Below are 144,179 nucleotides of genomic sequence, written 5' to 3'. Positions count from 1 at the left end.
CAATCAGAAATTAGTAATATCATTTCTTAATTTAGGAAAATGTTCTGAAAAAGAAATTGGAATCGATTTAAAAATAGAAAGTTCAAAAAGTTGTAACTATAAATAAAATAAAAATTTGCAAAATTTATGACTAGTATTTGGTCATCATTTATTTATCAAAAATGTTGTACATCAAAAATTTGAGTAATCTTTTTTTTTTTTTTTTTTTTAACTTTGCTAATTAATGCATGAAAAAAAGTGAAAGAGGGAGAAAGAGGACGAAAGATATGAAGTATAATTATGAGATTAAATGTTTAATTAAAATTTTAATTTTGAATACAATTTGAAATTTATTTTCAGGCTTGTATAATATGGTTTACATTTGAATATTTCGCACGGTTTACTGTTTGTACCCAGAAAAAAAAATTTGTATTAGAACCATTGAATATCATTGATAGCTTAACAATAATACCGTTTTATGTGGAAATTTTACTTTCAGCTTGCGGTAATACATTCTCTCTTAATATTTCAATTATTTAATCATAAATTTAAAACTTTTAATTGCAAAAAAAAAAAATAAATAAATAAAAGTAGTACTTAGGATTATAAATTTCAAACATTTCTACTCACTCTTAACTATCATTTCTAATTATCAGAATTATCAGAATCGATTAATTTTCATGACCTAGTTGTAATCACACTCTGGCTACGATATGCATATAACCATTCAAAAAAAAAATTTTAAATATTATTATTTATATCATTTTAAAATCATTTTTCTTATTAAATAGAATAAAAGCATTAAACGAAATGATTTATCAGATGAAATGATCTGAAACTAAACTATTTCTTTTTGATATTAACAAAATTTTAAAAATATATATTTGCTGACATAAGATATTATAAATGAAAGATCAATATATGACTAATAGTGACGCAATGATAATTAATTAATTTTATTTATACTCTATTATTTGCATTATATAATCAGTAGCTAATCTTATGACAATAGCACTAATTAATAGCAGTGCTAATAGCTGTGATAATTATAATTATCATAATATTATCACGAATCATTTTTCACTCACAACAACATATCAGTACCTATTTTAAAAGTAATAATTGTAATTAGCACACTTAGATATTAAATGATTGTGTTATAATGCATAAGTATAGCAATATTGATTGAAACTGATTGAAATTAGAGTTTAGGAATAAACTTTTCAAATATTTTTTATTAAGCATTTATTTGTATTCAACGAAAAGAGAAAGAAAAAAAATCAAAACTCCTTGTTTTTGAATATTTTTTCATGTAAAAACTGCAAGAAATACTAAAATTCCGTCTCACTTTTTTTTTTTAAAAAAAAAATTAAATGAAATTATCACTTCAATTTCATTTAGGTTTCGGAATAAATACATTTGGTGATTTTCGTGGCTTAGCAATGGTAATGCGTGTGGTACGAGTAATGCGTGTAGCACGAATATTTAAGCTTGCACGCTATTCCAGTGGCCTGAAATCATTTGGTATTACTGTTAAGACTAGGTAAGTAAATGAATTCTAATTTGTAGTCAAAAATTTATGTTATCATTCTTATCATTCAATGATATTTTGTAAAAATTACAAAATATTTCAACTTATAAATTCTTTTTGTTTTGCTATTTTTAGTTGTTTTTTTTTTTAATTTAAATTCTATGAAAAATTTTGCAGTCTTCCGGAATTATCAATGCTTACACTATTTTTGTTCACAACAGTAATTTTCTTTTCAACTCTAATGTATTTTGCTGAACGTGATGAACCAAATACAAAATTTAAATCAATTCCGCATGCTGGCTGGTGGTATGTCACATTATTTATACTTTCTTATTTTATTTATTTATATATTTTTTTCTTAATTCATAAATTAATCAGAATTATTTCCAATAATTTATTAAAGTACAATTAAAGGCAAAAAATCAAATGTTTAATAGTAAAGGTCAATATAACTTTTAAAAAAGGTCAATAAGATCAATAATCCATTAAAAGCAGAATTGTTTAATCCAATCTGATAATTTAATTTTTACATATCAAAAAATTCCAAATAATTCTCTTACTTATAGATCAATATTATAATGATATAAAACATTTCATAAGCGAAAATATCACAAATATTTTGTTTGAAATGATTTTTAATCTTTTGAATTCTTATTTTAGGTGTATCGTTACGATGACAACCGTTGGTTACGGTGATTATTATCCGGAAACATTATGTAAATTTCATTTATTGTAAAAAACTTTTATATCAAATGCAAAAATATTCTCTTTATATTATCATTCTTCTTTTTTTTTCACTGAAAAAAATCAAAATTTCATATCAATTTTTTTTCTTTTCTTTTTTTTTTGATAAAAAATTTTGAAAATTTAGATTTGTCCTTTTCTTTTCTATTATTTTTTTTTTTTCAGTCGGTAAACTGATCGCTAGTTGTGCCAGTATATCCGGTGTATTGGTATTAGCCTTTCCAATAACTATGATTGTTGAAAATTTCTCTCGTAATTATGATAGTGAAAGGAAAGACTTTAAACGAATACAGCAAAAACGACGAATGGCTAAGACTTATAATTAAATAAAATTTTTTTAGATTAAATATGATCTAATTAATTTGATTAAAATTTTTTTAATTACAATATATTATGGGTTATGGTAGAAGTTTTAAATATAATATGTATTACTGAAGATGAAATGATTCATTAATTCAATTATTTTAAATTTTGATTGTTTCAAATTTAATGATACAAGAAATGAGACATAAGCAATTAAATAGTAATATGATATTAAATTATGCTAACTGTTTGTTTAAAGAAAATAAAATTTTAGACAATTTTATAATTACGATTAGAACAATTTCATATTATTCAATAAAATTTGTAAAAACTTTAAATATTAAATGTTGTAAATTTTTCAAAAATTTTTCGTTTTTTTTTTTTTTCATTTTTTTTTGGTATCGTATTACTGGTAATATTTGAAATTTATTTTTATTCCAATTTGTCGTTCATTTTGATACATACACACTGCTTTGCTATTTGAGGTTATCTTTATTCATCGGTGAATTTATTAGTTTCTCATTTATTAATGAGAAAGAATTTGTTTAATTAATTTGTATCATTCACAAAACACTCTTATCATTCATTCACGAAATATTTCACTGATGATATCACTGATTACTGATAATAGATTTTACAGGGTATGCATGATGAGGTAGAGAAATTCATTTGTGTGTTTATGTTTATTTGCATGGATATGATTAACTTATGAGTTAGAGCTAATCAAAATTGTTACCTCGACTAAATGATCCATGTAAAATGCATACAGGTAAATGTCTTCACACATTCTATAAATTAAATAATTAATTAATTAATTGGTCATGCTCAATGATTTCATTAAATTAAATATATGTGAAGACATTTACAATCGCTACTTTGTCTTTTTATGTAAATAAAAAAAAAAAAAATGTATCCATTTAATTTATTATTTGTTGAAATTTCAATTTAATATATATTATTTGATAATATAATAAGAGGTGATTTTAAAGCTTTATCGAATTTGATTTTTCTTTTTCTTCTTTAATTTATTATCACATATTGCCAATTTAACAGTTTAGAAATTTAAATTATAGTAATAATTTCTAGTTATCAGATAATTTTTACCATTCATAGCAGCAAAGAAATGATACAATTAGCTTTGTGCCTGTTAATGAATGTTAAATATATAATTTTATTAAATATATGTATATCATTTTTATATAATACTTCATTAAATGGATTAAACAACTCATTTGTTAAATATGAAATACAAATTTAATAAACATCGATGATAATAAATAAGTGAAATAACATTAAAATTTACAATTGCAGAATGGAACAATACTGCAAATAATAATAAACATATGATCAGTAATATATATTTCTAATAATATTTAAATTTTTCTTGAGTTTTATTGGAAAAATGATAGTATCAAAGAATGTTGCATCATTATCATTATTATATGTAGTCAACTCGAATTTGTTTTCATCATTAAATACTCGATGCAATCTTTGTGATGCATAAAAGACTTGTTAAAGTTTGCTGTATGATGATACCTGCTGTAAAATAACCTGCTAGAATTAAATTATTTTCCAAATGATTCCATAGTGCTGTCGTACAGGTGAGCTGAAATTTTATGAAATACATAATTAGTAAAATTGTTGTCTTTTTTATTAAAATAATTTATTATTTTTAAAATATTTCTCATCTATTTGCAATAAATTTTGTTTGCATAACTTACTTAAAAAAAAAAAAAAAATAGAAATTACAATTAGAACTTTATTTTTTGCTATTATAATTAAAAATTTATCAGTATCACTTTTTTAGAATATGCAACTCTTTTATCATGATAAGATAACGCCATTTTGCTATCGAATTAGTACTAAGGAAAACTGATAATAGCTGATTAGAACTAATCACTACTTAACAATTTGAGACAACATTTCATCTTAAATTGCCTAATTTTAAGCAAACCTTTTATAACAAATGTCTTTGTTAATGTGAAAATTAAATGATAAGAGTTTATTTTATTACTATTTTTAACTCACTTCATTTAATGCTTACTTTTAACTCTAATTTTATATCTATTATTGCCTGTAAGATAAACACGTATCATTTTTAAATCATTCATCTAACAATCGATCTGATTAATTTACCTGGTTGACAATCATACATCTTGATAAGGTATCATCTCTTGCACTACAACATTTATACTGAAAATTAAATCATCTTTTTCTTTTTGAAATATATTAATCAGCTAGAATAATTTTACAATATTCTAATAATAATAATAATTTCTTTTCAAATTGTGAAAATTTTCCTATACAAATTTAAATTTTACAAAGAATTGCTATCACTTTATTATTCTCTCTACTACTACTTTATTCCTAATTTGTCACAAATGTCAAACCCTTGATGTAATCGTCTTCATATCATCCAATGAACCATTCAGTTCATCTGCTAAATTAACATATCGAGTTACTGTTTCTTCAATCTGTATAATATTTATTGTAAAATTTAATTCAATCTCAAAATCATCATTTTTCTTTAATCTCTAAATTATTTACAAAATGTTAAAAACCATAAATTATTTTCGATTTTTTTAGCAATAAAGTAATTTTTCTTTTCTTTTTAAAATTCTTTCTCTTCGATCGAATTCTTTTTTCTTTTTTTAAAATTAGTGCCACAACAAAATGAATAATTCTAGCTAATTTATTTGCAAATTTTCCATTAATTCTAAACATTTCGTTCAATTTATTCAATCAAATTAAAATTGTCAAATGCTTAAAAAAAAAAAAAAAAAAGAAAAGCTGATAAAAAACTGATTAGACATACTGTTGGTTTGTAAAGAAAGATGAAAAGAGCAATTGCTAATTCAATAGCTATTAGCATCACTGATGTTATCAAGTTTAGAATAAGTGTCGCACGATTTGCAAACATTGCACCACAAACACCAACAAAGCCAATTAGAGAAGCTGCAATCCCACAACCACAAATTACCCAAAATGATATCGTCAACTGCAATTAATTATTAAATTACCCAAATTGATATTGCAGTTGATTATTAAATTACTCAAAATGATATCATCAACTGTAATTAATTATTTAATTGTATTTTCAGTTACTTTTAAAAATAATAGTAATTAATAGATAAAGGAATATAATATCAAATAATATCACTTTTTTGCATAAATAATCAGTTGTATCACCAGCCTACAGTTTAATGAAAAACAAATTCCAAATTGTATAATTTAGTAAATTTTTTTTTTCAATATTAATTCGAAGCTTTCTAAATAATGCAACTTTTTTTTTTGAAGCAAAAATTTAGTAAAGAAATTAGATATTGAAAAGAAAATAAAGTAAGTTTATGTTTAACATTTTACTAGTAGTCTAAATTTTAATAATAATCATCATTTTTAGTTTGTCATCAAGCATAATTCAACTTATTTAAATTTGCTAAACTTACACCAAGTCGAATTTGTTCTTTCACTTCATTCATTTCTTCATTTTCATTATTAATTCGAAGAATATTCTTTCGTATCATTTCCTCAAATGTTGGATCTAATCGAAGCCATAACGTTAGTCCAATTACAGTAAGACCAATAGCCTAGAAAAACGAACAATTCATTATAATTTTTATTAAGTTTAATTATATATTTATTATAAATTATTTCAAAGAAATTTTAAAATGAATTAGATGATAAAAAAAGAAACCTGAAAACTTACTAAATATAAAAATGTTAATATGGTGAGAATGCCATTGATAAAAGTTTGACATACGCCTCTTCCACCCATAATTATTGCAAATTCTTGAAATCGATTTAAAAATTTTAGCAAATGATCCGGTTGAATTGATATCTCTATCAAACAATTTTTTTTTTCAATTAAAATTTAATGCTTAAAATTTGTCAATTCTTATTGATGATGTATGATTGCAGAGATTTATCAACAAATCGATATTGATTGACAATTTATCGATTGATAGCTCTATTAGAATTTCAGAAGGTGAGAAATTCATTTCTCGTTTTTATAATAATATAAACCTGAAAAATTATTGAATTGATTTAAAATTTTTCATAAAAGATTTGATTAAAATTACTCGATTTATCGATGAATCTAATAAAATTGAAAAATATATTTTTTAGTGAAGTTGGAATAAATGTAAAAATGAAAGAAGTGAAATTAAGAGGAATAAATAATCAAAAAATGTTAGGTTAATATTGCAGGTTATTTTTTAATAACTGTCATCTTAGAAAGGAATATGATTAAAATTTGAATACAGGGAATTATTTTACTAATCCATTCTAATTATCTGTATTCGGCTTTAGTAATTAAAAATTTAATCGTATTAGGCGCATATCAGTGTTATTTATCCTCGATTTCAACCTTAATTTTTAGTTTAATCATATTCCATCTTCTCAATTGATAGATACATTTGCTTAATATATTCGATGAAACTGATTTGGTCATATCAATGGTATAAAATTTATATGCTCGTTTTATTAATCACCAAAATCATCTTAGCAGTTGTTATCAAACATAAAATTGAGTAAAACATTTATATTTAAAATCCTTTATCTTTTTTTTTTTTTTTTTAAATCTTTTATTATAAAATTGAGATCAGAATGTGACTTTGTCAGATAACAATTTTCAATCAATTATACAATCCCATCTCTCTCTCTCTCTCTTTCTGTTAATCTGAAAGCTTGAAATTATTTAGCATAATATAATCAAGTATGATAACAACATGTTTCTATTTGAATTTAATATTACTTTTTCAATAAGCAAATGACTTTTTCATCTGCTTGCAACAAATCTGAACTTTTCACAACGATTAATCTTCCTCAAACGTGAAAATATGTAATATCACGCATTACTTATGGAAATGATAATGGTTGATAGTAAAAATTATTTCTTGATTATTTCAATGAAAATGAGTTGATAACAATTTATTATGATTGATAACAATTAGTGCAATTATATTGATTGTATATTAATTAAATAAAAAAATTTTATTGCACAAGTTCAATACTATTAATTTATAACTTTCATAAATTCTAGAAGAATTATCACTTTGATTACAAAACATTGCATATATTTTAAGATGCATTATTGAATCAAAAGAAAATTCAACTGAAATTTTATGAAAATATTTATATAGCATTTTCATCCATGAATTTTTTTTTTTTTTATCAAAAGCTCATATCATGATATGGAAGTATTATCAACAGCAATAACTGGCTGTAAAACATATCCATTACGATCAAGCCGTTGTCGAAGTTCATCGATAGTTTTGGTTGATGTTGATAATGATGATAAAATTGATGATGTTGAAGAAGATGAAACTATTCCGCTAGATGAAGTGGAAAATGTGATAGCACTGGAATGCTGTGTTGACTCTGAAATAATAAAATGAAATGCTATTATTATAAGCTAACGGTGTTATTCAGAAAAATTACTTCAAATTTTAAAGAATTTATGTAGTTAGCCAATTTGTTCGTTAATTAATTCGTATCTATGGTAATGCTGCTAGGTTACGCAGTACACATTTCTTAATCAATCTTTGCCTTATTTCAAGGAAAAAAAAAATAGTGAAAAACAATAGAATTTATTCCTTATTCATAAACAATCTCGAAATTTGATACTACATTAATAACCTGAACAAAAACTACAACATAAATTACGGTGATAGCTAACTTATGGAATTAATTAATAGTACTCCTCCCCTCCCCCTCTCCCCACCCCAAAAAAAAGCTTTAAGACGAGAAAATGTAAATATTTTAGAAAAAATCATTTCTACTTAAAATGATAAGAATATCATTCACTGATAATAATAATAATAATTTGATGAACATCTTTGGATGAAAAAAAGAAATCGCTGATAATGATAAGTACTGAAATAATAAAATGTCAAAAAGTCATTTGCTATCAAGATAAATAAATGGATGATTTCTAGGCAAATAAAAAAAGATTTCGCAGCTAATTACAATAATGAAGATAAAACTATTGAGGCTGTCAACAATCAATTAACACTATTGTGTATTAAATAATTAATATATGAATGATTAATAGATTCCCATTATATAACTGAAATTTTTCAACAAGCCGGTTGTCTAACCGGAAAGAAAATGGGACGATTTGTTTTTTTTTTTTGTTTTTTTCGGAATGAAGAACAAAAAACCATTTAGAATTCTCAAACGAAGGGAGAGAAAAATCGTTTATATGTGACAGATTTCATTTGTTTAAATATTTTAAAAGGTTTTAAAAAAAAAACTCTCGAAATTGTGGTTTTCACTCAGACAGTGTATTATATGGTAGACTTTTCGGTTTCGATTTCTTCTTCATTTCTATCTGCTATTATTATGTTATATATCGATGAAAACGACAAGAGAGAACAGAGATGATAATTTTGGAAAATTTTATAGTTATTATTTAAATTATTTAGTTGGTGCTTGGAGAAAATAGTTGTATAATTATAATAATTAACTAGGATGAAAGAAAAAAAAAAATTATCCAATGAACTTGAATTTCACTCAAAATTAACAGTAGTATAATTTTGAATTTTTCAGGCTGTAAATGATAGGTTTGGAAAGTATTTGATGAATAGTGTAATTATCCATACCTATAATAACTTCAACTAAGTAAAAAGTTTTTGATGAAAAGAAAGCTCTTACATTTCAAAGCCCTATTTTTTTTTAAATTAATTGCTATCATAAGTATTAGTAAATTTTAAAAGACTGCTATGTTTGATATAAGAAAAAAACAGCTGTTCATTAAATAAAGTCCTATTTTTCTAAAAAGGAAAAAATATTCTGCGAAGATTAAATTGTTTTCAAATATAGATGATAATTAAGTTTTTTAAAATGACAGCAACTGAATTTATATTAATTAACAATCAATTCTTACTGAATACTAGAACACTAATCAAACAGATAACAATAATATGAAGTGCTTTATTAAAGTTTTGATAACACTGTAAAGTATATGATTTTACATATTTTTAGAAAATATAAACTGGCGTTTTTAAAATAAACAAAATATATATTTGTATCTAATTATGATTTGTTTTAAAAAGTTTATACTTTGCGAAAGCTTTCTAGTTACAATTAAGAAATCCATTAAACAGCTTTTCCTTGCAAAATTATGAACTCCAAATCCTAATATAATCAGCATAGACTTTCAAAAGTTCATCCTCACCTTGCGGTATTCCTTTACGCTCCCAGTGATTCTTGAGTTTTGAAACTGATAACAAACCGCAGTCTGCTGTATTACTAGGAGGCACTCCATTAGGTGACTTAACTGGTGATGCATATTTTTCTATGTTTGGTAGAATATCAGCAAAAGCAGGTCTCGATTTCGGATCATGATGCCATGCTGATGTTATCATGTATAGAATATGAGCTGGGAACTGAACAGTTGGATGTGGAGGTAAAGGTGGACGACCTGAAATTCAAACTTAAATCAATCTTAAGTAATCACATATAACATACTATATTCGTAGTCAAATTCGTAGCAACTATGCTAAATTAACTTTCTTGAGTTCAGTTTTTTTTTTTTTTTTTTTTTGAATGGTACTATTGAATGCTTTATCTGTTCAAATCACTGATAAAATTTTAAGATGAAAAAAGTGAAGATGAACATTTTTTATTGGAAATTAAATTCTCAGACCTCGTTTATAAGCCATCTCAGCCGCAGCAGCAGCGGGTTTTAAGTGAGCGAACGGTAGCTCTGCAGCATGAAGCTCCCAAATGCATAATGCATAACTGAATACATCTGCTTTTCGATCATATCGACCGCACTGAGTAAAAATTTCAGGTGCCATCCATCGAAGATTCTAGACCAAACTATTCGTTAGAGAAATAATTTTGAAATTCATCTTTGTAGACAACACAGATAAATAAAATACAAATGGGAAAGCAAAAAATTTCATTAAAAGCACAAAAAAAAATCTAATCTCATAATATTTAAGGCAGATAATAATTTGCTCTTCGTCTATTCTCATTCAGATTACTCACTAATACGAATACTTTTCAATTTGAAAATTTCAACAAACATAACATACGCCCGGTTGTTTAGTCATATTTTCATCGTCATGTTGTGCCATAAAGCGTGATTCACCGAAATCGGCCACTACTGCATGTCCATCTTCATGAAGAAGGATATTATGAGAATTGAGATCTCGATGAATCACCGGTCGTTTAGCAAGCTCATGCAGATATCGCATCCCACGTGCGACATCAATTCCTATATTTAAACGCAAAGCCATTTCCAGAACCCTTCAATAAGTTTCTTTTTTTTATGCTGCTCCTATTAATTAAAAGCATACAAAAATTGATGATTTCATTTTCTCATACAAAACTATTAAGTATTGTAAGCAATTTTTAAATTTGATTTATTTTAATTTTTTTTTAGTATTTCAGCATTTTCAGAATTTTTCAGTAAGCTATTTTTGTATTTTAGAAATTCAAATCGATTTGTAACTAATATGCATTTAACTGCAACTGAAAACTTACCGTTTCTGTTCATGTAGCAAAGAAAATAAGGATCCATTAACAAGAAATTCTGTAATGATTGCAAACTGCTGTAAAAAAAAGCAAGCACTGATAAAGAATTTAGGAATATGCAATTTTATACCTAAAATTCTTTAAAGAATGAAAGTAAAGTGGAAAAATCTCGAAATGGATTAAAAGGATCCACTTAATTTTGTTATCAAAAAATTAAAATAAAACTAACACTTGGATCATCCAAGCATGCACCAACAAAATTAATTACATTAGGATGTTGCAGTTTACTTAAAATTGATACTTCACGACAGAACATATCAACTTCACTCTTGGAACCAAATGCTACTGCGCGGTATCTGCAATGTGATTTTTTTTTTCACTCCTGAATTAAAAAAATTTGTCACCTCGTCAGAGACAAAGATATATCATAATCTACCTTTTGATAGCTACTATTTTGCCGCGATACGTACCCTTATAAACTTTCCCGAATGAACCACTACCGATAGCTTCCTGAAACAAAGTTTGCAATGAAGCAAAAACGTTTATCAATACTTCTGTTCCTCTCGGTAATACGATATGAATTAGAAATACCTGAAAATCAACATCTGTTAATGAAAGATGGAACTGACTGCAGAGTGAAGCTCTTAATTGCAATATTTCAGCTTTTTCTTTTGTCACTGACCGTAAACGACCAAGTGGACTAGGAAGTGGTGTATAGCTGCTTTCGCCAGAACTAAAAATTAATTAATTGAGTACTAACATTGATTATAATATAGAAAACAAATTTCAAATTTCAGTATTTAGCTGAAGATTGCATCAAAACTTTTCTCAACAATATTGCTGTACAGTCTAATTACATTAGATGAAATATGAAAAAAAAAAAAAAAATGGAAACTAAATCTTTTATTTAGAGGTGCAAATACCTATATTCAGAACAAACATCAGAATCTGGACGTTTGTTTGCATAATACTTAAGTAAGGCTACAATCTGATCGTGACCCTTTTCATATGCCCAGATAATAGGTGTTTGCTGCTGATCATCGTTGAGACTAGCAGATGAGACGGATGAACTACCAGCTGTAACTGAACTTGCGGATTCTTTAGACAATGAAAGCATCGTTTGAACTATAGTTGATGATACTGGTGTACTGCCTGAAAGAAATTACCAAACAATCCACTTTTATTATTATATGATCAAAAAAATTTAATAACATTGTCGAAAAAAAAAGTTGGAATTATCGGATCTGTACAAATGAATAGGCTTTTGCGTTAATTTCGTTTTAGACAAGAAACAAATTCCACGATATCAAATTAAATTATGATAACATTTCTTGCTTCATCTTGTAAGCAAGTAACTGAAATAATTAAACTTTCCAAATAGTTAGAGAACAATCATAAGCTAAAAGATGATTTCATACCATCTAATTAAAGGATACAGAATAACTGAAAAAAATCTTGGAAAAGATGAAAACTTGCCACTTAATGTTTCACTTGGCAAGAGTGAATAATCAACAGCTCGAGCAGTTAATGATTGATCTGCACCATTATCTAGGAGAAATTGCACAAATCGTAAATGTCCATGATAACATGCGCTGTGCAGAGCTAAAATTTTGGGATATTATTTTGGAAATGAGCTAAATCAAGTTCATAAACAGAACAAAAGATCAAAAAGATCACAGATCATAAAACAATACTTTTCATTAAACTATGTTCCGAATTCTCAACAGCAGTGTAAAGTTTTGAAAACAAAATTTTTTGTTTGAAAAAAAATTTTTCACTTTTTTCTAAAAAAAAAAAAAAAAAAACGTTTTGTAGCATAGAGACAATCTTGGAAAAAACCTACCAGTATGACCATCCTGTCCTTGAAAATTGGCATCTACACCAGGTTGTTTCAACAAAAAAGCTACCAATTCCAAATTCCTACCATTTGTACAAGCTGCATGTAGAGGTGTTTCGGAGAAAACATTTTCCTATAACAGATATAAAATTCATTTTTCTTTTTTTTTTCTGGTAACAATACATAGAACGAAATGAATTCTTAAGTTTTTCACTGCTATCAAAAAGTTACCATATTCAGAGTTATAGATCCACCGAAATCTAACAATCGTTTTACTGCATCCAACCGTCCTGCATAACAAGCTGTATGAAGCGGTGTATCACCGTAAATATTGGTTTTTAAAGCTAACTGAAAAAAATAAAATTTAGACAATTATTTAAATTTAAATGCATAACTGTGACAGCAATTTGTGATTAATCATGAAACTCTCGTTGCTTATATACATATATATAGGAAGACTTGTACAACTGTTTATGAGTGATTGTAACAATAATCATAAGAACTTTCTAATTATTCAATGCAATGCATTATTTTTTTTTCGATTTTTTCCTAGTTTAGACACTGTTTAAACTGTTCAGGGAGAGAAAAAACTATCTTGATCAATTTAAATTGATCAAATTCATTTTCAACTTAAAAATTAATTTAAAGCTTCTACACTGCATTTCGATGCATTTTGAGATTGATGAGGCTAAATTTTGTAAGAAGAGCCACATCTACACGATGCTAAAAATAGAAAATATGAACAAAAAGGTTTAAAATATGTTATAATTACTCAATGACTAAAGATTATATAATTTATTAAATAATACTAACTTCTTGATGTCCAGCACCAATTTTTAGGAGTAATAAGTCAATAATTCCAACGTGACCTGTTTTAGCAGCGAAGTGTAATGACGTATTGCCCTCATCATCGGTCAGAGTTGCTATTGAAAAATGCAATTTCAAACAATAATTAAGAACAACAAATTATGAATGAAACTAAGATATATGTTTGTAGTTGCTGAAGCACTAATGGCTTACAGCTCAAGAAATTCATTAATCAACAATTTCTATGTGAAAAAAAAAATTAGTAATGTCGTTGAATGCGTAGAATATTATGCTTATGCACAATTTAAAATTTTCTAAAATCAATAAGAAGTTTGAAAAACAAACGATCGGCATCAGCTTCTAGAAGTGCAGAAACAATACTGATTTGGCCTTTATTGCTGGCCAGATGCAAAGGTCGATCTCGTACTCCACCACAAGCATTTGGATCAGCTCCACGTCTCATAAGCAAACGTACTATCTGCAATGCAGCAATTTATCAGCAAAAAAAAAAATAAAAGAGTGATATCAGTCATGAATTAAAATTTTGTAAGATAAAAACTTATCTCTCTAGTCTCAGCTAAGATAATAACCAAAATATTTCATACCTTTTCATGAGCAAAATAAGTGGCACAATGAAGTGGAGTGAAATTTACAAAGTCAGCAATTTGTAATGAAGCACCTCGATCGATCAGCTTTTCTACCATCTCAATATTACCACACATTACAGCCAGATGAAGTGGTGGTAATTTGTTGCGACCGGAGAAATCAACATTTGCTCCAGCTGCTAATAGCTTTTCCATTGTTTCAATTTCATCCTAATAGATATAAAAATTATGTAATTAGAAAGACTTCACTAACAAAGACTTATTTTAAATTTGGAATTCTGATGACAAAATACAAAAAAATTTGTTACTCGAATATCTTATAAGCATGAAAATAATTTCGTCTGGGCAAAGAGAAATAAGTTAATCGACGATTGTTGATGACAAGAATTAAAAAATGACTAAAGCAATCGAATGAATTTAAATATACCAAATATATTTCCAATTTGTAATTATTTGTCAGTAATAAATTGAAAGGTAAATCACTTGTTAGTAGCTATTGATCGTTTAAAAATAAGTTCACACAATTACTAGAGTAGTTAAGATAAAGAATATGTATCAAATGATATCTTACCTTGTAGACAACGAAATGAAGAGCAGAAAAGCCATTTTTTGAGAGATGTTTGAGAAGTGATTCCTTTTTCATATCATCATCACCACATGCTTCAAATAGAATGGCAACCTTTTCAGATTGCTGAAATAAAATTCTTAAATTTTAATTTCAAAAAAGTTATATTGAAAAAGGACACGGAAAACACTCACAAACAGATTCTTGATTATAGAGCTAAAATTAAAGATACCTGTTCCGAATGTCCAGCACAGATGAGATGCAATAATGACAACTGATGGTCTTCAGTGCGTTCATCCAGATTTTTTAAACTTTTCAACGATTCTTCCAACGTTTTTAGTGTACCTTGACTAAAACAAAAACAAAAAAAAAAAGGTGTTATTTGCTATCATCAACAATTGTTATTTGCATTAAAAAAAATTTTTTTTCGGATTTCGAAAGATTATACTTTCCAAAAAAAATATTAAAAAAACTTTTTTTTTTTCAGATTTATCTACGAAAATAAGATAAAATTAACATCTTGATCCAAACATCTAAACTTACAAGCATGCATTTTGCAGCATATTCCAAGCATCAAAACGTGGTTTAATATCATCATTGAGCCTCGATCGTACCACCGCATAGCCTTCACTAATTTTTTTCTTTAATTCATCTGAAAAAAAAGTTAACTTTTTAAATTGGTTCTATCATATGACCTTTTTCTAACACAGCCATATGACTTTTTTTCTAATAAAACTATTCGAATCATATGATTTATTGCATTATTAAATATATATATATATATATATATATTATATATATAATATATATATATATATATCAATTTTTTTCCCGCATTTTAACTTTTATTAAAAATAAAGTTTTATTTCTAACAAAAAAAAAAAGAAAAAATGAAAAGCAAATATAACCTGCGCATGAAGATGGTGGACGTGACTTATAATTACCCATAATTTTTTATAAAATATCAAGAAATGACATAATTTAGAAACAAATATTACATTTATCAAATCCAATAATGAATAATATAAAATATTTATTTAATAAAGCTAGCAAATATTTTGAATATTATAGCTAAAAGAGTAGATGCAGATAACACTGTTGCTAGATAGACAGATAGATAGATGCAAGCAAACAATTTCCATTCAAATTTCACAAACTTCTCAAATTGCTCTTCTGCAGATTTCCTCTTCATCTTCCTCTTCTTCTTCTTCCTCTTCCACTGCTACTATCACCACAACTGCTACTATATCTTCCACTCTCTTCAATGTGCGCTGACGGATGATGATAATGCCGCCTTTGCTTAGTTTATCATAGGCTGTATTACATTTATGCAGCACCATAAAAATTATTTCATATATTTCAAATTTGAACAAGCATTAACAAATGTTTATCAGCGGAGTGATAGATATGAAAAACTGCTAAAAATATCACTTTTAAAAATAAGTGAAGGTGATATTTTAAACTTTTTTTTTATTATCACTTAATTTTTGAATCAAATTCATTGATGGATAACTTAAATAAAGCTAATATTTAAAAAAATAAAAAATCTGTCTGAAGCTGTAGCTATATTAAACCTCTAAAATTTGGAAATGTTATTTGTGCATCTTATGTTCTTGCACAAACAGCACAAACTAAAAAAAATATTTTTATGTTTGTGCATTTTATGTTAATGTTATTTGCAAAAAATCATATTATTAATTTAAAAAAAAAAAAAAAAAAAAAAACAAAATAAAACAAAACAAAATAAAACTTTTTTGAATTTATAGCCAAAAAGTCAAAATATGTATGAGACGTTGTGGATAACCTCAAAATAAAATATATAAATATTAAATTACCTAGTTTTTAAATTTCAAAGGATATCTTCAAACATTCTGATTCAAATAATTTGAAGATTTGTTCCTCATTACTCTTCCTATATGCTAACTAAAGAAGGTTTAAAAGTTTTTATGTTTATAAAGTTTTTATGTTTATTAAGTTTTTACGTTTATTAAATGTTTATAAAAAAAAAATTTTTATGTTATAAAAAAAAAAAAAAAAAAGAAAAAACAACGGATTATTAATCCGTTGTTTTTTCTTACTAAAATCTAAACTTCAATTTAATTTTTTACTTTTCTCTTTAAATTGATCCATATTTTCAATTAAAATGATCATTCGATTACAAAATATACGTATGACAACGATTAATCGTAGCATGAGGACAAAAAAAAAAAAAAAAAATTTGGTATAAATTGATCAATAGTATAAAATCATTATACCTGATTTTAGTTGTATCATAGTACGATGCACTAATTAAATGCTATCGGCAAGGTTAGCAACTGTTAGATGACAAAAAAGGAATAAAGTGAATGAAATTGTCAATTCTGTATATTTTGAAATCTATTTTGACTTAACTATCATTTTTTAAATTTCATCCAAAAAATGAATGAGTAGCAAGAATGATATATTGCTCCCGTGAAGTGCTTCTTCATCATTTTTGTACTGTTCAAATGAATCAGGAAATGCTGTTTGTTAGACGTTCCTCTTCACGTAATAGTATTAGTGACACTATTAAATTTGTAGTGTGCAATTAAGTTGTTCAAACCTTTATGGTAAATCTTAAATTATTACAGTGTTTAGAAGTTTAAAATTAAACTATATTTTTTAATTTCAAAAGTAAACATCAAAATTTTAGAGAAGTCAGTCTGTATCAATTTATTTAAAACAATTATATTAATATGACATAAACAACATTATATAATATACATATGAACATCAAACAAACATCCACAACAGTGCAATAAAAAGTATATGAGATATAAGTAAACAAAAAGGAAGAATTCAAAAAAAAGAAAAAAAAAACCGATTCCTGTTGATCGAATCACATTTATAAAAACCAAATAGTTTCCACAGTTTTGAAATACCGGAAATTTCTAAATTTAATAATAAATCATTAAAAAGATATGAAATAGAAATTAATTATAAAGGAAAAAACAAAAAATAAATGAAAAATAAGAAGGATAATTACAGTAAATGAGGCAATATTAAGGTGGAAAAATGAGCTTTTAAAAGTAAAAGATAAGAAATAATAATAGGAAATCGAAGCTGAAAAAAAGATAAATGATATACTGCAAAGTGCCCTCTTATCAAACTGATAAATTAAAATTGCTGCTGTTTAATAAACAAAAATGTTTTGGAAAAAAAAGTAGCAATGTATGAAAATAAATAAGTTATCAATATGTACAAATTATTACTGCAGGGCAACCTATTGATAATTTATCTTATTGCTCCCTCCGTTAATTGATCCTAATAGTCAACAAAGTATTCTATCTACTAAATATCTGTCACAATAGAATAAATAAACTCAAGCATCCTTAGCCATTATTCTAAACAATTGAGGATCAAGAGAAAGGAGAAAGATAAGAGGAGTCTCCCATCAATAAATCAAAGTTTTAAAAATTTTTCATATAAATAATAAAATTTTTTATATAAATGATAAAATAAATAAAATATATATATATATATATATATATATATATATATATATATAATTATTAGTTTTATAAATAATAAAAAGAACAAATAAGCAAATAACAAATAAAAGAGGAAACAAAATTATACACACAACCATTTAAGAAATTTTTTTTTTTTTTAAAAACAAATAAAATAAACATTGAACACAAATGTAGGAAATCTCCAACAAATTTTCTCATGATAAATTGATAGAAGGAGTATAACTTACAGCTAAAGTTTTCAGTGATTTTTGAATTGGAAAAAAATTAAAAGATACTTGTTTTAGAAATTTGTATGAAAGAAAAGTGAACAATGTACGATATTAAATTCATATATAATATAATTCGTTAATATTTATGCACTTGGAAATGAGATAAAATCGTTGGAGATGCATTGTCAGTAGCAAGCTCATTGCTACAAATCACTATCATCATCATAACTTTTATCACAGTAACCATTATCATGATAACCACTGTAACTAGCTATTCCAGTCATTGCTGACATTATTTCCCGTTGTACATTGGTATTTACTGCAGTCTTTACCAGTTCTGATACCTTCTCCAAAACACGTGATATCTGAAGTTGATGTTCAACCGATTTCTGAAATAATTTCAGAATAATCTCAAATGGCTTAAATTGTTTTTATTTTAGACAAATAAGCTTCCATTTTACTTCTATTTCATCTTTAAAATAACCCATCCATTTCTTATCGTATTTGTTTTGGATGACTGTTAACATATCAGTAGAACAAACAACAAAATAAAAAAAACCAATAAAAAAAAAGCTAGGAAACAGAAAAAAATTTCACTAAAATGTATGAAAATATAAACAAATAAGATTAAATGATAGCTAATTACAGTGCATTTAAACAGTTCGATATGATTATGAAATATTTTAGCTTTTTAAAAAGATTACAAGCAATATACTTAACATTACTCAATTAGCGGTTAATAATTACCTGCAAAAGTTCATTTTTTAGCTGTTTAATTTCAGCATCACGATCAGCAATAATGGCCAGCAATTCCACTGATGACAGACCGGGATTCGTCGAAATACGCTGACCAACACTACCGGCATGATTTACGAATCCTTATAAGAATAATTCATGCTATTACTAATATTTAGACATTATAAAAATGAATGAAAAATATTATTAAAGAAGAAAAAAATATCAAGACCATTGTCCCAAGAATGCCAGGTCACAATGTCCAGCTTACTCGTTTGTCGCAATCTTTCAGAATCACAGAGGGGTACATCAGATCAAAAATCAAAAGGAAAAGAGAGAATATTAATTCCTCTTTGCAAAATCCTAGAATTACCACTTTTTTTTCTCAAGAAAGCATTAATTTTTATTTTAGCGCAAAATGTATTAACTAAATCTTGTAAAAATACTCCACAGATCTATTCTTGAGATCACCAAAATTAACCATTTTTCAAATCCATATTAGACTTCCGATCCCTTGGTGTAAGTCGAGGTAAAAGAGTTGGTGAACCAGTTCGAATTTGAGAAGTACCAGTAATACTACCTGTTCCATTTGACACCGGAGTTACCAAACGTGTCAGCAGATCGGAATTACTCGATGATGCATCCGAATCCAAACTTTAACAAAAAAAATAATCATCATAAATCATCCGTTTTATTTCTCCGTTTAACTGAACAGAATTATATCTATATATAGCGGCAGATAGAATTCTAATAAGTCAAAACATAATTATTTAAGTAATCTCTCAACGTCCACTTTAATCCTACCTCCTCAATACTTCACTTCTTAAAATTAGCACTTACTCGGCCGACGCAGTTCCATTAATGCTACCCGCATCGGATCGTGATGCACCACCAGCATTGTTATTAAAACAAATTAATTGAGATTTCCTCCTATAATTTGCATAAAGTTTTTTAGTTTGTTCGATTGTTAAATCACCCAGTTCAGATCCATACTTTTCATTGGTAGAATCTGTGATTTGTTTCCAAACTTGATTACGTTCCGCATTAATATGATATAACCTGAAATAATGAACGTAAAAGTAAAACTGTCCTCGAAGAAAGTAAACATCGGTGGTCAGATTATTTCAAGGTAAATAAATTGAATAAATGTTGAAGAATAAACATATGAAAGATATGTTAGTTAAAATATTGTCATGTGAAATTCTCACAAAACATTGAGGAAGTTATTTAAAGGAGGCATTTATATAAAAAGACATAGAAGGAAAATTTAAAAAAATGTTACAAAAAAAAAAGATATTCTCAATAAATGAAACCAGTTCTTTCCTTTTTTTTTTTTTTTTTTGATTTGGAAAATGAGTAAAAGAAATGCCTAATAAAATGCTTAAAATCAAAAAAAAAAAAAAAAAATGAAACGAAAAATTGAACTAATATCAAATTAAATTATAGAAAAAATGAATCAATAAGATGGAAAGAAGAGAATACCAAGTTTAGTAAGGAAAAATACCTTGAATGGCTATCAAAAACACCATTGAATGTTTCAGCCAATTTACAAACGTACTGTCCCCGTTCCTTCTTCTGCTGATTTGCAATGACAGTAGCTGCAGCAACAGCTGCGACAGCTTGCTGTCCAGGTAATACTAAGCCATCAGTTGAACTAGATGATGATGAAGCTGAGCTGAAAATTAACTCTCTCTCTCTCTCTCATGAAAATCTATTAATTTAATGAAATTTACAGTTCACATTAAGAAAGAGAAAGAAAGAAAGAAAGAGGAAAACAAAAACAGGAAATAAGAAGAAAAAATTATTTTAAATTTCAAATAAAAAATGAAATAAAAATTAACCATTGTGCAAGAAATTGCAAAAGATCTTTAGATGGTTTGTCATCTTCTCGTACAATATCTTCCATTGGTAGAGGTGCAATCTCTTCTCCTTGTTTCGTTTTTAATGTATCTAAAGATACTGCTCAAATTCTCAACAAAAAAAAAAAAAAAGAAAAAAAAAAAACCGTCATGTGAAACACAGAGTTAAAAATATGTACAATCAATCCAGCTAATAAAAGCTTTATCTCAATTTTAAATGTTTATATATTATAGTAGAACTAGAAGGTTACTTCTTGTTTTTGTAAAATTTTATCAAAATTATTCTGACACTCATTTGAGCTAAATTTCAATTTAAATGTTTGCCAATCAATAATTATCTAAAAATATAGTTGCAAATTGTTATGAAATTAAATAATTATTTTTTGAATTAAAATTAGGATGACTTACTAGTATCGCAACAAATACCATCTACTACATCATTTGCTTCTAGTAGTTCATCCACATCGATCGGTTCATCAATTTGTCCATTTGTTGTCACATAAGCTGTAGCATTACCAACTGCTGCAATTGCAACTGCAGCTTGCTGTTGTTGCTGCTCTTTGTATGTACTTGGTATCAAATCAGAATGCACTGCATGAAATGCAAGTCCATAATTAGTTGGATCTTTGCGCTTGTAATATTTGCATAATTTTTTGCACTGCTCAAAAGTTAGCGTATTCAAGTGCGAGTATTTCTTATTGATTTCCTCCGTTATTTTGCGCCAAATTTTATTACGTTCCATATTTGCAGCCGGTGACCGTGAAGCACTATCCTATAAAAGAGAATAAACAAAAGAAAAATATATGAATTTTTGAAAAAAGTTTTTTTTTAAGACAAAAATCTCAAAATTTTCGGAAAAAAAAAAATAGAACGAGTGAAATTCATATAGGTAAAGGGCTGAGCTTATCGGTAGTATTAATTTATTGCATGACAAGAAGAAATGTAATAAATATTACTTTAATTTCACTTTAATTAAGTATGATTTAGCTAATGTAAAGCTTTCATTTTTATTCTTTCCTTATGTTTACAGCAATGGAAAAAATATTATTTAAGAATTATTTGCAAAAAGCAAAAAGTGATAACATTGAAAAGGATCAAAATGTCAACAAACATACCACCAATGCTTCATATCGACCTGCCATTGCAACAATTTCTAAACCTCGTTCACGATTCATACGATTAATATCTGCAGCGGTTATCAAAGGTGTTTGGCTGGAATTAAATTAACAATTTAAACAAAATAAAAATTCTATTTAAAAAGTAAAAAAAAAAAAAAAAATCAAATTTCAAGGACAAAAGCGTAAAACAAGAAATGCTAGCATTTTGCTTTCACCACTAATTTCTAATATATACAAGTGTTTCTTAAATAGCCATAAATTAAAGATAATTTTGAGGGAGGTAAATAAAAAATTAATCTAAGCATAAGACAATGAAAAAGAAAATTTACATAGAAGAACCAAAAACTTGTGCAAGAGACTTTTCATTAGCATGCACCAAATCAGTTGTATCATATGGTGAAATAATTTGCTCGGATATTGTATCAGTTGATGGTTGCCTAGAAGAATTTTGTCATCATTTCTGTTTAATATATTATTTTAATTACTAAATTTACTGCTCAAATTTGTTTCTTTAAAAAGTTGCTAATTCGTTTATGCAATAATTTTTTATCTTTTATTATTTTTTATTACATCAAATTTTAAGTATAAGTATGGAATTATGAAAAGGAAACTTTAATAGACAAACGTGAAAAGAGAAAAATTACTAGATTATCATATAAAATTTAAAGGCATTTTGCCTCAAAAGGTCTTGACAAAAAAAAAAAAAAAAATGAAAGTGTAACTTCGCCTGATTAATAAATTAATTACATATCTTTAACATACCTGCTTTGTACATCATTATCTTCGGTCATCACAACTTCTACCTCACTTTTCGGCATTTTCATCTTTGGACTATAAAAAAAAAGAAGAAAACTTTTGTAAAGAACAAAAAAATAACATGAGAATTGATTTGAATCTAATTTAAAAACAATTAATATTTAATACATAATTATAAAGTATTTATTAAAATTTGCATTAAATCATTAAATAAAAAATAATTATTCATTAAACAGGAAAACATGCTTTTTTTCTTTTTCTTTTGATTAAAAAAATGAATCCCATTGGACGGAAAGAGAAGATAAGAATTTTCCGCAGGCTTTCAAACAATTAATTTGATTGTGGTGAAAGAAAAAAACAAATTCTAAACCAACTCGCAATCACTTTGTTCATCGCTGTTTGCATTGCTAGCACTTCGTTTTGTAGCCAGTTTTTCTGTTTCTGGTGGTGTTGATGCTGATGTTGGTGTTGGTGATGAAGATGAAGCGGTTGGAATTTCATTCATTACTTCTACAGGATTTTTTGAGCAAACTAGACGTAAGATACGTTCAACGGCACGTGAAACACGTTGCTGTTTTTGTTGCTTTATGTCCAGCACGTTTTCTAAAAATTAAAATTAATTCTAGGATAACTTGATGAGAAAAAAATATATGACAGAAACCGATCCTTTTTTTTTTTAAGCATACATTTGCTGGAATAGATTTACATTGAAAATATTCCTATTTGAAAGAGTAGTAATCATTAGTGAATATTATTCTGCCAAATAAAAATAATCAGTTACGGCGATCATCAAATGATACTAATCAGAGAGCTATAGAAGTAATAAGAATGTTAGAAGATGACAAGAACTACATTACCCAAAGTTTTTAGCAAGTTTTCTATTAATTTTAAAATTTAAAATCTGTTAAGTTCTGCAAATTGTCCTCTGAAATCTTGAAGAGTTTTATCTAGTCTTGAAGTAAATTACTATTTATTTTTTCCCTTTTTTTTTTTTTTCTGGACTTAGCTAAAAAGAAAATTTTGCTTTTCTGTATCCAACAATATATTAAATCACATTTATTGATAATTTATAAAAGATGACAGTTGTTAATTGTTATATTCAGTAAAAATTAAGTTTGTTGAGATGCAATGAATAAATTGTCGTAATGATAATTAATTTGCATAAATGTTCCATTTTTTATCATTGTTTCAAAGCAAAATCGGCGATAGTGTGCGATAATCATAGATGATGTAATGATAAAACTTAGATTTATATAATTTTAGGGACCATTTGTGGATATTAGAATATCTTATAAAAGAATGTCAAATAATCGGTTACGGAGACGATCAAATGAGACCGACCAGGGCAGTTGTAGAAGGGACAATAAGAAAGATACGATATATCTATCTATGCTTCATTAATTAATTTATTCATTAGTGCAATAATGATATTTGTGTAGTAATGTTATGAGAGAGAGAATAAAATTTAGCTTGAATTTGAATAGGTTAAACTCAAAAGTAAGAGGTGCCAGTGGATCGAGTTATGGAGCATAAAACGCTTTGAAGGACGGAAAACTGTATCGAATTGATGGTGTGTGTTTGTCATATGAATGTTTGATGTTCGTTTGTAACGGCCGACCAAAACGGATGGAGCACAAAGGTAAAGAGAAGCGGGAAGGACAGGTAGTGGTGCGCTCGACCCGACCGATTGCTCCCATTTTCTGGTGCTCCATCCGCTATATCAATGGTCTCAATTGCCATAAAAATCTATGAAAATTGGGGTTAGGATTTAACTCAAAAGATATTTGATGACAGATGGAATATGGAAATGAAGGAGAGTAATGAATCCCACATCAATGAGTAAAGTTTTGTAATTGATATTGCTAACAGTACTGCTGTTGCTGTTGCTGCTGCTATCATATCTGCTTGATAGTTTTATATGGCAGCATACCTTCCCTTTTTCAATTTTGCTGCAATTTATTCATTTTGATTCGGGATAGAAAGAGCAGAAGAGCCAAAATTCATGATAAATACAAGGTGCACGAAGACATACACAGACGAACACACTTTAATCATAATTTTGTGGTTGGAGGACGAGATCACGACATGCACAGAGACATGCACATGCACATGCACATGACATGGCATGACACACGCACCAACCTATCTACCTATCTTCCCTCTTTACTATTTCTACAGCCATTCCGTACACATCCCTTTCTCCACATTTTTCGAAATTTTAGGAACGAGCACAAGGAGTAGAAGCAGGAGCAGGACCTATTCCTTTCAATCGTCCATCTGCCCCTTCGTCCATCTCTTTTCTTTTATTACCATCATCAACGTTGTCATTGATCGCCGGTCGCTGTCATCATGATAGAAGGAACTGCTGCTGTCACTGCAGTTAGAGAAAAGGATAACATCAAGTTCCGGAGCAAAAATGTATCAGAAATTTCGAAAGTATCATCATCATTATCTCATTGTCTTACTGTAATTATCTCAACGGTCAATATGATAAAGTAATTAATTAACATGCAACCATAAGCAAAAAGACAAATCATATAAGTTAATCAAAATATGATTATAACATGATTTTAAATGAATGACACAAGTAACAAAAAATTTGTAATATTACTGATAACATAGTTCAAAATATCAATATTAATTAAGCAAACTACATTTAATATATCCGGCATCTGTATTTAAAGTCTTGAAAATATCAGTATGATGAATATTTAGAATTTAAAAATTTATATCTAAATACATTATTGAATTAAAAATAATAATAATAAATGTGAGTAATTTCAATAATTAACATAAAAAAGGATACTTCTTGAATTATTATTTTTTTTTTTCGAACAGTATAACATGACTGATAGTTACTTAGAAATGCAAATTATCATAATAATATAATATTCATTATCTTTACAAATAATATCTATTGCATACATTTTTTTTAACATTATCATCTTTTTTCTTATATTAAAATATTTGTAAAAATATTTTTAACATTTTTATTAACAAAATAACATTAATATATGCTTTTCTTTTCCTTTATTTTTCATAAATTATAAATATAAATGTGAAATTTTAATAAATAATTCAATTTAGTTCATTCCATATTCAACTACCGTAAGCTTAAGCCAAAGAAAAAATAACCGTTCTTGCAGCAGCAGCAGCACTTAGAACCACCAATACAGCAGCAGCTCTTCCAGTCATCAATTTGCAACAAAACCATTAGCAACAGTAGTATAGCAATCAGTAAATTTTAATCTTTTCTTACTATTATCACAACTAAAACTACCATAAACTACCGCTACTACCTGCTACCTGCTATTGCTGCTGCTACCGTTGCTTTTGAATTAATGATATTAGTGAGAGAAGTGGAAGAGAAGTGATAATATAGCTTGACGATCTTGTTTTCAGGTAAGAGAAAAGCCCATCATCTTTCTTCTATCTCCTCTTCTTCTTCTTCCTCCTCCCTCCTACTTCTTTCATCATCATCATCATCATCTCATGCTTCGGGGATAGAGTATGACAAGGGAAGTGAAGGAAATTAGCGATGATGATGAGGTGATGTCGGCGAAGTACCAACCAACCAACCACACATCATCTATCCAAAAACCATTGCCACCAAACCTTTGTAAACCTGTTTATATGTAGTAACATCAATAGTAGTAGTAGTAGTAGAACTATCAAGCAATCCACCTGATGACAATAACGATGAAGATAATCATCATCACAATTTTATTCTTCATTTCATTTCATTTCTTTTTTTCATTAAAGTAACAAAAATATATTTAGTTAACTGTTAAGTATTACCAAAAAAAAAAAAATCTAAATTTCTATGAATAAATTAAATATAATACAAAAGTTTGTCAACTAACAAGATCATGATTTGATAGCAACTTGAAATGGGAAAGGATATTTTGTTCTCATTTATTTCATCCTCTTTGATAATCTCTCTCTCTCCCTCTCTCTTTCTCTCTTTCTCATTTCCAAGTTATTTATTCATAAATATTGAATATCATCATCGATAGATAAGACATCAATATTCATTGTCATCATCACTGTAACCCTATTATCACTACTTTTAAAAGTAAATTCAGTAATAGAAAATAAACGATCATTAATAGTTAATATCAAATTTTACATATAATAACAGTTCAAATAGTACATAATTTGTTAATGAATGAGAAATGCAAGTTAAAAAATAACATGTAAAACTGTGTCAACTAGCTGTCAATCAAAAGTGATCATAGTGAATTTTGTGAAATTTTTGTTAAAAAAAAAGAAAAGAAAAGAAAGAGTGAGCAAAAATAAAATTAAACATAACTATTAAGCAAATGCTTTCCAACTAGATAATATTAGCTACTTAATTGCATTATGTAAAAAAATCATATTGACTACATGGGACAGTTAATGTATACTTACTTCATTTGTTATCTTCTATCATTTACAAATATGATATGTTATCTTTATTCTCTTTTGTATTTTAAATTCTCAAATTTATATTTAAACAATAAGAGCTCGGAAGAATTTGTGAAATAACTGAGAGGGAGAGAGAAAGAGAGAGAGAGAGAGAAAAAAGAAAGTGATATGGTTTATACAAAAGGCTGAAAAAATTGAATGATTACTTCATGATTACATCTGCTATAGGCCTTTTTTATCTGTCATGAATAATAGCAGTGAGAGGTCTGTCTCCTCTCCTAAACCAAAAATACACCCAGCATTAACTTGGCTGTTATATACTTCAGGCTTATTGCTCAAGTTCTTGGCTTATCTTCTCGTGTTGCTACTGCTACTGCTACTGCTGCTCTCGATACTAGCTGCAATTCATTGCTATCTCTAAACAAAAATCCATAAAATGGGAAAAGATGAAAGACAGAGGGTGAGGAGAAGAATGGCCATCTAAGCCATTTAGAGGAATGAATGAAGTAGGAGCTGCTGCTGCTGCTGTTACTGCAGTACATCATCAACAATGCTGGAAGTTGATAACCGAGAGTTCAACATTTTCAAGCCAAAATTGGAAATCGAAAGCTTCAATGAGTGAAAAAGAACGACAGAGAGAGAAAGTAGACTACTACTTTAGGCTAATACTACTACTACTACTACTCTCTATATCGCTGTGTCATTTTACTAGCAATAAGGTCATGTCACAAGCTCGAGATATAATACCTATAGCTATGCAGCATGTCGGTAAATGTCCTAGCTGTGGCTTTGTCACATCTAACTGAACTGAAGTAGTGAATCGATTAGAAGAGTGGAATAGCACACAGAAGCATGTTCACCTGAAATAGCCATTTATAACCACTCCTTTTTTTTAAAAAAAAAAAAAAAGACATGATGATAATTGAGTAGAAAAGTCATGAAAATGCAAAAATTTTTATTTTATGTTTAGATAAAAGCAATTAGCAATATATTACTGTCTAAATCTATTGCAAGTATCATTTACAAATAGCAAATATGAGTATAAAAGATGTTAAACGATTGCAATGAATTAAATTAAATTTTAATTTAGAATAGGAAAGAAAAAGTTTATAAAGCACAAATTATAAAAACATAGGATGAAACGGATCATTTCATTGGTTAATTCGATGGTATTTTATCAAAATAAAGCACTTCAATAACATTGGATGAGTTGTGACGAAAAATAGGAAGGGCAAGGTGATGTTGTTGCTGCTGCTACTGCTACTACTACTACTACTGCGCCACAAAATGAGACTGGCAAGTTTGGAGCTGATGTTAGTTAGTGGCGGTGGCGGTGGTGGTGATGTTGGTGACGAGAAATGGCGACCGAACGAACCATATAAACTGAGTCAAGCTCTCATCACCATCACTATCATCAACATCACATCACCACTACCACCAACCATCACCGCCACCTCCATCGCTACCACCACCACCGCCAGCAACCAAGCAGGACGGAATACTCAAGCGTTACAGACAGCACCCCTTCTCTACTGATAGCATCACCAGAGACCTCAGCTCCAACACATACACAAACATACGGACACACCCATATAAGACATGTTTGTCTGTTATGTGTGTGCATGTAGACGTATATATGTTGTGTGTGTGTATGTGTGTGTGTGTGTATGTTTGTGTGTTTACGAATGTTATGTACCATTTTCATTCATTCCTGCAGTCCGATAAAGAGGTAAGCAGTTGAGCGAAGCTAGCATTCAAGCATTGTGGAGAACTAAAGCGGTAATGGAATGGAATGGATGGAATTCCATTTTGCGCATTTACATTTATCACTGATCCATGATCTTATAAGGTCAGTTCTGTGCATGGCTACATTTATTTTTGGTAAACTTTTACATGAAACAATATCATATCAATAAATGAAATAAAATATGAATTAAAATTATCAGATATAAATTAGATCAAACTACTTAACTATTTCTTCTCTTAAACACAAAAAGATTATAAAAGCTTAATTTTTTAACGATTTAATTAAAATGAACATAAATTATAATTTCATAAAATAAAATTCAAAAGATCAGAAATTGTCGAAATTATCTGAAATCAAAAAATATGAGCTGTAATGAATGTAACAAAATGATAAGTAATCAGCAATTTATATTGTTACTTTTTTTTTTCGGGAAAATTTAACTGTAAAATATGCTATCAAACGATCATAGCACAATGCAGGATAATTGCTATATTAAATATTCAAAAAGATAAGGTGATAAGCTAAGAAGAATTGAAATTTTATGTGTCATCAAACTGAGTTACTTACTGTTTTCAATACGTAAAAGTGTCCGATGTCCGCCGCAGGATTCGAACCTGCGCCTACCGAAGTAGAATGCGACCTGAACGCATCGCCTTAGACCGCTCGGCCAGACGGACCCACCATCGACCCCTATTGGAGTGCTATTTGTGTAATTAAACTACTTTTTGCATTCAGGCAAAGTTCTAAAGTTTCTTTTTTTTTAAAAAATTTTTATATTTGTACTGAAGTAAAAATTTCATAATACTGTAAAGAAGAAAAAGAAAAAAAAAATTTATGAGAGATAGAAATTTGACAATGTGACAGTATGGAAAAGTAAGTGAAGAAAATTCAACTAAGCAATTACATTTAGCTCAAAATAGTTCCTTTTCTCATCAACAATTTAAAATACACTAAAAAAATGAAATTTCATTGGAAAAGATCTGTAAACTTTTAATTCATTCTAATATTCCATAGTGTAACTCTAAAAGTTGTTTCGGTCTCTTACACAATTATTTAGCTGAAAGCTAAAGAGTATAATTTGGAGAGTATTTGCAAGCAGCAAAATTAAATTTATTCAGTGAATTAGTTAGTCTGAATTGTGTCGAATGGGAGCAACATTTCTTTTTGAATTAAATGAAGAAGCATTCATCTCTTTATTTCTTTTATAAAAATTTTTGATAAATTCTGTTTAAATATGTGATATTTCAGTTAAATTGATAAGTAACACGAAATCGGCGCTTATAAGCTAACTAAGCATTTACGTTTAGCGCAAAATGATTCCTTTTTCTCTTCCTATTATCAATAATTTAGAATACACCAAAATTTACTAATTTTAGGTATTATTAGTAATATTTTCAGTTTTCTGTAATCAGTATATTATTTATGTTTGATATTTGTTAAATAAAAAAAAAAAAAATTTTTTTTACTGGAAAATTTTCTAATTTTAGATATTATTAGTAATGACCGTTTCAACAGGTTTTTTGCTCCTTTTTTTGACAATGAAATTTGTTCGAAAATTTTCTTTGATTCAATTTCAATGTTTTTAAATTTGACTCATCAAAATGACTGCAACTAATGCTTAATTAATTACACAATAATGTAATGCACTTAATTGATCGTATGTTTACAGAGCTATTTTTTGATCAACTTTTGATATCTTTATGCGCTTACATCAATTAATATTAGAAAATTGAATCATCAAAAAAAAAAAAAAAAATAATGAAATGATCATACTAATTGAGACAGAAATTGTTTATCGAAATATGATGCAATTCAGATTTGCTTCTTACTGTTTCTCTTTAAATGAATATTTAAAAGAGTATTGTTCACTTCAAATTTTTAGGATAAATAAATATTCATTTTTCCATTAATTTTCTCCATATTAAGACAAGTTTTTCATCAATAACTGATATAAATTTTTTTTTTTTTTTTTTAAATGCTACCACTTAAATTTATTACTTCGTATTTTTTTAATTAATTTGAAAAATATGAAGACAAAAGCAATATTCATGCTATACATTCATCGATTTTTAACCTCGTTTTTTCTTCACATTTATATATGATAGAATATTTGAGTAATTCTTGCTTAAATCAATGAAATTATTTATCCTTTGAATTTTAATCCAAATTTCTTTCATGTACAACTTGTTTCGTTCATTATATTAATATTACTTCAACCAGTTTCATTAATGACCAAAAATCATTGTAAATTTCTAGCATTCCGCTGATCTCTTTGTATTGAAAATGGAACAGAAATGAAATATATATACACAGATAGAAAACAAATACTTTTCACTCAAAAAAAAATACTACATTAATAGCATAACAATTTTATTGTCATATAAATAAGTACTTCCTTTTTTGTTCTCCCTCTCCCTTCCTCTCCCTCTCCCTCTCTCTCTCTTTTTCCTCTCTTATGATGACATAGAAGTTACCTTATTAGAGTATTACACTAATTAGTGAATAAGTAGTAGTAATTAAATGAGAAAAAAACAAACAAACAAACAAACTATGTCATGCATGTTTACTTAGAAAGATTATTCGAGTATATTTTCAGCTTTCTAATTGCTATAATTTGTTATCTATCTACTTATAGATATTAGTTAGAATTCGTCTGCTAATTTAAAATCAGTTTGCATTTATAAACTGAATTATTTAATATTTAATGGCTTATTGGCTGTTAAGAAGAGATGAATTGAAATTATTTATAATCAAATGAGTGAATTTATTTCAATAAAATATTATAACACAGAATAAATCTAAAAAATAAAAAATTAGAATAATTTCTTTGGTATCAATTTTTGTCATTCAAAATAACTTAGATAGCTAACATATAGAAAAACAGCAATAAGGAAAAAAAAAGAGAAATACTTGACTAATTGCAAAAAAAAAATGCAGCAAAAATCTGAGCGAATTGAAATAACATCATCAATTTATATTTATCAAATTAACGAATTTTATAAATTGAAAATTTTTTGAAATCTCAAATATTTCAATATCGATTTTAAAATTGAAGAAGTAGAGATAGCTAGCTGTTTATTGAATTTGTCAGATTTATTAACTAATTCATTAAGCTAACATATGAGGAATTAATCTTTTCATCAATTTCAGATTTATTTCTTTGTCTTTTGTTGATTATTTTATTGGTATAAATGCATTAACTGTTGGAACCCACAAGTTAACAATTCAATTTTATAATTTAATTTTAAAAGAAACATTAACAAAAGGAATATGTTTATGATGCATTTATTACTGTAAAAGTTTTGTTTATATTTTGTATTTAGAACCAATGAAATGCTATTGCAAGGATAAATGAATTATTTTTGAGTGTTCTGTAAGAAATTCGAAAGAGTTAGCTAAAGAAAAAATTCTTTTCTATTATCACTACTCAAATTTATCAATTCTTCTAAATACATTTCTGAATGTCAAATTTTATCAAAAACTTTTAATCACTTGTAAAGTTTGCATAATTTTTCACTTTTGCTCTGCAAGTTTCTAAAATGATTTTTGCTAATGTCACTAAGATTTAGAATGAAACAACAAAAAAATTTTAAATGAAAAAAAATCTCAAACATTCAGATTGATAGGGATTAATGAGAAAAATAGTAATTATCATTTAGAGTAAACTATCACAAAAGTCTAACTTCGCTCATTTATTCATATAAGCAAAGGCTTAATAATTTTTCGAAATAGTTTGCTTACATCAAAGCTTTTTATTATTTAATTGTTCGATTCCGAAATTCTTCCGAGAATTGCTTTTTTTTTTTTTCACAAATTTATATTTTCCGATTTTGATGTAATTACAAAGAATGTCATTTTCTTCTTGATTGAGAAAAAAATTTTTTCTTGCTTTCATATCTTTAATAAATCATCTTTTTTTAAATTTATTTTATGTACTTTTTTTTTTTTCAAATTTCTTTAATTACAATTTATTAACAATTTTCAAACATTGCTATTCTACTTAATTGTTGATTTTACTGTGATAATCATCCAAACTATTATATTTCGAGTTTCAAACAATGTTCAAGTTTTAAAAGAAAAGAAAAATTGTTTTGGCAGGAAAAAATTCCTAATTATGATTAAAAGTTTTGCTATAAAAAGAAAAAAAAGAACGAAACATTTTACTAAAATTTTAAGTTTTTCTGACTTTAGTAACTTTCAAGTATTGCATATTAATTTTTTTTTTTTTTTTTTTTACACTATAATCGATTTCTTGACATGAACAAATGATTATCTATCGATGACACACTGATGCGAAATTCTTCGCTAAGATATTTTTAAGTTTTAGTCTGTATGTTAATGTTGAGATGGGATGTTTTGATTTGATTTTTTTTTTCTCATTTCAATAAACCAATCAAAACTCTTTTTTTCGTTATTGATTGATTTTACGAAAGTGATAAAGAATCGCTTATCATGATTATACGGTTATTTTTGTAGAATTAAACAAAAATCTTCATTTCAACGACTACTGTAAATTTGTAACTATCAGCTGAATTACTGTAAGCTAGAACTTAAAAATTACTAAAACGAAATAATTGTGAAGTGAATTTATAATGTAAAATAAATGTTAGAAATAGGATGTGATATTTAGTATGAAAGGAAGTGTTTAATTTATGCTTAGCATTCTTATATATCCTGTAATTTAAGCTATGAATTTAATTTAACGATTATGTGGCACGTGAATTTGGCACAAATCACGTAAATATTTTGCTTTGTTTTATTTTAAAAATGAAAAATTTGATCAAATTTTTAAAACCATATATTAAAAGTATGGCAAAATTAATCAAATGGTGGTAATCCTACTGTTTCAGGTTGAAATTCATTTAAATTTTTCAAAACAAATCGAATCATCTTCTTGCAATCATCCGGTGGCTTTGAGTAACGAGAATCGGGAACCATAATTACTTGCATACCAGCAGCAATAGCTGCTCGAACACCATTAATGGAATCCTCAAATACCAAAACATTGGCTGCACTTGCTGGTTTTTTAACAAATCGTTGCATCGTAATTAAAAATGCATCTGGCGCTGGCTTACAACGTTTCAATGATGGATCATCTGCGAGAACCTAAAAATGTGCAGTAATTGGGATAGATAACATTAAACAAAAGTTTGAAATTAATTAAATTTTCATTTCATTTAATCAAATGCTATGACATAACAAATATTTTCTTTTCAAGCTAACACAAAAGTACTGTTCAATGATAAAACTAAACGTGACCTGAAATTAATATGTTTGATAGAAAGAAATTTAACACTTTTAATGGAATTTACTTACTCGAAGATTTATCAGTTGCAGTAATTCTTGCTGTTTCTGCATTTTAGTCTCAAATTCAAAAGTGTTTGAACCAGTGCAAAGTGCTATTGGTATTAAATGTTTAGCAAGATGTTTCACTAGACGCAATGCACCAGGTAATAATTTCGAGTCAGGCAAATATTTACTTGCAAGCTCCAAATATTGCTTTCTATATTGCTCCAATGTTACCTTTCCAATTAAATCTTCCTAAATTTTATTCCTCTCTTACTTGAAATAAATAAATGTATTATCATAATAAGTTTGTAAATTTAATTTATTTAAGAGTTAAATAAAATATAATAAAATAAAAAAGTGAATTTTTTCCATCTACCTTTACTAAAGAAAGAAAAAAAAAAAACTATTTAAAAGCGAAAGAAAATTCAGACACGTACGTGTTTTAATATTACATTGATTGATTCATTCATTCCCATTCCCGCTGTTTTGGCTTTTAGATCCATCGTATATTTTTTACCGTAACCAAGCAAAATTTCTTCATTTATACGTGTATAGACTGTTTCAGAATCGAGTAATAATCCATCCAAGTCAAATATCACGTGAGTGACTTTGACGCACGTTGAATTCATTCAATCCTTTTAAACTTTAAATTTTTTGTGAACAAAATAATTAAAATTACATAGTGATTATATAAAAGCAAAAGCTTTAGATAATATAATCTTTGCTTCTTCAATAAGATAATAATTCATGGATTATTTAGCTATCAGAAGATTGAAATTTCTTATAAACAAATATATCATTATCATATCAGATCAGTCTTCAATATAGTTTTGTACAATTAGTCATTATTTAAAATGCTGATAGCTTATCTAATCGATGCTCTTTTGTACTATTATTATTATTATTATTATTATTATTATTATTATTATTATTATTATTATTATTATTATTATTATATTACAATAGTAAATGTCAGTTTATGTGACAGGAAAGATTATTTTAAAATCAATCATCCATTCCATAGCAAATTTGACGATGCTAATAAAATATGCTTTGTGGAAATTAATTAAGACATACCAACCGGAATGCAATTAAATAAAATTGACAATGACAAAAAAATTCTGTCAACAAATTTTAAAAAATTGTTGAATATAAGTGCCATTTTTCCTAACATTAAAATGGGATGATTCGACCATTTAGTCATGCATATATAGTTAATCATTATCATATCAGATCAGTCTCCAATATAATAATGAATGGCGGATATTGAAGTGCTAATTAAATAATTAGTATTTTTTGTTTATTATTATATATTCAGAAACTGTATTCAGGAAAAGAATGAATATTTGCAATTGTATTATTCATTTATATATTACTTTAATGTTTCTCTTTCGTGGATGAATTTAAATTTTAAATTGTGGAGTGATTACCTTCTCTCTATTATTTGGAATAAATTAAAAGTATTTAATTTACTTAGTGATATAAATGCATATAGCATTTCTACTCGTAATTTATTTCATATAAGTATCATTTGCATTCCTACACAAAATCTGGTCCTTTTCATTTCTTCAATAAAAAAATGACACTTTTGATATTAATGACAGTCACATCGATGATATTAGTTTTCATTAAGATTCGATCACTGTTACGGAATGTGATGCATTAACCACGGAAATCAGCCAGAATACACGGTTACACGGACGTGAATGATACGTGGAGGTGATTGAAAATACACGAATATACAAGGTTAAGTGAAAGCTAATGTACAATGCATTTTGACCGTTGATTTTTTTTTTTTTGTCCATTTCCTATTTTGATCATTTATGAAAGTTAAATGAAAATAAAATATTATCAGAAAAATCAAAAACTGGGAAATATTGTTCGAGAAAGCAATTTTTATCGACGTAAATGTTACAATTTTCATTTATTTTGAAACTTCGAAAAAACGAATTTTTTTTTTCAAAACTTAATCAAATTAAAAGTTAAAATATTTTTTAAAAAAAAATGACAGAAGAAAAAAAAATAGGAAAAAAATGTAAAAATAACAAGTTGAAAATTTAAATAGAATTTGATAGCTAGGAGAAATAATTCTTGTCATTTATCCTAGATTACTTAATAAATAATTTAGTTTTAGATTAGTGATAATCAATTTTATTCTAGATCATTTTGGTACTTATTTGATTTGAAGCCATTGGCAATTGATTTAATTCTAGATCAGTGGTAAATAATTGCATCAAATAAATGCATTTATTTTTGCTCTGTGAAAAAAATTAAAGAAGATAAAAAATAAATATAAAACCGAAATATTACATTAAATATAAAATATATTTCATCAAACGTAATAGAACTCAAATCAATTTAAATGATAGGAGAAAATGCACTTAAAATCAGTTTAATCTATTTTATCATTTATGGTTAAAATAGTAATTAATTTTTTTGTATATTACAAAAAAGCCAATTATTAGAGTTTTTGAAAAATTATTAACTAAGCAAATGAGTGTAATATATGAAAATAAAGCTTTATGGAAAGGTAAATATATTAAGCTAAAGTTTTTATTTAGCTTAATAATTAAAAAAATTAATTAATTAATTAAGATTACAAGTTTAAAAATAGGTAAACAATTTGTTATTGAACTGAGAGATATTTGATTGTTTTTTTTTTCAGGATTTCAATCCGGATTTTCTTTCCAATCCTGCAAACAACGGCTTTTCACCATTTCACATCATCGTATTTCACTGCAATAGTAAACTAATAATAATTATAATTAACAAAACTGTAATGAAGACTTTTATGTACCGGAAGAAAATACCATGAAAATTTTCGTTTTCAATAGTTTACTAGAACTTCAAATTTATAGCTTTATATATATTTGACTGATTTATCAGTCTGTTCCGGTATTCTGAAGAATAGAAAAAAGAAAAAGGAAAAATAATACATGGAAAAAAAGAAAAACTACAACGGACATTTCCGGTTGTGTTCCAGAAAATGTGAAACTGTCATTGGATAAAATCTTTTCCTGTAAATAAATGATTCAGCTAAATTGTTAAATAATCAATATAAATAGATGAAAGTGAATATGAATGTTGCGATATATTTGCAATTGAATGAAGAAAATACGAATAACAACGATAGGATTGGTTTAGTGTCACCATGGTTGTGACATTAATGTGACACTATTATGTGACATTGGTGTAAATGGTTGTTTTATTATTGTATGCATTGAGAATAATTTCTTATCAGTGAATTTTAACAAATTTCATTTTTCATTTTAATTGTTATCATTGCTTTAATTGAATTTTTAATTATTTTGTAGTTTCATTCAATATGAATAAATTATGAATAAATTATCTATATTTTTTTTCATGTAATTATCAAAAGATATGCACAGATAATTTAACAAATTAAAAAATAATAGTGATAACGATTAATCAATATAGTAAAAGGTTAGAACATGTTTAATTTCATGTCACATCTGTCATCCTAATGGAATATTGTCACTTTTCATTATATTCATATTAAGCACATTTAAATTTTTCATATCCATTAGCATACTATTTCGCTCTATTGAATTTTTTATTAAATTTTTAATATTTATTGCTTGTTTTTGTTAAATTTCAACATTTCAATAGTTGAAAATATTTGTTCTTGTCATGCTTACTCATTTTTCTCTTCCGTATCGTTTACTTTCTTAATGAGCATCAAAAAGATTTCCGGATTTTGACAGGTTGAATTGAAATGCTATCGATAATTTGCTTCCTAAGCCATCTTCTCAAGTGCTTACTTAAGTTTGGATTAAATCATGCGTATTAAAGTGGATGGAGAATTTCTAAAAGTAATTCATGCAACTAAACACTTTACTTTCTATTTTTACTTACTATAAAAAATTTCAAATTTTAGTAGAACATTTATTGGAAAAATATTTTTATTATAAATATTTTAAAAGTGATTTGAAATTAATGATTTAAAATATCACCGTAAAGCGCTAGTTGCACTTTTTTTTTCACTTATGCATTTATCAAAATTTCTTCCATTACTGATGCCTCCCTCTCTCTTTCTCTCTCTCCCTCTCCCTCTCTCTCTCTCTCTCTTTCTTCTTATACTTTTAACAGAAATTACAAAAAATATTCTCTCTTTTCTTTCAACACAAATTGATTTAAACTGAAGTCTAAAAGCTTAAGCTTAAACCTAGAAGCGCTAAAACTTTTTTGAATCTCCATTTCATGTAAATTTTATTATTTTACATTGCTTTCCATTAAATTTCTTCTCCTCTCTTTTTTTTTTTTTTTCGGATGATAAATAGAATTTCGATAAATGAATTTGATTTGATTATTGCTAATGTGAAAACAATATTAGCTTCAAGCTGAAACTATAAATTTCAAATTTAAGCACAAAACTTGCTGACTGATTCTTTTGCTATAGCAAAATTTTCGTCTAGAATTTTGCAAATTTGTAATTGATACAGACTGTAGTTGCATTTTTGGATGAAAAAATTAAATTTTCCAAAATTTTTGAAATATCTCAAATAGTTTTAATTTGAGTGTAAATAATCATTTTTTTAAATCATAAATGAAAATAAGTGAATAAAACTTGTCTCAAAATTGTCTCAAAATTAGAAAATTTTTGATCGAAATTAGAATGTCTCAAAATTAGAAAATTTTTGATCGAAATTTTCATTCATTCGTATACACTTTATTCACTTCAATATAAATATTTCTAAATTATACATAGAATTTTGAATAAAAAATTTGACAGTAATATGCACTAATTAGTGATTAATTAACAGTAACTGATTATTATTAAAATTGTTTGGATGGTTTTTTTTTTCTTTTGGAATGCCATGCTAATCAGCGATATTTAAAAAATCCCCTAGTTTTTTTGTAAATTAAATTAATTATTCTATTAAAACTTGATTAAATTTATTCCACCTAATTTTTTTAATGTCTCAAATACATAGCTATTATCATATCACTATATTAGTATAACTTACAAGTTTCAACATAATGGACTACAAAATTAAAGCTTCATTAAAAAGAGGAATAATTTTTTTTTTCTTATGATTTTTTATACTTCTAGATAACTCTATTAATATTTGGTTAAATTTATTCCATCTGTTATTCCAAAAAATTAAAATAATAGTAAATAAAAAGAGACACTATTATTGATTTAGTACGCTGTCATTGGTAGAAACTGTGATAAGGGATGAATTATGATCGGGATAGATCAATTTTGATTAGATAGATCAATGTCTTGATTAGATAGAACAATTTTGATTGGATAGATCAATGTTTTGATTGATAGAACAATTTTGATTGGATAGATCAATGTCTTGATTAGATAGAACAATTTTGATTGGATAGATCAATATGTGATTTATTGATTTAGTGGAAAGAAGAAAAGCAATTTTTTTTTATTTCTTGAATATCAAATTATGTGACATTGTGATTATTTACGACAGTTTGTCATTTTGTAAGGGAAAAATGCGAGATTAATGGATGACTGAATTTAGGTGAAATTCTATATAAAATTATATCGCTATAGAGAAACAAATTATTAGAGAAGATTAAAGATCAATCGAACATTAAAGTTAATTTGAGATTGAAAAGATCAGATGTAAAAAAAATGAATTACTTTTCAATACTTATACCATAAGTCGGAGAAACCGTTGATTAAGTAATTATATCTTAAGTAAGTAAATATTTAAGTAAGTAATTGTATGCATACACTTTTCTCAGTACTATTTTGTTATGAACTTTTTTAATTTATATTTTTTCAATTATAATTTCTATATATTATGGAATTTTGAGAAGTGATAACATGAACTGATGAAATAATATATTTAAGTTAGTGAAGATGTGAATATTTTTTTCCCTAAAATTAATGATATACAGTCATTATGATAGTTATTATCAGTGTGATAAGGTAGAATATTTTGATATTTTGTTGATTTGTACAAATTTGCTTAATTTCATGAATAATTCTAAAATCATAGCTTTCCTAAATGACAAAATTAAAAAAAAAATATGTGCTGAAATTATTGTATTGCTAAAATTTAAAATGTTCAAAAGCTTTTAAATGTTTTTTTTTTTTTTTTTTTTTTTTGAATTTTTATTTTTCTAATTTAGAGAAGTAAAACACTATGCATTGCATTACATAAGAAAAATATTTAAAAAATCATATCATTTGCTTAATTATTAGCCATAAATTTTCAATTTCTTTTTTAAGCTATTATTTCTAATTTTAAATGCTTTGGAAATTGTACGATGAATTATTTTGAGATTTCTACATGCTATATTGATGCTTTTTTTCTCTTTTTTTCTTTTGAATTTCTAAGAATTTTAAAATAGCTCTGTTTTTTGAAGTTTGATGCAAACATTTTAACAAACAATAAATCTAAATACTCATAAAAGTAAACATTGAATTGAATAAGATTGGAAGAAATTATGTTTTCTTTTCTTTTTTTTTGCTTATTTTTCTAAAAAATAAACAAAAAATGGCTTAAATTTGAATTGTTTGTTAATAAATTAATAAATAAATATTACTATTTTAATAAGAAGCTTATTTAAATACAGCAAAATTATTCATCGTTTTAATTTAAATTCTTAATAAATTATATCAGTGCTTAAAGTTAATAATTTTTGCTACATTTCGAGAAAATTCGATAGAAAGTGCGATTGATGAATTATAATTTGTAGTTAAACTATTGCTAAGAATCTAAGAATTATTGCTAGCATATAATAATTAGAAGCAATGAGTGTTAGCTATCAGAGCTAAGTTAGCTATCAGATTTTATTATTTAGTAGTGAAATTAATTTTGATAATTTCAAATTCAACCACTTCCTCAAATACAAATATTATCAAATAGATGTACACATTTTTTCATTTATTTTACAAACAATTTGAATTAATTTGCCTAATATTATTACATCAGCAAATAATATGTAATTAATTTGCAATAGAAATATCATTTCTTTATTTCATTACTATAATTGATGCTTTTATGAAATGCAGTTTAAAATATCAATTCCATTTCAGATATTTGTTTTTGTTTATTTGTGAAAAAAATAAAAAAAAAACAAACAAACAAACAAACAAAAAAAAAATGTTTGAGAAGAATTCCATAGCAAATAATGTTGAAGTAAAGCAAGGCTTAATAAATAGACAAGACTTAGTAAAAGCCAAGAAGATCAATGGAAATATCATCATCTTCTTGGCTTTTTTAGAAATTTTTATTTTCATTATTAAACAAACTTGAAGTTAATTTATAATTAAAGAGTGACAGAAGAAATAAACAATAAGTTGTGATATTTCCCATTTTTATAGCACTAATTAATATTTAATTTTTAGAATAAGTATTAAATCTATTAATTCAGAAACAATTATGAAATAATAAATTTCTTTTTTTAAAAAAAAAAATGCTAGTAATTTATAAATTGAATTGAAATTGTAAAAGATTGAGAGAATGTATAGTAATATACTTTTTCTCCTTTTTTGAATAATATTTTTTGAATGTTTTGTTATTAGCATTCGTAATTCATTTCAATATGTAATCGATTAAATTTTGTAGTTTAAATTTCATTGATAATTCATTTCTAATCAATTTCGTACTGAATATCAATTATCAGAAATAGAAATGAATGAAAAAAAAAAAAGTGTTTCACTTTTTAACCAATGAAGATTGAAAATATTTGAAGTGCAAAAATTTTCAAATATTTTTTTTTTAATGACAGTTTTTTTAACAAATATAAATTGAAAAATTTTATTATTTATTAAAAATATGATGAATGGTATTATGTGAGAATCTCTTCAATCTTTTTTTAAATTTTAATTTGAAATAATTTTCACAAGTTTGCTTATTGTTTTGCTAGCTTCAATTTCAATTTAATGACGGTAATCGCATAAATTGTTACTTTTATTAGTATAATTTAGGAATTAAAAAATCAAGGAAATGTCAAGAAAATATTGCGCTAAAAGCGATTAAAATTAAAAAAATTATTAGTTTATACTTTATTTTACTAATTATTAATTAATAATATATTATTAAATTTGATAGATATAGACTAATGGATTGGGTAAAAATTGTGGTTTTTCAATCTTTTTATCAATTTTTTAACTGTTATTAGACAACACCTATTTTTTTATGTTTTTTTTTTTTGTTATTTTAATATTTTTAAGATAGTTTCATTTTAGTATAAGACAGTGATTAGGCAAAAAATTAAAGATAAAAGGTCCGCTAGTTTATTCAAATTATCATTTATCACGGATATCTTCTTATCACTAATAATAGACAACCTTGAAATTTCCATCTATCGAATTCAAGCAGCAGAAATGATAAACATGCCACTGTAATTAAAATTTAATTTTTATGATGATAAAAATTTAATTTTTTTTATAATTTATAATTTCTTTAATTCACAAATTTAAAGAGAGTTTGTCGTATGAAAAGTGAAAGGAAAAAAAAAACTGTAAATGCAGGAATCGAATTAATGAAATTCAAATGATTGTAAATCTAAAATATTAATTGTTTGTAATGACATTTTATATGATAATTTAAATAGATAATTTATGAAATTTAGTAGTGATTTTATATCATATATTACTCAAAATACTTAATGTAATGTAACTGCCCTTTATGAAAGGATATATGTGATAATGATAATGAAATTGATAGTGATAATTAACCTCGAATGACAGCTGGATAAATCTTCCGGAATGATTTAGGTAAAATTACGGTACTGTTTATTGTAGATTTACTCAACCATATTTCAAAAAAAAAAAAAAGAAATCCGTAGCACTTTTAAATTTTTATACAGAATCTTTCTTCTTTTGTGTATTCTAAAATTTTGAAAGCATATTAAAATTAATTTATGTTTTTTTTTTCTCTTTGCTCTATATTTTTCTCATTTATGATCAAATAAGAATTTTATATTTTCATTCAATACTTTATCGTTTCAAGAAAATCAATTGCTCATATCTCATTTAGAAATTTTAATTTTGTATATTCTTAACTTTTTCACCTCAAATTTTCAGCTGTCTGTGTGATATTTTTCTTTGAATTCATTTTCACTACGAAATTACTACCCTGGAAACATACTTTTTACTTTCGTCATTAGCATTTGCATATTTAATTAATTTAAATTGTGATAGACACGAGCAATAAACAAAGATAATGTTATCACTGATAATAGCATTTGCACTTTTTATCATTTACAATTGAAACATTTCTAATTTCAATTATTTATTATTATTAAAAGAGAAAATTGAAAGTTTTTATATATTAGACATTAAACTGTTTGATCGTATTAATTAAATATTTATAATTTTTAGGCAATATTTTCCATTGAATATGCAATTGTCTTTAAAATTAATTATTATTAATCACTTATTTGACTAATAAAATAGAAAGAAAAAATACTTAAAAAATTTTAAATAATAATAAATATTGTTATTATTGAAAAAAATAAAAGCAATACACCTTCTTCTGCTTACAAAATCTTTTTTTTTTTTTTACTAAATTTCGTTATTTAAACGATAAGTTTTTATTATTTAAATTTCTCATTTGGATTAAATTATTCAAAATTAAAAATTAATATAAAGTTATTCAAAGGAATATTTTTAAATTTCTTTATAAGTTAACTTTTTCACTATGTGTTTATTTTATATAAAAGATTAAACGATAAAATACGACGAATTGCACAGTAAATGTTAATAACAGATATAAAATAAATCAAAAAATGCATTATTACTAATTTTCTTTGTTTTTTCTTTTTGTTTTTTGATCTTAAAATTTAATTTTTTAAATTCAATTATTTGCTGCTTGATAAAAGTTGATTTGTAAAGATGAAAAAATGATTATAATCGGGAATTAAGCTGCAATGAAAATTAGGAATCGAATAAATTTTTCGATAAATACCAATAAAAATTACAAAATAATACAGGAGTTATCTACCTTTTTTTTTTTTAATTATCTTAAAATATTTCAAAAATTTTTTAAATTTATTTTATACAATTTGAAATAATATTTATTAAATGAGTGTATATAAAGTTATTAAGACAATGAAAATTAATGCAAAATTTATCTAATTAATTAAATTTATCTAATTAGGCTATATTTATTTAAATATCCTTCAATAACATGCATTAATAATAGCATTTAAAATAAAAATATATGAATTTATAACTTTGAATTTGTCATATATAATAATGCTCAAAATATTTTGTACTAAAAAAATTTTTAAAAAGAAAGAACTTAAAGATTAGCTAAAAATAAATAAATAGCAGCGTTTTTTTTTTTTTAAATAAATATTTTAGCCAAAAGTATTTGGCCTGAAAACAAAAAAAAAGCTTAGACTAATAATGATAATACCACTATACTTAAGCTTTTTCTTCTTTACTTACACAAATATGTTTCAGTTTTTTGTTTACATATTAGAACCAATGCAAAAAGCCTTACACAACTGACAAATTCTCTCTCTTTTTATTTATAAATCATTTTTTTTTCTCTTTTCATTAAATGCAAATTAAGTTTCAATTTTTAGACTCTAAATTTTTAGCATTTAAATCTCTCATTTATAAAATTAAAAAATTAATTCTCTTTAGTCTTACAATTTTTTTAACTTTTTCTAATAAATTGACCAACTTCTTCACAATATGTCATTTTGGATAAAAGATTAAAAATTAAAACATAACGAATAGATGTTTTTTTTTTTTTTTTTATTTACAATAAATATTGTAATTGGACAAAGCTTAAAATCGGAATGCTTTGTTTCCGGAATTTAAGCCAACTAAATGCATTTTTGAAAATAAAACATTCAGTTTATTAAATTTAAATTAACTTTTAAATTATATTAGATAGAAATAATAAAAAATGTTAACGCTAAATTTTTTTTTGTTTGAGTAATTCAATAAATATTTATCTCATAAAAATTTGTTGAAGAGAAAAAAAAAACGGTCAATTCAAATTTTTGTCAAAAATTTGGCGAAGAAATGTCACCCTTCCACCAAGAAAAAAAAAATTGGATTGTCGTCATTCAATTGAAAAAAAAAAAAATAAATAAAATAAAAATTGAAAAAAGAAATTTCCTCTTTTTTTTTTTGTCAGGAAATAGCAAATTATGTGAGTTGCTTTTATCCATTCTAACATAAATTAATCTACTAAGTGCTTCCTTAAATTTAGCACAAAAAAAAAGAAAAAAAAAAAATTGAAGTGCACTATTAGCAAAATGAAATGTAAAATAAGCTCATTTTGTTAACAAAACTGATAGTTAATTATAAGTTTACAAAAAGTAAAATGAATTGAAAATTATTAATTTTTAAAACATTGCAAAAATATTTTAAGAAATGAAATTGTTTTGTTGACAAAGCAAAAAAAAAAAAAAAAAAAAAAAGGAATTATCCATTTTGGATTAAAAGAATTAAAATTTATATTTATTAGAATTATTAAAAAGAAAAAGAAAAACAAATTAACAATACTCCTTTTTTTTTTTTTTTTTTTTTTTTTTGGTATATTTTATAAACAAAAACATTTTTCTGAATATATTTCAATCAATTTCTTACTTATCACTCGTAGGTTTTATTTTACTCTAATCATTATTTTATGATTAAAATTCATTTTTTTTAAAAATAACATTTAAATTAATTAATGCCAAAATATAATCATGTTGACAGCCAAAAAGAATATCATGATATCTTCCGAATATTTTTATTGTTTCTAATTTTTCTTGTTTTTTTCTTCAAAAAAAGAAAAAGTCGAACCAAATTTTAAAATACATAAACAAATTGAAAAGATATGCTATTTTTATTCTACTATTTACTTATGAATTCTATTGAATTTAATGTTAAAATAATTGATAAAGTTAAAATTAATTTGATTATTATTAAATTCATTTCAATCTAATGTGACAGATTTGAATAATTAATTACATTTGCATTTTTTCTTTATAATTGTTAGTTGATATTTGCAATAAAAAAGCATAAATCGATTGTTTTTGAAATATTATGAAAAGAAAAACCGGAAAATCGGATTGTTTGATAATGTGAATAAATAACCGAAACTCATCTTTGCCAACAATTTCTTTCATGAATGATCTGTCTTATCTTTTATCTTTTTCCGCTTCTGATTAATTAATTATTTCTTTTAACTCTACGTATTTCCTTCTTCTCCTTTTGTTTTTTATTTATTTTAATTAATTCAATTTCTTCCAAAACAAAAATAAAGAAACTTATTATGTTGTATGTACGTTTTTCTACATGCATTATGCTTAGGCGCAAATGACGCAATCTGTATGCTTATGCGGAAATTGATTAATTTAAGTAAACTGAGTATTATAAGAAATATAAAAGTTTATTGAAGATTTGCTAAACAAGAAAAAATATTATCTCAACTAGGGGTTAAAGGTGAAATAGTCAATGAGATCGGTTTTTTTCGACCACAACGACCTGAATTCATTGGTAGTTGCAGGAAGAGCAGAAGAAAATATTATTAGCACAGATTGCTTAATTAATTAATTAAGTCACTGCTTTATCCGATATTTTATTTGTTGAGAGCTAATTAATTAATTAATTAATTAGTTCACTATCCACCTCCTATGTGTTCTCTTTTCTGCCGTATGTGTTTTCTCGTCTTATCACTTTATCATCTGATAAATTAACATGACAGTTATTTATTCCTATTACAAACAATATAATTCTTTCAAAATATATTTATATCAAATTATTAGTTATCATGTGGAAAAGCTGATAACGATAAGAAGATGATAAAATTAAATGCTTGTACTGATAATTATAAAAATCTTTTAATAACAATTAGAATTATAGAATTATTGCATTCTTAGCTTGCAATAAAATGAAAAATTGTTTAATATTTATTGAAATTTTTTTAGTTTTTTTTTTTGGAATTTTTTTTTAAATTTTACAACTTAAGAGATATTATTTTTTTCATATTATTTTCATTTTATTCAGGCAAACTATTTCAGTTTAATAGGAAAAAACAAATGAAATCAAAAAATGAAATTATCAGAAATTGAAAAAAATATCTAAATTGACAAGTTTTTTTTTTTAATTCTAAAATCAAATCAGAAAAAATTTCAGATAAATTTTTTTGATTTTTTAACTAATTTTTTTTTAATCATATAACTTTGAAAATAATTTTATTTCTGAAATGCTAAACTTCTAATAAAAGACTTCCAGACTTTTAATAAAAGCATTAGCAATATTTCAAATACATATCAGATATCTAATAATAATGAATTTATATTGCAAATTAATTAATCAAAAATGAAAATTTTAAATTAAAGTTTTTGTTTATATAATCGAAAACTATTAAATTAAGTATGATTTTTTTTTGCTTGAAAAACAAAAAAAAAACAACTTTTAGTATGAAAGTAAAGATTTCGATAATTCATTTAGTCGTTTGGTTTTTAAATTATAATTCATTCCCAAGTCATTATCATATACAAATATAAATAATTAAAAGAGTGAAAATTTTTGAAATATAATAAATGGATGGTGTTATGACTACTTTTAAAGCTTCATTAAACACAATTAGTTGAATTCAGCTATTTATCCGAATTCAAAGAAAGGTAATAAAAGTAAAAAAGTAAAAAGTAGGAAGTAAAATGTATGAAAGAAATGTCATTTCAAATAAGTTAAACTAAAAATTTTTTTTAAAAGTAAAAGAGAAAAAAGTTTAAATTTAAATTTTGCAGGAAATTTACGACTTAAAAAAACAAGTACCTTTTGCTTATTTATTTATTCCAAAACATACTTTTTTTTTTTTTTAGGAATGTTGCTCAATTTCAAGTTCTAACATTTAAACACATTTAAAAACAATTATCTAATTTGATCTCAAATCTAGTGACAAAAAAAGAAAAAAAAAATTAAGAATATATCGGTTAATTGAAATTTTGATTTACAGGAAGAAGCAAAATCAATTTGAGCAATTAATTGCTTAACTGGTTTCGAGCTTAAAATAAATGATTTCTAGCTTAAAATAAATAACTAAAATAAATGATTTAACGGATAGCAATTAATTAAAAAAAGCAAAAATAAATAAATCAAAACTGTCAAATAAAAATATTAATTCCGTTTTATAAAATTTAAAATGTTTTAATTCTCATATTTCATAAAAAATACTGTAGATAATTTTTGAGTTTTATTTGTATTTGGATAAATGATTAAATAAACTTGGCAAAAAAATTGCCACATATCTATTTATCAAAACAATATGCAAATGAAGCAAAATGTAACTGTGCTACCTACCATACATTCGATGTATTTATAAAAGTGAAATCAATTTAAGCTTCTTATAACTTATTAATAATTTGTATATTTTTAATTCAATTTATATTGCATTTACAAAACAAACGCCACGTGGAAATGCAATTTTTTTCCTATTATTATTAATTCTTTTATTTGAGGTATTAGTTAGTTTCATTGTCTTAATTAATTTGAGTAGATAATTTGTTAAATTAAAAAAAAAAATTCTAAAATCGATTTAAATGCTCAGATAAATTAAAAAAAAAAATATAATCATTTTGCTTGACAGTCTATAAATTTCTAAATGCTTTTTTTTAAAAAAAAAATTATCTTTAAACTAACCAATTTTTTGAATTTTGTCTAAAATTTAAACATAGCAATTATTTTTAGTTAATTTGTCTAATAATTTTGATTGCAAATAATAATTAATTGCTTATTGGCGTACAGATGTAAAGCGCTTGATGAAATAATAGTAGTTGATAAGATCGTTTCATTCAGTTAATTTGTTCATTTCAAATAATCAGTGATTATTGAAAGCACTAATTTAGAGAAAATTTTATTGTTCTGATAACAACAAGCAGAATGGAACGAATGATTCAATGGGATTCGCAGTATTTGGCGCAATCGCACATTTTTTATTTGCTTCGGAAAAGTAAGTTTTATTAATTACGAAGATTTGCAAAATGTAATTTATAGAATTATCATTTAATTAAATCAATAATTGATGCTTAATTGTTAAATGAGCTTTAATCATAGCTATATTAACAACTAGTTTGAAATTTACAATCCTTGTAATTTTAATCTCTGAAAAGCATGAGAGTGTTAGGTGAATGATAACTGATTAATTAATATATAAGATAACTGATTAATTAATATGTTGTATTGTATAAATGACATGCTTATCGTTAAATGTGTGAAATATTTAAATTGTTTTTGAAGCATTAATGCTAATTAATTTTATCTTTGCTTTGCTATGAATCAAATTTACAGGTAGTAGAAATTTCAAAGAAAGAAAGAAGTTAATAGATAAACAATAAAATTGAATCATTTGGAGTGTCGTTAATTCCACTTCAATGCATAATTTATATTGTTGAAAGGAAGTGTTCGTTGAATAAGGAATGGATGATGTAATATCATGTAAATTTAAAAAAAAAAAATTTACTCAAATTTAGAATCAATTTATTTTTATACAAATTATACAAACAGTGCAATATATACATATGCTTTTTTTTAATGACTTATTTAAAATAATTCTGAAGCAAATACTATTCTACACTTGTTCCGATATGAAATATTTTTGAAGTGACAATTTCAATTTTAACTTTTGCTGAAAATTTAACAAACAAGTTGTTATTGAAATAACTAATTTCCACTTTTGTCCCTTGCTATGTCCCTCTCTCTCTCTCTCACTGACTTCAAATTTGACTTGAAAAAAAAGTCTGAAATTATAAATCTACGATCCATTCTATGTATAAATTCTTTCATCTTAACAATCCTAAAGATGTTTATTATTCAATAATTTACGAAAAGAATGAAGAAATATGAGACATACTGAAAAAGGTTTTATGGTTAAAGTCAAGGAAATACACATTAATGTCTTTTTTCTCACCCAATATTTGCAAAACAAACATTAAATAAGGGTAGGTCCTTAAAAACATACATCTACACCATTATTTATGTTTGGAAAATAAATTATTTCGCACTTATCTTATGCCTATCTCTTTTTCGATCTCATTGTTCCAAAATTTATTTCATCTCTTCATTGTTTTGTTCAATTTCTTTAGTGTAATGCAATTAATTAATAGTTTTCTCTACTACAATGTACATTTAATTATGATAATTAATTTACCTACCGTAATAGCTAATAGCATACCGTAATAGCTAATAGCCATTTCATTACTGTCACACTTAATGGTGACAATTTCCCTATCACAATAGTTAATAATATAATAGGTAATAATGGTAACTAATTTTTCTACCTCAATTTACTATAATGCACAATTAATAACAATTAATTTGTTTACCGTAGCAAGTAATGGTGACAATTCCTTCACCGTAGTAGTTAATAACAGTTTTTCTACCGTAATAGGTATTGGTGACAATTAATTTCTCTACCGTAATGGTCAATTGGCTTCTCTACCGTAACATAAGATTAATAATGATGCAATTTGCTTGCCTTTTCTTTAATTCACTAACATTTTTGCTATTTTGTCATATCTTATTAATATTACATATAATTGATTTCTCTACCGTAATATGACTCTAAATTTTTATTGCTTTTAATTACTTTAAATTTTTATTGCATTTTATTTTCGTGTTAAAATTTTTATTGCTTTTTATTTGTTTTGTTAAAGTTTTCATTGAAAATTTTTGCACAAATAATGATCAGAGGAAAAAGCTTGTTGAAAATGTTTGGAGAGAGTTTTTGATAGTTTAAGAAACTCTTTGTGATTCTAGTCATATTAGCTGATTGGTGAAAATTTGCTAAGTGATTTCCCGGGAGAAAAAAAAAATGCTAACCACAGAGAAATGGTTTTTATAGCAAAAATGGAGCACTACTGCGTAAATCATTTCTTCTTTTCCACTTTTTTTTTTTTCATTTTCCTATCTCAATTTCTTAAAGCAAGACTTGTCCTATCCTATCCAAAATGCTTTTCTGACAATAGAACTAATAGAATGAATGACAACTTCAACATTCTAAATATTAAATTTCTAACTTTGTTATGCACAAGCGCAAATGTCTTCAGCATTTGAAAAGTTTTCATTCCTTCATATCAAAGTGGAAGAAGCTCTTCGATCATTCAACAAAACATCTCATCTGTATCAGTTGTGAATATGAAGGTTAAGCAGCTAATCTGTCAATGATAGCAGTACTTTTGAAATGCTTAAATACCTTCAAATAATTTATGTCTTTCAATAACTATTATTATTGATATTTTATCTTTCTTTGCTTGCTTCTGTTGCAATTATTAAAGTGAAATTATAGTTAATTTGAACATAAAATGAGAAATTAGTCAATTAAAATAATATGTGTGTATTTTTCTGATCACTGTTACTTATTGGTGTCACACGGGATTTGATTTATTTATGTTATGAAGGAAAAGTGTAAGCAAAAGTTACTCTATTATTATGTTTCAGAAGTGTCAGAAGTGTGTTTCTCTTCCACCACTATCAACCATTCATTCATTTTGCAGAAATTCATAGTTCTTAGTGCGATAAAAGAGGAAAAACGTATAGCACAAAAAAGATGCTTATCAAACAGCTGTTCTATGCTAACGTACAGCAATAATATATTTGTTATCATGTCGAGAATCATCCTTTTATTTATTTATCCTACTCAAGAAACTGTAGATGGTAGGGTGTAATAGGTTAAAAACATTTTCTAATGATTGTTCAGCTTGAATTAGTTTTCATTTATTTTACATTCAGATTAGATATACATATTTGCATTAGGCTATTTACTATTATTCAAAATATATTTAAGATATTTGTAATATAAATTTTGTTTCAAAACGAAAAAAAGATAGATGTCATTCAAAATTTTAAATTCATTCATATTTCATTTTTTTTAACAAAAAAGCGAGAAAAATTATCAATGATAAATGTATGAATGTTTATGCTTTCGCAGCAATGACTTATTTTGTTTTATTCTAAATTTTGCTAATTGAATGAATAATAAGTTAATAATTTTTAATTTTAAGTTAATAATTTTTTTAAATTAAAAAAGTAAACAACAAAAAAGAAGAACGTTAAAATTTGCTAGATTGTATTATTAGTTCTAATGAATGCTATAAAATGTTTTAAAATTAAAAAATCTAATCGCTTATTAATTTTCTTGTATCATTCATCTTTTTTTATCACTTCAATAATTAATATTAGTCAATCTTAATTTTAATATATTTCTGGTTTTTCTTGAACATGTTTTCTCTCTTTATCTTTCTACTTCTCTCTCTTTCACTCTTTCTCCATTTTCTTTTAAATAAAAATGATCAATTATTTTGCCACCTTTAAATATCTATTTTTCTTTATTCTTTGACATTGATAAATGTATACACATTTTACACTTTTTCACATATTTTATCTACAACTAGATATCCCTTTCTGCTACCTTTCCTCGGTAGTAGAGCAAAACTGGCTTATCCGGAATTAAAATTTCCGGTTTTTTTAGAATTAAACTGCTCATTGCTTATTTCAAGAAATGTATACAATTTCATTCCAGTCACTAATCATATAAAAAGTTATTCTGCTGATGATAATATTATTAGTAATAATATTGTTAGAGGCATTCTGATTATTATATTTAGATACTTCTGGGAAATCTACCATTTCAGTTTTCAAATTTAACATCGATTTACTTTACACTGATACAATATGATATTATTGGTATTTTATCCTTATCATAATTATGATAATCATTCCTACTTTATATATTAGTAATAATAATTTTGTTTAAACTAAGTTTCAGTAATAAAATATAGTTGACTTTATGATATTTAAAATTTTCTAAAGATAGAAAAAAATAGAAAACTGTTTTAATTTCATAACAAAATATCTCTAAAGCAATCAAAAAATATCGAAAATTGAACTTTAAATAGAACTATCTTTTCATTGATTTTAATTATCATTTCCATTATCATTTTCAGTTATTATCCAGTCGATGTTTTTCATTTATTTCTAATATTTTGTTAAATGATAGCAAAGCTTTGCTCAGATTTTGATATATCAAATTGATAGATATTTAAAAAAAAAAAAAAAATTTTCATTTTTTTTTTGTTTAAATGATAAATATTTAAAAAAAGAATTTTTGTTTCAAAAAAAATATATACAAGTAATTTTTTTTATAATATTTTAGATAATAAAATTGATGACAATGATGGTAAAATTTATTTTAAAAAAAATCAAATGATTTGTCAATATAAGAAGCTGTTTTGAAATTTTGAAATGCCTTTCTTATCATTTAATCACTACATAAACTTTTTTAATGATTAAAATTATTTCTTTGCAATTTCTTCAGAAAAATTTGAAGTAAAAAAGTTTTGAAATTATTTATTTAAACTATTATCAAGAAAGCAATTCAAGCATGAAAATTTTGATAACTACATAATGCATAATTATCTTTTCCATATCATCATGCATCTTTCATTATCATTTAACACTAAAATAGTTGATTTCCTGATTTGAGGAAAAAATTAACATTTAAGAATCGAAAATTAAAGAGCAAAAAAATCACTATCTTTTGATAATGATAATAATATCATTGGCACAAAAGTGCTACCAAGCTATAACAAAAATTTTAATTATCTGAGCAAATTTTCTATAAACATTAACAACACTAGCATTTTTTTAAGCAATAATTTCGAGAAAAAAAATGCCTGAAAGAAATTAATTGAATTTTATTGTATATTCTCTAATATCAGTAATGTCATATAATCAGTTAACAGATGAAGACAAATTTTCTTTTTTTTTTTCTTCTTTTTTTACTTAAATTACATAAAAAATGAAAAAAAAAAAAACTAAAAATGACTTAGTGTCGAATAAGAAAAGAAAAAAAAAAAAGACGAAAACGAAGTTTCAAAGTGCTAAGAGAAATAAGCGAAAGCAAAATCATAATTTAATTTAAACATTCCTACAGCAAGAAGAAAAAGGAAAAAAATCATTTTTAACAGCTGTTTGTATTTAATTTTTTTCCTCTAATCTTATCTTAGTTAAAAAAAAAAATTTTTTTTTCTTTTCTCTTTCTTATTATCATTATTGTTTTTTTTTTTCACTCTCTCTTCATTTATCACTAATCTTATCAGTGTCGTTCTTTTCATTCATCAATCTTTGAAACATAACTTCAAATATTATGACTAATGATAGCTAATTATATAATTTTTTTTCTGCTTTAAAAATGAATAAAATTGTTGAAAGGCAAAAAAAGAAAAATACATAAAGCGGAAGCAATTTAAAGGAGTAAAAATTGCAAAAGGAAACAATTTATGGAAATAGAAGAAAAAAACTTTTTTGAATAAGTTATAATATGTTTTGTTTGCTCGGAAATAAATAATCGAATTTATTAAATCAATTTTCTTACACTTTGATTAGCATCGATAATATTAAGATTGGGTCAATTTATTAGTATCATCAATTTACATCTAATTTCAGTAAAACGACCGAAACAATTTCTCTGTGCGATTTGGCATTTGCTATACTTTGATCTTTTCGATCGTATTGTGGCTATTAAATTTATATTTGGTGGAAAAATGTTATGGTAACAAAGAAGAAATTGGATAAAATTGTAGAGAAAGAAATGGTGAGTATATGGTAGCAATGGTAGATCATTAGGTACCAAATGAAACCATATCCCAAGTATGTGAAGGATACGATACTTTGCTAAGTTGAAATACTGTATGGAAATATCCTATCGTAATTTATCCTGTGCTATCTCCTTTACAATCATATCCCAAGCATGTGAAAATATTTTACTCAATTGAATTTATCATATTATTCTCGATTATCCATTCAACAATTTCACATATTAAAATATTCTTTTAAATTCACATGGATTACTGTACATGCAGTACTGTAGAAGCGTTACTGTAACAGCAATAGTTCAATTTAATTTTATCTAATTTGAAATGCAAGTTGCATTGTTTACTTCAAAGTGTAATATTTGTAAGATAGAATTCTGCTCAAATATTGCCAATTAAAATATCATTTCATCCTTAAATTGATAAATAAATTGATTTTTGCAACAAAAATTTTGTTTATTCTTACAAATACAAATATCAAACACATTAAAATATATTGGTATGAAATCAATTAGATTTATTTATTGTCAATAATATATGCTCTCTTGACTTAAATATTACGCTATTACTTCATACGAAAAAGTACAACTTAACATTTAAAAATTTTTGAATATACTTTTAATTTTATATAAATTAATAAGCAAACTAAACATAGCTCAAAATTATATGCAACTGATTGTTCAAAGTTATTCTTCTTTTTTTTTTTTAATATCCCAATTTTCTAATTTTTCTTTTTTGCTGAAAATTGATTTTAATAGGTTTTTTCATATTTGAAATAATTTCCTAAAAGAATTAATATAGCTTTTTTTTTGCTTTTTGCCTCATTTTTCTTCACTTTTTTGCAAAAAAAAATATGAGCTATTAAATCAAATTATTGCATGGAAGTAGTTTTAGTATTGTAATTAATATCTTTAAAAAATGTTTAAAAAAAATAAAAAATCATTTTACATTTTTTAACACTTTTTAAATTTAATTTTATTAGATTTGAATGTTAGACTATAATGTATGAAAAATTTAATTTGTGCATTGCATTTATCTAATGCAAATAAAATATTAAAGTTTTGTTGAAATTACTTCAGTTTATTTCAAAATTTAGTAGTCTCAAAACTTAAAAGTAATTTGTAAGTGCTTTCATTTACACGAGATACTATGTCACATGATAATGTCGCATTGTTTTTCCTTTTTTTTATCGCGTAATTTTTATTAAAATGTTTTTTTCACAATAACTTTTTAAAACTTTTATCGCTGATGATATCATATTGTTTTATCACTTTATTTCTGCTTCTTTTCTTTTGGAATATTACTTAGAAAAAAAATTTCAACCCACGATATAGCATTCCTATAACTTTAAGTTTGCTTAAAACTAACTTTCATTTTGGTAATTGTTTTTTGCAATTATGCAAACTTTGCTGTAATTTTGCAGTAACTCGTAATGATAGCAAAATTAAAGATATTTTCATTCATGATATTATATATAAAATTAAATTTCAATAAGGTTGAATAATTGTTGTGAAACATTGTTGAGTAAATGAAAACTTTGTTTGGTATGAAAATATGTTTGATTTTGGAAGTAAAGATTTTCAAATTAGTTAGAAATTTTTGATTGAAATAGATTTGAATATTTTAAAATACATTTTGAAAAGTAGAATTATAATTAATGAGCTTTGAGAATTAATGAAATTTATAAAGGTTAATTAAAGCAGCAAATCTAATCATTTAACTTTAATTTTTCTCTTCCTTCACACTGAAGTAAGTAATTCCAAAAGTTTTACAATATTATCATTTGGAATCACAGAACTGTAACAAAAATGAACAGAAAATTTTTTTTACTCTATGAAATGAAATGATAAAACCATAAAGTTTAATAGAATATATTTATTATTTCTAAATGCAAAATATTCAACATTACTAAGGTTTTATCATTAGAAATTAATTTTATCATTTTGTTTGCTTCATTTTAATTTGTCGAAAATAAATTTTCATAGATAAAAGAATAAAAAAAAATTAAGATTATGTGATATTTTTGGAAATTTTTTGATTTTTTTGTAAATTAGCCTAAAATTATTGTCAATTTGTGATTTATCCAATAAATAAAAAAATGATAATGCTTATAAGACGTATCAAATATGAGCTCATATTCCATAACAATAGCACTAGGCTTTGCAAGCTTGAATTGCTAAGCATAATTTAAAGAAATAGTTCTTCCTCTCTTCTCTCCTCAACCAAAGCTTTTATCTTGCCAAAACAAGAAAAGACATTAATGGAAGATTCTTAATGATAGACTAAAAGCTTCATTTTTTTTAAAGTAAAAGTATGAAAGCTTCATAACTATCTAATCGCTTCACTGCTCAATTTTTTTTTTTTATTACAAATTATTGAATTTATTTTATGTATTTTTTTTTTTTTCTAAAAACCGACTAACAAATAAATATTTCATAGCGTTCATATTTTATTCTTTTAAAATTTCAAAATTAATACTTTATAATTTGAAAAATTTTCAAATTGTTGTCTAATAGTGTTTCCATTTAAATTTATAGTTTGTTTGCATATGCATAGAAATATATGTGTATTTATACATATATATCCCTTATTCTCTGCAATTTAGATTCTATTGTGAATATCTAGTAGGATGGCTTCAACTCATAGTGAAATTGGCAGATTCATGAGTGCTTAATGTCAGATGCTAGGCTCCTTTGTCAATTTATCACTGGGGAATTTCAATCAAAAATTTTTCTAACTTTAAAATCTGGCACCTTTCCAATTAATAAATACAAATTTGTTGCACTTCGCTTATACCAGAAAAAAAAAAGAAATTCTAAGTTTGAATTTCTCATAAAAAAAACAGTAACATTAATTCGTTTTTTTTTTTTTTTTTTTTTTTTTTGAAAAAGAATAGTTTATTTACAACTATTTTCAAACTTTATAATTATGCACAAATTTTGAATTATTTGATTAAATAAGCCAATTTTTGAATTTTTTTTTTTATTTGATTATACTATTTATAATTTTTTTTATTTGCCCGTCATTGAAAAGTATTATTGAATTTTAAATTAAATTAATTAGAATGAGAGATGGAATAGCTAAATAATGATTATAACCCTAACTGATGTTTATTTTATCAAAAGTTTCAATAGCCATTTTATATTTCATATTTTACAAATTATCTTTCATATTTATCCCATCATTTCTCTTATTAATTATTGCATTTGAGATATATAAAAAAAAAAGATATTCTGTGCATTTTTGTACAAAAAATTAAAAAATATATAACGAATAAATAATTATATAATCTTAGTCATGATAACATTTTTTTTTTTTAAATTATGACAGATGTGTGTGGTTCTTGGCTAATATGAATTATTGTTCTATAAGAGGAAGAAAAATTATGTCACCAAATTTTTTTTTACATATAATTCTTATTAAAAGTTAAAAATTTAAAAATTATTAATTTTTTAAGTTAAAACTTAAGTTACAAATTATTATTAAAATTGTTATGCGAACTATGTTATTATTTGAATATACTGAAAATTATATAATTCTTAAAATTTCTTATTTCAAAATAGTAGTAAATAATAAATAAACTTCTATCCATTCTTATAATCTATTACTTTCTGTAGGTAAAATCAGTTTCAGTGTTAAAGTGATCATTCATAAATTTTTGTGGAAAATAATTTTTGTAAGGAAAACAAAAAGACATGAGATGAAAAAAAAAAAAAGAAATGAATCTTTAAAATTTAGTGTTCAATTAAGCTTTACTGTTTTTGAGGTATGAATTGATTGATTGATTGAAAACAAGATAGAGAAAATCTTTTAAAATTTATCGATTTACTAATAAGTTAAAAATACTTTCTCATTTTGTTACATAGTATTTAAAGAAATTCTTAATGCAGTTAATTAGTTATGTTATTTGTAATTTTATAAATTTTCAATATTTTATTCATTTCTCAAGTTTTCTTGAAATATTTCTTATACTAAAACTATCTTTGAAACCAATAATGAATTATTAATTATTGCATACTAATGATTTTATCGTTGTAATAATAATAATAAAGTGTTATTTACTGTTCTGTGTGCAAAAAAGGAAATTAAAAAAAATTTGGACTAAATTTGGAAATTTTGCAAATTGCCATTTTTTTCTTTTAATAATTTGCTTTAACCATATAAAAAAAAAAAAAAAAATTAAAACTAATGGTATAATTTCTTAATAAATAACTTTTTTATTTTTCAATTCATTCAACTCTTTAAACATTTTTTTTTTTTTTTTTAATGCAATTAGATTTATTTATCGAAAATTTCAATTTTTATTCCTTTTTCATAGTTCATCTAAACTATTTTCTCATCTTTTTTTTTTTTTACAATAACCATAGGTGTTTTTTTCATTTTCTTTAAAAAATTTGAATTAAAATACAATTACATTTATTTTTTGAAACTCTTAAAATTTTAAATATTATTTTTATTTATTTATTTTTTTTTTCTTTGCTTATTTTACTGCAAAAAAAAAAGAGAAAAAAAGGTAATAAAATTTTAAAGCAAAAGAAAGAAGCGCTATCTTAAATTTATTGGAAAATTGATGTCTTAGCATTTTGCACAGAGAGAAAGCTTTTTCTTTTAGCAGCTGCTCACTCGTATTGCATATTTTTCTCATGAATTTCTCTGATTAAACAACATGACAAGAACTATTAAAGAATATTTTTTTTAAAAAAAAAAAAAAAAAGAGAAAAAAGAAGAAAGAAAGAAAGAAAAAATACTTTGTTGAATTAATTATTATTATTATTATTTCTAAAAAGTACAAACTGAAATTAATTTTTTTTTTCTTCCGTTTATTTTGTAAATCGCTAAAAATTGCTTTTTAAATGATAATTTTTTCGCGCAATTCATCTAGATTTTCAGAGAGATTTTATTACTAATAATTATTAAGTAATAAATAATATTATATTTATTGTAAATTCTCATTTCAAATGCATTTAAAAAAAAAAAAAAAACTTTGTATAAATTAGTAAAAAGAAAAAAAAAAGTATTTTAAAATCTTCCTTTGTAATATTATTTGTGAATTTTTAAATAGAATAATTATTGTCTTCAATTAATTTTTGAAATTTATGATTTATCATTGTAAATTTAAAACATGATAATAAGTTTTAATTTTAATTAATTTTCACTTTTCCCTTTCCTTTTTTTTTTTTTTTTTTTTGTTGTCTAAATTACTATTATTTAATTACTTGAAAAAAAATTTTCATATATAATTTTAATTTTAATAATTTTAAATATAACAAGATAAATCTGGTTGTATTTTATTCTTGAATGATTATAAATTATAAGTTACTTATAAATGAAAAAAAAAAAAAAAAATATGTCAATTTTAATATGTCAATCATTTTAATTTGTTAATAAGTTAATTAATAAACTATTCAATTAGTTGTTTGTCACTAAAAATTGATTATATTTTTAGATAAAACATTTAATACATTTAGTAATTTCAATCAATAAATTAATCAACATTTTAATTTATTATCCATTGAACATCAATGCATTATCAAATGCTGTACGATATGTTTTAAGCGTCAGTTGCTGCAAAAATTATCAATAAATAACTTCAAAGATTTTAATCTCTTTCACTTTGAACATTTTCTCCAACTGTTTGTGTAATTTAAGACGTATATAAATAGGTACTATTATCTAACTTTTTTTTTTTTTTGTTTTTTTTTTTTCCTTTACATCCTATTTTTTAAGTATTATATAAATATTTTGCAAGTATTTTTAAGTAATATATAAATAAAGTTTGATCACAAATTTGTTTTTTTAAACTCATATGTTTTAAAATTTTATATAAATTTGATCATAAATTTGTTTATGAGACTCATATATTTTTAAGTATCATATAAATTTGATCACAAATTTGTTTTTTTAAACTCACATATTTTTAAATATTATATAAATTTGTTCATTAAACTAAATATATTATTTCATTTTTTTTAAAAAATTTATAAAACTGCATGTACATCTTTTTTTCCTTAAACATCGAGTCATTTTAATTAATTTATTTGTATGCTAGCAGTATAATTGTTTCTGTTTTTGTTTTTGTTTTTTTTGTTTTTTGTTTTTTTTTTTTTTTGAATTCTAATAAGTAATATTGGATAGTTAATTTATAATTTTAATAAAAATGATAAGCCAAGAATTAAACTTTAAAATAAAAGTGAATATGTGAAATACATAAATGTATGTTGCATTTTAATGTCTTACTATTATTAAAATTATTATTGAAGTTTTTATTTTTTTATTATTAAAAAACTATTATTAAAATTTTAAATCATAATTTTTGAAAATATAAATTACTAGATGAACTTTTGCACCTGTCTTCTGACAAAAATTTAATGAAGAAGTCATACATATGCAATCATTTTTGAGTGGATGCTACTGAATTTTTTTAAAAACAAATCGTAACTTAAGTATTACTTAATCATAAATCTATCGACTATTCGCATATGCTTGAAAATTTTTAAATTCAAATAAATTTCTTCATGTATAATTTAATGAACTTAGTAAAAAAGATAAAATAACTGGTGAAATTTATTTATTACTCTTCTCTTTTATGTTTATTTTGTTAATTATTGCTTATGTTTTGGATTGAAATAAAATAAAGCTATAATTGAATTTTGTAATACAAATAATAAAAATAAAAAAAAAGTGAAAAATCTTGATGAAAACGAAAACTCAATCAATTGAGTCCATTTTAAAATATTTCCATTTTTAAAGCCTTTTTTTTTAGTGACACTGATTAATGGCTTTTTTGCATCGTTTTTTTTTAAAATTAAACTTTTTCTTTAATATTTTTATTCAAATTGCTTGCATTTCTTTGCTTTCTTCATGTATATTTTTCACTCAATAACAAATTCTTTCCACTTTTTTTCTCCTTTTTTTTCCCATTTTAAAAAATAATAATGATAATAAACTTTGAAGTTTGTTTTCTAAAAAAAATTAAGGTTGTTTGAGCTTGAAATTTTAGTAATATTTGATAACGATTTAAAAAAAAAAAAATTCTCTAAAGTGTTTTTTAGCTATATTTTATTCCATTCTATACAATAAAAAGATATTTGATATTTTGAAATTTAATAATATTCATTCATTTGGTTATTTGTTTTAAATTAGTAATTTGAAAATAAAACTTAAATTTTGGCTATTATTTAATCATAATTTCATTTAAAAAAAAAACCATTTATCTGTTCCTAATTTTTATTTATAATTTACATTATAAAAATATAAAATTTATTTATCAAATTATATAGGTCAGAATAAAGTGATGAAGAAGAAAAGAAGTGCTGATAATATTTTCTATAAATATTGATAAAACGGGAAAATGAATAAAAATAGAAGTGGAAATTTTGAATTGATAATGATTTGCTAATGATAAATATTGATATTAGGAATATTGATAATGATTTACTAATGATAAATATTGATATTAGGAATATTGATAATGATTTACTAATGATAAATATTGATATTAGGAATATTGATAATGATTTGCTAATGATAAATATTGATATTAAGAATATTGATAATAAATGCATTCTTAAATAAATTTTTTTTTTTTGATTTGCATAGTAGCATAAAGCAATATTTGATAAATAAGTGGAAGGAAGAGAGATAATAACTGGACGATTGCTTTAACTACTAAAATAGCTTCATCATCATCATTCTTCCTATTCCTATCTTAACATTCTTTAATTGAATATTTCATCTTAAATTCGATTATCAAAAAAAAAAAAAAAAGAATGGAAAATTCTTCTTCTTTAAGGTGTAATTCATTCTCTCTCCCTCTCCCTTTCTCTCTCTCTCTCTTCAATTTTTACTTTTTCTTCTTCCTCATTTCATTATCTAATTAAAAAATTATTAAAAATTTTAAATTAGAAGAAGGCATTGAAAAAAAAATATATATATTAATGATTTAATTCGGAACAAATTAAATTTCATTTTAATATTATTTCATATTAAATTCTTTAACACTCAATATTTTGCTATTTTATTAAAAAAAAACGTTCGAAAAAATTTTTTTCTTGTAATTTCATTTAATAAATTTTATATCAAAATGTAAACATGTAAGCATTATACTAGTTCAACTTTTTTTTAAAAAATTACTTTAAATTCCATTGTACGGTTAACAGTTTGAAGCTTAAATATCCATCCAAATAGTTTTATATTGACAAATTTAAATGAAAATTTTTTCAAACAAACGAAAAAAATAAAAATAAACTTTAGTAAAAGATGATACATTTTAATAAATATGTTAGTATGCAATTTTAAACAGATTTTTTTTTCGTATTTTCCTAAACTTTTCAAAACAATAAGCTTATTTGTGTGAAATTTATTTTATAGACAAAAAAAAAAGTATGATCCTCATTTTACTTGGCCAAAAACACATCAGTTGGTTTTGCACTAGGCTCAAAATTTTCCATGGCTCAAAATTTTTAGTGTCCTTTGAAATGAGCTTTATTTCAATAGGCTTCATTTTTACTTGAAAGCTTATTTTCTTACCAAAAACAAAAAAGCCAAAAAAAAAAAACAAAAAAGATAAAAAACAAAAGAAAAAGAGAGAAAATTTCTAATAATATCACTTGGGCTATTGACTAGTTCATTGGTATTCAATATGATAAAATTAGTGACGTAACTAAATTAACACTGAAATTAAATTACTCGCATAGATTTCACTTAATAACATTTCTACTCAATTACGTAATGTTTACTTCAAATAAAACTAAAAATAACAACTTGGTTGAAGTTTAAAATTATTCAAATTAAGCAAAAATAAAAAATAACTTTTTCATCTATTAAATTATTTTCAGATTTTCATTTTTTTTTAATGTTTTTAAACTTATAAAATGTTGATAGATCAAATTGATGTAGTGAAATTAGACAAAATTCATGCGCTATTGACGTCATTTACGTAATATCTGAACAATAAAACATCGTTTGAAGTAATCAACAAGTTGATCACTTTAATATTGTTTATTGTTAAGAATGATAACAAATGTAACATTTTAATGTACAATTAATAACACAATCAATAATAAAAGGAAAACGAAAAAAATTTTTTGAAAAAAAAAATATAAAATTCAAATTTTATTCGTTTAATTTTGAGAAAATATCTTCTATGATAATTTTTTTTTTCATCAAATGATTTGTTGACTAACCGATTGCTCCTTTTCTATTACTTAAAGATTAAAATATTCGAGTTAATTTGAATAATGGATGACGAAGCGTTCAAAAGATTTCTTTTTTTTTTTTTTTTCAAAAGTCTTTCGCTTTTATTTTACTAAATTGTTTTCGTTGGAATTTTTTGCATATTATAAATTTCTTGTACTAATATTTCTCAGATAGTTTGTTTATTTATTTGCTTGTTTGTTTGTTTATCAACGTGAATAGAAAAAATTTAACAATTTTCTTCAGTTGGTAAGTGAAAATATAAATGAAATAATCTAATAATGAGCTGAAAAAAAAAAAAAAAAAAAAAACAAAACAAAACAAAACAAAACTATAAAATGTTAAGTAATCAATTAGTTTAATTAAAAGAACTCATTGAGAGGAAATAATGATAAAATAACTAATTTAATTTATTAATTATATTACCTTTAAATGATGATCAATTCATAAAATAATTCATAATTTTGCACATTAGTTAAATTCGATAAGAATTCTTTGTAAAACTTTTGTGAAAATCACAACAATACATCAACAAATAATTTGAAATATTTAATTATCATTATTGAGAATGAAGAAAAAATTGATTAATCAGTTAAGCACTTTGTAAAATTTTACAAAAAAAATCTCTTATCATGATCACTATAATTGTATGCAAATTAGTAGCAGTTTGTTTAACATAATGTTTAATTAGTTAAATAATTAATTGCAAATGTTAGCAATAACTTTTCACATCATCAAAATGATGTCAAATTATAATTTTGCTATGATAATTAAACGCCAGAATTTCTTGCATTTGCTATTTAAGGTCTTATTGCTACGGTTTGTTATTTGAAGGCTATTTATACATGACACTTTCACATTTTGCTTCGAAAAATAGCTCATTTCGCTCATTAACTTCTCTCAAATATTCATTATCTCTTTGCTGTAAATATTTAAATGACGAAAATTCATTATCATATATACTCAACTTGTCATAAGGCAAAAGGCGGTTGTTTACGAGAAAGGATATCTCCTCAACTTGATCATTTCCTTAATACCTTATTAAGATTACTATGTAAATTTTTTCATTGATTTATCGCTCTCTCTCTCTTCCTCCTTTTTTTTTTCTCTCTCTCTCTTTTTCCTTCCGTAATTTTCAAATAATATTAATGTACTTCATTATTAATTAAATTGAAATTAAATTTAATGAGAATGATATATGAAATGTTTACCTTTTCAGAAATTACCTTTAACGAATAACATCTATTTTAAGTTAATATTAACTTTTTCTATTTCTTGCATTACAATATCATTCTAAACATACACATATAATTTTTTTTTCCTTAATTTAAATTATATTTCTTATTTCTTTTTCTTTATTTAAAATATTTTTGGTGGCTTTTTATCACATAAAGAATATTATCTTTCTTTCTCCTCTTTTTTTTATTTATTTAAAAAATATCATTGAAAGAAAATGGATTTAAAAATTATCCATTATCCTTTTTTAAATTTTTACCATTAAAAAAAAAAAGGAAAAATAAAAATATTTATTTTCATTTTTTTTTTTTTTTTTCATAAAATCAAATACAATTAACATTTATACACATAAAATTTTTCAGCAAAAGCATTCATTCAAAGGATTTGCAATTTAAAAATTATTTTGTTAAAAATAGTTGCAAATATATATAAGTTAGTATAATTATTAAAGTGCTCATAATTTATGAAAAAAAGTTTTATAAGTATGATAAGTTAATATTAATTAAGTATTATTATTTGATAAAATGAATTGAATATAGTATTATTGTGAGAATAATTAATATTTTATTCTAAAATAGTATTATTCTATCATTAAATTAAAACAATTGATGAATACATTTAACATTATCTATTTTTTCACTTTTTTTTTACATTATTAATTAAAATGTTTAAAAATTTTTTTTAAAAAAAAATACATCTATACATTTTTCAAATTAGTCAAATAACTATTAAAGTTAAAGTAAACAAATTCAAAAAAAAAATAAAATTAAATTAAAAATTAGCTTTACATAACTTTCTTTTTACTATTTGATGCATTTTAATGTATTAATATAATTAAATGTTGTTTGAGCGTTTAACTTTTGAATAAACAAATTCACTAATTCCAATTTAATTACATTATATTGCATAATTTCATGCAAATTACTGAATTACTAATTAGAAACTAATTTTTGTTTTAAACTAGTTGATTTGCATAAAATTGCAGTTGAATTAATAAATTAATGCTACAAAATTGCTGAAAATTAAATAATTAATATCGGAAATGATTAAAATGATATTATTTTCTTGTAAGTTATTCATTTTCATGTTTAACTTTTTCAATTTATGATTTATAATATTATTCCAAAGCTTTTTTTTTTAAAAAAAAATTCACTCTTTAATGAGCTGAATGTAAATGGAAAAAAAATTTTTAATATTACTCTTGGATTAAACAATTTTTTTTCTATTATCAATTTAGTATTTAATTGATAATATTCAAAATTATTTAATTTTCTGAAAGACATTTATTTATTCAAAAATAATTTTGAATTATTTGATAGAATGAAGCGAAAATTGTTGTATCCATGCATCGATTGGTTGATGATTATAATTTATTGATTTGATCTTTATGAAATTGAGCATAACAAGTTTTATCATTTTATAATTTAAAATTTATTACATTGCAGAAGGTATGAGAATTGTAATAATAATATAAAAATTTTGAGCTATCAGAAAAAATTGATTTTAGTCCAATCAGTGACTAAATTTATTCATCGTAAAATGCAATTTGTTTTTTCTTCCACTTTTTTTTTTTTTTTGAAACTTACTGATACTAATATTAAAAGTAAACGATTAATTAAGTACTTATGCACAATCATTTGCGAAGATGAAAAACTTTTTTTATTATTTTTTTTTTAACATTTATGAAAAGCATTAAAATTCTTTTTTTATTTTAATTTTTATCAAAATTTTATAATTTTTTTCCAGTTAACTTTAAATTTTCAATTTATAAAAAATTTTACTTTTAATCATTGATTTTTACAAATAAGTGATTTTATGGCATTAATTTTATCCCTGAATAACACTTATCACTACTGATACTATTATCATTGATATCATTACTTAGATGTATTATTATTCATAGCCTAGCTATTTTTAGAATCACTCTCCATAATTGTTGTCTAGAATTGAGCATTCAGAAATTTATTTTTCTAATTTAGATGACCACTTCTACAGGACTATTCTATGGCTATTTTATTTTATTTTATTTATTTTTTTTTTTTTCAATCATCTCTTCATCATCATCAAATTACCAACCATTAATTTATTATTGTTGCAATAATGATAAATAAAGTCATATTCATCTCATTCTTGTTAACATTATCATCAGCACTTATCACTATTGATATTATTATCAGTGAGATTATCATTATTCGATTAGATGCTTTGTGCTGAATTTGATCTTTTTTAATTGCGCTTATCAGTTTAGTTATAAATGTTATTACTATAAATAGCATGATCATAGATCACAAAATTTAGGTGAAATTTAGATGAAAAATAAATAATTGTTGTTGTTAACCATTTCAAACTTGATAAACGAAATAGAATGAATTAGTTTTAGTGTAATTTTTTACTTTCTTTTTTTTTCTCTCTCTCTCTCTCTCTCCCTCATATAATTCGAATTTCATTTTTTTTTTTTTTTTTTTTGATTGATTACTGTTTTTCATATTATCAATTGCAATTTTAGAATTCTGAAATGTTATTATAGAGTGATGAAAATATAAAAAATAAAAAAAACCTTAACCCTTACAACAATAATCTTTCATCATTCTCCACCAATCAATACTGCACTGTTTGTTAGATGAAAATTTTCATTAAATTCAAATTTTGAAAATAAAGTTAATAATCGAAATTTTGATATGTTTTTTTCGTAATTTGCTAAAACTTCCAAACATCGATATTTTTCAAATTCTTTATTATTGCTATAAAGCATTGAGAAAAAAAAAAAATTTTGTCTTTAAGCAAATCCCTAAAGGTTTAGTTTATTTTAAGTTAAGCAAAAAAAAAAGTGGAAGAATAGACGAATTGAAAGTTGCATTTAAGCAAACAAAAAAAAATATATGTATATTCTTTAGTTGTAAGTTGAAAATTTCATTTAAAATAGTAGACAATTTTTAAATCAAAGAAATTTTTTCTTTCAATTTCATTTTTTCAAAAGTATATTGACAAAATTTTGTAACTTTAAAACAACATTTGTGCATCTTTTTTTCTCTTTCATCTTCTTCTCTTTCCTCAATATTTACTTCAAAGAAATCCGGAAATACGGAAAGAATTTTAAATAAGCTATAAATTAAAAGAATCAGGTAAGAAAAAGATTTAAAAAAAAAATCATATAAAATTTAGGTTTAAAAAAGTGATAAGTTCATTTAAATGAACTGTGAAAAATAAATTGTTGATAAAGAAGGAATGAAAAAAAAAAAAAAAAAATTTTATTCTAATTTCAAAAACCACAAGCAATTAATTCATCGTATTTATATTTCTCTCTCTCTCCCTCTCTGTCTTTCTCTCCCTTTCAGTAAATATTGTTTAAAAATATGTTTGAACTAATCTTTCTTCGTTTTCTTTTTTTTTTTAAAAAAAAAAAAAAAACTAATAGAGTTTTATCTCTTTACGAAACAACAAAGTATCTGTCTGCATTTTTGACTACTCAAATTTTTCATTTCCTAATACTATCACCTAAATTTGTCCCTCTCTCTCTGCCCCTCTCTCTCTCTCTCTCAGGTATTTATCATTTCTTTCTTCTTTTTCTTTCTATCTTCTCATTCCTTTCATCTTTCCTCATTCTATCAGTATTTTCAAAAATTTTTGATAAATTTGATAGCTTTCAATAAATTCAAATGATTAACTGATAACAGACAATTGCACTATATTCTTTTGTTTCTGATTAAAAATACAGAATTAAATCAAAAATTATTTACAAAGATTAATGAATGAAATATATTTATTCAAAGTGATTCATTTATCAAACAACAAAATGAGTTGATTGATCGAGTAAGAATTGATTGAATCAAAACCCATTTATGATCTATGATATAAAATTGTTCAAGTAAATTTGATAAACAAGAAATGATTATGCTGAAAATTAAATTTTATAAAATAATTTGCCATTAATAATATTAATTATCACTCAAAAAACTAAACAAAAATATATATCATTCAAATAATACAAATTCAGAAGGATAAATTGAAACAAAATGCTTATCAATATTTGTCAAATTTTCCCATTATCTTATCATATCAGTAAATTACTCTTTTCATGGTATCATATCACATCTTATCATACCATATCAATTTAGCACAAAATTATCAATTAATCATTGATTATATGCACCAATCAAACTTTTCATCTTTTATTAATTAATAAAATTCATTTAATTTTAACAAATATGAATATATTTCATGTATTTCACTACAAAATATTCATTTGTTTAATACTTGTTTAGATTGATAGCTTCAAAATATCGGAAGTGAAAATTCATTTTTTGAAAGGTTAATTGTAAGTCACGTGAAAGTGCGCAGTAAACTTTACAAGTTAATCTATCAAACGTTTCAAAAAAAGAATGAAAAAATTTCAGCAAAAAAAAATGGTTTTAAAAAGCTGAATTTTTTTGCTTACCAACTTCATTTCATTTTAGCTTCATTCATCTCTACCCACTTCTTTACGATCAGTCATGGTTGATCAATTTACTGATACTACTGATAACTATCATTGTGATATTTAATTATCATTGCCTTTAAGTTATTTTTTACATTATTATCATTATTTGAAGCTGTGGTCCAATTATTGTAAAATGAAATTTATTTCATTTAATTAAATCATATTATAATGGAATAACAAATTAGCAAATATTATTACAAAATGATTTGATCAGATAATCAAATTAATTAAATTTTATTTCATTAAATTTTTACTATTTTATATGTCTTTTTTTTGAATATAAATTTTTTAAATTTGAAATAAATTATAAATGTTAAAGTCATTGACAAAAAAGAAGAAAAAAAAATAATAATAACAATTGGTTACAAGATTAACTGATGTTATTTTATTAGGAATTTGTTTATTCATTTTCATTAAATCATATATATGATTTTGTTTTAAAAAAATTTTTCATCAATAGATTTCATAGCATATTTTATTTCACTTTTTTTTTTTTGAAATTTTAATATGTTCTAATGAAAGAAACTTATCCGTTAGATCATATCCATTAAATTGTTCGACATTGTTAAAAATTTGTTTAATGAAGCAAGAAATTGAAAATGTAATGAAGCTTAAATTATTGCGTGAGAAAAATTTTTTTTAAAAAAAAAAAAACTTTTTCTTTTAACAATGACAATGTTTCTTATACCTTTGCAATTTATATTTAAAAGAAAATAATTGAATAAAATAAATTTGAATTTAGATTGAATTCAAGTGATACTAATAATTCTAACTGATAGGATCACTTTGAAAGAGGAAAAACGAATTATTTTACTATTTCTAATTAAAATAAAACAAAATAAAAGTGATTTTATGAGACAAAATAAATTAATCTAATGATAATTGCTTTTTTGTTTTAATTTCTAATATAAGTTTTATTCTTATTTCTATTATTTATATGTTATAGAAATATCTAAAATATTATTTTTTACTATTTATGTTAACAATTAAGCAATTTAATTATTATTTAGTTTATTTTTTTAATTATTTATTAAATAGTGTGACTAAATTAGTCAAAAATTTCATTTTTTTTTAGATGAAATTAAATAGTTTATTCTTTTTTCATTTCATTATTTTTTGTCGATCTTTTGTTATCAAATTCATCTAATTAATCAAATTGATTACCTGTAAAAAGAAAAACAGAAACTTTTATTCCTATAAAATTTATTAATTAATAATATTTTGAGCGTTTTTTTTTTTTTTTTTTTTTTTTGCATGGGATAAAATTATTTTGATTTAAGCTTTGAAAAAAAAAAAAAAAAGTAATATCAAAATTACAAGTTTATCAATTTTTATCTAAATAAAATCTAATATATTATTTGCAAAATATCTAAGATTAAAGAGAAAAAAAAGAAAATTAAAAAATACTATCAGCAAAAATTGAACAAACAGCAAAAAAAAAAAAAGAAAAAATAATGATGAATTTATATCCTTTTTGTCTTATTTTATCCTATATGCTTAATCTATTAATTTTTCAAAAAAAAGAAAAAACTAATTTCAATTTTCATTCTTTGATCTTACATTTCATTCCATTAAGGCCTTTCATTGAAAATTCAAATATTAAATTTCTTTTCATTTAATCTAATTATTTTAAGGCTAAAATAAAAGTATTAATTAATGGTAATCATATCATTACAATATTGTCTAATAAAAAAAGAAAAGAAAATCAATTATTTCCTTTCATTAATCTTTGTGATTTTTTATCAAACAAATAAATAGGAAAAAATAATTCGTTTTTCTTTTTCATATTTTTTTTTTGCTCTAATTAATAAAATATGCATTGAAATTAAAATATTTGAAATAAAAAAAAATGAAATTCTAAATTATACATAAACAGCAAAATGATAAAACATTACAACAGTTAGACTTAATTATAATTTAAATTAATTTTAAAATTAAAATTTAGAATCCATTAGATTTATATTGAAAAATATTGTTATACCATTAGAGTTCAATGATAAATCCAGTAATTAAATATGCCATAAAATTAAAAAATAAAAAAGATTTTAAAAAATCAAAAGTATACCTTCATACATTACCAAATGTTATTCTCTTCATTTTTTATTTTTTTTCTTTTTTAATATAATGGAATAAATTTTAAACAAGACTTAATTTTCACAATTTTTACCTCTGATAAAGTCATCCATTCTGCAGTGATATAGTGATAGTAATTGTTATTTCGAGAATTATACTTTTGACATTATCAAAATTTTTATCAAATATTACTAAGAGGAATAAAATATTGCCAACTAAATTAATTTGCAATTTAAAATGTTTACTCTAACAAATGTTTGTAATCAGCCATTAACATTTCAGAAATATACAAATCTATTAGTAAATATTGAAAGTATTTGAATGAAATAAATAAAACTAATGAATCTTTTAATGAAATATATGAATTTAATGGAAATATTTGATTGTGGTAATTCATGAATTAATCTAATTAATCAGAAATTTTTTGCTGTCCTAAAAACTTCTTAAATTAATTGTCAAATGACTTAACGTATATATGTTTTCTCCAAAATATATGCTTTATTTTTCCCTCTAGAAATCAATAAAATTGAAAAGAAAAAAAATATTTTATAACAAAAAATTAACAAATGCACCTTTCTAATTTATAATTTACTTCTTTTGGCAATGTTTAAATTTTCCTTTACTCTTTTAATTTAATCTTTTTAATTTAGTCTTTTAGTTTAAACTTTTACCTTTTTGTATACAAATAAATACTCATTTAATAATTAAATTAATTAATTTTTTTTTTAGAATTTGTGGAATAATTATGGACAATTTGTCGAAGGTTGCAGCAATGCAACCATCAACATCATGGGCATATAATGCTGGTAAATTGGTACAGATAAATGGTCTTGAATATAATCGAGCTCGAACAATGGATGAATGTATAAAAGCACTCGAACGAAGTTCATTACCAACATTTCCGGATAGTAGTAAGAATTTAAAAATTAAAATTTTACATTTTATTTTAATTTTATACGATTATTGATTGATCGATTTATATTAGTTAGTTAGCTGATTAAATTTAATCAATTTTATTTAGCATTCCTATTTATAATTAATTAAATATTTGAATATAATTATAATTAAATATATAAAAAGATGATGGATCATTATGGTGTAATGCGACCTTCGATACAGTGCTGTGTTGGCCAGCAACACCAGCCAATAGCAGTATTACTGTACGATGTCCACCACTCAAAGGACTTGACCCCGGAAGTTTGTTTCTCTTGGCCTTTTCTTTTCTCTCTCTCTCTCTCTCTTTTTTCTTTTTGCATTGATATTAATTTGTAGTATTATGGAGAGTAAATAATTTCCATAGAATAATTCTAGAGAATATAACTAAATGGTGTCATAGTTCGGGTCGTTGGATGGGCCGAGCAGAAGGTGACTTCTCGCGTCCTCATGGCTGGACAAATTTTACAATGTGTTTTACTCGAGAAGTTGTTGAAATGATGACTAAACTCACTAATGGATCTCTTGTTGTAAAATTTTCGCTTTTTTTTTTTTAATTCAAAAGTAAAAAAAAAATCTATTATTGAGATAATAATAATAATCAATTTATCATGATCAGTTATTGATTGATAATTTATAGATAGCTCAAGAAGTAGCAAGGAATGCCCGTAAATTAGAATTTGTTGGTCTTGGCTTATCGCTCATTTCTTTGCTCATATCAATCGCTATTTTTTCTTACTTCAGGTTTCATCTCTTTCATCAATTTCAATAATTTCAAAAAAAAAAGAATGTGTTAACAGTTGTAAATATGTTAATTATTGTAATTATTCTTAAGGAAAGTTTTTTTTTTATTTGTTTTAATTCTTTAAATAATTAAATTTGCTGTATGTAATTAAGATTATTTCAGGAGATTGCGGGTATTTAGGAATTTATTACATTTACAATTAATGATTGCCATATTGATGGTTGTTATTATTCGCCTTATCCTCTACATTGATCTTATTTTTACTGATCGTCTTGGACCGCATAATTTGGACAGTAATGATGGAAAAACCATAAATACTATGGTATTCTTTCTAATTAATTTTATCATTAAAAAAATAGAAATGAAAAATTAAACGAAAAGAAAAAATTGATTTCCTATTTTCATGTATCCACGATTAACTATAATTTTCATCTCGTTTTACTCATTGAATATTAATTTTTTCTTTTTTTTTTTTCACCGAATATTAATTAATTTGTTAAATTTGTGAAAGAAATTTCACTTTTTTTTTTAAATAAAAGAAAATATCATTGAAATATCATTCATTATTCTTCATAATATCACCTAATAATCATGGTGATATGATTCTTATCAAAACTCTAATTTCAAAAGTACAATTTTGCACAGTTTAATTTTATTTTGATATTAATATCATTTATTAGTATCATTCAAAATTATCAATGAAATTTTGCAGGTATTTTTATGCGAAACGATGTTTTTTATGCTTGAATACTTCAAAACAGTCGCATTTTGTTGGATGTTTCTTGAAGGATTCTATTTGCATAATAAGCTTGTCTTTACGGTATTTGCATCCGAAGTACGCCTTAGACGTTATCTTATAACCGGATACGGTAAGATATTAATTAATCTAAGCCTATAATAAATGCACCTAAAGTGAAAACTTTTTTGTGTTATCTCCTAACTCTTTAAATAATACTGAAAATATAGATATATTATCATAAAATCTATCATTGCTTCTATAACATTATTTTTTGTACAGACACGTCTATTAATCATTCGTGAAGTGACAAAATTGATTTTATTTAAACATTATACGCATCCGATGTTTAATTCATAATTTAAAAAAAATAATTTAATTTTAAATGATTGAATTTAAAATTAAATTATTTCACTTCATTATTCAACAATTAACAAACACATATATCATTATTGTTTATTAATTAAGAATTTTAAAACCAGTAATATTTAGCATTTGATTAACATCTATTTAGTAATGTTTAAAGAAAAATTAAAATTTTAAAAACTTTTTTTTTTGATTAAAAATCTATTTAGTTGTTTGAGATTTAACAGGTTTTCCATTGGTACAAACATTTCTATGGTTAGCAGTAATACTAATGAAGAAACAAGGAAAAATGGATCGATGTCTTGGATCATATTACCTCGAACCAGAATTTTGGCTCTTAGATGGGCCAAGAATGTTTGAATTAGTTGTAAGTTATTTATAAATTACAGAATCGTTTTTAGATTATTTTTTTTTTAATTAGGAAAAAAAAACTTTTAATAAGAAATATCATAGATCAACATTATTTTATTTTTTTAAATTACTATCTTTTTTGAAAAAAAAAAAAAAAAATGCAATGAAATTATTTACAGATAAATTTATTTTTCATATGCAATGTAATTCGTGTTCTATGGACAAAAGTAAGTCAATCACACAATACAAGTGAATTGGATAGGATGAAGTGAGTCATTCACTTTGATCTATTCACTAATTTCAGTAATAATTCAAATTTTAAAAGAACAAATTTTAACTACCTTCTAGAAAAAAAAAAAAAATGGCATAGAAGATATTTTGTGGCATTATTTCATAGAAAAATTTGAAAAAAAAAAAAAAAAAGATCAATCGAATAACTTTCAATTCTTATTATTTTCTTTAAAAAATTAGTAATCAGTGTAATTAATATTTAATTTAATTCGAAGGAAAAAAAAAAGCAATGAATTTCTTTTTTCGTCTCATATTGAATTCTTAAAATTTAAATTATTATTCATTTGATATTTAGGAAAAGTGTGAAAGCAGCATTGATGCTAATTCCATTATTAGGTATACCAAATATTATGCAAACTATACCCTTCTCTCCAACGAAGGATAATATTGTTGTAAGTTGATGATGATAATCTTGATAATCATAACTTTTATCGATTAAGGATGTTAAGGTTAAGAATGTGATAAGAAGTGACTCAAAATTTTTTTATTGCTAAATAGTTAAGCATTTAATAAAAAGATGACGAGAATTAAAATTATTATTTAATATTCACTTCGAATTGAAAATTTAAAATTGTTTTTTTTTTTTTTTTTGAAAAGGAAAAGCGCAAAAATTGAAATTCAAAGAATAATTAGATGCAAAAATAAAAAGCTTTAGCTAATATTTATGTATCTTTGGTTAATTATTATGATACAGTAATATTTATATAAAGATTTATTAGTTTTATTGGTAATGAATTTATGCTTAATTATGTAAGATGCATCTTTTCAACATATTTAAATAATAAAATAACAAATATTTTTCATTTCAGTACTTTGCAATTTGGACATATTGCGCATCATTCACTTATATGTATCAGGGTTTTATGATTTCAATCATCTATTGTTTTACTAACAAAGAGGTTAACTTTGAATTTGAAATTATATTAAGCATGAATTTGTTAGTGTCCTCTTTTAACGCTACTTTTTAAGACATTTTTTATAAAATTTCATTTTCTTAGATTGATAAAACTTTCAGCTAAATTATATCATCTCTATTCTTCTTATCATTAATAAAAGATTGATCATTTGCAATTACATTTAAATCTAATTAGTAGTCATTGCTCAAAATAAAAAAAAAAAGTGAAAGCAAATATTTTATCGAAATGTTTTTTTTTTTTTACATAATTTATTCTATTTCAGGTTCGAAATGTATTAAAGACCCATTACGGTAGACTTAAATTACAGCATACAAGTACCATAAATTTACGTCATGGTAGCAGATCAAATGTTCTGCGAAATGGAACATCGAGTGGTGCATGGTTGAATAAGTCTGAAAATGATAAATTATTAAGGATACAAAAATGTTCGATTAAAAATGGAGCTGAAGGACATAATCCAACTGGTTCAGCTTTAATCTCTATGACTCAGGTAGATATTTTATTATAAATTTCAGCTCAAATTTTTTTATTAATTAAAAATAGCTCATTTTATGCATAAATACCTATAAGAATAACATTATTATCTTCTTTTTTTCTCGTTCTCTCTCAATTTTTGATTAATTTTGCAATATGATATCACTGATTTTTTTTTTTTTTTTTTTTTTAATTGATAGATCTATTTTTGATAAAAATATCAAAAATCAAGCAAATAAACGAAAGCTAACTTAATGAAATTTAGCGGAACTTAACAGATACTTATACATTCAATAATTAAGATATAGAACAAAATATGTTTTCAAGTAGAAATTAAGATATCATATTTTCATTATTTATTAACTATTATTCATTACTATCATTATTATCAACTATTATTTATTATCATCATTATCATTTTATCATTCTTATTGTCTATTTCAGTCTGAAATGTATTTAAACTTGGACGAAAACGATGGTAGTATTAGTAATAGAGAAGCATTGCCAAATATAAAACAAACAAAGAAACGAAAAGACGGAAAGCGACAATCTCTAATGTTTCAATGTTCTGAAAGTATAACAGGTGCATATATTCCAATTGAAAATGATAACTCAAAAGCGATTAGAATAAATGATTAGCTGATAATTATCAATCAAGCAAGATTAATTTCTAGACATACTTTCTTAATCCTCCCATAATTTCAATTTTCTAATTTTTTTACAAAAAAAAAAATTTTGCATTTTAAAAATTTTTATTCCAAATTTCATATAACTTTTACAGAACTAATTTTCAATTTGATATCTTTTTAAAAAAATCTGAAAAAAAAGTTACTGTGAATTAACAATTAAAATGATTTGGTCTGTCTCATAAATATTATATTTTAGGATTTACAGATTGAACTGATAAGAAATCATTGACCATTATCAGCAATTCATGAAAATGGTGAAGAAACAATCAGCTTGTAATGTTCTGCTTATCATCTTCCTCCTTCTAGATTTTGATCAATCACGAATTCTGGAATTGATTAAATAAGAGCAATTGATATTCAGGAAAATGTATTTCATATGCATGTGTGTGTGCGTGTGCTTGCGTGTGCGTGCGTGTACGTGCGCGTGATAAAACCATCTTTTAGACGCTTTTATTAATTATTAAAATGAGAAAAGAGTAATGTTATTGTATGACGACAATTACAATATCACCTGGCAAATGTCGCATCATTCAGAGAATATTTAATTTTGAATCTTGAAACAAACTTATGGTTAGTATTTGATAGCATTTACTATTTTGATAACATTTACATATTGATTGATCAATAATCTTTTGGACAGGTAAATGTGTATGAATTGTTTTTAGGTCAAAAGTTAAGTGACAACGAAGTTTTTTTTGTCACTTTATTTTTGTGTTATTGCTTGTATTATTATTGTATTATAATAATTTATAAAATATATAAACATTCTGTAAATTAGACTGAAATAAAGGAATGAAATGCAATACTAAAATAAACTTATCATTTCATTTCTATCATTGCTTGAATCCAAAATACTACTATCTGAGTTTAGCATAATATTTTAAGTAATATTTTTTGGTCATTGATAGTGCCATTAGAATGATAACAAAAGATATAGCACAGAGAATAAATGATTGTTATAATCATTTGATAACTCAGAGATAATACTTGTTGAAAAGTTGAATCAATAGCTATTATTAATGAAAGATTAATTTTATTAGTATTTTAGATATTTGTGTATAATCATTGATTTTAACTATACTTTCTGATCTCTCTCTCTCTCTCTCTCTTTATCTCGGATAGAGTGTCACAATTATTGTCGATTAACCTCATATAAACTCTTGATAAATGGATAATGTTGACATAGTCATTATCATCAATGCCATTAAACTGCTTATTCGATTTGGAAAATTTTTTAATTCAGTGATTGAAATTTCAAATTTTTTTTTGTTGAAGCTGATAAAAGTACACCTTTAATTAGTTTTATCTAACAAATTTTGGAATTTTTTAATATTGATAATATAACGAGTTTGAAATTTAAATGCTATTTCATACGGTCTTTCTTTTATTTTATTTCACCCTGCAAAATGATATTTGTTATCCATTTCCAATTCATACTTTCTACATTTTTAATTTAAAAAAGCCAACAAAACCTATTATTATCTGAATTCTTTCAATCACGCTACAGCTATTTCGATTCAATGAAATTTTTTCTTTTTTTTTTTTTTTTAAAGCTTTTCTCTTTTGAAATTAAAATCGAAGTAAACTATTAAAGCATTATTGTTGCTTTATATCTGAAAAATGTTTGGTAGAAATCAATTAATTAACTAATTAATCAATCAAATACTAGAATTTTAATGATTGTTAGCAATGATTTATGAATTTTGTAAATGTTGAAATGTTGCTGGCATAGCTAATTACAGCTTTTTTTTAATTACAATTTTCTGGAAGATTGTTGGCATATTTGCGCTCACTGTGATTTGCTAATCTTTCTAATTACCTTCTGATAATTCGAGAGAATTCTTCAATGAATGAGTCATGCTACTAGTTTTTATAATTAATTACCAATTTTCATTGCAATTCTATGTTTCTTTTTTTTTACAACAATTGACAAAAAAAAAAAAAAAAGAAAACTGGAATGATAAATATGATTTATTGACTGATTAGAGAAGATATTTTCTTATTATCATTGATTTGCTTATAATTAAAACAAATTTTAAACTCATTTTTCAATTTCAATGCAATTATAATTTGAATGGAAAAAGTAGTGTTTCATTCACACTTTTGTTAATAAATTCATATCTTATCCAAATAAACGATATAAAATATTAGAATGAGTTATGTAGCTCGTTTTCTCTCTTATCATATTATCATATCTATTATTTCCATTTTATATTTTAGTATTGCCACAGAAAGAAATGAATTATTTTCTTTTTTTTCATATTTTAATCAATGAATAATTAAAGAAATGTTAAAAACGAAAACATTTAACAAATATTTTATCAGATACATCAAATATAATTCAAATGATCACATATTTATCACGAGTATTAATCAAAGTTAATGAAACAATAATTTTGATATGAAAGACGAATAGTTTATTTAGATAAACAATGATATTTAATGCATTATTTATAATTTTTTTTTTTTTTTAAATTTTGATTAAAATCAAACAAATTGAATTTCTCATTTGCAACTATGAAACATTAAATTTTAAGTGAAAATGAATTGTTTTAATTGTCTTATTTTCACCTATTTTTTGTATCACAAAAAAAAAAGAAAAAAAGAAATCAATGTGAAATTAAATATATGCAATGAAAAAAGTTAAGAAATAAGTTAACTAAAAAGTTGAAATAGAAAGTGTTATTATTGTGTTAGCAATAAGCAAAAGCGCAGATGTTAGGCGGTAAATTAATATATATGATTAATTACACATAGAAGATATGCACAAACAATTAAATTTAAATATTGACACAACTGTTAGATGTCACAAAAGAATGTATGGAAAGATGGATGAGAGGGAGAGAGAGAGAGAGAGAGAAAGAAACGATAACTTTTATAATGGTTTCATTTTTTTTTGTACTATTCATTCCATCATAATATTCTTTTTCCTTTTCATCTATCGCACTCTTAAGATATATATTATATTATTAGCGCAAATGTCGCAAAGTAATACTTTAAGGGCGCACCGAATTTTCAAGAATGATTGCTATTGAAATTAATGATTGAATGAGTTACGATAGAATTATTGTGGTGGAATGATGATACTTTATATATAAAAGAGAATGAAACAGATGTTGGTATTGAACTTGTTGATTGAATTATAAGCGTTAGCCTTGTCTTGATCAATTTTTAATAGTTAATCATAATTTAAAAAATAAGAAAATTGGAGAAAAAGATGTAATGAGGATGAGAAAATGGCGAAATTCTTCCAGTTCATCTTAAAATAATAAAAAATAAATAAAATTTTATTAGATAATTTAGCAGTAATATTGAAGACATTTTAAATTTACTATAGAATTGAGAAATGTAATAATTGTCAGAGAATGAATTTAAAATATGACAGAAGAAGAGGAAAATCATATGCTAGTGTTAAAGATTAATTTTAATAGATGAGTCTTAATATTTCCTAACAAATAGTTAGATTTAATTTACTTCTATCTAAATCAATCAATTATAATCATATGAAACAATTAGTTATCGCTATTGATAGTACTCATATTGGTTATTTGATTTTTTTTTTTTTTTTTTGTTAATTATTTCAGATACTCCAAATAAATGGATCTCTTTTTTCTTGGAACCCATAATTTAAATAATTAAATTAAAAACTAATTGCAAAATTAAACAAAATATTTAGAATAAAATATTAAACCATTAGCTCTTTCTTTTTTCTATTCTTTCTAATTACATTACTAGTCTTAATTCATTTAATTAATTTGTGAATAGAGCAAAGGCTAAAACTACTTTTTCTTCAAATTTGAAAACGAGAAGTAAAAAAAAAAAATTGAAATTATTAATTTGGTGATACTTTTTAACTGTTCCTAAATGCATATCAACATATTTATTAAAAATATCCATAAAATATTTGAATAACTTATACATTGTCATGTAATTGATGATTTTGAAATGAACATATGAAATACATTGTACTTAATAGAGCATAATAATTAGCTAATAATTATTAATAATAATTAATTAAGCCATGATTAGCTCAATTCACCGATTTTTAGGCGCCGAAAGTTATTTTGGCACAAAATCTTGTCTTTTTCATACGTAATTTTGTATATATCTGTGAAATTTATACATCTTCAAATACTACTTTTTAATAGTTAAAAAGTTATCAAAATAGCTAAAAAAGCTATTTTTAATCATTTATAGCTGAGAAATTTTGAATTATTTTCATACATTTTGTATATAAATTAGTGAAATTATTTGGAAAGTAAAGGATGAGATTTTCAAATGATTCTAGAATGTATGTGCTAATTAAAAAAAAATCTAAAAATGAATCCATATGTAATGTTTAATCTAAATAATTTGTGTTCTCTTTTATTACAAATACTTTTGAAAGCATTTATTTCATTTATCATTTGGGTATAGTAATAGCATTTCTAAATTCGATTTTATTAATTTGAATAATTAATTAATTTGAAGATGAAATCAAATACTAAATCGTTTAATATGAACTTATTACAGAGTAAAATCATTGGAAACTTACTTGAAAATTGTTCCTTCATCATCAAACATTTTAAAAGCTTTACTTCTCAAAATTTACTAATTTAATTATTAATCATTACTTATCCACATATATTTTTCACCATTCATTGTAAAACTTGTAAAACTAGTTACTCTTTCTGCATTTATCTGTGAATTTCTAATTATTCGTTTAAATTTTTCTAAAAATTTTCCTCTAAAATTTCAGTCCACTAAATCTAGTTAAACTTATATTTCCTATGTTAAACATCTACATATCATCCTTTCTTAAATTTGTTGCTTTAAAAACAAAAAAATAAAAAAATAAAAACAAAACTTTCAGATATTTTCTTTTTTTTGCATGAAATCATCTCTAAAAAAAATGAAAACAAATTTTAAGATTTTATTCTTTAAAATTGCCGTCTCATAAATATCATTTTTCTTTTCTTTTTGCTGCCACAAATATATTACTGACTATACAGCAAAAAATCATAAATCAATAATTAATTAAATTTCATTTATTACATTACCTTCATCTATCTCTCAAATACTTAAATGATAGTGAAAATTTGAATCTTTCTTCCTTAAACATTTTAAGTATTATTTCATTTAAGAATCTATTCTTTTGTAACTTTTTTCTAGTTAAAATAAGTGTTGTGTAAATAATAAAAAGTAATAGTTGAAATAATTGTAATACTAGTAAGTAAGTAATAGTTATTAATAGTAATACTAGTACTAGTATCTAGTAGTAGCAGTAATAGTAGTAAGTAGTATTATAGTAGTAATACTCTTAACTTTTTCTCGACAACTGGAATTGTAATATGTATGTTTAGCTTTAGTGTTGTTCTAATGATGTAAAAATATTTTTTGAAATGTGTACATTTCCTCTTAACAATTCAGTCTTTCGTTCCTTTTTTTTTTTCATTAGTATGAGTTGAATTTAAATTGTAAAAATTTAACTTAACAGCAATCATTCCACCTTTTCACGGTTTGCATTGAATTCCAGCTCATCTTAGAAAGCTTTTCTTTCATAAAACTAAATTCTCATACTTTCACTTTTTTTTTATTTTTATCTTTGTTTTTTTTTTTTTTTTTTTTTTTTTTTTGTTTTTTGTCTTTTTTTTTGAACTTATATACATCATAGAGAGTAAAAAGAAATAAATGATTGATGCTTTGCGCTATTTTATTTGGGTGTTTTTTTTTTTTTTTTTTTTTTTTGCTAATCTGTTACGCTTGTTTAGCAATAACGCCATTTCATTTTTCAATTTCGTTCCTACTAATCTGACGATAGGTCTTTACTTCTTTCTACCTTGTCATTCTTTCAAATAAGACTATCCAACAAAAAAAAAAAAAAAAAAGAAACATAAAATAAGCTTTTTTGTTTCTATTATGAAATTAATTTTAATTCACATTCAACTGCTTCGCTTCATCAAAATCTTCAAGTAATATGCATCATATTTCTCCTTTCAATGTTATATTCAATTAATGGCGCTCGCAAATGAATCAAAAGCAAAATGACTATTTCTAGCATTTCAAATGAATTTTACAGGAAGAATCAAAAGAATTAAAAATTATTATCCCTCAAATAGCAACGAAACAACAGTTAGTAAAGTAATTTTTATCGTTATCAGGTAATTAATTTTTTTCCTACAAATATTTAATTGGACAAATTTAACGATGAATGAAAGCAATGATTTTATATTTGCATTTTTCATCCAAATATTATACTTCGAAGTTCCAAATTTTCACCTGATGTTATTAAATCTATCAAACACAATAACTGAAATTAAAGATATATTGTAAAAGTTTCTTGAAATTATATTTATCACATGATCATTCAATCTATACCGATACTTTCGAAATCAGATATGCATTGCTAACATATCTAATTTCATCAAAGATAATATTATCGGTTGTTTGAAATAACAAAATTGTTCAGTTCATTCCATGCTAAATGATTTCCTTAATTCACTGAAATATTTCTCAGTGACAGCAAAAATTCTCCCTAAAAGTTCTAATGAATGGCTATAATGTAATTTCACTTTTTCATACTCATTAGATAATAATTAGGAATGTTAATTTTGATAGATGAATGATTCAGTCTACAGAAATCGAAATTTTTGCTTTCAAGAATCATATGTAGTGTTATGCTAATCCATTTCGTGAATAAAATGATTTTTATTCCTGTCACAGTATAATAAAGTTTTATAATTTCTTTTTGAATACAATTTGGAATTTAAGTATCATACTCAATAAAATTATACATCTTTAGCACATATATTTTATTTAACAAATGACTCTTTATTTTCTATGAATATAAATAATTTAAATCGAAAGCCTAATAAGATGATCCTAATTCAATAAAAATATTAAAAAAATAAAATTAAATTAAATTTTGCCACGAAAATTTTTAAAAATTTGCATATCAATTGCCCACAATAGTATTTATTTGGGAATGAATTTAAATTATAGTTAATAATCATATCTGTTCATTACCACAATAATTTAAATTATTTTTTCAAATGGTGAAAATGAATAGTTATTTAAAAGAAATACTCGTATTATTATTCCACTTCCACTTATGAACCGAAATAAATTATCATTTAACATGCTAGCCTTAGATGCTGTATTATTATTATTATTATTATTTTTAAGTCGTGGAAATGTATCTTGAAATGATTTTTCATTGCAATAGTCCGTATCACATCCGCATAAATAGCTTTCACCTTTACCACCTAATAAATCATTATGCACTCTGCATTCGCTAGCCTAAATTGAATTATTCTGCTTGTTTTAGGTTATTAAAGTATAATGCAGAAGGGTTTTAGATGAGCTCACTTTATCTTCTGATTCATCCTCTGATGAAGCTAAAATTTGATATTTTTAATGGTTAAAAGTGATATTTTTAAAGTGATCAAATGATTTTCCTCGCTTTACTTATCAACGGATGCATCATAATGCTCTTGTTAAGAGTAATAAATGTTGTTTTTTTTTTTTTTTTTTCATTTTATATAAATTGTAATTTGTGCCTATCCATTTAAAAATTATATAATTTTAACCTTCTAAATGACATTCCTTCCTTTCTACAAGCTAAATAATTTCAATTCAACTACAAATTAATTTTCATCCAATTTTAATTCTAAGAAAAAATCTTTACAAAAAATAATACCAAACATGCTTCCATGATATTTTCCCATGGTTTTCCAGTAAGTGATGGAACATAAATTAACATATCATCCTGTATATCATCTGCATCACAACCTTTTATTTGGAATATGTGACGATTGTCTAAAATTACCACATTGTAATCTTTTATCATCAATATACACTAGCTTTAAAGAGATGTAAACGTAATGATATGATTAATCTACATTTTTACATTTCATTTTATGCTATTATAAAATTATAGCTGAAAGGAATTTTCTTTTGTTTAAAAAATTTTCGCAATATTTACATATTTAAATTAAAATATTTCTTTCAATTCAAAATATGAGGATTATCTAAAAGATAAAATGTGATCAGATAAATTAAAAGATTATAATTTAGCATTTTACGATGTAATTCAGCTGTAAAACAGCAAGAGCTTGATTCACAATCCTCTGTTTCATTGATCTTTGATGCTGATTTTCCTCGACGAAAATAAATTTGACATCTTATGGCGTTTGTTGCAGATATAACAAATGCAAAAATAATAAAAGCTGCAATTTAATAAAAATACAATTAAGATATTTTTATGGATTTGTTTTCTCTTTTTTTTTTTTTTTTGATTTCTTAAATTATCGAAATTGAATTTTGCAATTTGTTGGCTTTTCTATTGAAATTTTCATTTACCAAAGATTGCAAATATTCTTTTATTATAAAAAATACTACCAGCGTGCATTGCGTCAACCATTTTGTTTGTTTATAAATAGCACAAATGATAGTTAATTTGAATATATTTTATTATTTGTATAGTTTGATTGATTTAGTTATATTTTCTTTTGAATCTTTTTTATTTTTTTCACACTTCTAATAACTCTTTTGAAATATAATAGTGAAGAGAGTTGGTTGAAGCATGTGAAGATACAATCCTATGATATACAAATATTGAAAACAAAACAAAAAGAGGAAAAAACAGAAAAAAAAAGACTTGAACTGAACACTCTGACAATATACTTCAGTTATTACAAGTGAGAAACGAATGAATAGGTCGATAAATCGAGAAAATATCATAAAGTTTTAAAATGATAGTTAATTTAAACACAAAAAAAACACAAATCCAAATTTAAATACAAATTGAAATATATATAAAACATAAATATCATTCCTAATATGCTAACTGTTTGTAATTAATTCATTTAGTATTTTCAGTCTCTCAAAAGAAAACCTCATCAAACGATATTCAACAATATGAAGCAGTGCATTAATTAATTAACTAATTAATTAATTAAATATCGATTGGCACCTAAAATTAATTCAGAATAAAAAACTAACCGACAAATAAATTGAAATATACGATTATAAATACATCATTCCTAATATGCTAACTCCTCTAATTTTCACGGGCCGCGCACCTATGCACTTTTGAACTTTTTTTTTTTTTGGTATGATAACCGGAATTAGTTTTCCGGTACTTAACCTAAAAATGTTTAATCACGTAACCTAGAAAGACTAACTTACGTAGAATATACGTAGTTAGTGGGAAAGGAATGAAAAAAATTGTTAACAAATGATTAGTTGGAAATAGACAAATGAGATTGAAAGGATTGTAGCAGTGAGCGATTAATTCGCTCTTAAACTGTCATTATTTTATATTTAGCATATTTCATATATCAAATTTCAAAGTAATGCTATCTCTCGGATAGAAAAAAAAGAGATAATGAAAATAACCTCTAGCTAGAAAGACAGAAAATTAAATATGAATTGAAGTATCTCAAAAATGAATTAATTGTTTGCTTAACATATAGTTAGTTTTAATTTAATGAACATGCATTCCTCTACCTTATTATTATTTGTTTCCTATTCCTAATGTTAAGATGATATTTTTGAGATCTGTGAAATGTGATATTTTGTATCGTGATCTTTTGCTTTTTCATTATCCTTCTCTTTTTCTCATCTTTCATTTCTTTTCACTTTTTCATACATTTTGAAGTAAATCATTATAAAATTTCAGGACAATTCTTGGATTATCTTCGTCATTCCAGTATCCTTTGACAATATTCAGTTATGTTCATTCAGGATTAAAATCACTTGTATGATGAGTTGTTCGATATCATCAGCAGCGTCTTCCTACGGTGAACAACAGCCTATAAGATCTATTGCCTCAGACGGTACTTTAGTTTCCATTTTATTTCTGATTTTTTTTTATTTGAATAGTGTATTTTCATAAGGTTGTTTGAAATCCAGTATAAAAAGGACAGGAAGAAATTATTAGGTAATTGATAGGAAGAGTTTTTTTTTTTTTTTTTTTGCTCGTGTAATCACGTTTTTTATAGAAGAGAAAGATAACGACATATGCAGTCTCAGTTGCCTTGTTACAAACTGCCTTTGTACAACCAGGTAGTTAAATTTTCCATCTACATAACGCTATTTCATTGTTTAGTTTAATTTTTTTCATGTAAACTTTTTTTTTTTTTCGTTTTTACAGTTGTACTACTGGCGAATCCTCGCCGCCAGCCTTGAAACCTTTTCTCCGTCCTAGTTTATTTTCTAATGTGCCTCCGACAATACGATTTTATAGCAAGGAATCAAAAGGTTTGTTTTCAATACTAATATCAATTGTTCTTGAATTGACAGAACAAATTTAGTTTCAATTTTCGCCAGGATCTACATTCGTCAGAGTTGTTTTAACTAGCGTTTTAAAAAAGAAAGTTTATGAAAAAAGAACTTCGAAGATTGTATTGTGAGATTTCAAGTTATAAGTTTTAAAGTCTTGGTTTAGCTGAAATAATTACTGGTTGCAGTTACAAAACCGAGCAAAGCGATTCGTTCAACACTAATGTGGTGTAAAAATAGTCTTTTACCTATTGTTATGCGACAAAGCCTTGCTGCAAGTCATTTTACAATAGTTGATGAATCGAACTTTTGGATTGGTTACTGGGGACGACACTTAAAATCGACTCAGTACCGAGCAATTAAGCCATATCAGAAGGTGTCATTTCTTTGTGTTTGTGCTAGATAAGTAGTAAGACTTTATTGTTTTTTTGTAATTAATCCAGCATTTTAAATTATTATTATTACTAACGTTTTCCAATTTCATGCTAGCTACTTAACTTTTCTGATTAGGATTTTTTTAAGTTCAAGTTTTTGCCATAATCTAACTAAATCAGTATTGCTAATAGGTTAATCATTTTCCTGGTGCATTTCACATGGGACGAAAGGATCGTCTTTGGCAACACATAAATGAAATGATTGCTCTGTGGGGTTTGGATGAATATCACATTATGCCAACAACTTATGTTCTACCACGGGATGTAAAGAAATTGAAGGCTTACCTTAACAGTAATACTCCTCATATCGTCATACTTAAACCGGTATACTGTTTTGAGTTTTGCATTCTGTAAACAAAACATCCAGTAGTGACTGTGTTTTTGCTGTATGAAATGATCTCGATACTTTTGCATTGTAGTTATTTATGTAATAAAATTTTCTTGCTTTATTAATCAGCGTAAAAAGTTACGCATTTGGTAATCAGAAATCAAAAAATGAATTTAAAGTTGTTCTTAATGCTTTAAAATTATTTGTTATAGCCTGCATCTGCTCGAGGCACAGGCATCAGTATTGCTAGCAAAATTAAACAAATTCCAAAAAAAACACCACTTGTTGCTCAGCAGTAAGTTTTCATCTTGCAGATTTTTCTGTGGAACTTATGTTTATTAAAAACCTATTTAATTTCTTAAAAGTATAATTATAATTTTTAGTTATATTCATCGGCCGTTAATTATTAATTCAGCAAAATTTGATTTACGTTTATACGTTTATGTGACAAATCTTGATCCATTACGTATATACTTATACAATGATGGCCTTGTTCGATTCGCAAGTATCCCGTAATTTTCTTTTCTTTTTGTGTAGCTTTATGAAATTTTCAATTTTTTCTGTTGAACCAAAGAGAAAATACAAAGGGAACAATTTTTTGACTCTTTTTTTTTTTTTGAATTTTGAAAAATTAAGATTGCTACAAGTTACATATCTGCAAAGATAGATTAATATATTTGCAGTTATTCTTCTGCACTTAGCTCGATGTCAAACAAATTTATGCATTTGACGAACTATAGTATCAATAAGTTGGCACAGTCAGCAGGCGAACGTACGACGCCTGTGCCGAAATGGAAATTATCGGATTTTTGGACACATATAGCTGAACATATAGATGTAGATGTTGTTAAACCAAGGATTAAGGATATTATTATCAAAGCTGTCCTTGCGTAATTTTTTCTGATATCTCTTGGTCTTAGCTTAGATCGAAAAGAACTTGTATTATTTGGTCTTTTGTTTGGCAAGTAAATTTTTTAATTAGGCTTAATTTTTTATTAAAAAGTACTATATATTTTAAGTTATTAAAAATAATCTTATTTTAGTTGTGAAAATCACATTCGGATACATCAAAAAAAACACAGTTTGTATACTTTCACAAGCCATGAGCTTTATGGAATGGATATTTTACTTGATGACACTCTCAGGCCTTGGTTATTAGAGGTAGCATATTTTTACACTTTTATCAAAAAAATTCTTTGACTAAAATCAGTTCAGAATTTCGAAATGGAAGCATTCATTTGAAGTTGATTTTTAAATATATCAAAAGAAATACAATAGCTAAGTTTCGACCTAATAATTTTTAGGTAAATATTTCACCCTCATTGCACTGCGCAACACCTACAGATATAGCCGTCAAAACAACGCTTGCAAAGGACGTACTGAATCTTTGTGGTATCCAGATTCCACCGGATGTGATGTGAGTACGCTTTTAAGTTCTATTTTTGGAAATCTTATGTATGAAAATAGTATGAAGTGCTTATTCATTGCTTAATGTTTAAAAGAAAAAAAAAAATGTTGCAAATTCTATGAATATTTCAGGGATAGAAGTAATACGTTATCTATGGATTATCGCATAAAATCATTTGACGGTAATAAAAGCAATGAAGATTTAAAGAAGGAGCGACATCATATTGAATATTTTAAGAGAAATAGAGTGAGAGATATATTTGTTTTATTGCAGTAATACATCCTTGATCTGTGGGTAGATTAATAATATGTGACAGTTTATTTCTTATTCTAACAAAAATCATGAGATTTTTGACTATACTTCGGTTCTTTTTACAAATTCTCAATTTTTAAAGTTTATTGAAACTGTGGATTTTTATAATCCTTCTAAAAAAAGTTATAGAAAATTGATCGAAGGATACTGGATGAACTGACAGGTTGTGACGCACGAATTTTGATTGAATTTGAAGACGAATTAGATCGTTCCGGTAATTTCGACCTCATATTTCCCACCGCTGAGACGATTGATTACGTCAAGTACTATAATAGTCCGTTGACCTACTCAAATTTGTTGTTGGCGCAATGGCAAGTGGAGCAAGAGGCACGTGGGCGTGAAATTGGCATAGGTATTTTGGAAGATATTTCGAGTAAAAGTGAACATCTGGCTGATACAGACATTTTTGAAAATGCGAACTGAGCGGTTATTTCAAATTTAAAAATTTTGTATTTCAACCCAAAATTTGATTTTATTTTGCCAGCTATGGTTCTGAAGGGTTAAATAATAGCATGTTGCGCATTAGTGTAACAGAAATTTCTTTTAGTGTGGTCTGACCGTGAACATGCTTATCAAGCTTATTTCACGATATAGTACAACCTTTTACTACGTCAGTCCATCTAATATTCCTCTTATACAGGTTATACAGGTTGTTGTGTTCAGGCTTTTCATATTGCTCATATTATATTGAAGCTGATCTGACTTATTATATAAATTTTATGCCTCATGCTTTTGTTTGGTAACATTTTCGAATGTCTTCTTCTCTGCCAGAGTATCGTGTGACATCTATGCCACAAAATTTTCTAACTACTTACCTTTTAGTGTTTGCCTTATAGTATATGTTTCAAAGTATAGTGCATCATTTCTTTTTTTAAAATGCTATCAAGTTCCAAAATACTGGAATGAAAAATTTTTCCTTATTCTTAAAGAAGGTTAGAGTATTCAGTAATGAAGTTGCCACACTAAAGAAGAATTATTTCTAATAAAATAAAGTTTCCGCCATTATAATTGATAAAATCTAAGAAGTGCAAGACATTTATATATTTATTTGTAAAACTGTAACTGTTTTCACATTTAATCAGTCTTTAAAACTAAAGTGTGGCAACTATTTCATGTTACAGTTATATTCTGAATCCATATTACTTAGGAATTATTTCGACAAGAGCATATTTTGCAAACTATAGTGTTTTTATTTTCATCACTGGAAAAATTAAAGCTATCTGCGATTGTCGAAGAGAATCCTATATCTAATATCATAGCATATTAAAATTTAAACTTGATAAGAAACCTTCATATTTATTTATTTTGCATGGCAGAATTGTTAGTTGTATTCTTGAACTCGTAAACTTCTTAATAACCTTTAGCCATTTAGATTTCGGCTGGAATTCTTTACATATGTGTTCTCATTTCAAGCCTTTATTTCCACACACTCTGTTATCATTTGATCGGTTTATATTTTGGTGAAATTTCAATTTTGGTGATAGTTTGATCTGTTTTAAGATAAAGAATTGTGTCAAATATTCTGTATTGCTACTCTCTTATGTTTCCTTAACCATTTGTATTTTGAAGATGCATACTACATTACTTATGTTTTGGATGAGCTGATGATATTGTGCGCCTTTCATTGCATTATCTGTTTCACTAACTTATCACTCTTTTTCATATAGTCAAATTCCACTTTAATTCGAGTTTCAACAACATTTCGCTTTGTAAATTGTTATTTTGCTTATTTTTGACACATTTTCTGAATATAATAAATATTCATTTTAATGGAGTGCCTTTTTGAAATGTTACATTAAAATATATGACCTTGGATTCGATAAATTCTAACTGGTTTCTAAACCAGCGAATGAGTGATTTAGAAGGGAAGTTTAAATTATAAATACTTGATTCATGCTAAGAAGTTTTTACAACACTTTAACTAATTGTAACCAAATATTTCAGATCACATTTGGTTCTTCCTCTTCTTCCTCTCGTGAAGATCTAACTGATATGTCTCGGGTGACATTTGACGACTTTCATACTTCAGAAAGTGATACTTAAAGGTAGCTGACTGCTTGATAAGTTGTAACATCTGAATAGTAATCTCAGCAACTTGTGGGAAAACATCTAACCAATACCAGTCAGGAAAGTCACACATAAATATAATAAACTTTAAACTGATGTTCTAAAATTAGAAACACTACTTCATTTTTAATCTTAAACACAGAAAGAAACAAAGGCAAAATATCAAAAATTGAAACTATAGTATAATCTTTTTTGCTGTTTGGTACAACTCAACAAAGATAAAATTTGAAGGATTTCGTGTGATTCACATCTTTTTCTGAGCTCCCAATAATTAATTGAATTCTCTCCAACCGCTGTTTCATTTCTATTACAAAGAAGTGATTTAACTGTACTTTCAATCGTTTAGTTATTTCTCATACTTTAATAATTCCACTGTAATCAAATGAAAATTTGGTCAAGTGGCTTTACTTTGAAACTAACCTAAATGATTCTTAAAATGCTAACATAACATTCAAATGATATATAACAAGGCTCAATGATGTGACATAAAATTAATGAGAAGGAAAAACCACAAAGTATTAAGTAAGTTTTGGAAGAATGATTTGAACAATATCAAAAGCCATTTTTAAATGCAATCACTATTTCAGCCTTTAGATTTTTTTTTTTTTTAATCTTTAAATACATATTATAACTCAATATTTGCCTCCATTCTCTGTTCATACTTTGTAAGATAACTGTACGATAAATAATCCTGAGAAATTACTCTAATTATTTCTCAAAAAGCTCTCTATGTAAATGTAAGTTAAAGTATTCAATCATACTTTTATTTCTTTCCTTTTGGAAAATAAAACATAACAATGTAACAATAATAGAAATGCTTAAATGACTGTACGCAAATTTAATCTACACAGAAAGGCACATTAAGTATATTTCTTTCAGTACAACCAATTTTATAATGTGTCAAAATAATTTTGCATTAAATTCATAAAATAGGAATACGTAGACTAAAAATGTCTTATATGAATATTTTTTACAAAAATATAAAACTATTTCAGTTTTATATTTCAGGTGAGAAATTATTTATTCAACATCTCCAATCGTATTAAGTTTATGTGTATTGTCTAGAATGTTATACTTTATTAAATATCAACTTTTAGCTTCATCAGAAGATAAAGTGAGCTCATCTAAAATTACTCCGAATATAAGTTTGATTGCCCAATCAGACAACTCAAATCCCTGCTTAGGAAGTTATAAGTTATTCAATTAGCTCTTAATTAGCTTTTTTTTTTTATTATAAACCAATCTTATTTGCAGTGTCGGAATATTACACAGCCTTTCCAATATGACAATCACTCTTACAAGCAATTCACATAATATTATAAACCCGCCATATAGGATAAAAATCATTTAAGAATGACTTGAATCACTATAATCATCCATTTTGCTGTAAGCTAATGTCCACTACATAAAAAGTCAAAATCACTATCGAGCATCAATTTTTAGTAACAATAATTTCAAAAGCTTCAAGTTATACTCCCTCCACATTCCATCAATTTTTATTTAACGACAATCTGCAAACAATCTCAAACAAATTAATATTATATTCTAAGAGTCGTTTTATCCAGACTTTACGTCAACCAATCACGATAGAGACTTCATTATTAATTAAATAAAAACTAATATTTCTCTGTATGCCTTTTTTAAATTAATCGTCAAGCCTAACATACCGTCAAAAGAAAACTTCAAAATAATGACCCAAAATTTCCTACGTTATACTACTTCATCATTCGAATTTCAGACCAGATATAACAATCACTGACAGTACAGGTCAGAAAAGATATGCAACAATTTTTAAATACTGGTCGGAATCATTTTCAAGTCAATTTTCATACCCAATTCCTTTCAAAGACTCTTATGGAATAATTGTAGTACTGCACATTCCTAATGATGGCAATTGAGAATCACTGATCATTTTTTGACGCTTTCGAATTAATCGATCATTAGGCAAATTCAGCTTATGCAGTAAAGTGTGTATTCTCTGCGATAGGTTTCCTTTTTTCAGTAAAGAGTTGATACCGGACAATATTTTTTTTAATTCTTCTTCGAACTGAGTAGTTTGAGACGAAGCACGAATTTGTAATAATACCTGCAACTTGAAATTTTTGAAAATAAGAATTCAGTGTTACTAGAACTTTTTTCAATTGAAACCTGGATTAATGATGAATATCATTTAACTAAAAAACCTAATTTAATGTATCACCAAATATTTCTAAAAGCTTACTTTATTTAACACTCCAAATATTTCCGCCCACTCTTTTTCATTAGCAGAAGAATCTTCTTCTGATGCACTCATTAGAAATAGTGAAACAATTCCAGAAAGTGCTAAGAGAAATTTTTCAGGTGAATAAAGTGATGACTTTGACGATTGTTGTGGCTGTGAACCAAGCACACAAAAATCAATCAAAGGATGAGTGGTTGAAGCTAAGTTAATATTGGTATGATGCTTATTACGAATGCTAAACGATGCAACATGAAGAGGTCCAATTGTCGCACATTCCTCTACCAAAAAAGCTTGCAGGAAAGCATGAACACCATCTAGTAACAACTGAAAAGAAAAGTTATCAAGTCAATTGCATGAAAGACATTAAAAAAATTTTTTTACCATATGAAAGCAATTAAAATATCGGACAGTTTTATTTTTTAGTTTAATTTCATTTTAAATTTACAATTAGCAGAAACATAAATTAGAGCTCAAACATATACATTTCCTTTTATAGTAAACATTTATAACCTATTTTCTGCACTGAACAAATATATACTTTTATCTTCTTATGAATCCTTTCTTTTTCAAACAGCTGGCATGAGATTTCCACCCCCTAATGTGTGGAGTATTTAAATCAAAATATTTCAAAAAAATTGAAAAATGTTTGCTCTTACCAAATTCAAGCCTCAAATTTCAAGCATCATAATAAAAAAAATCCAAGAACCTTTTTGTTTGCTGGAATTCTCTTACTATTCAGAAATTCCACGAATGAATCGAATAAATCGGTACTATTTCGACAAAGACCAGGATAAGTTCGCATTATGAGCGTTAAAATGGTAAGCGCATAAATTCGTACCCCCATTCTGAGATGTGTTAAAGCTCGAAGAGTATGAGCCATTAACAGAGTGAAATGGGATGAAATCGTCGAAGCATTCGTTGTGCATAATAATTCCAGAAGACTACGTAGCTGAGCATGAAATGATGAATCGCTCTTCTGAAATCAATTGATAACTGATGCCCCATTTGAAGTTTATTATTAAATTTCGAGAAAAAAATAAGAATAACTTTAATCTCAAAATAACTTGAATTAAACGCTTAAAGAATAGTATTTGTCGTTTATAAAACTTACATCACATGCGATTAGACGTCCGACAGCTGGTATTAATACATGCAAATACTTCGATATGAGTTCCGGATGTGAAGAAAGTAACTGCTTTACACCAATTACTGAATCTCGTCTGATATTTAAATTATAATGACCAAGTTGACGACATAGTTCTTCTAGCGATAAGCCACGATGTGATAAGCAATGGTTGTCACTTTTCGTTAACTGTTCAACAAGTACAACCTAGAACGCTTAAGTAAGATATTTTTCTAAACTTATAATTTTATATAAAATATAGAATTGTGCATTGATAATAAATAATCCGAATATAACCTGAATTAAATAGTTTCACTCTTACCAGATATTAAAGAAACAAACTTTTTTGGACTGAATTCGTGTATCAGTTGCAGTAGTTTTCTTCAATTTTTTTCCAACTTTCAGCTTAATTTTAGGGAAATCTTTCTTTTTTTTGCCCATAGCACCAACAAACCCTAAATGAAAAACAGTTGAAAAGATCATCAATAGTGAAAGTGAAAAAATAGATCATCAGCGGTAAAAAGATACAGGAATCATTCCATCATACCAACACTTCCAGCTCTGCGCACATTCTTCAGGACAACTTATGTCGGATCCAGAATTATCTTGAGATCATTCCAAAGAAATCCCGTTATTCAGTAAAGAAAATACTGATGAAATATGGATCAAAATGGTAGTGGCAATGGATTCTCTTTGCCAACTTGACGATCTGCATCAAAAGATACAAATGTGAGACTTGAATCATAGGATTCAAGTCAAAAAGAAATCAAAAAATCCTTGTAATTAACGAAAGAAATAGTGTAAATAAAGGGAAAAGAATTTAGCTGAAAGAACTAAAACCTGACAACATAAGACACTAGGAAAGCAAAGATGGTTGATTCATGTTCTAAACAGAAACAACTGGATGGATTTGACAACTGCTAAACTAAAGTGGACAGATATTCGTAATTTGCTTAGGATTGTCTTCCCTATGTTATTACCCAAAGAGTGGAATAGTTGAAATTTTTTTGTGGAAATATTGATAACGGATCTGAATGAATATGATAGTCTACCGAAACAATGCCACAAACACCAACTTAATTACATTTTTATATATCAAAACAATGTACATAAAGCAGCAGTGCATAAGTAAGTATAAATCTAAAGAATTATTTCTGGATATCACATGAAAAAAAAAAAAAAAAAAACAATGCATATGTCATACATATAATACATCAATTATTGAAACATGATGAAAGGGAAAAAATATAAATATTTAATCCCATTTCATTCCATCGAAATTATATGCATAATAGCAAAACACAACTGACATTCGAAAATTGATATTCATGTAAAATTCACTTCCGACAAAGCCATTCGCACAGCAATCAAATCTTTGCTACCCGGGTTCTCGGTAACTAATTGCTTTAATTTCTCCATGTAAGTATCAATATTCTGCGAGGTTGGATATTCTCCTACAAAATAATAATTGACCAAGAACAATACTACAGAAGAATACTAATTCAAAAATGAAAAATAACGACCAAACTATTTCTACAGATCTTCCGATCATTGTTATAATGTTCGCGAAATAAGATAAATTTGAAAAAATTCGAACCTGATGAATTATCAACTAAAGTGGTGGAAACTTTTACTACTAATAATCAAAGTTTACCATCAACAGAAACATATGCTAGAGCGTCAACCAAAAGTTTTGTCCATCGCTGTTTTATTTTCGTAGACCAGTGCGATGTTCCAGATTGATGTCCATGTACTAATTTCATCCTCTCTGACAGTCTACAAAATTTGGATTTCTAAAACTTTGCTAGATGCGAAAACCAACAATCAAAAAGATCGAGCCATATCAATGTAAACGGTTCATGTCAGTTTCATTCTCAATTATGTAGAACAGAAGTCATGTTTCATCAAAACCATCCACTCATATGCGATATCAAATCTCCTTGATTAGGTTAAATATATTTGTGCTTACCAGTGCAATGAACCTTAAGGAACAAAATTATAAGCTCACTTTGCAATGTCAGCTTTGAGGAGATCTTTTTCTTCTTGTAGAGCACTCACCATTTTCCTCAACTTTTTGCATTTACTTTCCTGGTCTAGAAAGAAAACTGATTTGAAAACAAATTGATATATATTATATAGCTCTATGGTCTAGAAAATATTAAATATATAATGCATATAAACAACATTAAGTAACGAAAAATAAGGTTAATAGCCCAAGTAATACATAAACAAATGCTTATTCATTTAATAAAATTTAATAAAATGTCATTGTGGCTATAACCTCGAAAATTTTCTAATAGAACAGTTAAATATGGAACTTTTGTTGTCAATTTCAGTTAAAATTTAATCAGACATTTTGGGCCATACTTTTATTGTATGCAAGAAATTCCTTGCTGAATATTGGAATGTCACCCGCAACAACTGCTTCATTTTTGTCTTCTTCCTCAAAAGCAAAATCTATTTTCACAATCGAAAAATTACTTCTAAAATCCTAATTATTCCTCAAAACAAAAAAGTTCTTTTGAAAACTAAGTAAGTCAAGAAGAGATTTACCTCATCATCATCGGATTTCACATCGCTTTTGCGCTTCTTCAATTCCAACATCCTTTGCTTCATCAATCCTTCTTTTTTAACTGAAATTCGATTTCCTTTCAAGTTGAAAGTTCATTTCGCATATCAGAACGAAATAATTTCTAAGTACTGATTCGCTTCATTCTAATTCACGAAAACATTTGGAAGAATGACCTCGCGTATATAGTGGTTGGAAAAGAATTCTCTGTTTACTACCCTATTTATCGCTAAGAATACATGAAATTTAGAACCAGATAAGCACTGAATTATGAAATCACATTTAGTAACCCGGATTACACACTTTTTACAAAACGATAGTTATGATAATAATGAGAAAGAAAAGCGGATTAAATTATTGAAGAATAGAAAACCAAAAAAAGTAAACCAAAGAAAGTCTGCAGTAGAGGAAAAATTAGCAAACCTTTGAACTGATTATAAGCTTCTGTTTTTTTGTATTCTTCCATAGCTTTCTCATATTCCGCATGTTCCTTAGCTGATTTGTCAACATAGAACTAAGGAAGAATAAATACTGTTGATACCAACGTAACTTCAAATTATTATATTGAATAAAATCAAAGCCAACCTTTTTTTGATCATCCGGTAAAACTTTCCATTGCTTTCCAATATCAGCAAGAAAACTACGCTGACGCAGCGCTTCATGGCTACCAGACTCTGCTAATTCTTTTCTGCGTGCACTGGATTCAAAAATTTTCATCATTTTGTGCGCTTATTTTCTTATTTTCTACTTTTCTACATATTACGTCTACGATATCACTATCAGCAATATAACATTTTTCCATATTGCTTTGATAGTAATATTTCATTCAGTATAAATGAATGCAGAAAGGGCAACACACTTAACAAAATGAACATAAGCGGTACGAGGTCGTTTTGGAGCATTTTCATCGACATAGACAATCCTTTTCTTCTGACGTTTATTTTTCGCTGATAACTTATGTGCCGTTTCGGACATTTGATAACTGCTAAAAGAAAGTAAGATATAACCATAAATATAACTTCTATTTATTGGTAGCAACAATCTAATATATTAATAATACTAAAATTTAGTTGTATTTCTAATTATATCAGAAAAATGAATTTATAAATTACACGTGAATGTCTTTTATCATACAAAAATATTCCGTATGATAAAGACCAAATATAAGAGATATACTAAATAAGTAATGCTAGATGAACAATATGACAAACACAGATACAATGTAAATAAAAAATTTAACAATCAAATATAGAATCTTTCCTATATATTACGGCCATCATTGAAAATTTCAAATCCCATTCAAAATTTATCTTAGAGATACTGGAATTGGAGACTGGAAGAAGAGATATTGAAGAATATTTCATGTTTGATATTATTAAACATTTATGAAGAAATTATTTATTTATATATATATATATATATATATATGTATATAGATCTAACAGAAATGCTATCCTATCTATCCTCTGAGATGTGAGACTTTCAATTCGAATAAACTGAAGACAGATTGGAAAATGTTAAGGACAAAAAAAAAGAGATGGAAGAATCAATTGGAGCCTATTTCTTCATCATAACAAACAATCGTGTCACTGATTCTTTAGCTAGTTAATTAATTGTCGTCCTTAATTTGCAGATGAGTCGAAGCCCACCCATTTCCACCTTGAAGTACATATATATTTTGTCCTCAACAGTAAGATGGAAATTCATAGTGGCAGTATTTAGTGAGATATATGATCATTTGGCCAAAGTTTATTTCAATTAATTCATTTATTTCAAGAGATATACGTTCTTCATACAAACATATATGCATGCTTACGTATGCAAATGCACATTTTATGTGCTGTAATTTCATTTGAATTGAAAAAGAATACACACACATACATACATACATACATACATACATACATACACACACACACACACATACACACACACATACACACACACACATACATACACCACATCCACACGTACAATGGTGAAAATATAAAAAGAGACACCATTTCAAAAGGTATATGTAGAATGATTCAAGTTAAATATACTCACTCTCTTTCGCTTTATCACTGCCAAATGCTGTTGCAGTAACTTATCGAATTGTTCTAATATCTAAAAAGAAGAGGCCTTATATGAAATACAGCACTTAACATATAAAAATGATTCAAGTTTTGTTTCACTACATGTAACAAAAGTTATAGACAAACATTTTGAAAACAGAAAGGCAGAAGCCAGATTGTTAATACAGAGATAATGTGTAGCACATATTTTGAAATGTAGAAATGAAATTTCTGGCACAGAATGAAAGAAGGCATAAGAATGCATAAGATTGCAATTTTTTGAAATATCAAGAGTTGAATTAAAGATGCTCCATATTTTTTAAGTTTTCAAAACCATTGACAATTAAAAGATTTTGCAAGCTCTTTGAAAAATATTAGGGTTGAGCTAGTTGAGCAGGGTTTAGGTCTCTCAAATTTGAAAAGATATACAATTCAACAAACTGAAATTAATACAGCGTCCAATATAGAAATGAAATAAATGAGAACCCGTTGCTAGTAACATATAAACAATATTTCTGAAACAAAATTCTTTACAACAAATCAATCACAATCATCGCTGAGATGACAAATAACAATGTACAAATAAAGTTTACAGTTATAAGAAATGGAATTAGTGCTGATAAAAGCAATTGTATGAAATTATTGGATCACTAATGTGATGTAGCAATTATCATGGTATATGTATAACATGGAACCGTTGCCGAACCGATCTCAAAGAATTTCAAAATTTTTCTTAGCAAACTTAATAGAATTGCTAACTAGCAAGCAAAGAATGAGTGACATAATACTTAAGGCTTAGGAATATCTCAAGAATGTTTTCCAAAAAAACTATTTACCAAAAGAAAAAAAAAAAAAAAGAAAAAGGAAAAAAAAATACAATAAATAGGCAACTAGAAAAGGACACTTCAACCAAATATTTATGGCTTTTCATTTTCTTTCGGCAATAACGATACGGCACCTGCCTGTAAACAAGTAAACAAGAAATTTTAAAATCAACGTCATAATTTTTTTTTAAAACTTTCAATATTCGAGCAATAACGATAGTTTAATGCATGGCAATAAAACAATGCATCGAAAACCTAATTCAGATTAATCATCTGAGACCTATTTCATAATTTCCTTATCTTAAAACTAACATCCGTTAGACGGTCAACAGTTCCACTTGAAATCTATGGCAATGTTTTTGAGGCTCTTTTGGAAATTCTGAACAGTGTTCAATCATAAATCTATACCGATGAATCATTTCAATACTTTGATCTGTTGAATTAAGCATCAAAATCGAAATTCTACGCATTTCGATTTTAAATCCTTATAACACCAGGATAATAGAATTATAAGAAACCTGTACAAGTAATGTTGGCTGTCCTTTTCTTCGTATTCGATACTGTGTTGGAAGCTGTGATGCTCCAGAACTGCCGGATAACACTGACATATGTTCTTCAGAAACACGCGAGCGTTGTCGTTCCATTGCAGCACGACCTATAATCGTAAAAATATAGCGAACTACTAACCAGTGAAATATAGTGGATGACTTCCTCTAGAAGCTTCATTTTTTCAATTTTAATGAATCAGTGTACTAATGCAGTATTACAAAATCTTGATTACCAGCACGGGTACGTGGTGTTCTCCTTGGCGTCCTTCTTTCTGTTCCTTCTAAATATCCTGCTTCTAGTATCTTCTCAATTTCATCCACAACACCCAAATCCTGTTTTCCTGAAATATTTTTAAACAATAAAGTTTAGAAAGTAATTGAAGCCGAACTTCCTAAAACAAGAAATTGCAGTCGAATACTAAATAAACACCTCACAATTCTCAAAAAAAAAAAAAAATTTATAGAGTCACAGTGCTCATCTACTGGATTACCCTAAATTCTAGTGTCCTATTAAACACTTCTGTAATAAAGCCATTGTCAATTAATGAAGAAATTAAAATTGGAATTTACTACTGTAAGAATTTGAAAGAATTTACTACTGTAAAAAAGTCCAAAAACTCCAGTAATTTTTAAAAAGAACTACTTTAGTATGAACTACTCAAATAATTCAGACACAAGTACGCTAGAAGATCCAATGATAAGATATTCAGCGTATAGCCGTATGATCTCCGTTAACAGCCACGTACCTTCGTCAATCGTATTGATTGCTATTTTAAGAGCGGGATGATTATTCCATTATTTAAGTATGCTGTACAGGTAAGATGACAATGTTACATTCACTTACAAACCTATTTTGATAATAATATATATATATATATATATATATATATATATATATATATATATATATATATATAAACCTGTTTTCAGGATCCCTTCGATTGCCACAGTGCGATTCAGTGGAGATGCTGCAACTCCTGGTTGCAAGGGCTTTAATGGTAGTCTTTTCTTCCTTTGTTCCTCACGTTCTTTTACTTCACGCATTTTCTCCATGTCATGAATTACTTTCTAAATGAATAAAATATAAAGAGAAGGTGAATATTAATTCAATTCATTTCTTACTTCTTACTGTTCAGATTTTTTGGATTTTTACATGTGAAGTGATCATTTTTATATGTGCAGGTCGAGTCTGTGTTTTGGAATTGCATAAATTTCCAATTTCAACACTCTACCCTTACCTCGTAATCTTCTTTAAACAATTTCAAGTCACTAAAAAATGTTTCCATGTTGTATTTTTTCGGGTCAAATGAATAATATTTCCTCAAAGACTCCCATTTTGCGTTCATCGTGTTATACATCTGCAAATTACTTCATATTTAAATGCCATTAAAATCCTAGTGAAATAGAACTGTAACCGATATTCAGATATCTCACCCACAATATTCAAAATATTTACTGATGTTTATATTCGAAACTTTTAAATAAACTAACTTTTTCTACAATTTCGCATTCTGTTTTTGCCTTTGATAAGAACGGACCCATTTTTTCAGGGAACAAATCATTTTCTGCTTGCCTGACAAACGTCTTCAGCTGATTCTCGACCTGTAAAGCACCACAATCGATTAACACACAGCAACTGTGAAGTTTTTGATGTTTCTCATTCAACTACATATTAAAACATAAGATAATCTAAAGCAATGAGGTACTTTTTCAATTCAATTACTGAATGTAGCAATCAACTGGATTCATTTAAAAAAAAAAAAAAAAAAATCAAGACTGCATAAAAATCACTTTATTGAGAGCATTTTTTAGAGCGTTAACGCCTTTAGCTACTTCGTCCGCATTGACGCGTGAAGCTTTATCAACATGGAGGAATTCATCTTTCGGAAAGTTTGCATATAGACCATTCGCTTCGGTAGACATACAACTTACGAGGTAGTGCAAAAGTGACTCACTATTGTTTACATCTTTCGTACCACTTAACTGTAAATAAAATTGTGTTAAATCACAAAAAAACAACCTCCCGAAATTGGGTCAGAAGTTTGTTTCACTGTGATTTCTGATTACATATGAAGTATTCCGCAACATTTCAAAACATTCAAAAGTAATCATTTAATACCTTTTTCAATACACTCATTTCAAATCCGAATATGTCCTTATATGTTTTCGATGAGTGTCCCATGTAATTTCCAACCAAAAGAACCATTTCTAGAAACATCTTGAAGCCATTTGACATCCGAACTTCATCGCATGCTTCTATCACAGCAGATATTGTCTGAAATAGTCATGACAAAGTAATATCAGCAACCATTTTATAAAAATATATTTTGTGTTACTAAACTTATGCAGCGAATAATGCATTTGAAGACAGTATTAAAGAAATGGAATATATACGAAAAATAATCTTACACCGAAATATTGAACGATATCACAAATACACAAACCGGTTTTGTATTAAAGAAATGGAATATATACGAAAAATAATCTTACACCGAAATATTGAACGATATCACAAATACACAAACCGGTTTTAAATCGCTAAGAGTTTTATCAAATTCGAGCATGAAAATCATAGAATCCAATCTTGCAGACAATCCTTTTATTGAAGCTAGTGTTGCAGCAAACTAGAAAAGTTAAATTAAAAAGAGTCAAAACATTGAAAAGATTAAACCCAAAAATTTTTAATTTGTTTTAAATATGAAATTGTCTGTAAATTACCACCTGTTCACCTTCAGGCATCTCATTGAATTTGTTACCAGCTAAATCCTGAAGTTTCTTCAACGTATCAGTTGGTGGCAAAGCATTTCTCAGCTGTTGCATTGTTCCCGAAGATATTACTCGATCATCAATTTCCAACAAAATCCGTTTCCATTCCTCTAGCGGTATCTTCTGTGATCCTTGCAAAATGGCTGGAAAAGAGAATTCGTTGCATAAAAAAAACTTTCCAGTTAGTAATTATTCCATTTAAAAGATCTTAATCTAGAAACAAAAAAATGCTGGAAATTGAATTTTAAATACCAAGAGTTTGCAAAATTTTTTCGTCTTGTATGACGAGTGGTTTACGGACTTTCTTCTTCGGCAAACTCCTTCCACTTGCTGTTGAATCAGACTCAGCAGTGATACTTTGTCGACTAGAAATAAACCATTATGTAAACAATTCAAGATGATTTCTAGACTACAAGTTTCTCACACTCTAACTGCCTCATAAAATTAATTGCATAGCGATTATCATCATTATAAATTGAGATCTTCATCTTTTATTTATGAGTCTCAGCATTTATACATTAAAAAATTATTTTTCATACTGAAACAATAAGTATATCTGAATATACTGCAGAAACAACTATTAAAATTTTTATTCCTAATGAAGCTGAAAAATTCTACTTCGCTGCAAATTTTTTTTTCAGTGTTTCAAACAATCGTTCATTCGCGAATTTCTCTTCCGCTGTTTGCGCCCAAAAAGAGTCTTTACTGATTTCTTTGGGTTTGATCTGAAAAAAAAAAAAAAAAAGGAAAAACTTGGCACACAGAATAAAAACCAAGTACAACTTGTCCCATTTTTCATATGAAATCAGGAATACTTGAGAGACTTACCGTTGCTGAGCTCCATGGAATTTTTTTCATTGCCACATTGACTTCACGACGCGGTTTTTTCTTTAGATATTCCGGTAGTTCAGGACTTACCACTTTATTCAAGAGTCCAGGTGGTGGCAGTCCAGGTGGACCTTGTCCACCTAGCAATAGCGGTGGCGGTGGTGGTGGTGGTGGTGGTGGTGGTGGAGGACAACTTCCTGTAAAAATTATCATTGTATATTTCTGAAAGTTTATAAGAAATTTTACTTCAAAAAAGCTGAAAATTTAAAATAAAAATTACCAGACGGTGGAAGAGATGGAGGCAAAGGTGGAGGTGGAGGTGGAGGTGGCGGTGGTGGTGGAGGAGCAATTTGGTGGCCAGGTGCTGGAGGTGGACTTCCTGTTACGACATTTAACTTATCTAATACTTCGGCATAGGTATCTGGTGGCGGTAAACGGCTTGTTGGTGGAGGAAGTGGTGCATTTGGATCATTTATCTGAAAAAATAAGAAGACACATAGTTTGAATTTAAAATTGAACCCAACAAAACCCAAAATATACAAAGGCTCACAAAGATCTTACATGCTTTCTGAGCTGCTCTGCCTCATTAGCAAACTCTTCCATCCTTCTGTAATATTGGCTCAATTTGGCTAAGGCTTCATTTTTTGCTTGCGTAGCTATTTCCACACGTTTATTAGCCTGCCTTCCTTCTTCGCCATCTTCCAACGTGTCTGAAAGCAATTGATCAATTTAACCTGAGAATTATATTAAATATGTCTTTTTGAATATGAAAAATAAGTTGAAGACTCATGAATTTAAGAACAATAAGATATAAAAAAAAGTCTACTGACCAAGAAAATGGGTGATATCTTGAGTAAATTCGAATTTCCCACGGAAATCGGGATCCACACATGTTTTCGGCAGAACGATTTCTGAGATGCAATTCTCAATCAGTCGAAAATACTCCGTCCTGTCGAAATAATATATATCTAACATTTGATAATAAATAAAGCATTTAAGATTTAACCCAAGACCTTCCTGAATCGAAATTTATTTGTTTGGTAAGTTTTCACCTCACGCCAATGTCGTCGGTTACTAGAAGAAGATGTTGTAGAATGCTCAAAAATGGTCCTTCAGCTCTAGTGTTCTTTACACCAGCTAGCAAAATGCTATAGCAGCAGTCCGGCTCTTCATATTCACCTTTTCTGAAATATATTACTGTTAAATGATTCAATATTTTATATTCTATAAAGTACTGCATATTTTATAAACAATGATGTATTGCCGATGCAGGATTCCTTCATTAATTGAGTAAAATAAGTCACGTATAAGTAAATAAATTCATTTTTTGGTGACTCCTTTCAAAATGACACAATTAATGGCACTATAAGAATAACGAACATTTGTTCAAATCGATTTACAAGTTCAGCAAAGTCAGCTTCTTTGATCCGACAGAAATTATCATACTGCTTCTTGATTGCTTCCAGAGTGCAACTTTCCAAAAACTGTAAACATAAAGTGTCCTAGTGGAAGCTCTAATGCACAAAACGGAATACTGATTCAGCAGCTAAAGTCATTTCCAACTAATTTCATTACCAAAAACTCTCAGAATTCTTGACTTCCTTAATTTGATCCATAAGTACTTAATTTCTTGATGATATTCTTCTCCCTACTAAGACCTTTACTTATGTGGATACAAAAGAAAATTTCTGATCACATTGCTTTGGGGGAAATAATCTCAAAGCATCATTTCCATATGTAATTGACATCGCTGACGAAGAAAATATCAGTGAAGTATGAAATTCAATAATATATTAGCTATTTGAATCTAATTAAATCAAAATTTGAATAAAATTAAATCTGACTTGAACGCAATCGTACATTCCAGCACGCATGAATTCACTTCTCCAATGCATCCGAATTTGCCAGGCACCTTCAGCGGACGCACGACCTTCCTCAGTAGTTGTATCATCTGGTTCCGGCACATCCAGCATTACATTTACCAATGTCATAGCTTTCTTCTAAAATCACTGATCAGCTTATATGGATTTTATTTGTTAATGCTATCTTTTGCAATTATTTCGTACAAAAAAGTTCAAAAGAAAAAAAACTATCCGAATTAAATTATAACTAACCACTACATCGAGGCGATTCGACTTATTCAGACAGCTAACAATGCAGCTAAACCTGTCGCATTTTCGTAATCGAGCTTCTTCGGTTAAGGCTTGTAAGAGCGTTTCACGTCTGCAAATCCAAAATATTCTTTACATCATATAAAATGAATGAGGCTTATATTTCTTTAAACTTGATTTTACAACTAACAGAAACCCGAAACTGAAAGAATCAAGAATTTTTAGACGTCATATCATGCAGATTTTGACACTATTATGTAGTTTCTTTTATTTGTTTAATCTAGAATTAATTTTGCTATTTCGAAAATAGCCTACCCTTTGAGTTCAAATTTGTCATCATTAACAAAAGCCACGACGCCCAAGAGACTCACTGTTACAAATTTCAGTGAATCCCAATGATCCAAAGATGGCTTTCCAGAAGCCACGGAAAGTATTCCAACCAAACATGAAAACATTTTCGATTGACGTCTAAAGCACATTTCCATTCCAGGCTTAAAAGAATATGCAAAATCAGTTTGACGAGATAAGGAAGCTAATGAAACTTCTACTTAACATTTAAAAATCTGACTTATAATCATAAAAACTAATAGGTCAAATTAGCATAAAATTTCAAAACTTTCTTGTCTTTTTTCTAAATACTAATTAAAAAAATTTATTATATTTTTAAATACTCACCCATGTATTGACAACGGATTTCAAACATTTGACACTGTCATGCAATTGCAAAGCATATTCTTCTTCCCGTTCAGAATTTTCTGATAACCGTAGGGATTCGATAAGATTATACATTATGTGGAATAATAACTGAAGACCACCTTGATTGCCGAACTATAAAAACATATGAAAAGAAAAGAAAATATACATTGCTTGTCAGCATAACTAATCTAATCTACAAAGGAAATGAACTTTTGCTAGTTATTTAAAATAAGCGACCAAACTTTAATTATTATAATTTTTTGACTTTGACAACCTATACCGAGTAATCGGTTTTTTTTTTTTTTAAGCTCACTTTTCTGTCAATCGTTCTTTATTCATTTGTAAAAACAAGCAGAAAATCTCAATTTTCTTCATTTTTTTTTTTCTTTTTTAAGATATGAAGCTAAAGTTAGAGTGTCATCCATCACAAAGTTATAATCAGCCAATTTTTGTTACAAATTTATTGGAATCAATATTATTACACAATACCTCTTTAATCCAATCCACTTTCTGAACACTAAGCTGGACTTTCAAGTCTTTCAATACATCCTTCATCAGCCTAGCTTCTTCTCCCGATACCAACATTCTTTCAACACGTCGAATCAGATCAATCGGTCGCTGAAAAAATTTTCTCACATTATTTCATGAATTTGGAGCTAATTTGCAAAGAATTTGCTTGGAGCTCTTTTATTCGGCCATTCTAATTTATTTTAATGTAAAACAGACTATTGAACAATTCAAGAAAGAACCTTGGAATTCTCTTGAGTAGCCATATTAAGTCGCTGAGATTGACAAACCATCTGTCGTTTCTTTTCCATATCATTATCTGCTAATAAGGCACGAAATTTCTCATCTTTTATATTCATTTGTTTCTGAAATTTAACTGAAAATTAACAGATGTCCGTATACAATTATGCTTGCTGCAAATTCCTCTAGTTAAACTATTAAACTATCCTCAATTTTCAAAGTTTCCAAAAAAATTTTCTTCTGAGCTTTTATTATCAGTTCAAAGTGAGCAGTCATGCTTCGTTAAAAAAAAAAGTCTTTGAAAGCATTATTAAAAACTCATCTATTGGTTAAAAGTTAAAAATGCATCTCACAAGCAATTCAGCAAATGCGGCATTAACTTGATCATCATTCATCCGATTAACTTCATAATAATTAGGTTCCATTACTGCTCTACTTGTTTCCGGTAAGCTTGTACAATCCGTTTCTGGCTAAAACATGATACTAATATTTAAGAAATTAAAAAATGACATAACACTGATAATGATAATCGTATACTTTTTTCTTCATCTGCTAATAATCAGCAAAGCAAAAACCACACTGAGAGCTATACTATAAATTAAAATCGAAAAATTCACAAGTTTTGATGATTAAAGATTTAGTTCGAAGTATCATAAAATTAATTTCTAACGTTGTTGTGAAAAAAAATATGGCGAAAGAAAGCAAAATATACATATCCTCATGTACTGAAACTTAAAATTTCAGTGATGTGTCCAATAAACAAGTTTTTTATAGAAAGTTTAAATTTAAAATCTCCCGCTTAATCCTGTCAATTAAATATGTCACATCTGTGATGTGTGACAATCTTCACTTTGTGTTGCTGAACTGCTTGCAAACTCAGCAAACTTTTCTCTTACTTTTTCTCTAACACTCTACCACTCAACAAAATGAAACCGAACAGAAATTAAAAACTTAAATTATCAAGAATTCAAATGAGAAAGAAAAAACGTCACTTGATTCTTTTAATTTCAAAATTTCAGAATAAAAAAGTTTGTATAATCATATTTGATGTGAACTGGAAGATTTTCTTATTGAGTTATAATCCATAACAAATTTTTATGATTAAATAAGTGAGAAAATAAAAAAGAAATCGAACCAATGATCGAATTGATAAACTAGAGAAGACATGATGATGATGGTGATGGTGACCATTTTCTGGCCGGAAACTTCGCAAACTTCCGCTATCCTTCCCTTTATACTTCTTTGATCCGAACATAATCGAATCAATCTGTAATATTTTTACATTTAAAACAATAATATATTTTACATTTAAAAATATACAAATATACAAAAACAACTTTATTTTTATTCATATCTCAGAATTTAAATGAAAAGAAATAATTTTTAAATATCCATAAGTTAAACTATTACCACCAATTATTTCCTTATCTAAAAATTAGAAAATGATAAGTAAACTATCTCAATCATCATCATCATCATCTAACCTAATATAATTATTAATCCTTATTAGGATGTGAATTATTTCATGTTGTTAGTAAGAATTAGAACAATAGGACAAGTTCATCATTTTGATTTTCAAATAAAAAATCCGCCGTGAACTTTAACCTCTCTGTTTATATGTACTGACTTCAAGAGTATTTTACTCCACGGACAACAAATGACAGAAATAGCAATTTTGTATTTGAAATTAGGAAGGAAAGTGAATTTCTCTCTCTCTCTCCCTCCCTCCCTCCTTCCCTCTTTCTTCTCCTTTCTTTTCTTTCTCTCTCTGCTTGAGGACAATGAAAGTGGGAAGGTCACACAGGATGGTATCACGATGCTTCCTCTGGATCTACACACACTTACCAGTGACCCTGAGAACCACAAAGGATAGATATTGTCATCGCTAATTCCTACACTTACTCTTCTGACCTTTTTTTTTCTCCTCTTTCTCTCCCTCTTTCTCTCCCTCTCTCTCTCTCTCTCTTAGCTATCAGTAAAATTATATGTAAACATTGAATTTTAAGCATGGAATTATGATTAGATACCAAGTATTATATGTAAATAATATTGTATTAAAATCGAATCATTTGAAAGTATTATCAGTAATTGGAAGTTCTTAGTGATAAATAAGAAATATCAATGATATCAGTTTGAGATTTAGAAAAGACGATGAAATGATAAGAATTAAAGAAAGAATATAAAAGATAAGCATAATTCTTAAAAAGTCATCTCAAAATCTATTAAAATTTAATAAATTTGTATGTTTTGTTTTTTTTTTTTTTAATATGTATTTTTGTTTTTCTTAATTTTTTCTTAATTATATTCCTTAATTTTTATTTTCAATATTTTTTATTTTTTATTCTAATTCTTTCAATGTTCAATGATTATAAATAACTGACTGTTAATGAAATAACTGTTAAACAATTAAGAAGATAAAATGAATAGCAAACAATGAAATAATGATAAAATTTTTTGGAATATAAAATTAATTAATATGCAAAATTTAATAGCATATAAACAAATTAATTTTATATAAACATTAATGTGTACAAACAAATTAATTACAAATTTTTTTCATCAATTTAAAATATTTTCATATCATACATTATTAATGTCTGTTCAAAATTACAACTTTTTTTATAGATTAAATGAAATATTATTTAGTTACTACGATGGTACTACAATTATTACAATTTATTCTTTGCTTATAATTACAAATATGCTATGCTTTGCAATGATCATAGTAATTTTATATAAATTTTCAATTTTGGAAAAGTATAAATCATAAATATGAAAAAAGAAAAAAAATTTGATAATGAAGTAAACTGAAATATCATTGCAACAATAATTTTGATTATCAAAAATGGAAAGGTTAATTACAAAAAGATGAGTGTAATACTTAATTACTAATTACTCATTCATTTCATCTTACTTTTTAAAAAAGAAAAGAAAGAAAAACAAACCTATCTTTCTATACAAAAAAAAATTCTTTTTTTTTTTTAATCAAATTTTAACCTTTTTGATTTTTTCATTCATTTGAAAATGTACTATTAAAGAAATGTTATCAATTTCTCATATTTTATTAATGAATTTTTAATCTTTTTCGAGAACAATTAATGCATGAAAATTTTCCATAAAATTGAATAGATCAAATTTCATGGACGGATTATTCTCTTCGATTTTCAATTTATTTATTGCTAAATTTTTTATTTATGAAAACTTTTTTAAATTTTTGTTTTTTTATTGATTATGCTTTAAATATATTTATTAAAATAGTAAATTTCTCATGGATGATAATTCTCTGAAATTATCGCTTACTTTCCATAACTTTTTCAGTAATGCAAAATTCAACACTTCAATAATTTTATTTCTTGAATATTCTTTTAATTTTTCCGATTAGTATAAATTTGATAAATAAATTTGTAGTCTTTTAATTATTGAAAAGAGATTCATGCCAGTATGCTTATTATTATTATTATTTTTTGATTAGTATAAATGTGGTATATTTTTACGTGCGCATTTAAATACCATTAAAATTTCAAAACTTCCATTAGCAATCTTTGTTCTTTTATCCTTTTCTATTGATCAATTAAATTTTCAATTTCATATTATCTGGCATATTTTTAGCTTTAAATTTTAAATGATAATCACTTCTATCATTTTGATATGAGAAATGATATTTGCTATAGTTTTTCATATCTATCGTTAAATTACTTATTTGCAATTAACTTATATTAACCACCCAAATTTTCAATTGTCAAATCAATCATTCATTTCAATAACAATGTTATTTTACAGAATAATTCTTCTACACGAATTGAATTATATCATAAATGCTATATGAAATATGATTTCATCTAATAATAGCATTAGAATTAGATAGAATATATTGTTGTCACCGATATGTCTCTTTTATTCTCTGTTTTGCGCGCCGAATAAAAAATGAACAATGTCACTTTTAGAATGTCTTTTCAATCAAACGACAAAAAAAACCTACCTACTGCACAAAAATTATTTATTTCTCACAATTTGAAATTTCAAATATACATACATACACATACACATACATACACACATACACACACACACACACACACACACACACACACATGCACACATACAAATACATTCATTCACATATAAAAATAATCCTATTTTGATTGAAAGTATTATTTTACATCTTTCCCAATCATTGTCAACATTCACTACGTCGTGAATGCATTACACATGCATGCATGCATGCATCATGTATGCATGTATACATACTAATAAATGCAAATAATACCGCCATTTCTATTAACATTCCATGTCCCTCTATTTGTCACACAATAAACGCTCATTTGTCATTCATATTTATACACATTTACATTATGTTAAATTTATAATTTTCAATTTTAAAATTTCAATCAAATTGTTAAGTGTTATTATTAAAATTTGTAAGAGTTTTTTTTTTTTTCTTTATTCTATGACAAAAATTAATGAGAAATATTAGGTAATAAATGAAGATAATATAAATTGTAACTCAAAAATTTCCTCTAATGATACTACAATAACACATGCAATCAACATTTATCACTAAATGTTGATAAGCTAACATGAAATCATCTAAGATTAGCTCTTCTTAATTTTTCATTTTTCATTTAACAATTGAACAACAATCATTAGTTTCTTTGATAAATTAGAAAAGTACAATGAATATATTGCTTTTAGTTAAAATATTATTTCCTATTCGTATCCAATATTAGCGCTTCAAAATTTAAACTGTGACATTTGAAGATGCTAAAATGATCAAATAAATTTTCAGACGAATTTGCAATCGTTTAAGTTTTAAATTTTAAATTATAATACAAAATATCATTTGTTGAGGAAAATTTTTTTTTCTTTCTTTGTAACGCAATAAATTTAGTAAGATTACTAGCTTCAATACTTTCATTTATGCTCTAAAATTTTAAATTTAACTATAAACGCATATTTTCTCATTTCAAAATAATATACCTGAACAAATGAATGATAAAATGAATAATATTTAAGTGTGAACAACTGTTTTATGCCTTCCTTTTTCATTTCTAATTTTTTGAAAACAAAACAATCAACAAAATTCCATTTTAAAATTTAAAAATGTATATAATAAAAATATGGTAAACTGAAAAAATTAGAAAGTTTGTAAATTATTTAATAATTAGCACATGCTAATTTGCAAAAAAAAAAAGGAGAAATAGAAATAAGTAAACTATTATCTTATAATTGGAATGAAATTATTCATATCCATGAATAACGACAAAAAAAAAAAATGATGTTTTAAACTCATACGAATTGTATTTGTAAATATAAGAAGAGAGCTGTGAGATGAATCAAAATGATTCCTTTATGGCGCAACTCATTAAAGTGCGCAAAAAATGGATCTAAATTTCAGATGAAAAAATATTTCCTTTTAGTATGTATGAATATATTTCATTGATAATGAGCCATTTTAGAAAAAGAAAAAAGAAAGAAACTTGTATTTTTTAATGAGAAATTTTCGAATTATCAAAGAATTCAAGATAAAGAATAAAAAGCGATTTGTTTTAGGTGACATTCACGATAGCTCAAAAATGTCGAAAGTTATTTACATCAAAAGATGATATTAATCCAATTTTACCATTTTTTCAATGAATGAAACTAATAGATTATCCTGGAATTAAAATTCAGTAACAGTAATGTAAGCTTATATATTACAATTATTTTGCATTCTATTTAAGAAGGATTCTGATGCAAAAGTAGAAGTAATGATGTAATTGTAAAAATAAAAGTAATGATAAAATTAATAAAAAAAAGTAAATTTAGAAGAGAGAAAACTGAGAAATTTAACATACCTTATGACCAAAAACCATTAAATTCGTAGATTCAGCCTTTCCTTTCTTAATTTTTCTTGAATCTTCCATTTTCTCCAACGAATCGTCTGGATTCTTAATCATTTCATCAGTGATATTCAATGAATCTGGTGTTACTTGCAAAGCTTCCGGATCAATATCAGAAACTAAGTTTTCCGTAAGTGTAGAATTAAATGACTGATCATTAAGTAAGATTTTTTGCTGATCAGAACCAGAAATTACATCTGTTACAGTGTTTTCTAGGAGCGATGAGTTAATATTATCTTCAGAATGCGGAATAGATTCTGTAGCAGATCCGGTTGATTTGATAAGTTCAGCTGGAAGTATCACTGAGCCTAACGATTCTGTAGATGTTAACGAAGTTTTACTGGAATGAATTGAGGATATTTGTGTTAATTCTGATGGTAAATTCTTTGAAATAGCAATTTCGGAACGTTTTTTGCTAAATGCTGCATGCTTCCAGAAACCGGTTATAGCTTCATAGAATTTATTTTTCGATTGTGTTACTTCACAGCTATTTAATTCTTCAGTATCTTTTAATAATTCAATACCACAGGTAACTTTCGATTCATTTGTTGGCAAATTTTCCACAATTCGTGAATTCATAGTTGCAGCAAGTTCATTGCTATCGATTCGCTTATTATTTTCTTCTGGAATTTTTGCAGAACATACCATTTCGATGACATTATTCATAAGTGTCAACTTTTCTCGGACTGTATCATTTAAGATGACAGGATTATCCGAGACAAAATTCTCATCAATCTTTTGCTCTGATTCAGTAATATATGTATCAGATTTTGATAAATTTATCCCATCTATTTTTGTCTCAAATTCTTCCCCTTTCGATTTCTTTATGTTTTCATTCTTTTCCTTGACTTCTTGTAATTCAGGTTGCTCAGTTCTTTCCGAAAATATGCTATTTCCGGTATTATCATCCTCATTGCTAACACTACAATCATTCAATTCAATTCTTATATTCGAATCCTGAATGCTATTGCTATTTAATTGTTCAGTAGTTCTTTCAATTGAATTATCTTCTATTTTCATACTAATGTTATCCATATTCTTATTTTTTTCTGCTAATTCTTCATCCAAATTATCTGATTTTTCATGAATTAAAAAATCCTCCTTCAATGTTTCAATATTTGACATTTCTGAACTTTGTTCTCTCGAAATTTCTATGCTTTGTACATTTGTCACAGCATCCATTTTCAATTTATCTTGCTCATTTGCATACACAATACAAACATCCGACAAATTGCTTCTCTCAAAATTTGTTGTTTCAGTTATTGTCGAATTGTTCACAACATTAGAATCTTTGATATCGTTTGCTTCATCATATATTTCGATTAAATTTAATTTGAAATTATTTTCATCCATTTTTCTTTCCTGAACTCTTCCAGAACATATTACTTCATTCTTGCAATTATTTTCTTCCAATTTTTCTCCATATAAAAAATTTCCCACATCCTTATCATTTGATGAAATTGTAAGTATCGAATAGGAATTATTTTCTTGATGCAATTTTGTATTTTCAATTTGCTGTTGATTATCATTATCAGCACAACTGTTTATTAACATAGAAAGCAAGTTATCAACTTCTTCCATTAATTTACTTTCATCTTTTTCCATTTCATTATCATTTTGTTTAGCTCTTCCTTCTCTTTCTTTTTCTCCTTCTTCTTCTTCGATATTTTCTCTTTTCGTTTTTTGATTTCGAACAGTTGTGCTACAGTTGTTTCTCATTGAATTCAAGTCTTCTTCCTCTTCTTTTTCAACATTTAAAATAGACTTTTCCTTTTCACTCTTTCCCATCTTTTTTTTTTCTTTACCATAAATTCAACAAAAAAAGAAAAAAAAAAGGGTACGCAGAAATCGAAATCAATAAATAGCGTTATTCTTTAGTTTGTATTTCCTTTTCAGAAATTGTTGAGATTCACATTACCTGTGTATAACGAAATTTGAGAAATATTCTTTTTGAATAGAATTTAGACGTTGAATGAGTGATATATTCACAGTAATATCAAAATAAATCTGCAATTAAGAATTCATTAAAATATACTATCAAAAAAAAAAAAAAAACTAATAATATGGAATTGAAAATTTACTATACGACGATAATAAATGATATTATTATCAATTATCTATAAATGCATTCTTTAAATATCATTCAGTTTTGCTATTACAATCAAATTCAACTTTATAAATTAATACCGAAAACAAAAAGAAAAAAAAAAAGGTGAAATTAAAATTAAATTAATTGAATTACATCTGCAAACATATCAAAATGAGACAAATATGTTTATAATGAAAGTATTAATTACACATAAAAAGTGGTATAGTTACGACGAAACTGCACTGCATTGCATGTTAGAGTGATTGTGAAGGAAAAGGGAAATGAATCAAACAGGTGAGAAGATGACAGTTCATTCATTCATTCAGTTCAATTCAGTTCATTCATTCAATTCAATTCAATTCAATTCAGTTCATTCAGTTCAATTCGGTTCATTCATTCATTCAATTTAGTTCATTCATTCAATTCAATTCATTTTCATTCATTCCAGTTGATAATCATGCGGTAAATTTATGTGCAAATAGAAGAAGAGAGTGATTTATTGTATAGATACAATGTCATTTATATTATTGATTTCAAGAGAGAGAGAGAGAGAGAGAGAGGGAGAGAGAGAGAGAGAGAAATTGAAATCTTCTGTTACGGCCAGGTGATAAAGTGATAAGAGTAATCAGTGAATACAAAATTATCTCTTTCTTCTTTTTTGTTTTCATTTTTTTGTAACGGAAAATTTATTGGGAAGTAAAAAAAGAAAGGGAAAAAAAATGAGAGAAAAAAATTTTAGCAACTATTTCACCAGAAAAGGATGCTTGGCTTACCCATCCATCCATTCAATCATTCATTCAGTTCTTTAAGCAAGAGAGAGAAAAGGAATTCGAGAGTTATAAGTGATAGGGATGTAAAGACCTGAGAAAGATCATTGATATATGGTTCAACGAGAGAGAAAAGAGAGACAGAGAGAGAGAGAGAGGGAGAAAGATGAAAAATGAAGAATTGATGGAATGATTTGAGATGACTTCAGGACGGAAAACTGAAATAAATGCATATAAACGGAATAAAAAAGAACTTTCACATTTAAGCAATAAAATTTTATGTAAAGATTATCTGTAAAAGATTATTTCAATTTTTGAAATTTTAAAACTTACAAACAAATTGTTAAATCAATAGTAAACATATATTATGATCATTTGCTATAATAGATAGTGAATGATAATTGTCAAGGACATAGTGATTACAACTTCTGCAATATTATATTGAAGAATTGTGCATGAATGATTGCATAAATCTTTTGAAGTAAACATTGACAATTTGATCTATTTAAACAAAATCTCTTATCAAATACTTAAGTACAAACAGTAAATAATTTAAATTAAATGATTATTAATCATAAATTTTATTAAATCTTTTTGATATGAAATAAAAATGAAAAAAATGAAAACGTTGATTGACTGCAAATCATTCAATATTGTTTGAATGATATCACATGCATTTCTCTTTATGTTTATATTAAACTATTTGAAATCAAATATATTTGTGCTTTCTAAATAAATAATTTTGTTCCTGAAAAAAAAAAAAAAGATTTTTTTTCGGGAAATATTTATTATGAAACAAGTTTAAAATGAAATAAAATTATGTAAAAGTGCAACAAATGAAGAGGAAAACGATAAAATGTTTTCATTTTTTTTCTGAGAAAAATTTAAAAAAAAGTGATAGAAGGCTTAGCTTAGAAAAAATATGAATCATATTTTTATTTTTGAAAATTAAAAATTTTATACTTTCTATTATGAAACTTAAGAACATGCAGACAAAATTATGCTGTGGGTAAAAAAAAAAACGCTTTGCCAGGAAAAAAATGTTGGATGCAACCATTTTTTTCTGCATTTATTGGAAACCTGTCCAATAATTCATATTATGACCATTAATTTTAATATTATATTTTGTGAATTTAAATAAATTTAAAGGGTACTGTTCCGATTTTTGCATTTCAAATCATTTTGCTTATTTTATAATACTTTTAAAATTAAAAGATTGAAAAAAGTGTAGGCAAATTCATGGTGAGAAAAATGGGATATACAAAAACAGCAAATTTAAGAGTTGTTTGCTGATTAACAGATGGAACAATTCTATGCTAAAAAATAAAAATGATGAGCTAAAGCAATCATATATGTGATTAGAGATTCTTGAAAATTTTCCATTTTATTTTCAAATTTAATCCAAATTCTTCTAAAAAAAGAAAAAAAAAATGAAGAAGTTTAATGATTCTTTTTGTAGAAAAAAAGACGATATTTCAAAATTCAAACCGCAAACTAAATTTTAAATTTGATAAAGAGTAAACTTTCAGAATTTCAAATTTTTACGTACACTCTAAATTAACTGAGCAGAGAAAAACTTTAAAGAAACTTTAAAGAAACCTAATAAAAATAACCGGAGAGTTCAACAAACAATCACAATTAATGAAATAATTCAGCTACTTAAAATATTCCAACTAATTTTTCAGTGATAGGATAGGATTTTTTTTTTTGGATTATTTAAGTAATTTACTTCCAATTATTACAAAATATTGCAGTAATGAGTAATTACTTAAGTGATCATACTATACGATATCAAATATTTTTAGAAATGTTTTTTTTCGGCAAATGATTGCTTATCTTAGATTTGTGAAATGACCGACCATTCGATGGCTTTAAGAACAATGCATGAAAGGTGCGATGAGCAATAAAACATTTACTAAAATTCTTTCCAATGATTTAATATGAATTGATATAATCTTCAATATATTCTTGTCTGTTTGAAAATTGACATTTCATTCATTTATTGTTATTTTGAAAATTTTTCATTGTGTCAAGCACATATAAGCAGCATTTAGTTGCATAGAAAAAAGAAAAGATTTAAAAAAAAATGATCAGTCAAACTAATCATTTAGTTACCGGTTTTTCTTTTCTAGATAGAAAATAATATTACAATTTGACATTAAAATTTGCAATGTCCAAAATTTCTCTTTTTTTTAGATTTAATTACAAATCAATTTAATAAAAGTTTATTATCAAGTTCTTATCAAAAATTATTCCCTTGCAAATATTTCGTTTAGAAACACATTCGATACAAAATTTAATGGGCCATTTTTATTGGTTAATAATTATTGGTCAAATAAATTTTAAATAGTTTTAAACAATTTACTGCAATTTAAAAATATCATAAAGATTGTTTAATTGTTATTTAGTTAATCTGTGACAGTGAGAACTAAGACTGAAGGAAAGATGAATTATTCTCAACGCCTCAAAACTTTCCGCAAAACGAAACAAAATTTGCTCCCAAGTGCCATCAACTAACGAAACAGGTGCTGTAAGATGGACGGTTTCGGAATAATTTATTGTGATGAACGTGAAAGGAGATTGGAAGTGGTGGTTTTGACACCTGAGCAACCTCAGGTAAGTCAGGTGGGTCGCTCAAATCTTTGTTACATTTGCAAGCGGAAACTTTTAAAAATTTCTTACTTCATATTTGCTAGTTGTAAGCGAAAAAGGATTATTAAATTCATGATATATTAATAAATCTGATCTTTATGCTAATTCCCTTTCTCTCCAATCGATTACAGTGAAAGTTTATTTCTCTTTTTTCTACAAAATTTATTGAGGTACGACCAAAGTCCATCCGTACTTTTTCAATAAATCTAGATTAAAAAGGAGTGAAGATAGCAAGGTAAGAGAAATTTGAGTTGTAAGGATAAGCGATGAGTTGTGGTGAGACGTAGTAGGGAATAATGTTGTGCAGATGACAATAGTAAGAGCAGAAAGTGATTAAGAAATGAGCCGAAAATGGAACTGATAACTTTTTTGTGATAGCATGTATTGAAATATTGACATAACAAGGAGTAATATTTCACAAAATAAGAGTTGTTTTTTTTTTTTTTTTTTTTTTTGAACTTTTCAAGGTAATTTTTTTATCAACAAGTCTCCGTAGAAAAGTTAAAGATTTTTGATGGTAATTTCAGAGGAACGATTTTCTTACACTTGACAGTATCATTGAAACGAAATCTTCAATTTCGTTTCTGTTGAATAATGGGAACACTTAGTATACAACCACCAACAGGTTCAACACGTAATCTTACCGAAGTATTCATTCTTCTTCGAAATAATGCGCTGCACAACAAATTCATGTTTGCTAATAATACTGCATATGCAGCTGGTTGGTACCATTTTCATCTCTAACAAACCTTGCCTGTAATTTGATCCTTAACAGTTTATAGAATAGTTGCTGAAGAGGTGAACAAAGTGTTGATTCTTATGCTATCGAAAGTAAAAAGAAAGTAAAAAGTTTAACAAGCATTATAGTTTGAAAAGTATATTTTTCATTCTCGAATGCGGCCGATTGATGTACAATGAGCGATATGATTCTGTAGGTAGTTTTTTTTCTGTCCATCTGTACCCGTCACCGTGTGATCTTAGAAAAGTTTGTTCACTAAACATTGAAAGAACTAGAAATTAACCTGTGAAAAGAAATCATTTCCACTCAAATTATCAACTAGATGAAGATATTTTGTTGAAGATGAAACCTATCCATATGAATGATAGCGATAGCATTATAAATCTCGAAAGGCAAGATGCTGAAAATTTCTCTTTTAAAAGCTGTATTTTGTACTTGGAATCATTTATCCGATCTAGTAAAAGGGGCATATAGTTGATGTGCCTCATGTTTGTAAGTGAGCTTTGCTAACTTGAAACATTTCTATAATTTGTTTTTGGAAAATTTTTCTCTTACGAACAAAGTAATTATGAATATTTCAGACGAAAAAATGTGCTTGGTTACTTTGGATGAAGAAACTGAAACAGTTCATATCTCGAGTTCCAGTCGTGTGCCGCCCGACTGGGTCGATTATCTTGACGAAGCACAATATGAACTTACGAGGTGAACGAATTGCTCTGCATTTCCCGAAAGAAAGTATTAAATTTGAAAGAGAAATATCCTGAGTTAACTTTTTATTAACATTAAAACAAAAAGTGCGCTAAAAGAGCCGGTTTATTTGTGTGTGAATCATCACGATTGGATTTTCGTGAAAGCAACAGGTGTGTTGAAATGAGTGACAGGTAAACATATTATTATAAGAAATCATGTAATTTCTTATAATGATTTTTTATTAGACCAAACTGACATAAATAATTATAAAGAAAACAATAAATTGGTTGAAGAATGGAGCGTTTTTTTGATTACATGATATAAGATGAATGAGGCAGTGGAAATAGTGTAAGTATTTCCGTAAAATATTAGTGAGACTATTTGTAGAGCGTATCTATTTTTTTTTTTTTTTTTTTTTTGAACCTTAAAGTTTTCTTTATTTCTATCAATTTCGCAGGATACGATTACGTTTGAAGCAAATTCGGGAAATGCAACAGAATCACATATCGAAGCCAACTTTCTTAGAAGATTTGGAGGCTCAAAAAGAAATGGACAAAAGTACAGATGAAGTTACGGAAATGTTTTCTCATTGTCAACGCTTAATCGGGTTTCTTCCCATTTAACTTTTAACATATTCTTAATCTTTCATGTTTTACATTCAATACTAGCTAATATAGTAGTGCAGTAATCATTTCATTAGTTTATAATCACAAGTGATGTCAAGTTCCATATTGTAATTTGAAGAATATAGTAAATTAGTTTATAGCACAACGTATTCTTGATTTTGTTCTTTTTTTGACAGCTTTTTTGCAGGATTTTGTCCAGTGATTATTTTTTCTGTAAAATATGTGGAGTTTTTTTTTGCACTTATCACTGTTTTTCAAGATAAGTCCTGTGGCGAGTCATTTTTTTAGATTTATTGAGAAAGCCAATGTTATTGAAAGCGCGAAACAATCTCTGTTACGTGGAAATGTAATTTCAACATTGCGGTTGACACTGAGTAATCTGGCTGGAGACTTTCGCACAAGTCAGGCAAAATTTTTAAAACAAATTGAAGCACGTAAAGAAACTGTCAATTCATATCTTCTTGCATCCACAGACTGGGTGAATACTGAAGTTCTTGATGATGTACCAATCGATTCATCACACGATGGTTTGTACTTCAATAGTTAGTGATATATTTATAATGTTGTGAGGAAGTTTTCCTCTACATTAACTGTGAAATACAAGTTTATCCTTTCTTTTATGCTTAGATTTTCCATAAGTCGAATCTTAGTTAATTTAATCTTTTTTTGGTAGAGTGTTGCTAACTGATAGCATCACTTTTCTGTTATTTTATTATCTAGATCACATTGTCCAAATTAGAGTGACTCTAAATTAATGAATTCTTGCAGAAATATATTTGATGTAACATAATTTCAGTTTTTTATGTAGTTTCTATACTTCTCTGTAATAATTTTCATGCTTTTATTTTACTTTATACATATATATATATATTTAATTTTATGATATAAAAGGATTTCAGGTCTTACCATGGAACAAATACAGTTGTTATTACAAAATGCTGATATGGTAAAGGAACGTGAACGTGATGTGATTAGTGTCAGTAAATCGATTGTTGAGTTAAATTCTTTATTTAAAGATCTTGCTTCTATGGTTGTTGATCAGGTATGTGAAATAAGCTAAAGTATTGGAAGATTTTTGTAGTAATAACTATTTCATAGTTTTTGAAATATGTAAGCTTTAATAGTATTTTTTTGTCTTGTTTTTTTTTTTTTTTAATTTTTTGAAACAGGGCAACGACTTTGAATGCTCCCATTCACAATAAAATATTAGTTTTTAGTTTCTTTGGAAGGTTGCAGAGTTCAAATTTTAAATAATTTAATGGTTTAAACTTGTTATAATCTTACAGCTGGTTGTCATGTTTAATGCAAATTTAAATATTTGGACATTTTGATATTCGTTTGTTTTTAACGTCAGGGTACAGTCTTGGATCGAATTGATTATAACGTGGAACAGGCAGCGCTGAAAGTCAACTCCGCCTTATCAAGTGTGCAGCGTGCTGAAAAATATCAACGAAATGATAAAAAAATGTACTGTATACTTGTTTTGTCTGCAACAATCATTATTTTACTTATTCTTCTTATTATCGTGAAAACTTGACATTCTTATGTCTAAGATTCTCTCTATCCGACTTTTGGAGTTCCACTTTTTTGGAAGAATATACTGAATAAGAAAGGGGTAGCGTTGAAGAGAGCTGTTGTTATTTATCGTTATCTCTATAGATTTTACTGATTCATTAATGAATAATAAATGTGGAGCATCATAGCTATAATATCGTTCAGTTAAACAGTTAATTTCAAAATTGAGTAGTAAATCTTCTGGTATGTCTAATGCGACTCTTATTTAATGCTCTTGAAATAAAATATGATTTCAGTCGCTTTATATTAGGCTACAAAAATTGAAAAAAGCTTCTTTAATTAAGCTCTCATTATTAAATGTTTGCTCCTTCAGTGATGATTTTTTTAAGTGATTGTGATTTTTCGGTTCTTCTCCAAACCTCTAATTGCATCATTCATATCTAGATGTTATCATTGTGTTTTTTCTCTTCGAACATTCCAGATTGTTGCAATTTTTTTTTACTCTCTGCTTCCATTTTTGTTACTGCTTCATAGTGATATTTATGCTATCGCGCTTCCAGGTAATATTGGTAACGATAGGCAGCATCGTAATTGTGATATTATTCATTTTTAACTTATTCACAATTTCTCATTTCTGTCATGTTGCATTTTAATATAAGATTTGTTGTTTCCTTTTAGCTGTTAAAATTGTTTCAGAAATAGAATTCTGCACTCCCATAAGTAAGCATAATTGTAATGCTGCTTGATTTGTGATTATTTTGAAATGAAATGATTTGAGATTTTTTGCGGTTTATAGCTAAATGTGGTGTAATAATATTGTTGTTATCGTGTTGTTAGTATTATGTGAAATTAATAAAATATTCATTCAACTTTTGTCAAAGTATTCGAGTGATCTTAATAACATAAAAATGGGATGAAACAGATTTGACTATTAAACTTTTTTTTCTTGAAGCCATGTGGTTGACAATCCTGATAGTTAGGTTAGTGGACTAATGTGGGTTACGTGTGACCCTGGGTCGATCGGTTTGTTTTGTTAATTTCCTTAGTTTAATTTCCATCCTATGTGATAATTGAAGAAGTATTAGCAGTATTGTTTATTCTAGGATGCGTCAACAGACATAAGAATCATTTTGTTGTCATAAGAATCATTTGTTGAGATCGAGCTTGATTTTCCCAGTCGCCCGTCTTTCAAGTATAAATATCTAGAAATTGAAAAACATTTTTAAGTTAGGACAGAATTGGTAGTAAAAAATTTGGAATTTAAATACTATTTTATTTTTTGATTGTTAAAAGAGAATTGATTAAAGAAATTTTCAATCATTTTATACTTATTAATGCTAGTGGTTTGGTTTCTTCTAGCTGGCTTACGCCAGGTAGTAAATAGTCGATTTGGTCTACTTGGTACATTTTTTGTTAGAATATTTGTAAGAGTAATCTTTTGATTGAATTAAATATTTTATTGTGAAATTTGATAAATTTGAAATATTTATTCTATGCTGAATAATTAATAAAAGCTTTGAAAAAATTAATTTAAATTAATAAATGGTATTTATTTTTATTAGGTGCTTCATTATATATGGAATGTACACATCATTTACGATGTTCAGAAGCAGATCGAATTCGTTGGTTTGAGTTACGTGAGCATGTCCATAATTTGATTGAATTAGGTAATATTGCACGAGAAGATGGTTACATTATTGAGTATGTTTTAATCATTTCAATAATTTATAATTTGTTTATCAAATAACAAATAATATAATAAGAAATTTAAGAAAAGAAGCAAATTAAAAAAAAAAGAAAAAAAAGAAAAATGGAAATAAGTTAAAAACAAAATAAAATTCAAATAATAATAATTTGTTGATTTTGAAGAAAAACCAAACTTCGTCATTCATTACGATATCGTGATTATTTATGTGCTGAATATCGAACAAGTGGCTATTTACTTTATAATGATAGCAGTTATCATTTGCAAGTTGCATGCATGTGGGTAGGCGGTGAAATGAATGCAACTTGTGGACTGATACCATCAACTGATAAGCCATTCGGATATCATGAACCACAGGAATGGCGTCGAATGCTTTTTGTTTGTTCATTTTAATTAGATGGAAAGATAAAAGAGGAAAGGAAGAGAAAACTATCATAGATATAATATATTTTATAGTTATTTTTAATTTATCAGTAAAACTAACACATATATTTTAATTCTTTCTTAGCATTAAAAAAAAAAAATTTATTTTTCGATTTTATTCTATTCTACTTGAAATATACATGCATAAACAATCATTTTTAGTATATTTAAAAAAGAAAAAAAAAATGATATATTCTTATTGCATTTTAAATTATGTTTACTTTACCTTTTTGTCCTTATATTTTCTTTTCTTTGTTTTCTTTCTCTTTCTCTACAGATTTTTTTTTTTTTTATTTTGTCATAACGATTATTCTTGCTTATCATTTAATCAGTTCTTATTGTCAAGAAAAAAAAAAAAAAAAACTGCACAAAAAAGAGAAATTTTTGTTTTCTCGTATTTCACAAAAAAATGTAAATGATTTTATTAATTTAGCAATGCAATAGCACTTGAAAATTGTTTAAATCATTTTAATTTTTAACAAAAATCAAAAAAAAGCAGATAACAAGATTTATAAAAAAAAAAAAATGATTGAAAAGCGAAATAAAAATAAAAAAATAATCTTGATAAAAAAAATAAAAAAAAATCTTGACATAAATACTGGCTGTATTAATTGGACTTTAAAATTTGAATTAATAGTTTTATTCGATAGTTAAATTGATAATGCTAATTAAATTTGATAATCAGTGCTACATTTATGAGATAAGATGACAAAAATAATTTGTTAATATTTTATTATCTCATAAATTTAGTATTATCATATCAAAAGTTGAATTATTTATCTTCTAGTCAACAATTAAATTATTTACTTTTATTTATCTTGTAATGTCAAAAATTTCTACTATGGCACATATGAATATTTTGAAAGTAGCACAGTAATATTTTATTTTATTGAAATTTTCTCGTAATTTCAAAATTTTTAAATTTCAAATTTTTTGTTTTAATTTTTTATTTTCTTCTTAAATTACTCTAATCAGATTTACAAATAATTCATTTTCGCTTTAGTTATACCATAATTTATATATTCAAAATTTATTTTCATTTATTTTTTATTATCTTATTTTCCTTATTGTTTATGACAATTAACTTTTGATATCTCAATTTTTTTTTCTTAATCAAATTATTTTTTAAAGTTTGCAATTTAGTGTTAACATTTTAAAAGAATTTAATTAAATTCAGCAGAGAGAGAGAGAGAGAGAGAGGAATACCTTTAATAGTTTTATTCAAATATGCAAAAAAATGATATACCATAAATATTTCTCAAATGCAATTAAGGAAGTATTGTTACAAATGATTAATCAAATTATCATCATAGTGGCATTTATCTGAAATAATTTATTTTAACACAGAAAATTTTAGCATCAAAAATTTTTGTTTCTTTTATTGAATTTAATTTAATTACTTTTGAGTTACAGTTGCTGCGTCGAAGTATCGGATGTTCAGATGAAGAAATACGTGAAATCAGAAAAGTGGGTACTGTTTTTTCTCCTTTTTTTTTTTTTTTTTTTTTTTTGAAAAGATAAAATTTAATTTATATAATAGATTAAAATGATATCAGTAAGTAAATTATCAATCAATTTTTGTGGCCTTTTTTTTTTGTCAAAAGTTGTCATACATCCTTTTTTTTTTTGTCATTTCCGCTCTTAAAAAAATGTTTAGGTTTTACAAATTTAAAATTAATTTGTGGATATGAGCAATTCTGCTCATCAATTTATTTCTTCTTTGTTTTTCTTTCTCTCCACAAATTTATATTTAAATTTTAAACTGCAGATAAAATAATTTCTTCATTTAAAATGTTATGTTTCAATCTTATTCATTTTCAATTAATTAACCATTCCTTGTATTCTTGAAAAATGCTCTAAATTTTACTTCATATCACTCATATAATTCTTATCAGATAACAGATATATTTCAAATCCAATTGAAAAATTTTTGTCACCAATTCAAATTTAACATATCGTTCTAAAATAAGATATAAACTATCAAAATTTCTGAACTGATTTATTTAAAATAAAACATAAATTCAAAGTTTGCATTTTATCAAAATTTGTTAGTATGCTAAACTTTCCATTTCTTGATACTTTGATTTCATTAAATTAAACAAAGTAAATTTCATTTTTTTTTTTTTTTTTTTTTGAATATTTTCCTATTCCGTAAATTTTTTTGTAGTTTATATTTACGTGTAGCATTATTGTTGTATAATGTCCCGAAAATTTATGATTATAATAAAATGAACATTAAGGTAGACAGTTTATTTTTTAATCAGAAAACGGTAATGAAAGTGGAACGTTTATCGCTGCATAACATACTTTACAATCAATTAGTTTAAATGAAAAAATGATAATTTAAAAAGGTATAGGTGTTGAAGAAGACAATGAAAGGAAAGAATTAGAAGGAGAAAGGGTGGAGAAGGTTAAAATTGAATGAAAACAAAGGCAAAAGAAAAAAAAAAAAGCTGTAAAGATAAAATAAATAAGTAGATGATAAATGATACAACTGATATAAATCATCATTGTTTTGTTTTTTAAGCAAATGAAATTCTCGAGAAATTTTTAAAATCAGAATAAAATCAGAAAATTGATGAATCATACATTTCTTGCTATTATTTTTTTTTTCTTTTCATTGTAGAAAAGAAAAAAAAGAACTATATGAGCTATTATTATTCTTACTTTTTTCCCTTTATCACTTATCATTTTTTTTTTTTTTTTTTGCAAATGAATGATTTCTGATAATTGAATGTAATATTTTAGAAGTAGTAAATTTCATTTATTAAATAAAAATTTTAATTTTTTATTTCAATTCCCTATTAATATAAATTTAATAATTTTTAGGTATCAGAATTATTTTATTGTACAGAGCGTTGTATTCAAGCTGGAATTGGTTACTTACCAATGATGTTAATTATGGCTTCTGTGATACTATCACTTTTATCATTTTGCTTTTCCTAATTGTAATAATAATAATAAAAGTACAACAATTTATAAATGATTGCAATTGAATACATATTTAGTGATTATCTGTTGGATATATGAATAATATTAATTAATTAAATTAATTAATTAACTAATTTTTTTTTCATTTATGACTTCATAATTCATATCATAATTATCATTTTAAATTAAACACGAAATCGAAATCGAAATGTAGTGCCGAAATCTAGAAATGTCTTGTTAGTTTTTCTTTAAAAAAAAAAAAAACAAAAACAAATAATTTGAAAATGAAGAAGGTATTATTTGTTCATATTGAATTCAAATTTATTATGTCACATTTTTGGAATCTATTTTTGATGAATACTTAATGAATGAAAAAGTGATTAAAATATGCTTTAATAATGTGCAACATTTTTTGTTACTTTTTTATCTAAAAATATTTCCAAAAAAAAAAAAAAAAAAAAAGGAATTTAAAAAAAAATATACTTTTGAAACAGTTAAACTTTTGTAATAACACATTTGAAACAATTGAACTTTCAATTAATAATAAAGTTGTAGTAAGTTGTATCTAATATTTCAGGAAAGATTCTAATATTCAAATATCAATAATATCGGTAATCCACGATTTAGAATTTTATATAATATTTCTAATGAGAGAGGTTAAATTCTCTTAATTTAAATTTAAATTAAAATTGTTACAAATAAAAACTTTCTACTTTGCAATTTCTTGAATTATAAATTCTAACGAACAATGTTATCTACCAATGTTTTTCATTTTATTTTTTTATTTTTTGCTGTTGTTGGAGTTTTAAGTAATTTGGTAGAAAAAAAAATTAACCTTAGAGATTATTATATTAATGCCTGAAATTTTAAATTGTTACCGTTTTTCAATAACTTTTGTATATCAAATAAAATATTTATACAAAGAATTGATAACTTTTTCTAAGTTTTTTGTTTTTATTTTAACATTTTTACAAATATAATAGTTTTGAGTTTAAAATTGATATAAATGAGGATAATTTCGTTAATTATTACTTAATATTATTATAATTAACTTATTGAAAAGAAAAAAATTTTTTCTATTTTTAACAAAAGTTAACTGCTAGGCTTTTTAATGGTAATTTATAAGTTTAAGACTAAGTTATTCTTGCAATAATTTTTTTTTTTTTTTTTTTTTTTAGCAATTTATTTTGTTTTTTGACATTGTTACTTTCGGTTGAAACAAAGTTAATTACAAGTTTTTAAGTGAAGCTATCAAAAAGTATAAAAAATTTTAAATTTCCATTTTTAGTATAACTTTTTATGCAAATTTTTATCACATATTTTGTTGTGATTAATTTGTATATTTTATTTCGAAAAAAAAAATCGACGATTTGTTTTTTGTTTTTCTTTTACAACATTACAACTATATTTATGGGCAAATTTTACATAATAATAAAGTATCATTTTGCAGAAACTACACAATAAACCTACAAAACAATAATGAAATATTTCCTGAATTTAAACCATAACCTCAAATATTTTTCATTAATTCAGGCAATTTTTTTTTATCAAAAAATAAAAATCCATTTTAAAAAGAAGGCTTAAAAGGTTACTGCCTTAAATTGGAAATTAAATATGTGAAATTTCACAAATGAATGATATATTTCTTTTATTATATGCAAATGTATCCGTGTATGCGTGTATGTATGCGTGTGTGTATGAGTGTGTGTGTGCGTGTGTGCGTGTCTGTCACGTTCTGTACCATATTAATTTGTTGAACCAATTTTATGGTGCAATGATAACCCAGGTAATAGCAGTGATAATTTCAATAAGGCAGTATAATAAGATGTGAGGAAATGATTAAATTTGTTTGCATTTCTTAACGTCTGGTACCATCTTCGAAGAATACACCACCATCGATAGCACAATATTTCGGACATACACCTCGTTCACCAGCTTTGCCAGGTGGCCCTTGTGGACCAGGTGCACCAGGTAAACCATCCGCTCCAGGTTGTCCATCTGCACCGGGTGCACCTGGTGGTCCTGGTCGTCCGGCTGCACCATCATGTCCTGGTTGTCCCGCTCGTCCTGTTGGTCCTTGTGGTCCTTGTTCTCCTTAAAAAAAGAAGGTACATTTTCTCATCTATATTATATTAATTTAGATTTGTATGATTCAAGCAATTTCTCTGATTTCAGCAACAGTTACAGTGAATTGTGATTTATGAAATAAATTTATGTGGCTAACCTGGTTCGCCCGGAGCACCGCGTTGAAGTGGTTCATCTGGGGCATTTTGTCCAGGTGGACCGTTTGGTCCAGCAGGTCCTGGCGTACCTGGTGGTCCTTGTTGCCCTTGTGGTCCAGTCTCACCTGGTGGTCCATCAAGTCCTGGTGCACCTGGTGGGCCATCTGGTCCTGGATCTCCACGTGGCCCTGGCATTCCTTGTGGTCCTGGTGGTCCAGGCGGGCATGGTTTACATGGTGGTGGAGTAACCGGCTCACACGGTTGTGGTGGCGGTCTTCCAGGATTACCTGGAAGGCCTGGAGCACCAGGCTTACCTGGTTTACCAGGTCTACCTGGTGGTCCTTTAGGACCAGCTGGGCCAGTGATACAACAACCTTCACATTGGTCTGCCTGACGAGCTGTCCGGTTGTGTCCAACAATTGGATACTGACCGAGTCGCTCCACATCTGTCCAAGTTTCTTTTGCAGATTGCTGAAAATGTCACACTATTTTTTGTACCTCCAATAAAACTTCTAGCAAACACATAAACTTTCTTTCTTAAAATTCTCTCAGTTATTTCATCAATTTCGAAAAACGGAAATTCTTTCAGCTAATTATCTTTAAAATTCTGAAATTTTTTTTTTCACAGTTATAAAATGGTTATTTAATAGAAACAATTACCATAAATTACTATAAATTATTACTGTAAACAATTACCATAAAAAGATTTGATGAAAGAATGATGGAATACACTCGAAATAATTATTTTCATACTTTTCATCTGATGAAATTTTTGAAAAACGAAAAAGTAAAAGTAACACCATAAACTATTACATATCTCTTCTTATAATATCATCCAGGTAATCTTATAAAGTAGGTTTAAAGCTTAAAAGGTATATCATATCAAAAAATGATTCCAAAATCTGAAAATGCTAATGTTAGCTAATAAAATTGAGTTAGCTGTTATACATATATATGTATAATTATCAAATATTTCTCTCTAATCATTGATAAAAATTTAGGAAAAAAATCCAAATTTTGGATAAATCAAAAATTGGAATTCGAAAATTTCAAACTATTTTCTCTTGTTTTATCTAAAATTATTGCATTTTCAGCAAATTTATTAAATGAAAAAATTCAAAGTTTAAAAATGCTCCAAGATTTCATTTTTACTAATAAAAATATGAAAATGGAAAATTTCTCTTCATTATTAATGATAATAATGTAATAGTAAAATTATAAGAATTATTAAAAGAGGATAAAAAACAGTAAACTTATGTAACTTAACTAAGCTTACTATTGCAGTAAAACGATAATTAATTTTTTTTTTCTTTTCTTCTTTACATAGATCACATTTGTAATTTCAAAAAAATAAAATAAAAATTTCAAAAAAAAAAACGAAATTTTTTTTCAAATAAGTTTCATTCATACAATGAAAACTAGAAAATTGAAAGAAATTTCTTTAAAAAAAAAAAAAAAAAAAAAGAAGGATGATTCAATTTATAGAAATCATCAAAGTACAATTTTGCTGTTTGTAACGGTGTGACGATCGTCTCTTAATTGATTTACGTAATTAGATATTATCGTAATTTTGCACACAATGTTTATGTTATTTTCTTTACAGATTATTTATTATTCTCTGTGAAATTTTTCACTTCAAACTTATATTAAGGAAAAAAATAAAATTTTTAAAAAATTTCTTATTTTTCGAAATATTTTACTAATAATAAGATCATTTTTAAATTTTATTTTTGTTTTTTGTTTTTCTTATTGGAATTAAAAATCAAAATAAAAGAATGATTGTATTAAGTTAGTTGATATGTTTGTTAAAGTTATGGTAAAATGTTGAATTATTAATGAATTTTTTTTTTTTTTTTTGAGATACTAAAGAGTTTTATGATTGCAAAAAAGCAAAAAAAGAAAAGTTTATGAAAAAGGGTATAAGATAGTAGTTAATGATAAGAAATGATTAATTATCTAAAAAGGATAAATGGGATAAAGGGAGAGGAGGACAAACCTTGCAGAATGCAATTTCGGTATGCATTTGTCGCCTTACATGATGTATGTAATTGTAAATCATTGGAAGTGTGATGCATACTGAGAGGACAGCAACAATGCTAAATGTCACCGCGGAATAAGCGACAAATTTGTAGGCCTTAATTCGATTTTGCACTTCCATTCCTTCTGAAGGCTTTTTTTAAATTTCTTGACAGAAGTGGATGAATGAGCCTTCCACACAAAAATACCTTTCTTTCCGAAGGGTATAATGTGACAATGAAGTGATACCGTTCAAGCATTGCTGCATTCTTTAAGTACCCGATCAACCTGCTCTACAACCCACCACACCTCCTTAACCATTTGTTTTCTTTTCCTATCTGTCTAGCTATTGGTACCCTGTCACCTAAATTTGACAAGTACACTCCCATCTGTCTACCTTTAATCTGTTACCTTGAATATCATTTCAAAGATAGGGTAAAGTTCTCCCGTAAATTTTTTCCTGCTCTCACTTTTTCCTGATCATTTCCAGTTTCACCACATTCCAATTGATCATGAAAAAAGTTAAATCAGCCAAGCACTATACAGGAAAACAAACCTATCTCTCCTCCTGAAACACCTTCTTTTCCCACACTTCTCTCTCTCCCTCTCTCTCTCCCTCTCCCTCTCTCTCTCTCTCTAGTTCTTCTGAAATATCTTGTAGAGTTCTAAATTTTTCTTTCCATATGAAAAAGAAAAAATGTAATGAAAAAGAGAAAATTTAGCTCCTCGAAAAGGCGTTCTTCATTTCGAATTAGTCTAACAAAATTTCAATTAATTTTTGAGCTATTAATTGTCTTCAAGCTATCACTCAAAGTTTATTCTCATCAAAAATTTTAAATTTTGACGATAATTTTGAAAATTTTCCTTAATTTTTTGAGACTGCTAATCAAATAGCTATCAATTTTGTCGTGTAAACCTTAGAAAACTTAGTATTAAATATTTATTCATTAATTATGATTTTAATTCCATAATGAATAACCAATAATTTTATTTGTATTTATTTCCCATGAATGTAAGTCTAAAATTTTTTCATTATTTCTAAAAGCAACAAATGAATGAGTTGTTTCAATTTATTTTTTGCAATATTATGCAAAGTTTTCTGTTTAAAATTTGTAATTAAATTTGGAATTAGTGTAAATGTAAATGAATATAGTAATTTGGTAAAACCGTTACCTTTCCAAATTTTAGTTTCCATGAAAAATTTTAATCTTCATACCAAATTCAAACTTACTTCTTTCAAATTCGTTTAAAAATTATTCAAATTCACCGAATATCATTAAATATAGTAACAAAAACACAAGTGAAATAATAAGAATGCAATTTTCATTTTGTCATTTTTTAATTTCGTTTTCATTCCGAAAATTTTTACGTACATTAGTAGAGGTAACGTTACGTAACGTAAAAGTGATACAGAGAAAGATAAAGAAAGTAAATATTCTCTCTTTCTTCTACTTAATTTACAACAATTTTTTTTTTCTCTTCTAAATGGTTTACAATAGCAAAATGAATATTTCTTTTGCTTTATCGTCATTTTTGACTAACGAAATTTATTATTTTAAACTATTTTATTATCATTATTAATTATTATTATTTTATTATTATTATTATTATTATTATGCATAGAAATTTGAGCAATTTAACATTTCAACTTTTTTTCTACAGTGATCAAAATTTGATTATAATCGCTTTAGCCATTTAAAAACTACATTGTTTTGGCAAAGAAAACAAGGTTATCACAATAAAAAATTATTAACCTTCAAAAAATTGTGAGATTTTTTAAAATAATGAAAAACTATTTGAAATAATTTTGAAATAAACAAAAAAAAAAAAAATTTTTTTTTTTTTTTTTGTAATCGAAAAACAAATCAATCATTATAATTAACAGTTGTAAGCTATCAAATTTTGTTTTATTTGCATTTTTTTCTAATCTCTGTTTTATTGCCAATAGCTAAATTGTTGCAAAATTTCCATTAAATAGGAAATCAAATTTAATTTATCCAATTTCTATCAAATATCATCACTAAAAATTTTGTAATAACAAATATTTTTTTTAGGCAAATAAAATTAAATATAATGTAAAATAAATGCTAGCAAAAATCTAATTTTGCTTATCAGAAAAGATTGTCGCTAAAATTTTTTTTGTAATTTATCGAAACACAAATAAAACTAATATTTCAATTAGTTACAACAAAACAGTAGGAATAATTTCCATTCATCTTTTATACTAGAATAATTATTATCATTAATATTATCACAATATCACTATCATTAGTAGTACAATTATATTTTTAAAATATTTTTATTAACTAATTTAAATGAAACAAAAAAAAAAAAAAAAAAATTGTAATAGTTAACAAAAATTGAATCAAAATTGAGGGAAAAAAAAATAATTATATGCGATTAATAAACCAATGATTTTCATTATTTTTTTTTTTAACGTTATTTTAGCATTACGCTATTACACGTGAAAAAAACTACTACGTGAAAGAAGTGTATATGCTAATTGCCTACTATTATATATATTTATAATCTAACATTATTAAAATGGAACTGTTTTATTTTTTTTTATCGTTTTATCATTTATCATTTTCTGTTATATTTAAAAATTTTTCGTTTTTTTTAATTTTTTTTAAAAAAAAAAAAATAATTTTTTTTTTTTTTTTTTTTTTTTCAAGCTTGCAAACATAAAAACTAAAATTTCAACTTTTTTTCTTTTCTTTTTTTCCATTTCCATATAAAAAAATGATAGTTTCAGGAATTTTTCGTACTCATTATTTACACTTCGTTTTGTCTGTTAAACATTTATCAATACGTAATTTCAAATCTTGTTTTGCATTCTTTTCTTTTCTTTCTTTCTTTCATTTTTTTTTTTTTTTTTTTTTTTTGCTGCTGCTATTTTAACATTTCATTAGACAAATTTATTAAAAGAAATTGAAAAGTTTCGAATATGAATCGAAAAAAAAAAAAAAAAAAAACGATCCAAATGTTATTACGGTATTTAAAAAGTGAAGAAAAGAAGAAAAAAAAAAATTTATAAAAAACAATTGAAACTACAATTATCACTTAAATTATTAATTAATATCACTGATAAATTATCATTATAGATAAATTTATCTTTATCAAATTACTTTATTCCTACAATAATACATTTAAAGATTAAAAAAAAAAAGGATACATTTTAAAATTTTTTTAATTGAAATAATAATATATATGTGCGTATGTATGTGTGGTATATGTCACAAATTGTCACAGATTGTTTAATTTCTTTTTTATAAAAAAAAAATGATTCATTTTTATCATTGTAAATATAATTTTACTTTAAAATTTAATAAAATTTTAGAAAACGATTCATTTTGTAAGAAAAAAAAAGAAAAAAAAGAAAATGGCAAAACTTGAAATAAGCAAAATTTATAAATTTGCAAAAATTATTTTTCCATATAGCAAAAAAATAAAATTAATCATTAGCTATAAATTTGACATACTTTATTATTCATTTTCTATGTCATTTTTTGATCTAAATTCACTTTCTGTGTCATTTTTTGATCTAAATTCATTTTCTATGTCATTTTTTGATCTAAATTCACTTTCTGTGTCATTTTTTGATCTAAATTCACTTTTCATTTCTTTTTTTCTTTTAGTTAATTAATGAGCGAAAACCATTTTTGAAGATTCGTTCTTGTCATTGCATTTGTCCTTACCTTAGTTGGAATATTGAAATTGAGTTTGACAGAAGTTAACTGAAATGAAAAAATGTGACAGAGTGACAGTTTAAAGCTACAAATTACACACAAATTTTGTGATCCAATTAAAAAAACTATGCAATGCCATTTAATTCATTGAAAGTTCAAAAATAACTTTTAAATCTATACAAACTGATCTATTTTTATTGTAATATTTATATTTTTTCAAACAAATTTTAGCTAACATTAAATTTCCTTACAATAATAAATTTATGCAATATGAAATGAAATTTTAAATGAGTGTTTGTTGAATAATAAAATGTTTAATGGTAAAAATTCATAGCAATCAGACGGTGTAATGATTAATTCTACTACTTTTTTTTTTTTTTTTTTCTATAAAATTCATTCTTGTTATTCTAATATAAAATTATAGATTAATTGGACATAAAAAAAAGCGAAAAATTATTTGTTATATAGAATACAACAAAGATTTCATTTTCGTCTTTCTACAAATAAACATTAATATCAAACAAACAATTTTTTTTTAAACAAAAAAACTTTCATTATGTGGAATCCATCTTTTTTTTTAAGATATTAATTGAAAATTTCATTATATTAGGTCTATTTCCTTAAGATAATAACTGAAATAATTTTTTTAAAAAAGTGATAACAAAGGAATGACAAACAAGAAAAAAAGTTTCAAACAAATTAAGTTAATTTAAAAGTGAAACTTCAGCACAACTTTTTTTTTTCTTTTTGATAAACTTTTAACAAAAAAAGAAGTTAAGTAATTTCATAGATTGCTGCAAGTTTTACATTAAATTGACATTTGCTGTAAGTTAAAAGTATTATTTGCTTAATTGGTAAACTTTTGAAGTTTCACATTTTAAATTAAATGTATGGGATGAGAAAATTCTATGAGAGTACTAATTTTTCATAATTTAATTTTAAAATAATGATTATAGTTGCTCATTATATATAACTTTACAAAAAGTTCGAAAACATTAAATAAATTTAAATTTCAATGAGTTATTTTATTTGCAAATTTTACTCAACTTTAATTATTAATACAGTGAATCTATCAAAATTAACAAATTCCTCTTTTTTTTTTTTTGAATTTTAACAGCATTTAAAAATTTTTTAAAATATAATACTAATTTTTTTATGATAGAATGAAAATGCTAACAAGCTGAGAAGATTTTGTAGCATTTATTGTAAAAGCATTGGATTGAAATGTACAAAAACTGTTAACTTATCAGAAGTTATACTTCATATATTTTTAACACTAAAAAAATCTATGATAACTGATAATAGCTTCAGGCACTAAAATCAATTTAAAAATTTTTGCTTGTTTTGATGACGCATTTTTCTTTTTTTTTTTAAAATATTTCAACAAGCTTTTTCTAATGATATTGCTATGTAAATGTTCATTTTGAATTTTCAAGAAAAAAAAAAAAAATTCTTACCAATTTGAATGCAATAAAATTTAAACGGATAATTGAATGAAGAAATGAATGTAATTAAGTTTTCTTTTTTTTTTTGCATAATTTCTTGTCTTGTTTATTTACTATTTATTTGATCGAGTTTTGTGCGCTCATTGAAGTATTTACTGCGCACTTGTCACAAATTTTATTTTAATTCATTAATCGAAAAAAATTCTTCCATAAAAACTCGCTCGTGTCAAACAAAAAAAAAAGAAAAAAATTAAAAGAAAAAAATTAGAAATTCATTTATGTGAAAAATATAATTAATCGATTGCTTACTAAAAAACTACATTTTCTTTTCCATTCACTACTAGCATCTAATACTTTCAGTTTTCCGAACTAAATTTCTATGAATTTTTTTTTTTTCGGAAGTGAGAAATACGTGTTAACACGTTATCAAATCAAAATAACTGAATTTATCGTAATTTGTAGAAACTATTATAATAGTAGTAATAATAAGAAATAATAATAACAATAATAACAATAATAATAATAATAATAATAATAATAATAATAATAATAATAATATAATAATATAATAATAATAATAATAATAATAATAATAATAGCATTCATTCGAGGTATAATTAGGAAAAGCTGTAATAATACTTTTTGAATGTAATTAAGCTATCAAATCAAAATAACTGAATTTATTGTAATTTGTAGAAATTTATTTTTTTAAAATAAAGTTGTACTGTAGTGTTTTTTTCTTGTTTTTTGTTTTGTTTTTTTGTAAAAAAGAGTTTAGTTGATTTGTTTATTATTAGCTGTATATTGGTGACATATTTTTGCACTCACAAAAATTTATAGTTTCCTTTCAAACAGTACAAAAATTTAATTTTCACTATCACTATCAGCCATACTGCAAAGAGTTGAATACTAGTAGATAGGTAAATTGTTACACCCAAAATGATTGAAAGGTTGTTTTTTTTTTTCAAACAAAATCCAAGAATTTAAATGAATCATTTCATTTCCAGTGATATGATAGCTTCATGTTATCAATTGCAGGTGCATATCAAATGTTTAGCTCTGATAAACGAATGATAAATGATTAAAGATAACAAAGTATCAATCAATAGAGAAGAAGAAAAATTGCACAAAATGATTGATGGCAAAAAAAAAAAGGAAGAAATTGGGAAAAAAATTTTCTTTAAATTAAGTTGAATATAATTACACAAAAGAAAGGAAAAGTTTAATATCGAAGGCTAATTAAAAATAAAGCTAAAATTGTAAATGTCAATCAATTGAAAGCATAATTTATCACAATAAATACTCCTAAAATAACAAAAAAAAAAGAATTTTTAAATCATTTAAGTTAGATTTTATAAACAAATAAATCATTCTTTTTACATTCATTCACATTCATTTCTACTACAACTCATTAATTCAAAAGTACTAAAATTTTTAAATTGGAATTAATCTTACAACTATTCACCACAAAACAAAAAAAAAGTCTCAAATAAAAAAAATAAGGAAGTAAAAAGAAGATTAGAAATGAGGTGATCGTAATAAATAGTTTAAAAATGACAATATCGATTGATCACATTGTTATTATTTAGTTATAGGTTTAATTATAGTCTAATATTTATTTTTTTGTAATATTAAATTTTAAGTAATGTCAAGAAAAAAATAAAAAAAATTTATTTTTGATTTTTGTACTCTTAAAAGCTACAGAAAACCAACAATCAAAAAAAAAAAAAATTATTTTATAAATTTTCAAAATTTGAGTTTTATTTTTCAAACAAATAATAAATAAAGAGATTTAATTTTTTTTTCTCTCTCTCTTTATAAATGTATATGTAGCTGTTAAGAAATAATTTTTATAATCTCATTTTATCAATTGCATTCAAATTACAAATCAAACATTCTTTTTTGTCAGGAAATTTTTTATCGTTTTTTTTTAATTTGATGTTTTGTAAAAAACATTTTATTAATTTTTAAATGGTAATTTAATTTTTATTTATATGAATTTTCTTGTTTCCTTAATATTTTATTCATATTCATATCAATTTCTATTTTCTTTCTTTTTTTAATACAAATATTTCATATTTTGGATAATATGTTCAATTTTTACTTGTGTTGATAAATGATATTTTTATCGCTTTCTTTTTTTTAAAAAAAATTGTTTTTATTATTTCAGATCAAATTCATTTCATCTCATTTAATTGACATTTCTTGAAGTAATATGTTTTTTTGTTTTCTCGCCTTTTCTTCTGATATTAAAAATTGTTGATTTTTTTTTTTTTTTTTTGAATCACTTAAAATTCAAACTGCAAATAAAATTTTGATTTATTAATATTGTATGTAATTTCCTTTGCCACAAAAGAAAATAAAACAATTGAAATGAATATTTCAGATTGATAAAAGCATAGCATTGTATTAGATTACAATGAATTCGTTATAAATATAAAGATAAAAATGATAAGAATTATTACTGAATTGATAATATCGTAATGATTAAATTCGAGATTGTCACTGTCACCAATATTCCATGCTATTTTAATGATCAGTGTTGTCTACTATCTCTCTGTTACATTTATATTATATCATAAATTATTGAATGCATTCTTCATCTAAAACAAATTACTAAAAAACATTACCAATATGATTAATATTATCATTTGAATTTTGTGCTTTGCTTAGAAATTTACTCAAATTTCATTTATCGTTCACGTACACACGTACGTATACACACACATACGCACACGCACACTTATTTAATGTCTCTTTTTGTAAATTTCATTCCGAAATAATAATGATAATTATGAGAAAAGAAATTCCGATCTGTTCATCCGTACCGGATTCAATGTAAAAAAAAAAAAAAAAAAAAAAAAAAAAACTAAGATAGTTCAATTGGAGAATTTTTAATATTTACAGAAAATGAAAACAATTTCTCATTTGGTTTTGCATTGTTGTTTTTTTTTTTTTTTTTTTAACTTTTTCATATTTATAAAAGTAAAATAGAAAAAGAGAAGCGAACGGTACATTCCAATTAATAAATGATGACATTTGCGCATCTCTTTCCGTTCTCTGAAATAAGACCCCCGTCACTGTACAGTACTGTACTGTACTCCACTCCTCCCTGTTCTGTGTCATCGAACATTGAGTAATTAATTTAAATTATCCTTTTTTTTTTTTTTTTTTGAAAAGCGTAGTAATTCTCTTTTTTTTTTTTTTTTTTTTTTTTTGCTCACTTAGACATCCTGTTCTCTTCAATAGAATTTATTTATTATTAAATGTAATAGGTAAATACTTTTTTTTTTTTCAGTGAAATAAGAAAAGTTGATAAATATCAGAAAAAAAAAAGAAAGCAACGAATAACTTTTTATATTATTATGATAACATTCTACAAAAATTTAAAAACTTAAATTGTAATTTAAAATCATAAAAGATGATAAGAAAGTTTTTTTTTTTAAAAAAAAAAAAGAGAAAGAGCAAAAAGATATTATAATGAATGCAATACAAAATAGATTTGAGTTATAAATTTTCAATTTCTAAAATCATTTCTATTTATACTATTTATCATTTATGCGAAATAATTTTATTATATAAACACACTTTTCTTTTTTATTTCGTTTATGCGTTTAAATGATTTTTGAAATTCAAAAAGTACTTTCAGTAAAACAAAAAAAAAAAAAAAATGATTTAAATTAAGATCGCTTCAATGTTCAAATTCAAATATTACTAATAATACTGAAACCAGTAGGATTAAATCAAAAATTGAAGCTCAATAAAAAATGTTCCAATCATTTTCTTTCGTAAATTTTTTCATTTATGATTATTGTCATTTGTATGTCTCTTAATGGCGAAAAGAAAGAAAAAAAAAACATCAAAAGTACTGCAATTTGATCAAATCTGCAGCATGCAAACTTGTTTCATTTTTAGCAATTTTAAAATTTTATCATATTGCATCACTTCAAATTGATAAAAACTATGGTTTCTTAATCTCTTAACTCTGTGTAAAATTTGAAAACTTAGCTTAAATTATCTGATTAGTTAGATAGATTTTAAATTTCAGAAGGAAGTAATTGAAATATTATTGAACAATATTACAAAACAGTATGGGATCTATTAAATGAAATTTTATGAAATTATCGAGAGAAAGTGATTGATAGATATCACTTAAAAATTTTTTTGTATACATTTTTGAAATATTTGTAATTTTTTTTGCACTAACTGATACACCCATCATTTGTAGCATTTAATATTAGAAAAATTTAATAAAATCAAACTATTTGCAGTCATAATATTAGCAAAATAAGAAATGAATAATTAGATATATCCTAAAAATTTCATTTTTTTATACGACAAAAATATTTGATTTTCAGAATAAAAATCAATGCAACATATTATTTAATATAATAATTGAAATTAAAACTTTTGTCAACTGAAATTCGTAAGCAAAAAATAAATAAATAAAAAAAAAATAATTTGCAATATTATTTTGCCATCTGCAATGAGTATAGTACTGTCAATGACGTAAAAATGTGATACACACAAATCACAACAACAAAAAAAAAATTCATTAAATAATTGGTAACGAAACGAATGAGCGCTTATTGTAGCAATTACATTCCTTTTTTACATCTAAAAATTTTATCATTTATTTTTTAAAAGAAATTTTGCAAATAATTTGAAATTTTAAAAATAAATGAAAATAATTTGATAAGTAAAAGAATTAAAGCACACAAATGCATGTATTAACATATAAGAAGAATTAATTCAAAAAATTATAACCTTATCACAATAATCATTTATCATTTTTGATAATTGATTTCAAGATTTTTGCATAACACAAACAAAAGCTCACCTTCTGTTAAGCATTGCACTGATATAATCTTCTACTTTGAACCTTGACCCTTACATCTTAACTGCACATCCACGGTTATTTTTCACTTTCAGATTCAATTACCTTTATTATTATTTTTGAAATGTTTATCGATTAGACTGTAATTATATTTTGAAATTATTTCATTCTGAAATATTGAAATTTGATTTCAAAATGTTGCAATGACTTGCTAATTAGTTCAACTTACGCATAATTGTCACGCAAATAAACGTAAACTTTAAACAAATTGTTTCGTTGCATTATTATCAATTGGATCATTTCTTTATGATATTTCAAATGTTATTATCACTGAATGTGATAATTCACTAAAACAACCATATGGAGAAATGATACAGCTAAAGAATATTTTTAAAAAAAAATGAGCATAAGTTTTCCGTAAAAGTAACAAATCAGAAATCAATCATTTTCTTTATTTTTTCAGATGTCTTCAAAAAATCAAACTGTTTTCATTGTTAAATGTCACCGTTACATTTCACAAGAGATTAATTAGATTTATATTGCATGATCACAAAAGAAAAACAAAACAAAACAAAAAAGAATGAAAAGAAAAAATGAAGAAAAAGCAATTTTGATAGCATCTTCGATACTTTTTCTAACAGCAAATTAATTCCATAGAAAATTTTGAATTTCATAGCTCTTTAAATAAAACAAAAGATTTCCTTTGAATGAACCAATAATTCCAAACAAAAAGCTTCATCTGTACTAACTGCTGTTGAGTATTGAAATTTAAGCTTTTTGAAAATGAGATTATTTCCTGTATATTCTGCCAATATGCAAATTTATAATACGAGAAAAGGAACAATGGATATTGACAATGCTAATTAAAGTTTCTTAGATTGATTACTTGAATTAAATAAATTAAAAGAAAATTTTATGCTTTCTAAAAATTTTAGAAATTTCATCAATTTTAGCATCATTCATTCCTTTTAATGACGCTCTGCTAACATTTGCTGTAACAATTAACAGAAGAAGTTCCTATCAAAATTTTGTAAGAATTATTTGATAATTCAAAGTGGTAAGTCATATATTTCAAAATTGTATTTTATACAAATTACATGCATCAAAATAACTTGAAACTATCGGGATTTCACGTTGCAAACTCTGCCATACAGTTCATTCT

General features: G+C 25.4%; 15 protein-coding genes, 1 non-coding gene and 1 further gene across 27 annotated transcripts in view; 7 read left to right on the top strand and 10 right to left on the bottom strand.

Annotated features, from left to right (window-relative positions):
* Positions 1–2,580, top strand: part of Bm8644 (cation channel family protein) — a gene marked incomplete at both ends in the record, with an annotated part of 7,782 nt that extends 5,202 nt beyond the window's left edge. For both annotated transcript variants that reach the window (XM_043076388.1, XM_043076389.1), the window contains 5 exons: positions 340–484; positions 1,381–1,522; positions 1,688–1,816; positions 2,171–2,226; positions 2,420–2,580. In XM_043076388.1, the coding sequence (XP_042932322.1) occupies positions 340–484; positions 1,381–1,522; positions 1,688–1,816; positions 2,171–2,226; positions 2,420–2,580 (633 nt within the window). The remainder of the gene's footprint in view (positions 1–339; positions 485–1,380; positions 1,523–1,687; positions 1,817–2,170; positions 2,227–2,419) is intronic.
* A 1,448-nt stretch (positions 2,581–4,028) lies between these two features.
* Positions 4,029–6,332, bottom strand: Bm6479 (uncharacterized protein; the record flags this gene model as incomplete). Its single annotated transcript, XM_001895539.2, has 6 exons — positions 4,029–4,163; positions 4,694–4,750; positions 4,948–5,031; positions 5,373–5,555; positions 6,004–6,144; positions 6,264–6,332. The coding sequence occupies 6 exons, from the start codon at positions 6,330–6,332 to the stop codon at positions 4,029–4,031; spliced, it is 669 nt and encodes a 222-aa protein (XP_001895574.2).
* Positions 6,333–7,742: 1,410 nt separating this feature from the next.
* Bm2331 (Protein kinase domain containing protein) lies at positions 7,743–15,803 on the bottom strand (the record flags this gene model as incomplete). Of its 2 annotated transcripts, XM_043076386.1 has the most annotated exons (19): positions 7,743–7,936; positions 9,735–9,980; positions 10,206–10,371; positions 10,600–10,813; positions 11,051–11,118; positions 11,271–11,397; positions 11,478–11,551; positions 11,633–11,774; positions 11,965–12,189; positions 12,514–12,643; positions 12,885–13,011; positions 13,110–13,226; positions 13,692–13,801; positions 14,031–14,163; positions 14,291–14,500; positions 14,862–14,981; positions 15,088–15,205; positions 15,399–15,507; positions 15,764–15,803. In XM_043076386.1, 19 exons carry the CDS (start codon positions 15,801–15,803, stop codon positions 7,743–7,745), a joined length of 2,670 nt encoding a protein of 889 aa, XP_042932320.1. The 2 variants fall into 2 exon arrangements, with proteins under 2 accessions (XP_042932320.1, XP_042932321.1); XM_043076387.1 differs by lacking the exon at positions 15,764–15,803 and having other exon boundaries at positions 15,399–15,418.
* A 2,955-nt stretch (positions 15,804–18,758) lies between these two features.
* Bm5816 (Uncharacterized protein) lies at positions 18,759–26,218 on the bottom strand (the record flags this gene model as incomplete). The annotated part of the gene is made up of 13 exons (XM_001895537.2): positions 18,759–18,944; positions 19,303–19,433; positions 19,772–19,944; positions 20,131–20,349; positions 20,795–20,965; positions 21,132–21,240; positions 21,558–21,921; positions 22,265–22,361; positions 22,597–22,704; positions 23,030–23,098; positions 23,398–23,626; positions 25,280–25,364; positions 26,159–26,218. 13 exons carry the CDS (start codon positions 26,216–26,218, stop codon positions 18,759–18,761), a joined length of 2,001 nt encoding a protein of 666 aa, XP_001895572.2.
* Positions 26,219–28,669: 2,451 nt separating this feature from the next.
* Bm8642 (Uncharacterized protein) lies at positions 28,670–28,966 on the top strand (the record flags this gene model as incomplete). Its single annotated transcript, XM_001895533.1, has 1 exon — positions 28,670–28,966. One exon carries the CDS (start codon positions 28,670–28,672, stop codon positions 28,964–28,966), a length of 297 nt encoding a protein of 98 aa, XP_001895568.1.
* An 804-nt stretch (positions 28,967–29,770) lies between these two features.
* On the bottom strand, positions 29,771–29,854 carry Bm14536. Its single transcript has one exon. It is a non-coding gene; the product is annotated as a tRNA-Leu (tRNA).
* A 4,141-nt stretch (positions 29,855–33,995) lies between these two features.
* On the bottom strand, positions 33,996–35,095 carry Bm8641 (haloacid dehalogenase-like hydrolase family protein; the record flags this gene model as incomplete). The annotated part of the gene is made up of 3 exons (XM_001895532.2): positions 33,996–34,283; positions 34,494–34,718; positions 34,904–35,095. The coding sequence occupies 3 exons, from the start codon at positions 35,093–35,095 to the stop codon at positions 33,996–33,998; spliced, it is 705 nt and encodes a 234-aa protein (XP_001895567.1).
* Positions 35,096–69,740: 34,645 nt separating this feature from the next.
* On the top strand, positions 69,741–69,806 carry Bm16753. The gene has a single exon (XR_006228079.1). The product of XR_006228079.1 is annotated as a pre-microRNA Bm16753 (primary transcript).
* A 2,957-nt stretch (positions 69,807–72,763) lies between these two features.
* On the top strand, positions 72,764–77,703 carry Bma-pdfr-1 (Calcitonin receptor-like protein seb-1, putative; the record flags this gene model as incomplete). Of its 2 annotated transcripts, none has more annotated exons than XM_043076384.1 (13): positions 72,764–72,902; positions 73,072–73,188; positions 73,303–73,454; positions 73,565–73,668; positions 73,832–73,991; positions 74,382–74,538; positions 74,999–75,138; positions 75,302–75,390; positions 75,709–75,805; positions 76,223–76,312; positions 76,593–76,820; positions 77,249–77,387; positions 77,699–77,703. In XM_043076384.1, the coding sequence occupies 13 exons, from the start codon at positions 72,764–72,766 to the stop codon at positions 77,701–77,703; spliced, it is 1,617 nt and encodes a 538-aa protein (XP_042932318.1). The 2 variants fall into 2 exon arrangements, with proteins under 2 accessions (XP_042932318.1, XP_042932319.1); XM_043076385.1 differs by having other exon boundaries at positions 77,690–77,703.
* A 6,804-nt stretch (positions 77,704–84,507) lies between these two features.
* On the bottom strand, positions 84,508–85,894 carry Bm453 (Uncharacterized protein; the record flags this gene model as incomplete). Its single annotated transcript, XM_001893332.2, has 4 exons — positions 84,508–84,771; positions 85,172–85,290; positions 85,557–85,700; positions 85,873–85,894. 4 exons carry the CDS (start codon positions 85,892–85,894, stop codon positions 84,508–84,510), a joined length of 549 nt encoding a protein of 182 aa, XP_001893367.2.
* Positions 85,895–87,235: 1,341 nt separating this feature from the next.
* Positions 87,236–90,661, top strand: Bma-ttll-4 (Tubulin-tyrosine ligase family protein; the record flags this gene model as incomplete). Its single annotated transcript, XM_001893331.2, has 12 exons — positions 87,236–87,311; positions 87,477–87,540; positions 87,629–87,735; positions 87,945–88,132; positions 88,323–88,514; positions 88,731–88,813; positions 88,902–89,030; positions 89,202–89,408; positions 89,562–89,679; positions 89,823–89,935; positions 90,058–90,172; positions 90,368–90,661. 12 exons carry the CDS (start codon positions 87,236–87,238, stop codon positions 90,659–90,661), a joined length of 1,686 nt encoding a protein of 561 aa, XP_001893366.2.
* Positions 90,662–94,157: 3,496 nt separating this feature from the next.
* On the bottom strand, positions 94,158–96,090 carry Bm6636 (uncharacterized protein; the record flags this gene model as incomplete). Its single annotated transcript, XM_001893330.1, has 5 exons — positions 94,158–94,391; positions 94,527–94,850; positions 95,233–95,502; positions 95,638–95,856; positions 95,992–96,090. 5 exons carry the CDS (start codon positions 96,088–96,090, stop codon positions 94,158–94,160), a joined length of 1,146 nt encoding a protein of 381 aa, XP_001893365.1.
* Positions 96,091–96,975: 885 nt separating this feature from the next.
* On the bottom strand, positions 96,976–99,193 carry Bma-hmg-20 (HMG box family protein; the record flags this gene model as incomplete). 2 transcript variants are annotated; one of them, XM_001893329.2, is made up of 8 exons in its annotated part: positions 96,976–97,103; positions 97,304–97,425; positions 97,658–97,742; positions 98,017–98,092; positions 98,203–98,282; positions 98,642–98,732; positions 98,804–98,915; positions 99,078–99,193. In XM_001893329.2, the coding sequence occupies 8 exons, from the start codon at positions 99,191–99,193 to the stop codon at positions 96,976–96,978; spliced, it is 810 nt and encodes a 269-aa protein (XP_001893364.1). The 2 variants fall into 2 exon arrangements, with proteins under 2 accessions (XP_001893364.1, XP_042932317.1); XM_043076383.1 differs by lacking the exon at positions 99,078–99,193 and having other exon boundaries at positions 98,804–98,938.
* Positions 99,194–101,189: 1,996 nt separating this feature from the next.
* On the bottom strand, positions 101,190–116,459 carry Bma-cyk-1 (Uncharacterized protein; the record flags this gene model as incomplete). Of its 5 annotated transcripts, XM_043076378.1 has the most annotated exons (27): positions 101,190–101,234; positions 101,615–101,751; positions 101,878–101,985; positions 102,565–102,712; positions 102,883–103,002; positions 103,136–103,246; positions 103,436–103,627; positions 103,764–103,919; positions 104,170–104,268; positions 104,366–104,553; positions 104,663–104,775; positions 105,029–105,135; positions 105,239–105,435; positions 105,519–105,714; positions 105,800–105,948; positions 106,069–106,187; positions 106,291–106,422; positions 106,619–106,722; positions 107,083–107,238; positions 107,353–107,461; positions 107,665–107,840; positions 108,025–108,177; positions 108,535–108,663; positions 108,795–108,917; positions 109,146–109,262; positions 109,928–110,059; positions 114,627–116,459. In XM_043076378.1, the coding sequence occupies 27 exons, from the start codon at positions 116,457–116,459 to the stop codon at positions 101,190–101,192; spliced, it is 5,349 nt and encodes a 1,782-aa protein (XP_042932312.1). The 5 variants fall into 5 exon arrangements, with proteins under 5 accessions (XP_042932312.1, XP_042932313.1, XP_042932314.1 ...); XM_043076379.1 differs by lacking the exon at positions 102,883–103,002; XM_043076380.1 differs by lacking the exon at positions 114,627–116,459 and having other exon boundaries at positions 109,928–110,047.
* A 4,314-nt stretch (positions 116,460–120,773) lies between these two features.
* On the top strand, positions 120,774–123,771 carry Bma-syx-16 (Uncharacterized protein; the record flags this gene model as incomplete). The annotated part of the gene is made up of 6 exons (XM_043076377.1): positions 120,774–120,900; positions 121,500–121,620; positions 122,066–122,215; positions 122,523–122,761; positions 123,134–123,276; positions 123,589–123,771. The coding sequence occupies 6 exons, from the start codon at positions 120,774–120,776 to the stop codon at positions 123,769–123,771; spliced, it is 963 nt and encodes a 320-aa protein (XP_042932311.1).
* A 1,312-nt stretch (positions 123,772–125,083) lies between these two features.
* Bm9860 (Uncharacterized protein) lies at positions 125,084–128,823 on the top strand (the record flags this gene model as incomplete). 2 transcript variants are annotated; one of them, XM_043076375.1, is made up of 5 exons in its annotated part: positions 125,084–125,150; positions 125,312–125,450; positions 125,619–125,832; positions 127,291–127,344; positions 128,707–128,823. In XM_043076375.1, 5 exons carry the CDS (start codon positions 125,084–125,086, stop codon positions 128,821–128,823), a joined length of 591 nt encoding a protein of 196 aa, XP_042932309.1. The 2 variants fall into 2 exon arrangements, with proteins under 2 accessions (XP_042932309.1, XP_042932310.1); XM_043076376.1 differs by lacking the exon at positions 125,084–125,150 and having other exon boundaries at positions 125,326–125,450.
* A 1,843-nt stretch (positions 128,824–130,666) lies between these two features.
* Positions 130,667–133,188, bottom strand: Bm4605 (the record flags this gene model as incomplete). 2 transcript variants are annotated; one of them, XM_043076373.1, is made up of 3 exons in its annotated part: positions 130,667–130,902; positions 131,033–131,501; positions 133,027–133,188. In XM_043076373.1, the coding sequence occupies 3 exons, from the start codon at positions 133,186–133,188 to the stop codon at positions 130,667–130,669; spliced, it is 867 nt and encodes a 288-aa protein (XP_042932307.1). The 2 variants fall into 2 exon arrangements, with proteins under 2 accessions (XP_042932307.1, XP_042932308.1); XM_043076374.1 differs by having other exon boundaries at positions 133,027–133,089.
* Positions 133,189–144,179: the final 10,991 nt, after the last annotated feature.

The sequence above is a fragment of the Brugia malayi genome (genome assembly GCF_000002995.4).
Source record: "Brugia malayi strain FR3 genome assembly, contig: Bm_v4_Chr1_scaffold_001, whole genome shotgun sequence".
NCBI lineage: Eukaryota > Metazoa > Nematoda > Chromadorea > Rhabditida > Onchocercidae > Brugia > Brugia malayi.
This window is presented reverse-complemented; position numbering and strand designations above follow the sequence as displayed.